This window comes from Arvicola amphibius, chromosome 4, assembly GCF_903992535.2.
Source record: "Arvicola amphibius chromosome 4, mArvAmp1.2, whole genome shotgun sequence".
Lineage (NCBI taxonomy): Eukaryota > Metazoa > Chordata > Mammalia > Rodentia > Cricetidae > Arvicola > Arvicola amphibius.
In genome coordinates this window covers 43,449,813-43,590,972 of record NC_052050.1, presented here as the reverse complement: position 1 = coordinate 43,590,972, position 141,160 = coordinate 43,449,813, and the positions used below count along the sequence as shown (strand labels likewise).

The 141,160-nt window shown below is 51.1% G+C and overlaps 2 protein-coding genes across 22 annotated transcripts in view; one reads left to right on the top strand and one right to left on the bottom strand.

Annotated features, from left to right (window-relative positions):
* The first annotated feature begins 21,521 nt into the window (after positions 1–21,521).
* On the top strand, positions 21,522–121,021 carry Myo18a (myosin XVIIIA). 21 transcript variants are annotated; one of them, XM_038325152.2, is made up of 47 exons: positions 21,522–21,643; positions 22,866–22,963; positions 33,346–34,426; positions 65,903–65,962; positions 70,568–70,645; positions 71,808–71,843; positions 73,620–73,707; positions 73,900–74,006; positions 74,104–74,280; positions 74,573–74,786; positions 75,006–75,148; positions 75,942–76,042; positions 76,737–76,800; positions 76,977–77,121; positions 77,443–77,463; positions 78,593–78,604; positions 79,183–79,359; positions 79,567–79,657; positions 79,872–80,064; positions 81,117–81,203; positions 83,669–83,810; positions 83,911–84,070; positions 85,054–85,240; positions 85,501–85,744; positions 88,224–88,333; positions 91,550–91,615; positions 96,024–96,152; positions 96,746–96,889; positions 97,205–97,294; positions 97,421–97,540; positions 97,721–97,832; positions 98,347–98,474; positions 98,728–98,882; positions 100,483–100,606; positions 100,692–100,892; positions 101,427–101,537; positions 101,976–102,080; positions 102,384–102,530; positions 102,973–103,086; positions 104,356–104,472; positions 104,757–104,840; positions 105,290–105,427; positions 107,979–108,164; positions 108,504–108,643; positions 109,383–109,427; positions 112,891–113,013; positions 119,754–121,021. In XM_038325152.2, the coding sequence occupies exons 3-47, from the start codon at positions 33,428–33,430 to the stop codon at positions 119,896–119,898; spliced, it is 6,360 nt and encodes a 2,119-aa protein (XP_038181080.1). In that variant the 5' UTR covers positions 21,522–21,643; positions 22,866–22,963; positions 33,346–33,427; the 3' UTR covers positions 119,899–121,021. The 21 variants fall into 21 exon arrangements, with proteins under 21 accessions (XP_038181080.1, XP_038181078.1, XP_038181081.1 ...); XM_038325150.2 differs by having other exon boundaries at positions 22,866–22,968; positions 33,348–34,426; XM_038325153.1 differs by having other exon boundaries at positions 22,866–23,071; positions 33,348–34,426.
* A 13,958-nt stretch (positions 121,022–134,979) lies between these two features.
* Positions 134,980–141,160, bottom strand: part of Pipox (pipecolic acid and sarcosine oxidase) — a 12,558-nt gene continuing 6,377 nt past the window's right edge. Inside the window, exons 3-8 of the mRNA XM_038326008.2 lie at positions 138,055–138,268; positions 137,473–137,655; positions 136,837–136,983; positions 136,349–136,507; positions 135,738–135,813; positions 134,980–135,471 (exon numbers count right to left, since the gene is read on the bottom strand). Coding sequence (XP_038181936.1) covers positions 135,341–135,471; positions 135,738–135,813; positions 136,349–136,507; positions 136,837–136,983; positions 137,473–137,655; positions 138,055–138,268 — 910 coding nt within the window. The 3' untranslated portion in view covers positions 134,980–135,340. The remainder of the gene's footprint in view (positions 135,472–135,737; positions 135,814–136,348; positions 136,508–136,836; positions 136,984–137,472; positions 137,656–138,054; positions 138,269–141,160) is intronic.

The window sequence follows — 141,160 nt, the reverse complement described above, 5'->3', positions numbered from 1 at the left end:
ACATCAAAGAATATAGCTCTACACAAACTAATAGTACTATTAATACCATAGGAAAGAGGGCCTGGAGAAATGGCTCAGAGGTGAAGAATACTGGCTATTAAGAGCACTGGCTCTTGCAGAAGATCTGGGTTCAATTCCTAGCACCAGCATGGTGGCTCACAACCATCTGTAACTCCAGTTCCAAAGGATCTGAGCCCTGTCTGACTCTTAAGTACCAGGCATGCATGTGGTATACAGACACACATGCAGACAAATCATTCATACACATAAAATAAGATTTAAAAATTATATAGAGGCTGTGGTAGTTTGAATGTAATTGGCCCTCATAATCTCATAGGAAGTGGCACTATTAGGTGTGACTTTGTTGGAGTAGGTATGGCCTCCTTAGAGGAAATGGTGTCACTGTGGGGGCAAGCTTTGAAGTTTTCTATGCTCAGGATACTGCCCAGTGTCTTAGTCAACTTCCTATTGTCTGCAAGATGTAGGATTATCAGCTACTTCCCCAGCACCATGTCTCCCTGCACGCTGCCATGCTCCCCACCAAGATGATAATGAACTATGCTGTCTGGTTGTGTGTGTCAACTTAATGCAAGCTAGAGTCAACAGAGCAAGGCGCCTCCATTGAAGCAAGGCCTCAATGAGATACAGCTGTCAGGCATTTTCTCATTTAGTGATCAGTGGGAGAAGGCTCAGCCCATGGTGGTGGTGCCGTCCCTGGGCTGCTGGTCCTGGGTTCTATAAGAAGGTGGGCTGAGCAAGTCACGTGAAGCAAACTAGTAAGCAGCTCCCTTCCATGGCCTCTGTGTTAGCTCCTGCCTCCAGGATCCTGTCCTGTCTGAGTTCCTGTCCTGACTTCTTTCAGTGATGAACAGCAATGCTGAGGTGTAAGCCACATAAACCCTCTCCTCCCCAACTTGCTTTTTAGTCATGAGGTTTTGTCCCAGCAACAGAAACCCTAAGACATGGCCTGAACCTCTAAAACTCCAAGCTAGTTCCAAATAAATGTTTTTATTTATAACGGTTGCTGTGGCCATGGTGTGTCTTCACAGCAATAAAAACTAAGATGGGGCTATTTCCTGGGTACCCAGGAATGGACCTGACCAGAGTCCATCATCCTGGCCAGTACTTATTAAAGCTTTCTTCAAAAAAAAAATCTTATTGGAAAGAAAAACTACTAAGGCATGAAAGATGCATGTTCATAAAATTCTAGCATTTGGGAGGCTAGGGCAGGAAGATTGAGAATACGAGACAAGTTTGAGCTACCTTGTCTTAGAAAAGCAGGCAGCCTATTAGAATAAAACGGAAATGCATATTATGTAATCTTGAGGCAAGAGTCATTTTGATATAATATTAGAAACAGAAACCATAAAAGAAAGAAGGCTTTAACTACCTAAACATATAAAACCTCAGAGTACATGAAAAACAATTCCTTACATCCTGTTTTACTACGGTCACTCTTGGGGCCATCCGATAAAGACACACTGTTGTGGAATATTATTTTAACTGGGCAAAGATGTGTTAATTCGCTTATGTTGCAGAATATTACTTTAACGGTGTAAAGGTGTGTTATTTTTGTTTATGCTGTGTCAGGGACCAGCCCGGACATAAAACACTTCTCATACTAGAGTGGAGGTGTGGGAATAGATGAGGCACAATTTACACAACCGTATTGGGAGGTGCCTCTGCCTCCTGAGTGCTGGGATTAAAGGAGTGAGCCCCACCACCTGGCTTAAGCCAAATTTGTTAACAGATGCCAACCAATAAAGTAACCCCCCAATACAGAACAAGACAGTAACACTGCCACTCAGCTGCTGCTCCTCTAGTCATGCCTTCCCCCGTGCCCCCAGTTTTATCAGGCCAAGTATCTCCAGAGAAGACCACGCTGTATCTAACCATTGGAGGTATGAGCATATTTAATTAAATCTCCACGGATTTTTAATTTTAAATGAACATACAATAAAGCTGACTTTTTTCACTGTATGGTGATGGGATCTCCTTGAGAATTATTCATTTGCAGATGACCACGCTGTATCTAACCATTGGAGGTATGAGCATATTTAATTAAATCACGGTTTTTTAATTTTAAATGAACATACAATAAAGCTGACTTTTTTCACTGTATGGTGATGGGATCTCCTTGAGAATTATTCATTTGCGGATTAAACCGATTCAAACTGGCTCAGACTGTTTCAAACCGGATCAAACTGGTTCGGACCGGCTCAAACCGGATTAAACCGGTTTAGACCGGCTCAAACCGGATCAAAACGGCTCAGACTGGTTCAAACCGGTTCAAACCCGCTCAGACCGGTACAAACCGGTTCAAAACCGGATCAAACTGGCCTGGACCGGTTCAAACCGGATTAAACCGGTTCAGACCGGATTAAACCGGATCAAACTGGCTAAGACCGGTTTAAACCGGTTCAAACCGGCTCAGACCGGTTTAAACCGGTTCAGACCAGTTCAAACCGGATCAAGCCGGTCCAGACCAGCTCAAACCAGATTAAACCGGTTCAGACCGGTTTAAACCGGTTCAGACCGGCTTAAACCGGATCAATCCGGTTCAAACTGGCTCAGACCGGTTTAAACCGGTTCAGACCAGTTCAAACCGGTTCAGACCGGCTCAAACCGGATCAGACCAGTCCAAACTGGATCAAACCGGTACAGACCGGCTCAAACCGGATTAAACCGGCTCAGACAGGTTCAAACCGGTTCAAACCGGTTCAAACTGGCTCAGACCGGTTTAAACCGGTTCAGACCAGTTCAAACTGGTTCAGACCGGCTCAAACTGGATCAAACCGGTACAGACCGGCTCAAACCGGATTAAACCGGTTCAGACCGGCTCAAACCGGTTCAGACCGGTTCAAACCGGCCCAGACCAGTTCAAACCGGATCAATCCGGCTCAAACTGGCTCAGACCGGTTTAAACCAGCTCAGACCAGTTCAAACCGGTTCAGACCGGCTCAAACCGGATTAAACCGGTTCAAACCGGCTCAGACCGGTTCAAACCGGATTAAACCGGTTCAAACCGGATCAAACTGGCTCAGACCGGTTTAAACCGGTTCAAACCGGCTCAGACCGGTTGAGACCGCCTCAGACCGGTTCAAACCGGCTCAAACCGGTTCAGACCGGCACAAACCGGTTCAAACCGGTACAAACTGTCCCGGACCGGTTCAAACCGGATTAAACCGGTTCAGACCGGTTTAAACCGGTTCAAACCGGCTCAGACCGGTTGAAACCGGTTCAAACCAGTTCAAACCGGATTAAACCGGTCCAGACCGGTTCAAACCGGATTAATCCAGTTCAGACCGGCTCAAACCGGATCAGACCAGTTCAAACCGGATCAAACCGGCCCGGACCGGTTCAAACCGGATTAAACCGGTTCAGACCGGTTCAAACCGGCTCAGACCGGTTCAAACCGGATCAATCCGGTTCAAACTGGCTCAGACCGGTTTAAACCGGTTCAGACCAGTTCAAACCGGTTCAGACCGGCTCAAACCAGATCAGACCGGTTCAAACTGGATCAAACCGGTACAGACCGGCTCAAACCGGATTAAACCGGTTCAGACCGGCTCAAACCGGCTCAGACCGGTTCAAACCGGATTAAACCGGTTCAAACCGGTTCAAACTGGCTCAGACCGGTTTAGACCAGTTCAAACCGGTTCAGACCGGCTCAGACTGGTTTAAACCGGTTCAGACCAGTTCAGACCGGTTCAAACCGGATTAATCCAGTTCAGACCGGCTCGAACCGGATCAGACCAGTTCAAACCGGTTCAAACCGGCTCAGACCGGTTTAAACCGGCTCAGACCGGCTCAGACTGGTTCAAACCAGATCAATCCGGTTCAAACTGGTTCAGACCGGTTTAAACCGGTTCAGACCAGTTCAAACCGGTTTAAACCGGTTCAGACCGGCTCAAACCGGATCAGACCGGTTCAAACTGGATCAAACCGGTACAGACCGGCTCAAACCGGATTAAACCGGTTCAAACCGGCTCAGACCGGTTCAAACCGGATTAAACCGGTTCAAACCGGATCGAACTGGCTCAGACCGGTTTAAACCGGTTCAAACCGGCCCAGACCGGTTAGAACCGGATTAAACCGGTTCAGGCCGGCTCAAACCGGATTAAACCGTCTCAAACCGGATTGAACCGGTTCAGACTGGCTCAGACCGGTTTAAACCGGTTCAGACCAGTTCAAACCGTCTCAGACCGATTCAGACCGGCCCAAACCGGATTAAACCGGCTTAAACTGGCTCAGACCGGCTCAAACCGGATTAATCCGGTTCAAACCGGCTCTGACCGGTTCAAACCGGATTAAACCGGTTCAAACCGGATTTGAGCCGGTTCAGACTGGTTCAAACCGGATTGAACCAGTTCAAACCGGCTCAGACCGGATTAAACCAGTTCGAACCGGATTAAACCGGTTCAGACTGGTTCAAACCGGATTAAACTGGTTCAGATGGATCAGACCGGTTTATACCGGTTCAAACCAGTTCAGACCGGATTAAACCGGTTCAAGCCGGCCCAGACCGGTTCAAACCGGATTAAACCGGTTCAGACTGGCTCAGACCGGTTTAAACCAGTTCAGACCAGTTCAAACCGGTTCAAACCGGCCCAGACCGCTTCAGACCGGCCCAAACCGGATTAAACCGGTTCAAACTGGCTCAGACCAGTTTAAACCGGTTCAAACCGGCTCAGACTGGATTGAACCGATTCAAACTGGCTCAGACCGGTTCAAGCCGGATTAATTCGGTTCAAACTTGCTCAGATCGTTTTAATCCGGTTCAGACCAGTTCAAACCGGATTAAACCGGTTCAAACTGGCTCAGACCGGTTTAAGCCGGTCCAGACCGGTTCAAACCTTGTTGGACCGGTTCAAACTGGCTCAGACCGGTTCAGACCGGATTAAACCGGTTCAGACCGGTTCAAACCGGATTAAACCAGTTCAGAGAGCCTGAGGACACAGCAAGGGAATGGCTGCAGCATGAGGCTGGGAAGGTAGAAACTTGGCTTCAAATCCAAATCCTAGGACTTCCTGCCTGTAGTGGTGGGAGCATGGAAGGCCACCAGGCTAATCATTGAAGCTCCCCCCTCCCCTTCTGCAAGACAGGGCTTCCCTGCATAGCCTTGGCTGTCCTGGAACTCCCTCTCTAGAGCAGGTTGGCCTTAAATTCACAGAGAGCTGCCTGCCTCTGCCTCTGCCTCTGCCTCCTAAGTGCTAGGATTTAAGACATGTGCCACTATGCCTGGCACCATGCCTCTAAATGGATGAATGGTAGGTGGCCTGGAGAGACCAACCAGGAACAGGGTGCATAGCAGCTGAATGGTCACACCTGCTTAAGGACATTTGGACAAAATGCTGATGTGACTGGAAGAAGAACTGAATGCTGCCTGGGTACACGAAAGTGGCCATCTGTTCGCTGTGGCCTGAAATTAAAGACAGTCATTCCTGTCCACTTAGGTCAAGTACTGTGTGATTGAAGCTAGAGCCTGGGTTTCAGTCTCCAGGCCTTGCTTTGAATTTCAGCTATGGGGCCCAAACTAGCTCCTTTTTTTTAAATTAAAATTTATTTTATTTTATGTGTATTAGTGTTTCACTGGCATGTTTATCTGTGTACCCCATGTATGCCTGGTGCCTAAGGAGACCAGAAGGAGGCGTCAGACTCTCTGGAACTGCAGGCTGTGAGCCACCACGTGGATGCTCTGTAAATACTCTATGACAATGACTCACATCTCCAGTCCCCAACGGAGACTCTATTTTCAGTGTGATGAGGCCGGGATGTTAAGCGTTCATGTGTTTAGCCCTGGGAAGCCATCAGGTGTAGTTGGTTTATTATATAGATGAGGACCAGAGAGAAAGATTGTTGTGCTGATCAAAGCCACCCAGGAAGTGATGGAGAGCAGGATCCCTGTGTAAAGAATAGGGAGCCAGAGAAGCAGGTAAGATGTCCAAGTTGGAGCTCCGGGGGATCTGACCCCCTCTCTGCACTACTCAGGTACCTGCACTCATATGTGCACATACACACAGACACCCATATGCATATAATTAAAACATAAAATAAATATTCTTTTGTGCTGTATTAAGGCAGCTCAGATCTGAAATAACCACACAGAAACTGTATTAATTAAATCACTGCTTGGCCCATTAGCTCTAACTTCTTATTGGCTAACTCTTGCATTTAAATTTAACCCATTTCTATTAATCTGTGTATTGCCACGTGACTGTGGCTTACCGGCTGAAGTTCTGGTGGCTGTCTCTGGCAGGACTACATGGCTTCTCTCTAACTCCTCCTTTCTCCCAACATTCTGTTTAGATCCTCCCCCCCCCACCTACCTCTATTCCGTATGCAGGCCCAAGACAGTTTCTTTATTAACCAATGGTATTCACAGCATACAGAGGGGAACCCACATAAGTTTTGAGGCCAGAGTCTCACTGTGTCATTCTGAATAGCCTGGGACTCACTGTGTAGTCCAGCCTGGTCTTGAACTCAAAGAGTTCTGCCAGCTTCTGCCTCCTGAGTGCTGGGATCAAAGGAGTGTGCCACTGTGCCCTGCAAAATAAATCTAAAAAATAAAAATAAATAAGGCTAGGGATGCAACTTAGTGGGGTTCTTTTTTTTTTAAATATTTATTTATTCTGTCTCGAAAAACCAAAAAAAAAATATTTATTTATTATGTATACAATATTCTGTCAGTGTGTATGCCTGCTGGCCAGAAGAGGGCACCAGACCTGATTACAGATGGTTGTGAGCCACCATGTGGTTGCTGGGAATTGAACTCAGGACCTTTGGAAGAGCAGGCAATGCTCTTAACCTCTGAGCCATCTCTCCAGCCCCAAACTTAGTGGGGTTCTTGAATAGCATGTGAGAGGCCTTGGGTTCTATCACCAGTGTTACCAAAGAAAATAAAAGGATGTAGCTCTCCTGCCTCCATTCAGGAAACACGCCTGATCTGGATCAGTGATTCTCGGATTGTCGGGGGGGGGGGGAGGGTTGCCTTCCAGGGAACATGTGGCAATAGATGACTTTGATTGCCCTGACTGAGGATGGGGGTGTTGCCGACACATAGGGTGTCATAGCTCTCACAGTGACCTCAAGACCCCAAACTGTGTCCCAGTGCCACTGTGCTGAAGTTGCAGCTGAAGTTGAGAAACTGGCTGCAGAGCTGGAGCTCTGTCCCATTTCAAGGTCCTCCTGGGAGTCTGTGTTCTTCCTTCGCCTTGGAGCCCTGGGCTGCAGAGCCATCTACCGTGTTCACGTCTAGGGCTATTCTTGTGGCCTTCTCTTACCACTCGCCCAAACACAGACAAATTTCTTCTTCCCATCCTTTCCTTGGGTAACCTGGCACTTTCCTTCCCAATCCCTGGATCTTACTGGTTTATTTCTCTACCATCACTTTTAGATGTGTATGTCTGTGCACCACTTGAGTGCCTAATACCCTCGGAGTCCAGAAGAAGGCATTGGATCCCCTGGAACTGGAGTTACAAACAGTTGTAAGCTGCCATGTGCGTGCTGGGAATTGAGTCCCAGGTCCTTTTGAAGAACATCCAGTTTTCTTAACTGTTGAGCCATTTCTCCACCCCTATATTATTTTTGTTTGTGTGTGTTTCTGTGTGACTTATGCACACGTGAGTGCAATGTCCTCAGAGGCCAGAAGAGGGCACCAGATCGTCTGGATGTAGAATTGCAGGAGTGTGAGCCACACATGGGTGCTGGAAAGCAAGCTCCTGTCCTTTACAAACGCAGTAGGAACTCTTTTTTTTTTTTTTTTTTTTTTTTTTGGTTTTTCGAGACAGGGTTTCCCTGTAGTTTCTAGAGCCTGTCCTGGAACTAGCTCTTGTAGACCAGGCTGGCCTCGAACTCAGAGATCTGCCTGCCTCTGCCTCTCGAGTGCTGGGATTAAAGGCGTGCGCCACCACCGCCTGGTTGCAGTAGGAACTCTTAATGACTGAGCCATCTCTCCAGCCCCTAACTTTTGTCTTTTATAGGGGCTCACAGTTCAGAATTTGTCCAAGAGCTGGCAAGGGCCAAGCTGTTTAAGGCACTTTCTGCCAAGCCTGACAATTTAGGACCCACATGGTGGAAGCAGAGAAGCAACTCTCTGAGTGGTTCTATGACCTCCACATACATATAGTGTGTGCCTTAAATACATTTTTCAAAAGTGTTAGTCTCAGAAGAGCCTCTGTACTTACTTATACTTTTGCTTTTGTTTTTTTCAGTTTTGAGAGAGAGTCTCACTGCATAGACCTACTTGTCCTGAAACTCACTAAGTAGACCAGGCTGGCCTTGTACTCACAGAGATGTGCCTGCCTCTGCCTCCTGAGTGCTGGGATTAAAGGTGTGCGCTGCTTCTGCACTTATAAGGTTGAATAGTGTTAAACTTACTAAAACTGTTAAAGATTTGTTTATTTTTATTTTATTTTATGTGTCTGTTTTGCTTGCATGTATGTATGTTGGCAGTGCGCATGCCTGATGCCAATGGAAGTCAGAAGAAGCCATCAGATCTCCTGGAACTGAAGTTACCGAGAGTTGTGAGCCCCCATGTAGGCGATGGGAACTGAACGTGGGTAGCCCATCCCATCTAATCATCGTTGGACCAGGCTCCTGGGCTGAATAAAAGAGTGGTGGCGCACACAGAGGCAGGGGGATCTCTGTGAGTTCGAGGTCTGCCTGGTCTACAGAGTGAGTTTGAGAACAGCCAGGATTACATAGAGAGGCCTGTCTCAAAAGGAGCCTCAGCGCTGGCCTCTACTTTCTGCTTCCTGACCGCAGTGAGATGTGACCAGCTGCCTCCGCGCCTTCCCGAGTCAGCCCTTCCTGCCTGATGTTGTTTTCTGGTCTTCTGCCATAGCAGAGCAAAGGAGCTACTACAGCTGTCTCGGGCAAGTTGCTTTACCTTCCTGCGCCTGTGCTCCTTCATCAGTGTACTGGCAAGCGCGGTGGCTTTGGTCTCATCAAGCTGTGTTGCTCTCTTGAATGAACCCATAGAAAGCACAGAGAAAAGAGCTGGGCACACACGGAGCAACATGCTTCATTAATAACAGATGCTTCTGTCACTCCTCTGAACGTATCTCTCTTCATGTGTTGGTGAATGGCATGGCACCATTGTCTAAACCTAAATCCCACCCTTAATTATTGTCTTTTGCTTCTTCTCCATATCTAATCATTCCCCCACGTTACTGTTTTAACATAGCACCTAGCTCATAGTAGACTGGCTGCCTCTCTTCCCCAGGAGAAAGTGACCCGGGACATCTGAGTTCATTAGAGATGCTTGCGGAATCCTAACAGATTGCTTTCACTGGGACCAGGAGAGGCTGAGACATCTTAGTGGATGTTTTCAGCAGGAAGGGAGCGGCATTTCGGTCACAATGGAGCAGCCATTTCCTGAAAGCTAAGGAAGAGGCCCACATGCAGTTTCTGAGGCCGGCAGGGGTGGCAGTCAGTGAAGGCTTGCTTGCTGCAGATGCACCCTTGCTCTGTTTGTCTGGGAGGCTGAAGGAGGGTGTTCACTCTGATCGTCTGGTCTCACTGTCCTCCCTGAACAACCACTGGCTAAATTTTCCAGACTCCTCAGGGTCAGAGCTACAGAGATGTAAAGAAACATCAACCTTGTTGGGACAGGGACACAATTCCCTACTGTCACCCTTGGTAACCTGAGGAATTCCCCTAATCTTTTAGGGACCTTGATACAGGCCAAGTCAGGGTTCATGGCTTGAATTCTGAAAAGAATCTCAAGAATAGATGGTGTGGTGAAGAAGGGTAGGGATTTTATTAAACATGCTAAGACAGGAGGCAGATGGGTAGAGGTGCTCAGCGGCAAACCCAGTGACCTGAGTTCAATGTCCGGGAGCCACACAGTAGGGGAGAGGACTGATCCCCACAGGCTGCCCTGTGCTCCCTGTGTGTTGTGGCATGAGGGCCTTCACTAACGCTTACTCGCCAGGCCAGTTCGCCGGCCAGTGTTTGCTCCTCTGAAAAGTGAGGTAAATGTGGTGGCTCCAGAGAGCCCTTGCTTGGAATTGTAATCTGATAAGATAAAACCAGAAACCACTAGGGTTACATAAGAAGGCTAGTCCAGGTCTTTTCCTTGTAAGTGGGATTTCTGGTGAGATTCTTAGAAAATTGCAGGTTCGCAGCTGGGGAAGGGAGGGAGGCCTTAAGAGGTTGACTACACTGGCCTTTCTGCTGCCTGCTGGCCAGGAGTTACAGCTGGATCCCTGGGTGTGGGGATCTTCTCTCTCCCCTCTCTTGTCCCCCAAAGTCTCCATCTCTTCTTCATCCCAGCAACACGAGTCTTCCACCAGCACTGGGAGGAGACATAGTGTCATCTATCCCTCGTGGTCCAGACATAGGTAAAGCTATTTCAGGCCCACAGTGAGAGCTCCAGACGTTGTTTCTGATGACCAGGCATACCGCTAGCTTGGACAAGGACAGGAGGAACAAACTAGAGGACAAAAGGACACGGTTGCAGAAAGGACAGAACAGCCACTCTCAGATGCAGCTCCAGCCTAACCCAAAATGACTTCACTGGACTGCAAGCCGAGGGCCCAGCAGTCTCCTGGAGAAATGTCTCCAGTGCAGTAGGGCCTTCAGGGCTTCCAGAGAACCCAGACATTTTCTTTTTCATCCCTGTCTCTCCTGAGCACCATCCTTTCAGTCTCGCCCCCCCCCCCGCTCCTCCTCTTCGTCCTCTTCCACCCCTCCCCTACCTAAAATTAAGATATCTGGCTAATTGATTTAATTAATTTTGAGACAGGGTTTTGCTCTGTAGCTCATATTTGGCTTGGAACTCTGGATCCTCCTGTCTCAGCCTTCCAAGTGATATGATTACAGGCATTTTCACTCTGTCTGGCTCCTCCTCTTCTCTTTAGTTAATTTGGAGACAGGTTTCTGATGTGGGAGAGTCTTCTGTTTCTGTTGATTTCATTCATTAATAAAGAAACTGCCTTGGCCCATTTAATAGGCCTGCCCTTAGGTGGGTGGAGTAGACAGAACAGGAAGAAGGAAGTGAGGTAGATGGCTCAGTCAAATTGTCCCACCTCTCCTCTCTGGGACAGTCTCCATGAAGCCAGCCACCAGGACAGACGTGCTGAATCTTTCCTGGTAAGACACCACTCATGGTGTTACACAGATTATTAGATATGGGTTAGTCAAGATGTGAGTAAGAGGCTGAAACTAAATGGGCCAGGCAGTGTTTAAATGAATACAGTTTGTGTATTGTTATTTCGGGTGTAAAGCTAGCTATGTGGGAGCCAGGAGGCCGGGAGCCGGGTGGCGGGATGCAGCCCACCGCTCCACACTACAGGTTTCCTTATGCCTCCCAGGACAGTGTTAAGCTCTCCATGTATCCAAGACTGTCCAAGAACTGACCGTCTTCCTGGCTTGGCCTCCTAAGTGCTGAGATGACCTTTGTGAACTACTACCCCTAGCCTTTCACCTTCTCTCAGGCTTGTGATCTCTGTGTCCACAGATGGTAACTGGTCCTTCCTGTGCTCAGCTCCTGACCAAAGTGCTCAGATACTCTACAGTGACTGTCAGTATAACTCAGTGTCTCACTGGTCACTCCAGCAGGAGAAGCTGTGAAGACAAGCCATGCAAGTTTCCAGGTCACATGTTGCAGTCAGGGCCACACCAAACCACTGCCTCTGCTCCCTGCTCGCTCCTGTGTCTACTTGCCGGGTTTCTAGAAACCACTGCAGGCCATCCCCTCCAGCTTCTATGTTCTGTACCAGTTTGTGGGAGATGTAAGGTTAGATGGGCATGAAGAGGAGGGGCCTTACAGAAGCTGCCAATCTGAGACTCGGGGTCTTGGTCCTTCCCAGAGGAACACAGCAAAAGAGGAAGTTCCCCTTGCATTCTTGGGTCTGCAGCCTAGTAGCCTGTCCTTAGTCACACAGGGTTTCGCAGTGCCCATCTCCCCATGGTGCTGCGGAACACTATGGAGCTGGACTTGCTGGGGCAGTGTTCTCTGGGTGTGGTGTTCTGGGCTTATTTCACTGTTAACCTTCCGCTGTCTCAGAAATGTCAATCACATTCTGTCCAGTGCCTCCTGCCGTCCATGTGTGGTAGGTGGCAGGTTGCTCCCTTCCATACCTGGGGGGCTTGTGATGTCAACTGGACTGCATCTGGAATTAACTAAAACCCAAGGGACTGGGTACACTTGTAAGGGACTTTTTTTCTTAATTAAATCATTTGAAGTGGGACAACCCACTTTTAATCCATATCTTTTGAGGTGGGGAAGATCCATCTTTCGTCTGGACTCACCTTCTTCTGACAGCCAAGGACATGGAAAGCCAGGTGGTGGTGGCCCATGCCTTTAATCCCAGCACTTGGGAGGCAGAGACAGGCAGATCTCTGTGAGTTTGAGGCCAGCCTGGTTTACACAGCTAGTTTCAGGGTAACTAGGGTGGTTACACAGAGAAACCCTGTCTTGTAAAACAAAACAAAAAATACATGGAAGAAGAAAGCTGGTTCTCTTTGTCTGCTTGCTGTCTCTGACAAGTCTGTTCCTTCACTGGCATTAAAGCCTACTTCTTTAGGATTCTGAAATATACTGAAGACCAGCTGAGAGATCCAGCCTCACGGGCTGAACAACTGCTGGATTTTTGGATCTTCCATTGGTAGACAGCCATTGTTGGGCTAGTAGGACCACAGTCTGTAAGCCAGTATTGTGTGTCTGTTTGTGTGTGGTGTGTGTGGTGTGTGTGTATGTGGTGTGTGTATGTTTGTATGTGTGTGGTGTGTATGTGTGTGTGTGTGGTGTGTGTGTATGTGTGGTGTGTGTGTATGTGTGTGTGTGGTGTGTATGTGTGTGTGTGGTGTTTGTGTATGTGTGGTGTGTGTGTATGTGTGTGTGGTGTGTATGTATGTGTGTGGTGTGTGTGTGGTGTGTGTGTGTGTGGTGTGTATATGTGTGTGTGGTGTGTGTGTGTGTGTGTGTGTGTACTCTTTCTACCATTCCTGTTCCTCTGGAGAGCCCTGACTAACACAGGGCTGCACTACCAGGCTAGTCTTTACATTCTCTGCTGCCTGTGCCAGCAGAGACCATGGCTGGGGCCTCTGTTTACCAGATGCTGCTCCACTCTGAGGAAGGACTGGGCTTCATTTGTTCCCGTTCTGGTCAGTGCCTGGGCAAGTCAAGCCCAAGGGTGTTGTTCCCCAGGCTCACAACACAGGGTAGCAGGAGGGACCCAACCTCTGACCAGGCATCACCGTCTCCGTCGTTTTAGAAAGGGTTCCTATTGCTGTGATGAGACATCGTGACTGAACATAAAGCTGGGGAGGAAAGGGTTTATTTGGCTTACACATCCGTATTGTAGACCATCGTTGAAAGAAGCCAGGACAGGAACTCAACCAGGGCAGGAACCTGGGCAGAGGCTGAGGCAGAGGCTATGGAGGGATGCTGTTTACTGGCTTACTCAACTCTGTCCTCCATCAATCGCTAATTAAGAAAATTCCCTACAGCCAGACCCTATGGAGGCAAATTCTCAATTGAGGTTCCCTCCTTTTAGGTAACTCTAGCTTGGGTCAAGCTGATATAAAACTATCCAGGACAGTCATTCAGGGAGAAATCCTGGCATCTTGTTTATCTTTGAAAGTGGGGACTGTGGAGTGTGTGCAGTAAATCCCCCTTCTTTGATGTGGGATTCCCCTCTGTATGCTGTGAATATGTTTTATTGTCATTGGTTAATAATAAAGTTGCTTTGGCCTATGGCAAGGCATAAAATTCAAGCACACACACACACACACACACACACACAGAGAGAGAGAGAGAGAGAGAGAGAGAGAGAGAGAGAGAGAGAGAGAGAGAGAGAGAAGGCTGAGCTGGGGAGACGCCAGCAAGCAGTCACGGAGGAGTAAGAAGCCAGAGCATACTGGTAAGCCACGGAGCATGTAGTAATACATAGATTAATAGAAATGGGTTAGTTTATATAGAGAGCTAGCCTGTAAGAAGCCTGAGCCATCGGCCAAACAGTTTGTAATTAATATTAAGCCTCAGAGTGGTTATTCGGGAATTGGAGGGCAGGAGAGAAACCTCCAGTAACAAACCTTCCTCCCAAGGGTGTGACCTCGACTGAGATAGTGATCTAAGAGGGCTGTGGTCCTGGGGCGATGGCCCAGTCAGTGAAGAGCTTGCTGCACAAACAGGAGGACTGGAGCCTAATTCCCAGCATCCAGGGAACACTGGGTACAGCAGCATGTGCTTTTAAGTCCAGTGTTAGAGAGGCAGACCCAGGAAGATCCCTGAAGCTTTGCGACCACAGCCAGCCTACCCCAGTCTTGTGTCTCCAGGTTCAATGAGGTCCTTATCTCAAAGAATAAAGTGGTTAGTGACTGAGAAAGATGCTTGACACCGACCTCTGCACAGTCTCCCAGCACTGACGGGCTGTGTCGCCTTGGGTAGGCGATCTGCTGCTGTGATGACGCTTTCCCCACATGTGAGAAGGAATCTCATAATGCTACTGATTGCAAAATTAAATTTAAAAATGCAAATGCCAGCTGTGCACACTCCTCAACAGGCAGAGAGGCTGGATCGAGCCCCATGGGAGTGCCTGATTAGCCCATGTGAGGTCCTTAGGTGCCCGATCACCTCTCTTTCTGGGAAGCTCCTGTCCTACCCATCTCCCGCCATTTTTTCCCTCTGAGGCCCCAAGCCCATTCCACTAAACAATTAGTCACACATTCCATTTTATAACTAGCACCATGACTTATTCCTGTTGTGGTCTTGAACATGTCAGTCTATCCTGCCGGGCAGGCCATCTCAGCCTCAAGGAGGGGCAGGGCCATGGGGTGTGATGGGGTGCGGTATGTGTGTGTGTCTTGCAGGGGATACATGGATTAGGGGCTCATGGATTATGCTAGCTTAGTTGAAACACCAGGGTAGCACACACCTGTAATCCTGATGTGGGAAGGTGGCCACTGGAGGCCTAGAAGGTCAAGGTCAGCCTCAACTACAGTGAATTTGAGATTGGCCTGAACTGTAAGTAATCCTGTCTCAAAAATAAATAAATGTACAGGGGCTGGGGAGATGGCTCAGTGTACTGCCAGAGTTAAGTTTAGCATCCATGTTGGGCAGCTTTCAACTGCCTGTAACACAAGCTCCAAAGGACCTGACACCCACACACATGTGGCACACACTCGCACAGATACACACACATACAAATAAATAAAATAAATCTTAAACAACAAAAAACCACCTGACTGACTCTAAATAAACAAGCAAACTTTCCTTTTTTAAAAAAAGGAAATAAAAAAAGTTTTATTTATTTATTATATATAAATGTTTTGTCTGCAGGAGGGCATCAGATTTCACTACAGATGGTTGTGAACCACCATGTGGTTGCTGGGAATTAAATTCAGGAACTCCGGAAGTCTCTCCAGCCCCACAAACTTTTCTTTAAAAAAAAAAAAAAGAATAAAAATAAAAAAGGCCAGGTGGTGGTGCTCACGCCTCTAATCCCAGCACTCAGGAGGCAGAGGCAGTTGAATTTCTGTGAGTTCGAGGCCAGCCTGGTCTACAGAACTAGTTCTGGGACAACCAGGGCTGTTACACATAGAAACCCTGTCTCGAAAAACCAAACGGAAAAAAAGAAGAAGCACAAAAGCTGCACATCCTCCCCAAAGGCTACACACAGAAGAAGCAGGTAGTGGTGACAGTGGGAAAGCCCTGTGAGAAAGACCCGCAACCTGAGTTTGATCCCCAGAAAGCACACACACACACACACACACACACACACACACACACTGTAAGAAAAAGATAGGAAGTGTTGGAGTCCAGGAGAGAGAATCAGCTCTTCCTAATGGAATTGTGAGTATCTCCCAGGGAAGCCAACATCTGGAAGGGACCTTAAAGAGTCAGGGAAGACTCCTTACTGAGGGGAATGGGCAGAAGGACATTAAATGAAGGACAGCGTCTTCTCAGGCCTGGTGACCCTTTAGGGAACCATGAAGCTTCACCGTTGCTGCTGTGTAAGTAAGGGCCTTTCATCATGCTAGGGAGTCCAATTCCACGTCTTAGCCCAGGAGTCAGTAAACTGTAGCTCTGAGACCAAATCTGCCACACACCTGCTTTTGTAAATAAAGTTTTATTGGAACAGAGCCATGCCTATTCGTTCATGTATTCTATTCTCTTTGCCTGCTTTGGAGTTAGTTTTGAAAAGCTGGGACAGAGACCATCTGTTTAGCAAAGCTGAAACTATTTACTCTCTGGCTATTTGTGGAGAATTTTGCTGATCCATGTACCAGGCCATGAACCTTTCATGGGAGTCAAGAAACTGAGACCAAGAAGCAATTGGACTATATGACTGACAGTCACTGAGAGGGAGGATGCAGAGGAGGCAGGCAACTGTGGCTGTTGCGGTTGTCTGGACACGCAATATAAAGTATGAAAGATGACATGGCAGGTGAGCAGAGGATAAAGAGAAGCATGGAGGAGCATCATTAAGACATCTGGGTGGGTGGGGACTGAAGGAAGGGGCGCAGGAGTGCAGACCTGTGAATAACTGAGAGTTAAGGTCCGTCTTAGAGGCAGAAGTTGATAAGGGCTCAGGTCTAGAATCCCAGCTACTTAGGAGGCTGAGGCAGGAAAATCTAAAGTTCAAGACCAGCTTAGGCAATTTGTCAACACCTTGTCTAAAAAACAAATTAAAAAAATTTTTTTGAAGTAGTCTCTCCATGTAGCCTTGTAACTCTTCGGGCTGTCCTGGAACTCTCTGTGTAGACCAGGCTGGTCTTGAATTCATAGACTTCCACCTGCCTCTGCCGCTCAAGTGCTGAGAATAAAGGTGTACAAATTATGCCTAGGTGAAAAGATTTTATTTTAATGATAGGGATGAAGCTCAGTGGTAGAGCATTTACCCAACATGCACCAGACCCTCCCTCCAGTTCAGCAACACAGAAAATGAAACGAAGTGAGGTTGATGGAGAAGTTAGTACATTTGGTTTAGAACAAAAGTATTTTAGGGTATTTGCCACCAATTTCGACAACCTGAGTTTAAGTTTTGGGACCCACACAGTAGAAGGATGATCCACCTCCTGAAAGTTGTTCTTTGACCCCCGCATGTGTGCTGGGACATGCATGCCCCCTCTCTACACAAAATAAAAATTATAAATGTAATAAAACAAACAATAGCAGCAACACAAAAGGGACTGGGGAGATGCCAAAGCGGTAAAGAGCGTCTCTTGCAGAGGGCCTGTGTTCCATTCCCAGCATCCACATGGTGGAGCACAACCATCCGTAACTCCAGTTCCAGGGGATCCAAAGCTCTCGTCTGATTGCCACAGGCACAGGACATGCACAGACACAGACAAACATGGGAACAAAACATTTATAGACATAAGAGAAATTTATGAAAAAGAAAAATTATAATAAAATGATAATAAATAAATAATAATTTATAATAAATAATAACAATAATAAATCTTGGGTCTGGAGAGATGGCTCAGTGGTTGAGAACACTGGCTGCTCTTCCAGAGCTTCTGAGTTCAATTCCCAGCACCCACATGGTGACTCACAGCCATCTGTAATGAGATCTGGTGCCCTCTTCTGGCCTATAGGTGTACAAGCACGTAGAATAGTGCATACATAATAAATAAATAAACATGGGGCTGGAGAGATGGCTCAGTGGTTAAGAGCACTGACTGGGTTCAAGTCCTAGCACACATATGGCAGCTCACAGTTGTCTGTAACTCCAAGATCTGCCATTCTCACAAGGACATACATGTAGCAAAATACCAATGCAAATAAAATAAAAATAAATTATAAAAAACAAATAAATAAATAAATCATAAAAATCAAATCTCTTGATTTGCAAGGGTTTGTTGTTGGTGTTTGTTTTAAGTCCATTATCATTGCTTGCCTAGGCTGTTCTCATTCAGCACCCCCTCCCCCAGTACCCAGGGCTACTGGCCCCTGCCTAGTTCTTACTGGAGGATGGTAGCATGGTAGCTAGTCATTTTGTGAGTTTTACACCTGCTGTCTCCTAAGCCTCACACTAACTCTATGACATACATTTTATTAGCCTCCCATTTTACAGATGAGGAAATAGAGGTCCAGAGAGATTAATAATAGCTAACATTAGCTAACCACGCGCCACATTTCAAGTCCTGGGCTAATTGCTGTAGGTGAATTTATTCATTTAATCTTCTCCCAGCCTTCAGAGCTGAGCTAAGCACTATTATTATCCCCATTTTATAGATGAGGAAATTGAGGTTTAGAGAGGGCAAGGACCTTGCTGGCAGCTGGTGGAGTCCAGGATCCTCTCCATGTGGCTCCAAAGCCCAGCTGCTAGTCACTGAAAACTCCCAGGATGCAGTTTATCTAAGCAGTTCTGAGCAAGTGCTCAGATCTGCTACTTGTTAGAGCCATGGCCTTGTGTGTGTGTGTGTGTGTGTGTGTGTGTGTGTGTGTGTGTCAGGCGGGGGAGTGGCTTGGCTTTCTAAAGCCTGGTTTCTAATCCGTAAGATAGAAATAATAATAACTTGCTAACAGGGTAATGGTGGAGATTAAATGAGAGAGTTCTATCGAGGAGTCAGCGTGGTCTGACCCATATTGAGGAATCAACTGATGGAAGGGGTTTCTAATAACCTTTCTTGTTTCTCACTTGGCCTACCAAAGTCAGATTATCTTAGGAGTGTAGAAAAAGTCTCTAAAAAACAAGATGGGGGGACTGAAGAGATGGTTCAGAGGTTATTTAAGAGCATTGTCTACTCTTCCAGAGATCCTGAGTTCAATTCCCAGTAACCATATGGTGGCTCCCAACCATCTATAGTGAGATCTGGCGCCCTTTCTGGCTTGCAGGCATTCACGCAGTCAGAACACTATATACATAATAAATAAATAAATAAATAAATAAATAAATAAATTTTTTTGTTTTGTTTTTTGAGACAGGGTTCTCTGTGTAGTCCTGGTTGTCCTGGAACTCACTCTGTAGACCAGGTTGGCTTCAAACCCACAGAGATACTCCTGCCTCTGAAGTGCTGGGATTAAAGGTGTGCACCACCACTGCCCAGCAATAAATAAATCTTAGAGAAACAAAACAAAACAAGATGGGTACGGGCTACATCTGTAATCTCAGTACTTTAGAGGCTTAGGGAGGAGTCTGGGCTACATAGTGAGCTGCAGATCAGTCAGAGTTATAGAACAGGACCCTGTCACAAAAACAAACAAAAGAACAAGGTTGGAGTATAGCCCAGTTCTTAGCATTCACAAAATCCTGGGTGTGATCCCATCCTAGTCTCCCATAAAATGACATGGTGATCCATTGAGCAATCCAGCCTTTGGAAGTTCAAGGCCAGCCCGAGTTAAACAAATCAGTGTGTCAAGAACAATTATTAAAGAACTGGCCCTGCATTATTTTATGGGGCCATGCCTCTGATATTTTTTTTCTGTGGTGGGGGGAGAAGTTTTACCTTTACTTCTGTTTATAGCAAAGACAAAGTGGTGGTACACACCTCTAACCCAGAACTCAGGAGGCAGAGACAGCAGGTCTCTGTGAGTTCGATGCCAGGCTGGTCTACATAGAGAGTTCCAGGTCAGCCATAACTGCATACTGAGACCCTGTCTCAAACCAAAACCAAAAATTCAATCAAACACAAATCCAAACAAACAACATTCAGTTTGACATTTATTGTAAAATCGAGTGGAAAGTACAGAGAGGTTTTATGTTGTTGTTTATGTTTTTTCCAAGACACAGTTTCTCTGTGTGGCCCTGGCTGTCATGGAATTCGTTCTGTAGACCAGGCTGGCCTCAAGCTTAGAGGTCCACCTGCCTCTGCCTCCCAAGTGCTGGGATTAAAGGTGTGCGCCACCACTGCCCGGATTCCGAGATATCTTAGGATTTCTACTGCTGTGCTGAAACACCATAACCACAAGCAAATTGGGGAGGAAAGGGTTATTTCTGCTCTCCCACAGCACTGTTCATCACCCAAAGAAGTCAGGACAGGAACTCAAGCAGGAGGCAGGAGCTGGTGCAGAGGCCACAGAGGGGAGCTGCCCATGGCTTGCTCAGCCAGCTTTCTTACGGCATCCAGAACCACCAGCCCAGGAATGGCCCCATCCACAATGGTCTGGGCCCTCCCCATCAACCACTAATGAAGAAAGTGCCCTACTGGCTTGCCTGTGGCGGATCTTATGGAGACATTGTCTCAATGGAGGCTCCCTCCTCTCAGGTGCCTTTAGCCTTTGCCAAGTTGACATAAAACTACCCCGCACACCAGCTGAGGTTCATCAGAGGTGACATACAATCTATGGGTATCCAAAAATGTATCGTGACATGTGTTCACCAATGTAATATCGTACAGAATAGTATTACCACCCTTTAAAAATCCCGGGGCTCTGCCTTTCTGTTCATCTCTCCACCCTAGCTCCTGATACCGCCAACCTTCCACCACCTCTAGAGGAACTTCACTAGTTCTGCCTTTTCCAGGACAACATAGGACTGGGATCACAGAGTATGGAGCCTTCTCCAGTTGGCTTCTTTCACCTAGTAATGTGCAATAAGGGCTCCTCTGCATCTTTCCGTGGCTTGGTTGCTCATTTCTGTTTGACTCTGAGTTTCATTGTCTAGATGTTTTATACCCTTTGAGGGCTTAGTCACCAGCTAAAGAGATATTGCTCACTTCTGTGTTTTGGTGATTATGAAGGACGCTGTTAGAAAGTCATGCAGGTTTTTGTGTGTACATAATTTCAATTAATTTGGGTAAATATCAAGAAGAGGTTAAATTTTGTGAGAAACTGTCTTTGAGAGACGGGTGTAGTGGCTCTCACCTTTCATCCCAGCCTTCTGGAGGCAGAGGCAGGTGGATCTCCGAATTCAAGGCCAGCCTGGTCTACAGAAAGAGTTCCAGGAGAGCCAGGGCTACACAAAGAAACCTGTATCAAAAAAATAAAATGAATAAGTTAGTTAAACTAAATAAATCGTCTTTCACAGTAGTTGCGTCCCCGCCACCATTTGGTGTTTGAGCTTTTCGTCCGCCTCCATGCTGGCTCTGGATTTGGGGCCTTGCAGGTGTTAGACAGACCTCTTAGAGCTTCAAGCGCGTTCTTACACTAAGCCATTGAGAGCCTGTTCCCACCTTGGGGTGGAGCTTTGGAAGTGCCCATTGGATTTAGCCAGTTGGCACCATCCAGCAGGGACTTTGGTGTACCTCTGCGAACCACTCTGGGAAGCGGCAGCCACCAAGACTCAATTATAACCTTTGAACAGTTCTATCCTGACCAAGTCCATGAATGTCCAGTGCCTGCCTTGGGTAGAACTTCAAAACATTTAGCACGTCCCTCTGGTGTCTTCCCTGGACAGTGTAGCTCAGCACCTTCAGATATGCCCGCAGTCTCCAGCAGTTAAAGCAGACAAATCTCTAGGCAAGACCTCTCAGGCACAGCCTCTAGGGTTTTGGAGTCCAGCGTGGGCACCTCTGGGCAGCGCCGGGCGCCCCCTTGGCTCAAGTCTGGCGGCTCGCCCCGGCATTAGGCCGGCGGGTGTCTATCCGATCAGCCTCCAGCAGGGGGCGCCGTTCGGTCCGCTCGACTCGCGCGGGCGCGGGGGGCGGCGCTGCGCTGCGCCGTGCTGCGCTCCAGCCGGGACGCGGCCGGGGCCGCTGGATGCCGCGTCTCCGCTCCTGCTGCCTGCCGGGCGGGCTCCGGCAGCCGGTGAGTACTGGGCAGTCCCGCGGGGGTGAGCCGGGCCCGGGAGGGTAGCGCGGTGGGCTCGGGCCGGCCGGCGGGGCCCGCAGGCTCCTGCTCCTCCCCTGTCCATTGGAAGCGGCGGCCCGGACTCTAGGCTCTGTCCCTGGCGGCGTCGCGGGGCCGGACTGCCTGGGTGGGGGCCGATCGAGAGCGGCGGGCAGGGAAAGCGTGGGGCCCGGGCTGGCAGGCTGGGCGCCGGAGGCAGGATAGGGTGGCCTTTGGCTGGGGAGGGACTGAAGGTTTAGAGGACCCAGGTGGCCCTAAGCTGTGGGATGGGGGTTGCAGCCTCGGAACTGGGTCGGGGGGCATCTCTTGGCTAGGCCCGAGACCCCCAAATGAAGCGAGCGGGTGAGGCACTGAGGAAGACAGCGAGGAAGGCGAGCACCTCCGCCGAGTCCTTTATCCCTGCCAGCGGCCTTCACCCTTTCACTGCCAGGCCGACAGCGGGCTCCTCTCAAAAGAGCAGCTGCTAGACAGCTGGCAAAACAATGGAGACCCCGCTTCCCGGGCCCCCTCCTCTTGGGACAGATGATGGGGGCGGGTGGGCGAATGTCAGACTAGGGGGATCAGCAGTGTAGGCCTGTCCCGCTTAACTGGTTGCCCACTTCACCTTTCCCTGCAAGGGGTGGGGTGTGTGTGGGAAGGTAGGGCAGCTTGCCCCAGGCCTCTGGGAGAGAGCACCGATGCCCCGCCCTGCGAACCTGCCATGCCAGTTGTTTCGCCAATGGAAGGGGAGGTGGCAGGGTCAGGTGCCCCCGCCCTTCCCTGTGCTAGAGGCACACGGGTTGGTACCCAGCATGACCCAAGAAGTGGGGGTCACACTCCTGGAAGAGATAAGGCCTGCCGGCACACACCACAGGTTGGAGCATTGTTGTGGGGGTGTCGCCCTGGGGCAAGGCACATGTGTCTGACTGATTAGTTGGAAAGACTGCCGCCAGAAGGAGCTCGGGTGGCTGGAGGTGGGAAGGGGAGGACAGCCAACTTATTTCTGTACTCATTTTGCCTGGTCTTTTATCCAACAAGAAGTGTGTTTGTCAGCCTCCTGGTGTGTGGTGGAGAGGCCAAGGAAGCATTTCCTGGAGGGGGCTGCCCTGTGGGGCCTTCCTGCCCTCAGGTAGACCTCCAGTTAATAGAATTAGGATCCCTCTCCCTTCAACTCACTAATGCGCTGCGCTTGTTTGCATAGGTCGACTGTGCCTCTCTGTGTCCCTGACTTATCTGTGGCTGAGGCGCCCCTGAAAACGCCCCACGGTAGTTGAGCGAATGCACTGGATCATATTGGAAAGAAGGTGAAGTTCACTGCAGGGCTAAGCGCGGGCCTCTCTAGCAGGATGATGAATTCTGGCTGCCTTGGCTTATGCTCACCAAATCTGGAGCTTTTTTCTTGAGCAGGTTGGTGTCCTGTTGCCATGGCAATAGGCTTGGCTAAACTGTGCACCCACCCTTTCTGGTTCTGGGGCTACTTTCTATTTGGGAATATTGAAAGTTGCCCTCCTGATGTCTCTGGCTTCCTGACAGGCCTTGTTGAGTCTTTGCCAAAGACCTGTAACCTCCTCAGCTTCCCCTCTGTCCTTTTGTAAGGAGGTTTTCCAGGAAGCATCTTCCTGGTCCTGGACGAGACTTGGCTGGTTATATATAGCCTTGGGTGGAGGTGTGCTTTGCTATTGGGGATTAAGGATACTGGGAGTGGAGCCTCAATTCCAGGAAAACAATGGGGTGAGCTGTTGTGTTGCAGGCTGAGGGGACTGAGGAAGGGTTGTAGCCAGGGGAGGAGGGAGTGAGTAGGAAGGTCACAGGCTATGGACACTTCCTTTGAGAGCTTGGACTTTGGATAGTTGACTACCGGATACTTGGTATCTGAGTATCTTGTTTGTTTGCTCTCTCCTGGTCTGGCTCAGGTCCCAGGTTGTGTGTCTGAAGGCTTCTTCCTCAGAAACCTTCATCACAGGGATGGTGCCCTTCCTAACTCCAGTGCTGTCTGGGCTTATTGCCCAGATAGATCCCTTTTCAATGGCTTTGTTGGAGGCTGCTCCCTGAAGGGGGCACGTGTCTTCAAAAATGGGACCTGAAAAGTCTAAGACTCTCCTGAAGCAGGTATCTGTAGGTGCACTGGGTGGAGCAGAACTGGGCTTTCCGTGAAAAGGGAATCCACCCTGCTGGGGTGGAGCAGGGAGTTGGGACTCTGGAAGTCTTCATCCAGTCTAAGTGTGTCAAAGGATTTCGGGGCAGCAGGGCCGTTCTTGCTGGGTCAAACCACAGATCTGCCCCTAGCCTCCGGAGTGGGCACCGAAGACTGGAAGCAGAGCTTTTACGTGAGTCCTGGTCTGGAGGGTAAAACTGAAGGGCTGGGGAGCCACTGTGCGTCCTCCCAACACTCAGGAATGAAGTTTTAAAGTTGTGCTTTGGTTGGATCCTGGCTGCTTTAAGATCTTTACGCCTCATCCTACCCCAGTCATCCTTTTCTTTCCCCACCCCAGCTCTACTGAGGTCTATTTTTTTTTAAACTATTTTCTGGGGTAGCCAGAATTAGAGGCTGCAGAGCAGCTCTACTGAGTTAGGAGCTAGAGTGGCAGGAGTAGGTGGTGACTCTCTAGTTCCCCCCTCACACACTTGCTTCATCTTCCTCCCATCTTCTACCTTTTTATGAGGTAGGAATTGTGTGACTTGTAAATGATCCGCGTTCCCTTGACATTTCTGTGTAGACAAACGGGGGTTTTATGTTGTAGATGAGGCTTTTACAGGACTCATCGATGGGTTTCTCTTTTTGCCAGGTACTTCATCGTCTTTGGCTATATATATTACATATATACACATATACATATATATATATATATACATATATAGTCAAATTTATATATTTATAAATTCTGTGTTCAGAGAGATAGTGTTGGGTTCAAGGTCACACGGCAAGTCTGAGACAGAGAGGGATTCGAACCTGTATCTTGTAGTAAAGCAGAATTTCCTTTAAGCAGAGGTTTGGGGCAAGTCTGTGCATTCAGACCCATAAAGATTTTACTGTTGGAAGACCCGAGGCTGGAGAGGAGATGCCACTTGCTCAAGGTCACGTAGAAGGGGTGGATGACCTGCGGAGGGATGGCAGGATTGGGCTGCGGACAGGAGGCACTGGATGCTGAGGTGACACTTGGAGAGAGGGCTGGGCCTCAGGCATTCTCCCGCCCTGGTCCTCCCTGGCCTCTGCTGCTTGCTGCTTGTTGTGGGAGAGGGCTCCGCAGCAGCAGGCGGTGCCGGACTGCAGATGCTGCCGTTTGCTCTGCGGGCTGGCTGGCGAGGAAACGCCGAGGGCCACGGGGCTACTGGGCTGCTCTGGGCGGGCCGGCTGATGTCATGTGAGAAGCGTGCACACCTGGAGCCAGATAAGCTCCGTGTGACCTGGCAGTGAGTCACGCGGCACTGCGGAGCTCAGCAGAAGCGGCGGGCGCGGGCCAGGTCAGCCTGCGCGACCCTGCGTGGCGCTGCACTGTCGCAGGGCAGGCCGGCCTGGGGAGAGGGACCTCGGCTGGAGGGAACCACGGCTCCCGAGGTCAGAGGCCAAGGGAGAGAGGCCGGCCCCCTCGGGAAAGGCATTTCCTTTGTATTTATTTATGAGGGTGGGGTGGGGTGGGGGCGGGAGACTGATCTAAGGATCCATCCACAGCAGCCTAGTTAGGGCCTCCGTTTGGGGACACTAATGCTATAGGAGTTTCCATTTCCTGGGGTTTCTGCTTTGCCCGCGGCAGGATGGTCCATTTAATTCTGTACTAAAGCCACAGAACACCACTTGAAAGTTTTGAAGACAAGAAGGCAAGCCTTATACTGACCATGGCAAATGCTGTTTACAGCTTTGATGCCAGGGGATTGCTCACTCACTAGATTGCAAGAATCCCTTTTTCATTTTATGAAATGGTCACCCTCCCCATCTCCGACTCTAGAGTCAGACCTTTTGTTTTGTTTTTTGTGCAGGCCTGTCACAGGTGTCAGTCAAACCCTTTACCGCTGAGCTATATTTGGCCAGCTCTGCAGAACTTTTAAAGGCTTGTTACATGGATGTGTAGAGAGAAAGTTAAATGTTACATCAAAATATAAGTTAACATACGTATTTTTATGTTTTCTGTAGAAAATAAAGCATGCAGAAACGTTGCTCAAAATCCCATTCCACTCAGTTCCCTTGCCCACACTCGGACACATATATACCTACCAGCTGAATATTCACATTGTAAAAAGTTATAACACGGGCCAGAAAAATGACTCAGCTGGTAAAGGTACTTGCTGCCAAGCCCGACGATCCGAGTTCAATTCCTGGGGATTTCATGGTAGATAGAAGGAGAGAACTTTCACAAGTTGACCTTTTATGTCTGCAGTGGTGCTGTGGTACATAAGCGCATATACACAGATAAATAAATAAAATGTAATAAAAATTAAAAGCATGCACACATGCACGCACACATATACCACAAATCTGTTTTTTTAGCTGTTCTAAAATCTGTATCTCTTCAAAGCATACATTTCCCATCTTGAACATGCAAATAAAATATGTACTATACACATGTACATTCACATACACATACATACATACATTAAAAAAATTTAGCGGCTGAGTGGTTGTGGCGCACACCTTTAATCCCAGAACTCTGGAGGCAGAGGCAGGTGGATCTCTGTGAGTTCAAGGCCAACCTGGTCTACAGAGTGAGTTCCAGGACAGTCAGGGCTGTTAGACAGAGGAACCCTGTCTCCAAAAATAAAACAAGGAAAAAATTTAGCAGCATGGGCCTGGGGAGACACCTTAGCTCTTCCAGAGCACTCACATGGTGGCTCATGCCTTCTGTAATCAGTTCTAAGGTAGCCAGTGCCCTCTTGCAGCTTCCGGAAGCACCAGACTTGCAAGTGGTCCCTATACAGAACACTTGTACACATTAAAAAAGAAATCAGTATATACTGTCCAATAACTAGCTCTTCATATTTAACACTATGGAATATGGAATTTTTCCAGTCAGTATACACAAATGTACCCCCTCCTTTTTTTTTTTCAGTCTGGGGAATTGAACCTCTAGCCTTGTACATGCTAGACAAACTCCCTAACGCTGAATCATACCCACAGCCTCTACCTCATTCTTTTAATAACTTCCTGGTTATTTTATACTTTAGCTGTTCCTCTAGTGATGCACATTCATGTTTATAGATTTGCCATTATAAATAAAGCCACAAAAGATTAGTTATGTTTATTCTATGGACCATCTATAGATGACCCACAAGTAGAATTGATCAGGCAGGGGCTGGAGAGATGCACTGTGGTTAAGAGCACTTGCTCCACCTCCAGAGGACCCAAATTCAGTTCTGTACAGCTCATAACAACTTTGTTGTTGTTTTCTTTTTTCTTTTTTGGTTTTTCGAGACAGGGTTTCTCTGTGTAGCCTTGACACTCCTGGAACTTGCTAGTAGACCATACTGACCTTGAACTCACAGAGATCCACCTTCAAAGACATTTGCTACCAGGGCCTGGATTTACAACCACTTGTAACAACAACTCCAAGGGACTGGACACCCTTTTCTGGCTTTTTCATGTACCTGCACACACATGGTGTTTCTCAAGTATATACTCACATATACACATAAAATTTTAAGATATTTGAACTGGTCTAAAGGAATGTATATAGGTGATTTCATAAGAACCACCTGCTTGCTCTACTAGAAAATTATGCCAGGGTTCACTCCCACAGTGTGTACACTAAAATTGAATAATCCAGGGATTAGCATGGTGCCTGGCAAGGATCACATACAAGTTCGTGAAGCAGTTCCTGTTCCCCCATCCCCCCATCCCCAGAGAGGATTTCTCTTTGTCTCCCTGGTTGTCCTGGAACTCACTCTATAGACCAAACTGTCCTCAAACTCAGAACTCTGCCTGCCCCTGCCTCCAAGTGCTGGGATTACAGGCTTTCGTCACCACTGCTAGGCTAGCATAGCAGTTCCTATTTTTATAATAAAAGTGACCAGGCCTTTTTGATACTCAAAAGAAAGAACTTATGGGGCGGGTGAGGTGACTCAGCAGGTAAAGGCATTGCCACCGAGACTGTTGACCTGAGTTCTGAGTTTGATCCCCTGAGCCTGGAAAGAGAGAAGTGACTTCTACAAGTTGTCCTTTGACCTTCACCTGTGCATATCTGCCCCCACCCCTAGAATAAATCAATCCAATTAACAGTTTTTTTAAAAGAAATCACATCAGTGTGTACTTTGATCAGCATATATGAGAGTCTGTTTCCCATGCCCTAGGTGATATTGCTCTTGAAGTTTTTTATTAAACTATTAAGTGAAAAATACTATGTGTTCGTATCCTGTGTCTGTGTCTGTTACGGAAGCTGCCTTTTGTGTGTCTGCATCCATGAATTTCCTGTCTGTATTCTTAGCAGTAGTTATGGGGGCTGTGGACTCCAGCAGCTTCATCTGGCCATGTGCTCCCTGGCCCACCTTCACACCTTTGGGCTTTACCGTCTTTATACAAAGATCTAAAGCCAGGCTTTGGTAGTTTACACCTGTAATCCCAGCACTCGGGAGGCAGAGGCAGGCAGATTTCTGAGTTCAAGGCCAGTTTGGTCTATAGTGCGAGTTCCAGGACAGCCAGGGCTGTTACTCAGAGAAACCCCATCAAAACAAAACCCAAACAGAATCGTATTAACGTGTATGCTTTTGTCAATAGTTCCTTTCGTTCTTGTTTCTATGGTTCAGATTCATTCTTGTTGCATGAGTAACGTGTATTTTGTGGACATGTAAATTATTTATTCTTGTTCTTTGGGCTGATGGGGGCACCTTTGAGTTGGGTGGTCCTTGCCTTCAAGAGGCTCACTGTCCTAAGCTGGGCCGGTGATAAGGCATGCCTTTAATCTCCGCAATCGGGGGAGGCAGAGGCAGGTGGATCTCTGGGAGTACAAGGCCAGGTAGGGATAGAGAAAACCTGTGTGTGGGGAGGGGGGGAGTACGGGGGGGGGGGGGGCCCAGAAACAAACAAAGCAAAAAAGAGGCTCACTGTCCTAAAATGATAAAGCAGCTGAGACGACAAATTATTCTTCAAGACAGGAGGGTCAAGATAACTTAGGGACATACTTACCTTTCCTCCAGTCAAAATTAGGGAAAGCTTCCTGGTCAGGGGAGTTAGAGACAGAAGTCAGGATGATTACAAGGCTAAAGTCACCGAAGGAAGGGAGAGGGCAAGAGAGGAAGGGGCGGGGCAGGAGACCGCCAGAATGAGGATCTGGGTGGTGGTGGTTTCAGAGCTGCTGGAGGTTTTCCTCTGAGGACAGGGGCGGCTGGCAAGTCCACGGACTCTTGAGAACAGAGCAAGGCTGAGGCATACAGCGGCCGCTGCAACTGCATTGCAGATTTGGTTCTGGAGAGAGGCTCTGTGGAGGCAGGCAGGTAGTGGTAGACACATGGCTCAGGGGAGACTTGACCCACAGCCAAGCCCAACCACATGGGGCACCTTGTGAGCTGTGCAGATAGTAGTGGCAGGACAGGAGCCGTAAGTGACTCACGGTGCAGCCTCCTAGGCCCTGGGCTTGTAATGAGAGGAGTGACTTTGGCTGAAAGTTAATAGCTAACTTGTGTCCACAAGACACTTACACTGTTGGAATTTTAAAGCTGGGAGAGGGATAGATCATTTAATTCAACCTTGAGCGAAGTGACAGGCTCAAGGTCCCCTAGAGATCTGTGGCAAATCCAGGCCTAGATACAAGATCCATAGCCGTTTTAGTCAGAGCTGTCCCTGTGGTCCTGCCTGTTGCAGTGACAGTGAGGGACAAGCTAGCCGCGAGAGAGGGGTTTTCGTGAGATTACTTCGAAGGGACTTTTCTAGCTCAAAGATTCTAGAATCTTGGGACTGTTTTCCGTTGATGGTACTCAGCTATCTAACCTCCAGCAAAGCCAGGATTGGGTAAGGACAGCGTGGTTGACAGTTTGTTTTCTGTGGGTTGGGCAGTGGCCAAGGACCCCCTTCTTTGCCCCCTCTTAAGTCTCCAAGAGTTTTCCATTCGTTGTCATTTTTTTCTCCAGGTATCCTGGAGCCATCCTTAGTCCTTTAGGGCAGTGAGGGTGGTGACCAGCCAGAGACCCCATAGCTGGGCACAGGATGGATCTGTGCCTTGTTCCATCAGCACTGGGAGGAGATATTTCCCCAGACAGGGCCAGCTGTCCTTCACTCCCACTGCCCTGAGTCCAGAGCCAGCTTACCACAACTGTTCCTGATTGGACTTTTAGGGGTTTGTTTCCTGTCTTCCAGCTTCCAGGTACTGTTCACTGGAACATTTAGGAGCAAAAATTTCAGTTTACCAAGGAGAAACTGAGGCCAGAGGAGCTGGAGCAATAGCTTAGTGGGTAAAGGGCTTGCCTTGTGCGCACAAAGACCTGAATTCCTTCTCCAAGACTCAGGCTAAAAAAAAAAAAAAGCCGGGCAGTGGTGGCGCCCGCCTTTAATCCCAGCCCTCAGGAGGCAGAGGCAGGTGGATCTCTGGTGAGTTCAGGCCAGCCTGGTCTACCAGAGCTAGTTCCAGGACAGCTAGGACTGTTACACAGGGAAACCCTGTCTCAAAAAACCAAAACCAACCAAACAAAAACAAAACAAACAAAAAGCAAGAGAGTGGGGCATTAATGTGGTACAGGCTGTAACCCAGTGCTGGGGAGCAGAGACAGGTGGGTCCCTGGGATTCAGTAGCCTGCTAGCATAGCCTACTCTGAGCTCCAGGCTAGTGAAAGACCCTGCCTGAGTTTGTTGACCTCTGGCTTCCGTATGCACATGTATAGCCACACGTATGTGCACCAGTGCACACACACAGAAACTGCAGTCACAGAGGGAAATAGGTTCTTTGCTATAATAGCTGTAAGGAGTTAGTGACCAGGCCAGATTTCTTACCCTGTGAATACATTATGTCCTATTTTTCCTGCTTTTGACACGATAAACACCATGACCGGAAGCAGTTTGAGGAGGAAAGGGTTTTCATAGTTCATACTGAAGGGAAGTCAGGGCAGGAACTCAAGGCAGAGGCCATGGAGTGGTGCTGCTTACTGGCTTTTTCCTCATAGTTTGCTAAGCCTGCTTATACTTTATAGCCAGGATACATTCTATCGCTAGAGTTCTCTAGAGTTGTACTGGCCCCTCCAGCAGCCCTGGACTCAATATCTGAAGTGTTTTCTGTCTGAATTGAATTATGCTCTAAATGTAAATCCCATACAGGAATTTATCTATTTATTTATATATTTATTTTTGTTTTTTTTTGAGACAGGGTTTCTCTGTGTTGCCTTGGCTGGCCTGGAACTAGCTCTGTAGACCAGGCTGGCCTCTAACTCACGGAGATCCACCTGCCTCTGCCTTCTGAGTGCTGGGATTAAAGGCGTGCACCACCACTGCCTGGCTTACGTACTTAAGAACAGAACTAAGTATGAGAAATTGAATATTAAATATCTCAATGTTTTATGAAGATTACATGTTGAGATAACAATAATTTGAATATGTTATATCAAGTAAAATATATTATTAAACTTAAGTTTATTTAGTTTGTTTTTGAAACAAGGTTTCTATTTCCTGTCCAAATTTGCCTCAAATTTGAAATTCCATGTAGTTACAACTATAGGTGTGTGTCACCCTGCCTAAATTCACCTATTTCTTTCTTGTTGTTATTTATGTTATGTGTGTGGGTGCTTTGTTTGCATGTATGTGTGTGTACCACATATGTGCCTGGTGCCAGTGGAGGCCAGAAATGGCCATTGGGTCTCGTGGAACTGGAGTTAGAGATGGTTGTGGGCTGCCATGTGTGTACTGGGATCAAACCCAGGTCCTCCTGAAAAGCAGCCAGTGCTCTTAACTGCTGAGTCATTTCTCCATCCTCTTCACTTGTTTCTTTTTAAACATTGAAAAGCATGTATGTACACACATATGTATTAATTTGTGTTTTATTTCTTATAGATAGTACTGCTTTAGAAGGAAGACCTGCCAGGAACCACATGGATCAGGGTGATTTGCAGAGGGGAAGCAATTAGGCAGTGCACAGGGCCCTTGGGAGTTCCTGGTTTGATGCCTTCCTGGGCATTGAACCTTAGTTGGTGGGAGTTGGTCCCTTCTCAATGGAATGGGGCTGCTGCAGGTCTTTGCCTGGCTGTGGGGGTGGGGCAGAGAGAGGAAATGCCTGTTCAGGAGCTGGCAATAGGCCATGCATGACTGGAGGGGTAAGTTCATAGATCCTCTGTCTGGAATTCAGAGGGGAGGCTTGCATGGAGAGAGAAAAATTACAGTTAATTTCTAATTAGATGGTATGGCCTACTTCTATTTTGTGTTCCCTGCTGGTTAGAACAAGAACCACTCTCCGAGCTCCACCCCCACGAGGTTTTTCTTAGTTCTGCCCCCAATTGGGTATGCATGAGTGTGGGGGTAGGTTGGGACCATAGGTGCTCACATCTTGGAGCTCGGCCTTTCTCTGGGGCCACCACAACTTTCTTCCCTAGGCTATATTTAGGTGTTGGTGGGGGAGGCGGGGGAAGGATGTGAGTTTTTCAGGATCCTGTTTATCTAGCTGACCCCACTCCACCCCCACCACACAACTGTCTGTCCTGTGTATAGTCTGGGATTTCCCCTTCCTTCCCTCCTTGCTTTACTTTGGGCATCCAGGGCCTTAGAAGAGACACTTATTTCATGGGTAGAACCTTAACTTCCTAAGTGCATTTTTCTCATTTGTGAAGCAGACATGAAGATGTTTGCAGAAATGCTGTTGGGGTTGAATAGGAAGGAGGGTGTGTGCGTGTGTGTGCGTGTGCGTGTGCGTGTGCGTGTGTGTGTGCGTGTGTGTGTAGTTCCCAATAAGAGACATCAAATAATATCTGGTCCCAGGTGCTGGAAAGATGGCTCAGTGGTTAAAAGCACTTGTTTTTGCAGAGGGCCTGGATTCAATTCCCAGCATCCACATGGCCTGTTCACTGTAACTCTAGAGCCAGGGATTCAACACCCTTCTAGTCTTCTATGGCACATGTGGTACAGGCAGGCAGGCAGGCAGGCAGGCAGAACACTCATACAAATGAATATTGTTTTATTTTTTTTCTTTTTTCTTTTTTTTTTTTAATATTTATTATGGCTAAAGTGTTCTGTCTGCATATATACCTGCAGGCCAGAAGAGGGCACCTGATCTCATTACAGATGTCTGTGAACCACCATGTGGGTGCTGGGAATTGATCTCAGGACCTCTGGAAGAGCAGCCAGTGCTCTTAACCACTGAGCCATCTCTCCAGCCCCCATGAATATTGTTTTAAAAAGTTGGACCCTTCAAGGCCTTTGAGGCAGGGGCTAAGGCTGCTGCTCTGGGGATACCAGGCATGGGAAGGAGCCTAATTACACAGGGGTGTCCATTGCTTCAGTCCATTGCTCCCCTGCTTGTGGGGAGGGGATGCTGCAGAGTTCTTCCTGCTTCCTTTTCTATTCCGTTCTTCATTTGGGTTCCAGGTTGCCATCGAGCTTTCCGTAGTTCAAGTCTCTCCAGGTACACCTCACTTTGGTCTAAATAGTGAAGTTAGATCAAATTATCTAAAACAGAGTGCCTGGTACGTCGTTAGCACTCTCTGAGGGGTGACTGGTTTATCAGTATCAGCTGCTTCTGTCTGAGCTGGAAAAGACTGAACAGTTTTTCTCTATTTTTACTTGCAGCTGCCAGGTGGGGTCCAAAGACGCTGCGTTAACCATCTGTAATCCGCTGGGGGTACACCCCCTAAAACAGCACACCCACCATGTTTAATCTCATGAAGAAAGATAAGGACAAAGATGGCGGGCGGAAAGAGAAGAAGGAGAAAAAGGAGAAGAAAGAGCGGATGTCAGCCGCAGAACTGCGGAGCCTCGAAGAGATGAGCATGCGCCGTGGCTTCTTCAACCTGAACCGGTCCTCCAAGCGTGAATCCAAGACGCGCCTGGAAATCTCCAACCCCATCCCTATCAAGGTGGCCAGTGGCTCTGACCTGCACCTGACTGACATTGACTCTGACAGCAATCGGGGCAGCATCATCCTGGACTCAGGCCACCTAAGTACAGCCAGCTCCAGTGATGACCTCAAGGGTGAGGAAGGCAGCTTCCGGGGCTCTGTGCTGCAGCGGGCAGCCAAGTTCGGCTCACTGGCCAAGCAGAACTCTCAGATGATTGTCAAACGTTTTTCTTTCTCCCAACGGAGCCGGGATGAGAGCGCTTCAGAGACATCCACCCCCTCAGAGCACTCTGCAGCCCCATCACCTCAGGTAGAGGTGAGGACGCTTGAGGGACAGCTAATGCAACATCCTGGGCTAGGCGTCCCTCGACCAGGGCCACGGTCTCGAGTCCCTGAGCTGGTGACTAAAAGATTCCCAGCTGACCTACGTCTCCCTGCTGTGGTGCCCCCGCCACCTCCGGCTCTCCGGGAGCTGGAGTTGCAACGAAGACCCACGGGAGACTTTGGCTTCTCACTTCGGCGCACAACCATGCTGGACCGGGCCCCTGAGGGTCAGGCCTATCGACGGGTGGTTCACTTTGCTGAGCCAGGAGCAGGCACCAAGGACCTGGCCTTGGGGCTAGTGCCAGGAGATCGACTGGTGGAGATTAACGGACAGAATGTGGAGAATAAGTCCAGGGATGAAATTGTGGAGATGATCCGGCAGTCTGGGGACAGTGTACGGCTCAAGGTACAGCCCATCCCAGAGCTTAGTGAGCTGAGCAGGAGCTGGCTGCGGACTGGTGAAGGACACCGCAGGGAGCCGGCTGATGTGAGTGCTTCCCTGGGTATCAGGGGTGAGCAGGGAGTGGGCACGTGAGCATCTCCCATTGGTGTTCTTAAGGGGGTGATTGAGGGTACCCAGGAACTGTGAGCAGAGCTGGACCAGTAGGGAGGTGCCACCCCAGGAAAGGGTGCCCATACTAGATACTCTAATATTAAAGTCACAGCTTTGCTTCCCTGTGCCTTGTCAAGACACTGAAGGCAGTCTCCCAAAAGTTCACTGGGACAAAGCCCTCAGCAATTCAGCCGGGCCTCCTGGTCTGCTGTTTCCCTCCGATACCCTTTTGGAGTGACATGATTGAATCAAGCCTGTGACTTTTCAAGGTCATTGCGTAAAGGTCAGCTTTTGCCTGAACTTGTCCTGCTTCCCTGGCACAACCAGGAGGAGGGAGATGCCGTGGGTAGTTGGTGAGGAAGTGTTCAGCTTCATCATATAGAGATAGCATAGGGGCCTGGGTACCATATTTCCTGAGCCCTAAATTGGAGGCTAACAGGTGCCACTTCCAGATCTGAGAGTGTGTGAGCATCGAAGTATAGGAAGTCAGCAAGGCAATGGGTGGCACACACCTTTAATCCCAGCACTCAGGAGGCAGAGGCAGGCAAAGCTGTGAGTTCAAGGCCAGCCTGGTCTACAGAGCAAGTTCCAGGACAGCCAAGGCTACACAGAGAAACCTGCCTCAGAAAAAAGAAAGAAGAAAGAAAGAAAGAAATAAAAGAAAGAGTATAGGAAGTCCATGTTATTTAGATCTCAGGTGAAAACAATATGATAAGTGACTTAAAATCATGGTTGTCTAGGGTGTTGTCATGGTTACAGTTCTGGAGTTGATGACTTCTGTCTGCTAGGGCTTTCCTTTTACCCCAAGTGAGGGAGGCATGGAACAGCAGAAGAGCTAGCAGGAGCTGGGTCGGAAAGAACCTGTAAACTAAGATTGTAGTTTAGAGTTACCTACACTGCAGAGACAGTTTGCATCCTGACTGTTCCCGAGACAAAACCCAGTGGAGGGCGTGAGATTCGTAGCAAACATGAGCAGCTCTCTCCATGGAGCCTCAAGACTTCTGTCCTCGGGGGTCTTTTGGTGCAGGAAGAGTGAAAGAACTTTGAACGTCCTGTGTGGACATGGAATATGAAGGACAAGATGACCTTTAGTCATTGTTTCCCGTCCAGCTGTGTGTTTTAGGACTGTCCAGATCTATGCCCTGCAGCCTGAGCGATGCATGACCTACCTGGGACCTTCCAGCACTGAGTGACTAGCCAGATGTGCCAAAGTCAGAAGGGGAGGAAGCAGAGAGGAAGCAGCAGAGCCTGGCTCCCAGGGAGGGGGAGTAGGATGCTGAGCATGTTGGCTTAGGCTTGCAGTATGCTAGGCCCAGAGGAGGCCGACAGTAGCAGGTCAGACTCAGGCAGATACATTGGACTTGGGTTCCAGGCCTTCCTTTATACTGGAATTGGTTGGGTTTAATCAGCTTTGTAGAAGGGAGGTTAGTGGATAGGAAGATGCTTATATGGAATCCAGAGAGGAACCTGGATTTATTCATTCTAGAGATACACATTGAGGGTTGGGTGGCTCAGTAGGTAGATGCACTTACCATGCAAACTTAACAGTCTTGAGTTTGGTTCTTAGATCCCAGAGCAGGAGAGAACCAACTTCTTAAATGTGTCCTCTGACCTCCACATGCATACCTGACTCATACACACACACACATACTAGAAATAATAAATAAGAAAAAGAAGAGGCTAGAGAGATGACTGGCCAGTTAAAAGCATGTGTTGCTCATGCAGAAGACACAGGTCTGGTTCCCAGCATCCATACGGTATCTTACAATCAAACATAACTCCCATTCCAGGGGATCTGAAGCCCTCTTCTAGTTTCCTGGGACTCCAGGCATGCTGAGGTGCATATATATATACATGCAGACAAAATGCTTGTACACCATTGTAAAGCAGACAAAACACAGAAAGAGAGAGTGCAGCCCACACTGGGCATCTTCTCCGTGTGGCTGCCTAGCTACACTGAGCTCAAGGCATGCTGCTCTAAAGAGGGCAGTGAGAAGGAAGCACGTTATTGCAGAGCCAGGGTCATAATAATACACTGCCATGCTCGGCTAGCTTCTCCTCTGCCGGTACTGCTTTTAACAGACGGAATTTTCTTCTTCAGGCATGAATCCCCCAGAGTACTGTTGCTAGCTCCCTGTTGAACCACCGCCATGCCTCTGGGACCTTGAGCCTGGCATCCCAGATGCCACTAGTTTACTCATCGTAGCTCAGGCACCATGCTGGTATCTCAGGTTTCTCAGTCACTTTCCCTTCCCAGCTAGCTGCTGCTACCTCCTCCCCAGGGAAGAGGATGCTTTAGCGTAGAAGGTGCTGGTAGCATCCACCTTACAGCTGGTATCCCTGAAGTCTGGCTTGCTCTGGCCCCCATGGGACAAGCCCAGCTGGTGCCCGTCTTTACCAGCCGTTAGCTTAACAGATCTGTCAGAGGACACCATAGAGAACCCCATGCCTATGCGACTTCTGAAGCAATGTAACAGCACAGTAAGACACATAAGGCTGGAATGACCTCTGTACCGTTGGCCAGTTGGGTTGTGGTGAGGACTCAATGCACGAGCAGAGGAGCAGGGCGAGCCCAGCATTCCCAGCTTCTGGAGACAGACCCCGGGAGCTGAGTGCGCAGGCTCGCCAACTCTCTTGGGGCCCTCAGCTTATCTTCTCTTCTTCCCGCTCCAACTTCTGCTCATTGTCTTGGCATTAGTTCCAACCTCACTTCCATGCCAAGAGTCTTCCCGCATCCTCAAGCCTCTGGGTGGGGTACCCTGATGACAGTAGCTCCACAGGGACAGCTACTGGCAGCCACCCTGCCCATCAGGTCACCCATCAACTGTGTCCACACGCTGCCTGTCTCCAGGGGCCTCTGGGGGAGTTGACCAGCCATCTGTTCTCTCCCCCACACAGATGGAGGCCAAGGCCTGTATTCTTTGTGGTCTGTTTTGAAGGCTGCGAGGGTGAGGCAACCTTTGGGATTCCCTTGCACAAGGTTTAGGCAGAATTTGTGACTCCTTTTCATCTGTCTTATAGCTACTACATAAGTGTCATAAAAAGGGGGTGAGGACTGAACCAGGGTGGTGGAGGAACATGGGTCTGAGTGACAGAAATCATTCAGTAGGCCTGCAAGAAGCACCTGGTTCCCATGCCACCGCCACCTGCCCTGTAGAACTATCCATTAAGTGCACATCTGTTTGAAGAGCCAGGCTTGGGCTCTGTGAATTTCCAAACTTTCCTGAGCCATTTACTCATTCCCCAATAAACAGAGAAGTCTGACTAAGGGCCAGACCCAGTGCTGGGCGTGAGGGGATTAACTAAGTAAACTATGACCTTGAGGAAGCACAGCCCTGGATGCAGACCTGCAGCTGAACATCATGGCCCCTTTTGCATAAGGCTGAGAATGCAGGGAAGGTGGGAAGGAGGAAGTGGCCAAGTCTGACCCCAGGAAAGGTGGCAGTCAGCAGAGGCCACCTTAGTGAAGTGACCCTTGATTCCATAAAAGTATATGTTCTCTCCTCCCAGAGGAGGGCGTTAGACTGGATGAGCAGCAACACCCAGCACCTTTCTTCTGGGATCTCTGGGAAGGCAGAGCTGGAGACAGCAACTTAGCCCGGGGCACTGCCCTCTGTGGGTCTTTATAGAAGATGAAGGTGTTTATGTAGAAGCCAAGCTGGCTCCTGTGAGACTTTGGGAAGTTAGCATCACCACTACCTCCCCCACCTCACCCCCACCCTGCTCCTACCACCATCACCACCCTCACCACCCCCACCACCCTTCTCCCATTACCATATCACTACCATCACCCCCACCACCTCACCCCCACTTCTACCCCCCACTACCACCACCGTGTCCCCATCACCATCCCTACCACCACCAACCACCCCTAAAACCCTACCACCTCACCCGCACCCCTACCCCCACCTCCCTACCCACACCACCAACAACCCCCTCCCACCACCTTACCTCCCCCCTCACCCCCACTACCTCACCCACCCCCACCACCTCACCCCTACCCCTACCCCTATCCCACTATCTCCCTGCCACTAATACCTCCACCACCTCCTCCACCACCACCTCCTCCTCCACCACCACCTTGCCCAGTCTGTTAAGCCATCCAAGGATGCAGCTTCCTCTTTCAGTCTCCAGAGCTTCCTCCTGGTACAGTTTTCTATTTAAGAAGATTCCCAGGCTTTTACCTAAACTTTCTCTAAGATGGCCAGCAGCGGCTGGGCTACTGTAGAGCATAGCTTAGCATGTGGGAAGTCCTGGGTGTTATCCCAGCACTGAAATAAATAAATGAAAAACCAAATAAACAAGTCAGCTGATGGAAGAAAAGGCATCCTGGGTGTTCCGAATCCTTATCCAGGATTCTGTAGGGGAGGCCAGTGGGAGATTGGCTGGTCCGGGTTGCCTGTGTCTGGCAGAGGGCACCAGAGTCCCTTTGACTGCTGTGGAATTTCAAGACTCCTAGGTGGAAATGGAATGAACCACATTGACCTTGTCAGCGAGGTTCCAGGTGCCATCAGGAATGGGACCTGTAGGGTTCCACGGACAGCTTGGAAACTGTACAGCTTCCAGGGTCTTCAGGCCAGCTGCTGAGCGCTGGTCTTGCTGGGGGGTGGGAGTGCAGTGGGGTGGAGCTGCAGGTGCTGTTGGGGTTTGGGGTCTGATAGCGCTTCTGTTCTTAATTTTTTTCCCAAATGATCTTTAGAGGAGTTTGGAGATTTTTTTGTTTGTTTTAAACAGGAAATTTTTATTTCATTTTATGCCAAAGCTTCAGGCACCTCTGACATCAGAATCTTAGTACATGAGTGCTGCACAAACTAAATTCTTTTGGTAATGAAGGGCCAGTGGGCAGGTGTCAGAAGTGCAAGAAGTGGTGAGTGGGAGGTCGTGGGGGTGCTGGGCCTTCACTGTCCTGGGGGTGCTGGGGCTTCACTGTCCTGGGAGTCCTCAGGGCTTCACTGTCCTGGATTGCCAGGCTGCAGAGCCCAGCAGTGAGGCTAATTCTCCCCTGCCAGGTCTCCTATCTCTGTCCTTAGAGGCTCCATTCTCCCACTTCCTTGTAATGAAGGGCAGTCCCAGAGTGCTTTGGCCACCCAGCCCGTGGGTGGTGGGCACAGTGCCTAGGCCACATTGAACGGGGTGTGGGTACATGTCCTGGTCAATGGTTGTTTTTGTAGGCACAGCTTGGCATGGGGGCAGGGTCTTAAAAGCAGCTTGCCCTGAGCCACCCAGGACACTGCCCTCTGCCCTCTGCTTCCTTCTAATCTCATATTTACATTGAAATGGTTCTGGAAAATACCAGATAGGCAAGCACCCTGACTGGGGGTGGCTGGGGAGAGGGGTGAAGGGGGGTGTGTGGCGGGTGGGAACACAAGTATTTTAAAAATGCTGCAGATCTCTACAGTGTTTCCCAGAAACCACAAGCACGTACTCCGCCTGCCAGCAGGGTTCCCGCCACCCCACTGCACCAAGCAGCTAGATTCTCCTCATGAAGCCTGGAGTGGAAGTCAGCATGGTGGGGGGAGTGATGGAGATCCAGGGCCCAGTTGAGGCAGGGGCTCCCCTGCTGCCAGGACAGGATGGCTGGCGCCTCCACTGTCAGTCCTCGGTAGGAAGCGCCCCAGGCCTCAGGCAAGTCTGTGGGCACCTACTGTGTCAGACAGGCTCTGTGAAGGAGAGGCATTTTCATGGTTTTCCTGTCCCCTGTTGGGCAGTTTCAGGGGGATGGCCAATTCCAGCTCCCGGCAGGGCGGGGTGGGGCGGGACGGGGCGGGGCGGCTGGTGGTTGGCAACAGCCTGATCTGTTAAATGGAGGGCAGCGCCAGCACAGCTTGTTTTTCAGTTGGCTGCAGTTTGGTTGGGAGACTCTTTCCTTAGACCTGGTCACCACTCTGAGTTCCTTAATCTCCTGCCATATGCCCCTCGGCATCAGGGCCCGGCCTTCTGCTCTGGCTGGCTCAGCCTCCACTTGGCATGGACTCTGGCCACAGAGTATGGGCTTCTGTGGTGCCCCGGCCAGTGTGGATGTGGGAGCAGATGTGCACCCTCGTGGTGATGACTGGAACAGAAAAGCCTTGAGGAACAGGAACCTTGAGGAAGGAAGAGGAAGCTAGAGGTGCCCGTCTTGTCCCAAAGAAGGGTGTGTCCTGAAAGTCAGCTGGGGGAGTAACAGCAGATGGCACCAGGTGGTATCCAGTGTGACTGAAGCCTGAAGGATGGTAGCTGAGGAAGCCTCCCTCAGGGCCAGGACAGCTCCTTTGGCAGGTTAGGATGTGGTCCTCAGGCCGGAGGAGGAACACACTGTGTTGCGCCTTACATAGCTTCCCTTGCAGACCCTAGATCTCGGAGGCATGGGCAGTGTCTTTCTCAACTTTTTGGCCCATTCTCTCATATTCATATTCTCTCATATTCAGAACTGAGGATGGCAGGGTCACTGGAGTGTCACCTCTGGCAATGGCAGGCTCCCCTGCATTGCACAGGGCTGGGCACTGTCATTGGTCAGTGTGTTTTGTGGGCATTGAAGTAGTAAGGCCAGTGGAGGGCCCCTCAGGTGGGCGTCCACCCCTGAGGCTCTCATTGGTTCCTAGTCTGGAATTCTGAGGCAGTCCTCTTGTCCACGGTACTTTCCCGCGTGCCGCATGCACACGTGTGCATTTCCCAAAGTTTGGATGTCACTTCCTCAGGGAAGTCTTCCCTGGTCCCCTCAGACCATGTCTGGGTCCACCTTAGCAGCACCCAGCCTTCTCCTTCATGGCACCCATCGCGACTTATCTGCGTGTTTCTTCATGCAGCAGGCAGAGGTCAGCATTGAGGGTGTGGCGGGGCCTGTGCGGGCATTCGTGGATGAGAAGATGGTTCTTTAGCCAGAAACTGGTTTCCCATTCTCTTGCTTGGTATTCTTGCTGTAGCTAAAGTTTGGTTTCTAGAACTCTTCTCTTTGCTAGGCCCTGGTGACCTGTCTGCAGTATGTTGCCTTCCCTTGCCTTGACTCACTATGTCTTGTGTGTTTAGGACTTGGCATCTCTCACAGGAGTGGAGGGAGAATGAGGTTCTACAGGTGATCGGTGAGCAGGATCCTGGGTAGCTAGAGAAACCCAGGTGCAGCCTGTTCCTGTGCCTGCAGGGAAATCCACATGAGCCACTGGAGATTCAGGGTCCCAAGGGAGCCTCCAATGTCCGGTCCAGGAGACCCTAGTGGAATGTGCCTATCTGTGGGTCTCCGAGGGGTTGGAATGTAGCTTGGGTTCCCAGTTTCCTCTTCCCCTGCTGTTTTTCCCTAGGCTGCCTCCCTCCGTGCTGGAATGTCGGCAGGCTGGGAAGGTTCATGGTAAGGATCTCTTCCAGTCTCAGCAACAAATTCCAGCTGGAGCCTGAGGACAGCTCCCACGTGGGTATAGAGGCCACCAGAGATGGCTGCAGGAGGGCTAGGCAAGTGGGAACTGCTGTATTCCTGGATCTCAGAGTGGTGGGCTTTCAGTCCCCCCACCAGCAGATGTAAACATCTCGCTCGCTCTCTAAGGTTGCAGGAGCGGCAGGGCTCAGTAGTGAGTGGAAAGGGAAGGCCTGGGAGGCCTGTGGGTAGAGGAGACCAGTCCTTTCCCACAAGGCCTTGCCTTGTCCAGCCCTGACATGAAACAGGAAGGGGAGCAGCCTGAGATTCCATCCTCAGGTGGGGCCTGCCTACCAGCACCAGGTTCTCTGGCCAGGGGGACCATCCAGTCTCCCCTGAGTTTGTCAGCCTTATCTGTCTTCTCCACCTTTGTAGGACCTGCTTCCTTTCTTGATGACCTTTGCAGCCCCTGTGCCCTTTGTCCCCTGATCTCATTTCTTTTCCCTCCCATTCCCATTTCTGTAAGGAGCTGACTCACTTCCTCCCTCCTCCCTAACTTCTCACTGCCAGGCCCTGTGGCAAAGAGGGTGTACCCAGGGAGAGAGCTCTCCGCCAGGGAACTTCACTGGGACTTGGAGGCCATCCTTGGCTCTGGAGCAGGAAAGCGCTGAATGTGAGGTCACGCAGAGCGATGGGCAGAGCGATGGTTCCAGGCCATCCCCCGGCAGCCATGGTGTAGTCTGGGTAGAACGTCAGGGAACACCTGCTCCTTCACACTGTGGGCTTGTCTGGGAGGAGGCTGACAGTCCCAGCCCTGCGATGAAGGAGCCCATGCTCTCACAAGAACTATAGGCTCCTGTAGAAAGCTAGACCTCAGCCCCGGGTGGCATGGGCCAGGGGCCAAGTGGTGACAGCACTGTCAGGCAGCCTGAGAACGTCATGGCCCTCTGTGACACCCAGTTTCATGCCCAGACCCATCGCACTGAAGGGGCGATATTTGGAGCTTTCAATAGAACCTTTCAGATGCATGGCAAGGGGCAGAGATTTGGTGCTGTCTCCTGTGAGTTCTGGCTGATGGGTTCTGCCTCCTGCCTCCCTCCTTGATCAACTGATTTGATTGGGGAACTGACTACAGAAGCCCTGGCTGGGCTGGCGTCTTCCACCGCACTGACCGCTCCAGGCACTTGGGGGACCAGGCTTGTGCTGAGCCTGACATAGCTTTGTATCCCTTGTATCCTTCTGAGTAGATGCCCGGGTTACCTGAAGGATCGGGCAGAGGGTGGGATCAAGTCTCCTCCCATCTGGGCACACATCAAGATTAAAAGGAAAAGTGGCAGCTGAAAAGACGGCTCAGTGGGTAGAGCAGAGCAAGGGCTTGAGTTTGCACCGCAGTGCTCATATAAATGTATGGAAAGGACTGTGACTCTCGCTCTGGGAGGCATGGACAGGAGATCTCGGAGGCTTACCTCTGGCCGGCCAGACTGTCACTGGGCACCAGGTTCAGTGAGAAACCCTGTCTTTGTAAAAACAAGCGTTGGAACAGGAGAGATGCCTCAACAGTTAAGAGGTTATTGCTCTTGCAGAGGACCTGGGCTTGGCGGCTAGCCTCTCATGCAGGCTCACAACCATCTGGAACCCCAGTTCCAGGACATCCAATACCTTCTTCTGGCCTCTGTGGGCACCGGGCATGCATATGGTGTACAGACATATATGCAGGCAAAACACTAATACACATAAAATTAAAACAAAATAAATCTTAAAAAAAAAAGAAGAAGAAGAAGAAGAAGAGGGGGCTGGAGAGATGGCTCAGTGGTTAAGAGCACTGACTGCTCTTCCAGAGGTCCTGAATTCAATTCCCAGCAACCACATGGTGGCTCACAGCCATCTATAATGAGACCTGGCACCTCCTTTTGGCATGCGGGCACACATGGAAGGAATGATGTACACATAATAAATAAATAAATCTTTAAAAAATAAAAAAAGAAGAAAGAAAAGGTAGAAAGATAGAGAAAGATGCCTGACATCAGCTTCTTGCCTACACACACACACACAGAAAGAGAGAGAGAGAGACAGAGACAGAGAGACAGAGACAGAGACAGAGAGAATACCAATAGGGACAAGAGAGAAACTGTACCCATGGCCTTTGAGGCAGGGTGTGTGTGTGTGTGTGTGTGTGTGTTGGGGGAGCTCACTGTGGTTTGCCTTCCTGGAATCCAGTGATAGCAAACAGCCCTGATCCCCACAGCACTGAGCTATGCCTGACAGTGCCTCCACTGGACCATAGCCTCAGAGTCTGACCTCGGGACTTCTGATGACAGGAGTTTCTCGTGTAGGTTGTAGGGACTGGGGAGAGTGAGGGGTGCCAGCCTGACCACCTGAGATGCCCTTTCTCTCGCTGATGGGAGCAGATCACACTGCACAGGCAACCCAAGGCCCCTGTGTTCACTTAGGCACTGTGTCTGGTTCTGGCTCCACTGGACTCGGTGTGTGAGAATGGCCTAGGTGCTGCCCCTTGCAGAGCCTGGACTGGGCTGTTCTTTTTCCCAGACGCCTCCAAAACATTTTTTGCTTTTAACCTCTGGTCCTTTCTGTCTTACCTTCTCTGTCCACATGAAACCCCAGAGCCGAGGAGCGGGTCTCTGGGAAGCCAAGGCTGAGTGTTTCTACTTTACCTAGCCCTTTCGTCTTCTCTTCAACCATTGATGCTCAGGTGTCTCTTCTTTGCCATTGGAAGAGGGACCTTTTTGGGTGTGGTGGACATCTGTAATCTGTCGTATCACTTGGGAGTTGGAGGCAAAAAGGTCAAGAGTTCAAATTTAGCAACAGCTACATCGCCAGTTTGAGGCCAGCCTGTGCTACATAAGACCCTGCCTCAACAAACAAATGACCAAAAGAGGGCCTGGAGAGGAGAGAAGACTCAGCGTTAAGAATTCTCGTTCTTTCAGAGGACCAGGTTCCAGTTACCAGTACCCAGATGCATCACGACACCCATAACTCCAGTCCCAGGGACCTAACACCCTCTTCTGGCCTCTGTGGGCACCAGGCATCCACATCCATGCATGCAGACAAAATACTCTTATACATAAAATTAAGTCTAAAAATGCTTGACTTATTAAAAAATAATAAAGAATAGAGGTGGGGTAACATAATCTGTAAGAGGTGCCCTTTTGGCAATCCCACCAATTCTCAAAGTCCTTTGTGTGCGGCTCATCCTGTCGCTGTAGAGCCTTGTGTGACACATAGGACAACCTTGGCTGGAGGGCTGGCTTTGTCTGTCGGGGCTGCTCCGGCTCTTCTGGGACAAGAAGGCTAAGGACAGCGGCACAGAGAGAAGGGCCCAGGAATCAGGACTGTCACGTGGTTGTGTGTCCATTTCAACATGTTGTAACATTTTGGGCGATATATGGGCTCCAACTGGATTGTCCAGTCCAAATCTGGCCTGTGGCTGAATGACCTTGGACAAATTCCTTCATTTCTTTGGGCCTTCTTTTCCTATAAAATAAGAGTGATCATGGTACTTTCTTCTAGGTGTTCTGAGGACTGATGGATATCGGGAGTTTGTAATCAGTTTAAACAGTGCCTCCTCAAAGCTGTTAAGGTAGTTTCCCTCACCCTCAGAAGGTGCAAAACCCTCAGTGGACGCCCAAAACCCCGCACATACTATTTCTTCTGCATGCATATTTATAGTAAAGTTTAATTTCTAAAATAGGCACAGTAAGAGATTAACAGTAACAGGAAGACAAAACAATCCTGCAGCAGGATTTGAAATAACCACACAGAAACTGTATTAATTAGATCCCTGCTTGACCTATTAGCTCTAGCTTCTTATGGGCTAGCTCTTACGTCTTAATTTAACCCATTTCCATTAATCTGTGTATTGCCATGTGGCTGTGGTTAACTGGCAAGGTTCAGGCTTGTCTGTTCCCAGTGGCTACTTGGCATTTCACTGACTCTGCCTTCTTTCTCCCAGCATTCAGTTTAGTTCTCCCCCACCCCCAATCTCCATTCTGTCCTGCGCAGGCCCAAGACAGTCCTTTATTAACCAATGGTATTCACAGCATGCAGAGGGGAATCCCACATCACAATCCTAACAAAACATTGTAATAAAACTTATAAATTACCATGTGTAGTGATTGACACCTGCAGTCCCAGCATTTAGGAACTGGAGGCAGGAGGATCAGGAATTCAGGACCACTCTGGACTACATAGTGAGTTTAATGCCAGCGTGGGCTACATGAGATCCTGTCAAAAACAAAAAAATAAGCAAACAAAAAGCAAAAGCAACAAGCCAATAGAATACCTGATGAATTATTTGTTGCTAGAGTTTGCTCTTAAGATGTTTTGGGCTGCAGTTGACTGTGGCTAACTGAAACTGTAGGACCCATGCATGACTCAGGGGCTCCTGTGCGGCTCAGCGATGAGCGCCACTGTTATTAGCCCCTCTGAACCTCAGGGAGTGTTGGTGTCCAGCATGGAGACCATCTGCCCGTGGAGTGCTGCAGGCTCCGTTCCTCTAATGACTCAGCTGTACATCTTTACACATGCTCTCAGGCTAGCGCCTCTGCCCACAGTGTCTTTCCAGTGGAGTTAGGGCAGCAGCCCCAGCTTCCTCAGGGCCACTCTGGAACCTCAGCCTGGATGGCCTGCCCTGAGTTCTAACCGTCTCCTTATAGTTACACGCCAGTTTTTCAAATTGTGCTGGGTTTCTCCTGCCTTCCCAGTCAGATTCCATCTGGTGCCGATCCCCTTAGAGTATCAGGCTTCTTCCTATTTGTTTTCTGGTTGGCAAACCTACCCTGCTTTTTGTTGTTGTCTGTCTTCTTGTCTGTCTCGCTCCTAGCAGCCCATCTCCAGTAGGGCTTAGCAAGCATAGGCACAGATCTAGAGGCAACCCTACCTATTCTTTCCTGGCTTCATCCTCATCACACACTGCCCAGACTCTCTTGCGTGGATTTTCTAACAATGTAGCAAGCCCCTCAGACTCAGGCCTGTGGTGGGGTGTGCAGGCCGTCAGATTTGCTCTGTTGCCTTGTTCTCCCATACACCCAGGCCTTGTCTGAGCCACGCTAGCAGGTGCCCAGAGGTCACTCTCCTCTTTCTCATTTGCTTCATTTGGCTGGCTAGAAGGAGAGGTCAATTATGGCCTTCACTGCCCTATGACAGAAGTCCTGACCTGGGACAAGGTGACTCATTGACTTTATTTGCACTTAAACATTGAAGGTTTCATTCGGGACTCTTCTGGGGCACTACCAACCATCCTGAGTCCTGCAGCCTGCACTGTGGTGGGGAAACCCTCAGGCCACTACATTCCAGACGCCTTACCCCTGCCTGGCCCAGAGACTTGAAACAAGGGCGGATTGTGCTGGACTGAGGGGCTTTCTCCGAGCCAGGACGCCTTGGGGTGGAGGCCGGCTTCCATTCAGTCTGTCCTTTCAGCCCTGTGGCATCTGGCCTCTGCTCATTGACTGGATGCTAATTGTGACTGCTCCCTCTTCTTCCCCATTTCTTTGAGGCCCAGGGAACAAGTGTGACACAGGCATGGGACCAGGGTGTAAGCAGACTGTGGGCAGGGGTGGGAGAGAACAGCAGCAGGTCGGGACACCATCTGAAAGAGGCTTGGACAAGACCGACCTTAAGCACTGTGGAGGGGGATCTCCTGGACCAGACTGGTCTGACAGAAACACAATGAAAACAGAAGCATTCTGGAATGTGGCTAGTGCAACAGAGAAATGGAACTTTATATTTTGATTTTAATTTAATGAGAAATAGTCCCGATGTTTTTTATCTAACTTAAATTTAAATGGTGGCCACTGTATTGAACAGTGCAGCTCCACAGGGCTCCCAGAAGTGCGGGGTGGGGGCAGGAAGGCAGGTTTTGAAGTCTTATCTCCTTCTGCAGAGTGCCCCCCCCCCTTCCCTGGCTGGGCCTGGTGGCATGTCCCCTGCCCTTCCGGAAGGAAGGAAGGTTTATTCTCTCTGGCAATTTCTCCACTTCACCATCTCTGGAATCCCAATGCCCTAGGGACAACAGGTCCCTGGCGATGTGCCACCACAACTGGGGCAGTGCTTCCTTGCCAAGCATGACTTCTGCCCAGCTTGGTAACAGCACAGGTGCTCACACGCCCGGTGGGTCTGGCTGGCTGTGCACGAGGGGGCGGAGGGGTGGAGACCAGGTAGGCAAAGCAGAAGCCTTCTTCTCTTCCTTGTTACTTCAAAGGGTTTTAGAAACAGGCCCAGAAGTGAACACAGAGATCTTCAAGCTCTGGCTTTGTTCACACCCCCACCCCAACTGGGGGAACCTGAGGGTGTCTGGAGGGGCCTCCTGAACTTTGAAAACTGTGAGTCCGGCTCTCACACCCTGGAAGGCCTCCCTCAGGCTTTATTCATCACTGTGGCTGACCCTTACGCTGGTTTTCCCTGATTCTTCTGTGAGAATAGAGAAAAGTAGTCATTTATAGGAAAAGAGCACAATACTTCATTATGCTTGTTCTCCAATGTTGGCCAGACCGGCTGGGATGTGAATTAGTGAATGTGTTGTTTAGTAGCCCCAAGTCTCCCCAAGATTGAGGCAGAGCATGGAAGGCTTGGGAAGACTGTCAGCAAGACTGGCCTTGGGCTTTGGGCCTTGTGGAACATTGGGAAAGCAGAGGCAATTTGGAAATCCCCAGGAACTGAGGAAATCCCCAGCAGCCTAGCGTCCCCTGGAGCCACTAATCAGGTGGACTCTCTCCTGGATCTGACTGCTTAGTTTTGGGGCAGAGTTCTTGGCAGAGCAGGCAAAATGGTGTGTATAGGGCTCTGGGCAGACCTTCGGATGTGTTAGGATGGAGTCTGGAGGGATGCAGGGTCTGGGGAATGACTGATCCCTGACTCCGGCTGGGTCAGTGATCTGTGGCTGCCCTCTTTGCCCACTGACTCTACTGACTGCTTGTCTCAGCCCTCTCTCCACTATAAAACCCAAGGCGTCCCTTGAACCTTCCAACTGTAAACGCGGGTATTCATTCATTCAGTGTATTCCATCAGTAGGCACTTAATAAATGTCTTCTACGTGTTGGGAACTATTTCGGATACCGAGGATAAGTCAGTAGTGAAAGAAATAAACGTAGGCGCCAGCTCATTTTTGCACCTTCTTTGCCGTCTCTCTCATGGGTAAAGCGAGAGGCCATCTTGCAGGCTGCAGCCCCCCTTGAAGCCTCTGCTCCCCGGGACGCTTGTTGGAGGCGGGGCTCAGCAGAGGCGAAGTTCTGTAGGCTCTTCGGTGCCTGCAGAGCCATAAGAAGGGGAAGGCTGCCCTCTGCCGGACTGCGGTGGAGCTGCAGGGCTGAGCGTCTGTGGCTCTCCAAGCGCATGTGCTAAGCTTGGCTCCACCCTTGCGCTGTCGGCTGGGCGGAACAGGAAGTGCGGAGGTATTTCAGGGCTGAGTTGACCGCCTCTGAGAGCTTCTAGTGTCTGGACTTTGAGCCAATCAGTTTCCTTTTACCTGCCCCTACCCTCTTTGAGGTCATCTTTAGCCTTCTTAAAGGAGTTTGGCCTCTTTCCTTTCAGGATTCCCTGATCTCTTTAGTGCGTTAAGTACAGAGGCACCCCTGCTTTGGTGTTTTCTGGAAATACCGTCTTTAAGGCTGGTGTCGAGGAACCTCGGTAGTCCTCTGATAGGGTGCACCTGTCACCATTGGTAGCTGGTACCCTCCTACCCAGGAAGCACAAGTTCTGCGGTCTCTTCCTAGTCCTAGGGCTGAGTGCTTGAAACAGGGCTCCCCACAACTTCCCTAAACGCATTCCGTTTGCTTTATGTTACTGCATACTGCAAATTAGTAATACAAGCATTATGTAATTGGTGCTCATTTATGGAAACAGTGTTTATAGATTCTTTTTGCTTTGTTTGTTTGTTTTTCGAGACAGGGTTTCTTTGTGTACTCCTGGCTGTCCTGGAACGCGCTTTATAGATGAGGCTGGCCTCAAACTCAGAGATCCACCTGCCTGCCTCTGCCTCCCGAGTGCTGGGATTAAAAGCCTGCGTCATCACTGCCCTGATATATTCTTTTATTTTTAATGATTTATTTTTATTTTGTGTTCATTGGTGTCTTGCCTGCATGTGTGTCTGTGTGAGGGTGTTGGATCCTCTGGAACTGGAGTCACAGGCAGTAGTGAGTTGCCATGTGGTTGCTGGAAATTGGACCCATGTCCTCTGGAAGATCAGTCAGTGCTCTTAACTGCTGAGCCATCTCTCCAGCTGTATAGATTCTTTCATATCTATCTATCTATCTATCTATCTATCTATCTATCTATCTATCTATCTATCTATCCATCATCCGTCTGTCCGTCTATCTATCTATCATCTATCTATCTATCTATCTATCTATCTATCTATCTATCTGTGTGTGAAAGCATGAGCACGCTACAGCACACATGGATGGAAGCTAAGAACTTGTAGACTCACTTCTTTCCATCATGTGGATTCCTCGATCAAACTCAAGTTGTTCAACTTGCTGGCAAGTGCCTTTACCCTCTGAGCCATCTCAGTCTGATGTATATATTTAGAGACAGGATCTCACTGGTATCTCTGCCTGGCCAGGAACTCACAGAGATCTACCTGCCTCTGTTTCCCTAATGCTGAGATTAAAGTTGTGGGCCATCATGCCCAACTTGACATATATATTTATATATGAGCATACACACACACACACACACACACACACATGTTTTACGGAGTTTTGGTTTATAGGAGGAAATAGAGACAAGTGAGGTTGGGAAACATGCTTTCTTTATGGTTTTAAAGAGATCATTAGGGGGCTGGAGAGATGACTCAGAGGTTAAGGGCACTGACTGCCCTTCCAGAGGACCCGGGTTCAATTCCCAGCACCCACATGACAGCTCACAGCTGTCTATAACTCCCATTCCAGGAGATCTGGCATCTTCACACAGATATACATGCACATAAAGTAAAAATAAATAAATCTTTAAAGAGAACCGTGGTTTTCGTGTTTTGCACACTGCATCTTTTCTGATAAACCAGTCATATGTGATACCAGCACTTGTGTAGCTAAGTGAGGTCTCCGTGAGCTGTAAGCCAGCTTGGAGTACTCATCCTAGTGAAATCCTGTTTTTAAAAACAAACAAGTAAATAACAAAACCCCCGGGCCAGAAAGTAATGGCGTACGCCTTTAATTCCAACACTTGGGAGGCAGAGGCAGGTAGATCTCTGAATTTGAGGCCAGCTTGGTCTACAGAGTGGTTCCAGGACAGCCAGAGCTATACAGCCCTATCTCAAAAAACCGAAAGAAAATGTTAAAAGAATAAATAAAAAACAAAAAACTCCCTTTCATGACCTTGCTCCAAGCTGTCTGTAACATGTGTCTAACTCCCCCTCTCCTCACCTAGAGACATTCTCAGCCCTTGAGTCTCCCCAGAATTTGGTTGGTGCCCCTTGCTGGAGGCGCACGTTCTTAATTCAGCTGTGATAACTATTGGGGTGCGTTTCTTTCTTCCTCTGCTGGTCGTTTGTTGTGGGGAGAGACTTAGAAGCTAAGTCACTGTTCTGTGCCACTTGCCCATCCTTGCGTCAGTCCGAGTGGATGGATGATGGGTTACAACAGCAAGCGTCCCACCTCTGCCTGCTCCAAGGGCAGTCAATGCTCCGGAGCTGGAAAGACCCAGACCTGTGGTTCCCCGTAGTGTTCTTTACGAGGCTAGCTGGTTGGATTCACTGCATGGCTAGCTGGATGGCCAGCTTCCTCGGCCTCTCACAGCTTCCCACCAGGCTTCCCACGGCTCTGCTTAGCCACCAAGGGGGCCAAGGACCACTCCCCTCGTCGTTCTACCAGCATGGCAGAGCAGAGTACTAAAGCTTTGGCTCGATGTGGATATCCTCTTTACTCACCCCCATCTATTCAGCTTATTATTATTATTATTATTATTATTATTATTATTATTGATGAGATGGGTAAATCCAGTGTTGAATATCTACTGTGTGCTTAGTGCTGGAGTGTAGGGTGATGTTGAGCAAGACTTCCAGGAAAATATAAAATTATGCCCCCAGCACCAACAGCCAGAAGAGTGACTCATTCAACTTTGTCCCATGGGTGGGTGGGGGACTATGCGGGTTCTCGAACACGGGGCTTCAGGCACACTAGGCAAGCACTCTACCTCTGAATAACAGCCCTTCAAAAAATTCATTTTACTGAGTATAAACAAATTTATTAGGGGTTACTTACAGAGTGATGGACACTGGACAGTTGAGTCTTCCTGAAGTCACCAATCTGTCCCGACACCAAGGTTCACTTTTATCTAGCTCTAGCCTGCAACAGAATTGTTATAAAACCGGGCTGTGTGTGCCACCCACTGTTTAATTCCAGGGCCGGACGACAAAAAGGCATAGACCAGAGCAGAGTCTGGGGTAGGTGTAACAGGTCTCTCCTTGGACCACCAGCTCCCAGATGACGACATGAGACTTATTACTAATTATGAAAACTTGGCCTAGTTTAGGCTTGTTCCCAACTAGCTCTCTTAGCTTAAACTAACCCCTTTATATAATCTATGTTCTGCCACATGGCTCACTTCTTCTCCTCAGTATTATACATCCAATTTTCTCCCTGACTGGCTGGCAAATTGCCACCTCAGTTTCTTCCCAGAGTTCTTATCTCTGCTCAGAAGTCCTGCCTAGCTATTGGCTGTTTAGCTCTTTATTAAACCAATCAGAAGGTGCCTTAGGCAGGTGAGGAAGGACAGAGACACATCTTCACACAGTGTAATCAAATATCCCACAGCACATGTGTGTGCCCCGTGCTTGCTCTTAGCAGGGCTTCAGGTGATCTCGGCCAGCACCATCCAGCTGTGGGAAAGATGGCTGGTTTGTGTTGTATGGTGTGTAGGCTTGCTGCAAGGTGGAGTCAACTCTGGCTAGGATGTGGAGAATCAGTCTCTACAGACGGCATATAGAGGAGGCAGAAAGTGGTCCTCATGGGAGAGAAGGCTTAAACACAGTGGTTATCAATTGATAACCGTTCAGAACATTAATTTAGGCCCCAAAGTCATCGCATGCACACAATAAGCTTCAATGAGTTCAACTATATGTTTGTGCAAGAAATTATATTGGCCTAAAATTATTAAAGTAGTACTTTGTGTATTTTTATTATGTGTTATACATACTGTACATTGTACTTCCATGGCAATATATTGTATAGAATGGTACAGTGGCTCCCCATCATCCACAGATTTGTTCTAAGACCCATAGTAAATGCCCAAAAGCTTGGCTAATACCAAATCCTAGAGCTAACTTTTTTCCTGTATGCATACCTATGGTAAAGTTTAATTTATAAATTAAGCACAGTAAGAGATTAACAGTAATAAAATAGCAGCAATAATAACAATACGCTGTAATTAAAGGTTACATAAATGTCAACTCTCTCAGAAACCTTACCATGTTATCACCTATAGGAAGCAGTTTGCAGCTTCTCTTTGGCACATCTGGGTTGCTTGCTCTACTGCTCCCCACTTTAGGGGCAGTATTTTTTTTTCTTTTTTGAGATAACGTTTCTCTGTAGTTTTGGAGCCTATCCTAGAACTAGCTCTTGTAGACCAGGCTGGTCTCGGACTCACAGAGATCCGCCTGCCTCTGCCTCCCAAGTGCTGGGATTAAAGGCGTGTGCCACCATGGCCCAGCTAGGACAGTATTTTTTTTATTTAACAGTTCTGGTGATTGAACCCAGGGCTTTGAGCATGGCAAGCAAGTACTCTGCCACTGAACTGCCTTCCCATCTCCGGGATCATTATTAAGTAGAATTATTGTTATTGATATTATTAGACTTATCGAACACAGCCCCGGGATCCTGTGACCGCCAGCCTCACAGCCAGGATGGCTACTCAGTGACTCTTGGACAGATGGCATTTGTGTAATGGACTCATGTCTTGGTTAGAACCGAATAGGATGATGGGAAATTTCATTGTATTCTTCAGAACAATATGCAATAAAATGTATAAAAACTTTTTTTCTGGCATCATCTAGTATTTTCAAACCATGGTTAATCTCAAACACCTTGAAGTCTGGACCAGGAAGCTGCATAGAGAGGGGTTGTATACACAAAATCACAAGCGCTCTATTTGCTGAGCCATTTTAGGGATTTTAGGAGATTTATTTATTCGTGGGGGGGATGTTTTGCCTACATGTATGTCTTTGCACCATGTTTGTGCCTGGTGCCTGTGGAGGCCAGAAGAGGGCATAGGATCTGAGACTGGTGTTATAGGTGGTGTAAGCCCCCTCGTGGTGCTGAGACTTGAACCCAGGTTCTCTGCAAGAGCAGCAGCGAGTGGTCTTCACTAGTGAGCCGTCTCCCGGGGAGTTTTGACTGGATCCTACTTTTGTATTACATGATGACTGTAGAATCAGAATCCTACATAATATGTGACTCTCCGTATGCAGTAGGGTACGAACCCAAGTGTAACCAGGAGCCCCTGTGCACTGTGTAGATACAGACACGGTGAGGGCTGTGGTTTCAAATGATAATTTTGTGATGTTAATTATGGAGTTACTACCTACAATTTAATTTGTCAAGCATAGGCTAAAATATGTGCTGTCTTCTATCCTCACAACAACCACACACAGCAGGAACTATATTATACTACTGTAAGGAGTGGGATAATTCTGTCTTAGATCAGATGGCAAGAAAGAGGCTGAGCCTGGTGGGACTCAGCTCCAGGGGTGCTGTTGCATCATCTCTTTTTGCACCACACTTCGGGGTGGGCCGTTTGTTTGTTTGTTTGTTTGTTTGTTTGTTTGTTTTTGAGACAGGGTTTCTCTGTGTAGCCCTGGCTGTCCTGGAACTCACTCTGTAGACCAGGCTGGCCTCGAACTCACAGAGATCCACCTGCCTCTGCTTCCCGAGTGCTGGGATTAAAGGCCTATGCTGCCACTACCTAGCCAGCCTTTTATTTCTTGCTTTTCCTTACACGCAAGAAATGTCTCCTAAAGAAGGCAGAGCTATGGGTGGGTCTCTAGGAACGGGGAGAGCTGGACAAGACGGGGTAAAGGCCGAGGGCAAGTGGAATGGGCAGGTTCTACATGAAGACCATGCTTGGAGGCAGGGGGAGCTGCCCAGGCCTGGTCTGACTGGCTGTGGAATGATGTGTGGCTGCAGTGATGTTCTTGGTCTCACTAAGATGGGGAAACGTGTGGGCAGCATCTGCACAGCAGGCCTGACTGTGGTAACCGGTGAAACCCAGTGGGCTCCGGGGTCTCTGGCCGCTCTCTCTTGCCTAAGAATCTGCCTTTTTCTTAGGGGAAGTGAGACTGCTTTGGGATGATTTCCCTGTGTAAGCAAATGGCTCAGAGAGCTGCCGGAGTCAGTCATTCCCACAGGGAAGAGGTACAGGTGGGAGCACAGCTGCTGGTAACTCAGAGCAAAACTGCATCCCAGTCACCCAGATGTCATCTGGGGCACTGCTGAAGCAGGCAAGCAGCCACAATCAAAGATGCTAAGACCTCTGTCTGAAAGCCCTTGAAAAAGAGTTTGCACTTAGCAGAGGACCTCCTCTTGTTCTACCCTGGCTGGCTGTGCTTCTCAGGCCTTTGCAGAAGTCTTTATTGGAAGGAAGTGAGGCTACTGGATGCAGGCGTGCTGTCAAGTGAGGGACAGCCTGACATAGTTCCAAACAGAAGATCCAAAAAGCGAACACAGCTGCGAAGGGTGGCCTGGCCTTCCTCGTGCATGTATCCCAGCACTCAGGAGGCAGAGGCAGGCGGATTTCTGTGAGTTCAAGGCCAGCCTAGTCTACAGAGTGAGTTCTAGGACAAGCACCAAAGCTACAGAGAAACCCTGTCTCAAAAAACCAAAATAATAATAATAAAAGTTTGTTTTAGATTTATTTATTATGTACCTACTTTAGACAGGGCTTCATTGTGTAGCTCCTGGAACCCACTATGTAGACTACTGGGCTTCCCTTGAATTCACAGAGCTCCATCTTCCCCTGCCTCTGCCTCTAGAGTGCTGTGATCAAAGGCATGTACCCTGACACCTAGATTATTGATTTTTTCTTTTATGTGTATGAATGTTTTGTGTACATGTATGTATGTGCATCATACACCTATGTATGATGCTCTTGTAGGTTGGAGCAGAGTATTGGATCCTCTGCAGCTGGAATTACAGATGTTTATGAGCCATCATGTGGGAATCAAACCTGAGGTTCCTTGCAAGAATGAGTGCAACTCTCCAGCTCTCCCCACCCCTTTTAACATAACAGCATTTACTTTTTTTTAACCTTTAACTTTTTTTGGGTGGGGGGAGTAAGATGTTGGATCCCCTGGAGCTGAAGTTACAGGCAGCCTGAGTGCTGGGACCAACTCTGGTCTGGGCCTCGGGAAGAGCAGGACATGATCTTTACTTGAGAGCCATTTCTCCAGCTTCTGTCACTGGGCTTTAGTGTGGGTTCTAGGAGTTTGCACTCATGTCCCTTTGCTTACACAAGTATTTTTGCTCACCGAGACATCCCAGCTGTTATTTACACTTTGTTTACAGGTGCCCTCCTCCAGGTGCTGGGGACGGAGCCCAGGAACTCAAGCATGGTAAATAAATATTCTATCACTGAGCCCCAGCCCCAGAAGTGGGTGGTGTTTTCAGAACTTCATATGCACTGGATCTTTTACCCTATGCTAACTCTGTGCTGTAGGTACTATTATCCCCCCTTCTCAGGTGAAGGAAACTGAGCTATAGAGTACACACTACGTGTGAGCTATAGAGTGCACACTACGTGTGAGCTATAGAGTGCACACTACGTGTGAGCTATAGAGTGCACACTATGTGTGAGCTATAGAGTGCACACTACGTGTAGTTACTGTGTGAAAAAACCACAACTGAACTAGGAAGTCTGACTCTGAAGGATTTCTCTTTAACCATGGAATACTGTGAGTGATTCCTTCCAAGTGGTAGTTCTCAGACTTCAGTGCACATCAGAATCACCAGAGTCTCAGACTTCAGTACCATTAGAATTACCAGGGTCTCAGACTTCAGTGCCATCAGAATCACCAGGGTCTCGGACTTTAGTAGGCATCAGAATTACCAGGATCTCAGACTTCAGCATGTATCAGAATCACTAGGGTCTTGGCTGAAGTCACAAGTGCTGGGCCCCTTGTAGTGCTCTGGATTCAGGAGGCTGGGATGAGGTGTTAGCATCTCTAACCAGTTTCCAGTTGATGTGGATGCTGCTGGTCTAGGGGCCACACTTTGAGAACTAACTCTTTTCTATCAATCTATACTTGCTTCTTATTGACTGGGAAATAGTACGAGCATAATTTTCATTGTAGAGTTGAGGGGAATTAAAGTCACCTGCCCATGGCTACATAACCCACCCACCACTCACCAAACCATCTGTAACTCCAGTTCTGGGAGATCTCATGTCCTCTCCTCACCTCCTTGGGCACCAGGCATTTGTGAGGTGCACAGACACCCATACACGTTAAAAACCAAACCAAAGAACAGAACATTCAAAGAATCACCCCAAATCCCAGTGCCCAGGGCTCCTTCCCAGACCAGTTAGATCAGAAACTGAGAGGGAAACGGGGAGATCTAGGTATCGTATCCAAAAGTCTTTCAGGGGCTGCAGTGAGTACCACTGTGGGGGTGCAGGACCTTTGACACTGCAGGAGGACCTCAGTGACATCAGGAGGACCAGGGGACCTCCCTGGAAAGCAGAGGCACAAGCTTGTTCCTGATAGCCTTGTGCATCTATGTGCACATGTGTGTGGCATGGTAAGACTAGGTGACTTGCACAGTCATGTTGAAAGGAAAACCGGGTTTGGTCCTTTTGGGCAGTGTTTACCAGTCCATTCCTGGAGAATGTCATTGATGCAGGACCCCTGGGGCTTAGAACTGGCTGGGGGTGACAAGCCTGGGTTTTTCCAGTCTGTCCCTGGAGAGGAAGAGGGAAGCAATGACTATTTCTATTTATTTATTTTTCTATAGACACTTGGCAGGTCCTGTCTTTTTGTGTATTGCCATCTTTCTCCTAGCCCCATCTCAGCCTCCAGGGTATCTATAGTTCTGACGGGTATTTGGTAGTGTTACCTAGAGCCAGGCCAGGATTTCTCACAAGGGACACAGCTCCTCACTGACAGCCTCTGTTCATTGGCCAGATACCCCCAGCTTCCTTGTTTGCAGGGCTAAGACCCACCCCTCCTTCCCCACCCACCCCACTTTCCCCTGCCTATGCAGCAACTGGTTGGTGTGTGGGAGAGGGAAATGGGGAGGGAGGGAGGGAGGGACGGAGGGAGAGAGAGCGAGAGAGAGAGCAATTGATTCCCTGCTCGTCTCTCATCATGAGGCAGTAGCAGGAGGCCTTACAGAGCTGCTGCATGACCGCTGCCTGGACCTACTGTCCATCAGCCTTATGTCACGTTGGATGTAGGGTCAGTGTCTCCATACACTAATTAGATGGCATAGTCAGGCGTATGACTGAAGTGTTCTCAAGTATACTGCGCTGTGATTGCCTTCGTGCCTGCTAGTATGTGTGTGTTTGAGAGAGCCTGCGCGTGCTAGTCTCAGTCTTGGCCTGTGGGGCCGGGGGCTGCAGGTCTCAAATTCCTCTGCTATTTTTAGGGGCCGTATCAGCCCAGCTGTCCAGGAGCCTGAGTGTGTGTCAGAAGGAAAGTGCCACCCTTTCTGTCTTCGGTCCCTAACCCCAGGACACTGACTGTGTCATCTCATACCCTTATTTGAATAGCCCCCTTTCCCCTCCACCTAGACCCCACTGCTCTCTGGCTATGGGCATACCTGGTACCTGCAGTGCTCCAGCCTCTGCTGTCTCCCACAGCCCTGGCAGGGTTGGGCAGCTGCAGCGGGAGGGGCCTGGGAGAGGGAGGGGACCAGGGGCGGGGCTGCAGGCTGTGCTATTTTGAGCAGCTAACGGGAGCAGCAGAGAGAGACTCCTTGCTCTGGGCTGCTCCAGGCCAGGCCATGCGGGTGAGTGTCCTTCTGACCCCCAACCCCGGAAATGTCCTGGGATCCCCATAATGTTTCCTCATTTAGAAAAGGAAGATGTCTTGTTATTTCCCCAGATGTGGCAGTAGATGGCGAGGAAGGGGTGGTGCCGCCTTGGGGCCCCTCTCTCAGTTACTTGGTTGAAAGGGTAGTACACAGCTCCAGCTGCCTCAAAACCTCTAAGAGGCAAGCCACATATTTTGCCTGACTCACGATTTGGGGAGTGTTGATGGGGAATCGTCTTCTAAACCTCAGTTTCCTGGGGCTGCCTCCGCCACCCCACAGACTGAGGCACGCCTTTCCCACAGTAATGATTGCTATGGAGGCTTTTATTCTTCTAAAGCCCGGAGCCCAGGCATCTCTTTGGAGATTTTGGTCCTGCTTTGGGCTGGTATTGTGACCCCTTCTCCCCTCTTACTCTAGACTAGACAGAAAAAGGGGCTTGACAGGGGATGGTCCTTGAAATTGGCTGGAGTCGTCTTACTATCTTCAGGAAGAACCCAGCATGGCCTCCTCTATTCCCGTACCCAGGATACTTAGAAGGGACACATGTGGCATCTCAGGGATGGCTTGTCTGTGAGCCTCTTTTTATTTTCATTTAAAGAAAACTTTTTATTTTCAGTTGTGTGTGTGTGTGTGTGTGTGTGTGTGTGTGTGTGCGCGTGTGTGCGTACGCACCCGGCGTGTGTGCAGAGGTCAGAGGACAACTTGTGCATGTTAGTTCTTTGCCTCCACCATATGAATTCTGCGGACCAAACTCAGGTCCTCAGGCTTGGCATCAAGCGTCTCTACCTACTGAGCCACCCTCCCCGCACATGGCTCTCTTTGAGCAGAGATTATTCCAGAGAAGTAAGTTCCTTAAAAAAGCTAGTGAGGAGAGACATAGCTGCCTCCCAGGCCACCCTGCCCTCCCTCTACTCCCCCAGCCACTAAGGGTAAGGTTTTCAGTTGAGTCAGCAGCTGGCAGAGTGTGGGCTGGCCTAGTGCGGAGGTGTAGCAGGAGCCTGAGATGTGCCCATAGCGTTTGTATCTCTCCATGCCCAAGGAATTGCCCTGTCCCGGCTCCCAAACTGGCACCGTTGTGGAGGTGTGTGTGGGCAGAGCAGAGTGGTGCCGGAGGAGAGAGCTCTTCACTCTGTGAGCGGGCTGCTTCCTGCTCTGGCCTACTCCCCACCCCCTCCTGCATACCCAGGCCACCAGTACCTTGACTGTCACAGATTCGGGGCCATGGGAAATGATGCAGAGTGCCCTGCAGAGAAGCCTTGAGTGTCCTCAGGGAGGGGAGGCCTCCAGCAGGCCTGTCTGTCTGTCAGAGGAAGCCCTGGCCCTTCTGCAACTGCAGGAAGCCATCCCAGCGCACCTGCTTCCTCCCGGCTGGTGGGCAGCAGCCCAGGGTTCTCTGCTGCTTTCTGTTCCGCCCTGCAGTGGGGGAGGGCTCTGGCTAGGGGCTGACCCTGAGGGCTAGCTCCTCTTCCTTTCTTCCTCTGGCTGGCTGGCAGTGTGGCCTTCAGGCCCTTCTCTGTAGAGTTCCCCTCCACTAAAGAAGCTCTTTGAAGAGAGTGCTCAGGTCATGAGTGGAGAGCCAGGTCTTCGATGGAAACCACTGCTTCCTACCCAAGCTGTTGCTGCTGATGTTGATGGCCTGTGTATGGGGAGGTATGGGGGAGGGCTGGCCACTTTCCCTAAAGGCTTGGCAAAGGACAGATCTGAGTGTGAGTCCTAGATCTGCCACTTGCTGTCATGAGGCTGTGAGAAAGTCACATGATCCTCTGGGGCTCCTTTTGCTTATTTGTAAAACGAAACTCATGTCTGCTTCAAAGGGATGTTGTGAGCATCAAATGGGACGATGCTTGTTGGGGCTGAGCACAGTGCCTAGCGCCAAGAAGATGCTCAATAAAGATGCGCTGTCAGGGCTGGGTGTGTTGCTCAGTGGCTGACTGGTTGTCCAGCATGTGTGAGGCCTGGGGCGATTCCCCAGCACCGCAAACAGGAAGTTCCGGCAGCTGTTACTATTTCTTCCCTTCTCCTTCATTCCTTTCTCCACCCCTATTGCTTAGTTAGGTGGGTGCTAACTTGAGATTGTCCAGGAGAGTCTCCTGAGAGCTGCCTTTTGTGCCTCAGAAAGGGATGAGGAGAGAGGAGATGGTTCTGGCTTCCTTGAGAAGGAAGAGCATCGCCAGTGTTGGCACAGGGGGACAGGCTGGGAACTTAACTTAGCTACTGATGTTTTGGTTCCTTCTAGACACAGTCTCTCTCTGGGAGTTACTTGCTGCTCTTGGGGCTTGCATGTTTGGCTTAGACACATAGGCCTTAACATATCCGCCCGGGCTGGGCATTCCTGGCCTGAGGGGTTACCCAGTGGATAGGATTATTCTTAGGGTCTTTGAACTCCCCTTTTCTTTCCTTCTTAATTTCTTTCTTTTTAAAGATTTATTTATTTTTATGTGTGTGTTTTGCCCACATGTATGTCTGTGTGAGGGTGTCAGATCCCCTGGAACTGGAGTCATAGACAGTTGTGAGCTGCCATGTGGGTGCTGGGAATTATGGTACTATGGGAGAGTGGTAGGTCCTGGCATTGGGGAGAGTAAAACCCAGCCTCGACTCCCTGAGTGACCGGCGCCTTTGGGGCTGAGGGTAGACAGACTCTCAGCAGATTTCTCCCCTTTGAAAACAAATGCTTCTAGCTTTTATCTCTTTTTCTTTCTTTTTTTTTTTTATATAGACTATTTAGCCATCCTTACAATAAAAACAAGCAGTAAGTAACAAATGCACAGCAAAATAAATAGCAAGTGCGTCTATTGTGTCTAATTCACACCATTTACAAAATTATTATGGTCACCATTTGCATGCTGTTTATGTTCTAGTTCTTTTTGATTGATGTCGTTCTGTGTGGAATTTTCCGTATGGTTTCATTGTCCACACCTTTGTCAGCTTAAATGGCAGCACAGCCATGTGTTGGGCTGAAGCCATCGTTTTCCTAACCATCTCTGATTCTAGTCCCGTGGGTTGTTTGCAGTCTGAAGTTGTTTTGTGGAGCGCATCTATGAAAAAATGCTTGCATGAGCTTGTGGGGTTTCTTTGTTTCTTGAAGTCAGCTCGTTGGACATACATTCCTGCAGATGGGCTGGCTAGACCAGAAGATGATGCATTTTCAGCCAGGCCCTGCCTTTCTCAGCTGGGTCCCACGGCTTAAGGAGTCTGCTCTCTATTCATGGTTGCTAAGTTGGGAATACACCTCTCCTGTTTGTGGCACACCTCTGAGAATCAGCATGGACAAGCCTTATTCTCTGTAGTCTGTATGCGGGAAAGAGCTTTGGGCCAAAACCCTGCCCCCACCCGTTTCCAGTATTGTCATGTGACAAACACTTGTGTCTAATGGTGTGAAGGGTAAGAGAGAGTCCTGCCTAGGAGGGAATCCCAGTCAGAGAATCACATAGTTACCAAGACCCCTCCTGGCTGGGGACCTCTCGGCAACTCTGCCCCTTCGCTCCCCTGTGAAGTGGGCTGCTGCCAGGAGAGGGAGGGATGAAGTGCCTATCCTGGGCCTGGCTCAGAAGAACACTCATGAGTGGTGGTTTCCTTTCCTTTCTTTCAAGGGAAGAGGTCAGAAATGACACAGAGAGAGAGGTGGCCAGGGCCTCAGAAGGCAATGGGGACATATTGGAGTCTCCCTTGTACAAGTTTAGAAACTCGGTTTGCAGGGCCCACGTGGTTGAAGGAGGCGGAAACTCTGCCAGCCGTCCTCTGATCACACGGGCACCATAGTGCCGTGCGTGTGCACACACTCTCACATACACACACACATAAAGGTCATAAAGTTAAGAGAAACAAGGTGGAGACGTGATTGAGAAAGACATTCTGATCTTAACCCCTGGCCTCCGTTCTTTTCTGTGTGGGTGAGTGCACACACGTGAACAGATGGATGGATGAAGGAAATGATGAGGGAGCTGATGGTAAATACCTCGTATAGGGTCCATCTTGGTGTGGGCATTCCACATTCAGTAATCGGTGTTAGAAATGGCTGAAATTCCTGGAGCAGAAACGTGTCTGAGCAGGAGTCCTTCACTCTAGGAACCCTTTCTCCACAACAAGTTCCTAGCTCTAGGAGAAATACGTTTTTGTATCTGGGGTGACTGTTACAGAGGCAATGCTCTGTTCTCTGTTGGGTGAAGATAGGATGCTCCTGGGCCCAGGCCGTGGTAAGGAAGAGAGGAGAGATTTGGATCGTTCTTTCCCAAGGCTGTCAGCATGAGGCTCCCTGGAGCAGCTGGAGCAGAGGGAGGAGCCAGATGTCCTGGGTCAGATGGGACCTCCCTAAACAATAGGAAAACTTTGGACGTGCGTTCAAAGAGCAAATGAGTTAATTAAATAAATTTAAAGCTGGCAGCATATTAACTGGACAGTAAGACAGAAGTCACCAGAACTGGTGGAGAGGGCTGGGCGGTGGTGGTGCACACCTTTAGTCCTAGCACTCGGGGAGAAGAGGCAGGCGGATCTGTGAGTTCCAGGCTAGCCTGATCTATATAGTGAGTTTCAGGACAGCCCTGGCTACACAGAGAAACCCTCTCTTAAAAAACAAAACAAAACAAAAAAATTTAAGGACGAGGGCACAGCTCCTAGGTGGAACCCTTGCTTAGTACGTGTGAGGCCCTAGCTTTCATCCTTAGCATTTCCAAACAAAACCAATTTCTAACTATTTATTCATCACAGTCAGTTATAGGAACAAGCAAGATCTCCAGTTCCATTGACTCGAAGAGATTCTTTGGTGACACATCTCCTGGGCAAGGGTACACTCTGGCGTCGAGGGTCAGGAGGACCAGCAAATGGGAGAGCTTTGCCACTCTATACACCTCTCGTTCCTGGAAGGTTTCTGCCTCCTGGAGAATCAAGGGCTTGGGCAGCTCTCCACCCGCCAGCCCCTACAGTGCTGGATCTGGAAATGACTTTATCCGTTGTCTACACCAGTCTGGCCCCTGCTTCTCCAGCAGGCCCAGCGAGGTGAAGTAGCTTTATCTGAGGACGCATAGCTTCCCAGTCTAGACGTTCTCTGCCCTGTACCCACCTTGCTTTTCTTTTCTTCTAGCAGTTCATTCCTCACGCTGCAGAGTGTGACCTGGCTTTGTGATCTTCCTTCCTCCCATCTTCCTTTCCTCTTGTCACCTACAGCATTTGTCCCAGCGGGTCCTGACCCTTAGGAAGACTCGGAATCCCTGAGAGACCCTGCCCCTATTTCTTCTCTGACTCAGGGTGCAGGCTGCCTTCAGCACTATGGCCTTTTCATCGCGATTTGCCTTTTGGGAGCAAAAGGGAAGTTGAGTTTCAAAATCTTGGTTCTCTAATGTGCTTGGCATGGTGAAGCTAGCAATGGATTGGAGCATGTGTGTGCATTTGGGGGCACAGCGGCTTTTGGGAGCCCTTTTCTGTCTCGATGAGCCCCTGTGCTGAGTCACTTTCCTTCCTGAGCTCCACCTCTGTAAGCTGAGCTGCCTTTTGTGCCACCGCTCCTCACCCTTCTACAGCCTGTGGCTCAGATTCAGCCCTGGGACTGTGGGGTTCTGGGAAAGGCTCGGCCTTGATGCCTTGGGAACTCAGATTCCCTGAGTCTGGGGGCTAAGGTGGGCAGAAGAAGAAAGGATCTGAGAGTGGGGGCACCAGGCCAATTGGCATCTGGGTCCAGAGAATAATTCAAGCTGTGGCAGCCTTAGGCATGCCTTTGTGCATATGCACAGTCTCTGGCTGGACTATGACCTACAGCAGCCAGAACCTTGGGGGAGGGGGGGAAGGGGGCGTGAGTCAGCCTGAGGCTAAATCCAGCGCTGAGCTCAGACCTGAGCCCAGTGTCCCAGACACTTTGGGGGGCAACCAGTGTTCCCAATGCCTCCCCTTGGACAACCGTTTGGGACCCCAAACACAAGCTACTGGAGAAAGGACAGATTTGGAGCTGGTGAGGGTTTCAGAGTGAACTTAGAATCTGGGTCATATCTGAAACCAAGCTAACAGCACTGTACGCACTAATGAAAGTGTCTGTGTGGTTTGGGAATACTTGCTATCCTCTAACCTGTGTGCCTGGGGTCTAATGCATGGTGTGATTTCTGTGGGGAGGGGTGAGGAGGGCAGCAGGTACAGACCTAGCCACCCTGCATATATCCTCTTTACCCAGCCCTTCCCTTCCCCTTCTCTGCACAGACCCCAGTTTCTGAAGTAGAAAGGTTTTTTCTGTGAGTTTTTGCCAGCCTCCCTCTGTCCATGTCAGGGAGAGCTAACTGAACTCTGGACCCATTGAATATGTTCATGGACAAGATGCAGCTTCAGTACCGCAGTGACCATCGTGCTGGACAGTGTCCAGGCACTGCTATTTGGAGCTCAAAACTGACCACGGACCCTGGTTGAAAATGGACAGTCCCACTTTGCTATTGGATAATTGATTCTGGATGTTGCTAAGGTCGCCTGTCTCCCCTACTGTGCAGGGAAAGCAAGGCAGGCTGGGGATGTTGCAGACAGAGCTGCCTGGGGAAAGAAGGACCACTAAATTTCCTGGGCCTGCCTGGGCTTTAGGAGGGAAAGATGCTGAGAGGAGCTAAAAGATCAGGCTCTTCTGACACTGGGGCCCGCACCTTGGAGTCCATTCTCAGCCAGTCTCTGAACAGGAGGAACCTTCAAAGCATCTACAAAGCGACATCATCGGTCTTTCCCCAGACAACTATGGCATCTGCTGTTTCCCCTGACTCTGCACCTCTGTCTGGCTCAGGCTACCTGCTCCTGCTGTAGCATAAACCCTGACCCTAGTCAGGCATGTCTCTCTCCTGCATACCTCACCTGATCTTGGGGTTCCTTCCCCCATCTGCATGGCTGGCAATTTTGTGACCCCTGAAACCATGATATGGACTTCTGACAACCCCAGTGGCCTGGCCACTGAGGCCCCCAGCATCCTTAGTTTTACTTCCATGAAGACTCTTAGTTCTTAAAACACTGTCTCTGGGCGGTTTCAGTCACAAGTAAAGCTATGCCTTCCTCAGACCCCCCAGCCCCGGCACTGCTCGGCTTCTCAGGGAGAGAAAAACCTCTCAATCTTTTCATCCAACTTGGACCTGCCAGTGACTTCTCTGTCTGCTCCCTCAGGTTAAGGATGAAGACAAATCTCTGGCAAAACCTGGCCCTCCTGGCAAAGAGGAAGGGGCCGTAAGTGCTTCCCTGAGATGTGTGTGTGTGTGTGTGTGTGTGTGCATGTGTGTGCACATGTACATGAGTATGGGTGTATGTACATGTCTCTGGTGGGTTGGCCTCATCCTTTCCAGTGTTGCTGGTGTGGGTTAGAGGGAATTATCAGTAATGGAGTGCAAAGTGCAATGTGTGTGTGTGAGAGAGAGAGACTCTACTCCGGGTGTATGGAGTGGGGGGTAAGCCACGGTGCTTTGGGGCCCACCCCTCTGTCTTCCTTCCGGCTCCCTTTAGTTGTCTTCCTTCAGCTTTGGTTTCTTGGACCCTCTGGGCAGGTGGGGTTAGGTGGGTAAACTCTCAGGTCAGCGAGCACTGACAAAATGAGAGCTCAGCTTTTGGGACTCTCCGCCTGCACAGGGTGGCCCGAGACAAGGGCACCGAGGGATTCCCTGCAGCTGCCGCTGCTGCTTCCACTCCACCCCACCCCTCAGCTCTCTCGTGCACATCCCGGAGGCTGCCCACAGCTGCCCAATGTCCCCAGCCCCCTACCACATTGGTGATGGGAACACATCTTCTGAGCAGTGGTCCAGATGTGTGTCCAAGAGAGGACGCAGTCATTGCCAGGGTGGGCATACTGGAGCACGAATGCTTCCTCACCCCAAATGATAGCTGTCCTGGCTGCCCCTACTTCCTGGAATGATTTGATTAGCCAGGCATGTGGCTTCCTTTGGCCCTGTAAACTGTCCTGGAAGGCCAAGGCTAACCTGTGGTTTGAGATATGTGAGGAAGGTTCTTTTTTTCTTTTTCAAAAATAGCACGTAAAGTACTTAGGAGAGCGTCTAGCAGGCAAAATACTATGTATGTGTTAGCAATTACTGTCATGACGTCATCTTCACTGAGGGGAGAGGAGGGAAGCCAGGAGTTGGAAGGGAGAAAGACCCAGCAGTTGGTGCCATGGCCAGCTCCACAGTACCCTTACGTGCCCCTGAATACTCTTGGCCTACAAAGCTTTAGAAGAGCCGCAGTCCAGCCTCCCTCCTTCACTGTTGCAGCAGAACCTCCCTAGAGCAGAGGCCTGGGCTAAGGCCTCTGACTCAGCTGTGCTCAGGCAGTGAGGTGCCCTCAGCATGTGGTCAGTCTGTCGTCTTTGAGCCTGTAGCCAGGCATGGCAGCTATATCATCACAGCCACAGCGGTGTGATCTAAAATCATAGCCGCTCAGGGGATCGAGACCTGAGCTACGGCTCGGTGAATAGCACGTCACTGGTCGGCCCTGAATCCTCCCCAGGCAGTGTGGCTAGCTTTGCAGGAAACTCTGCCCTGCCATTAACCATCATGGCCTTCCTAGTGGCCACCTCAGCCAGTTCCTGGCAGAGTGTCAGGGAGGGGGTGGGAACCCCAGATGGAGAGTGCCAATGTATACCAGGCAACTCCTGGGTGCCCAGAGTCTGGGTATCAGTCCAGCTACTCAGCTACCCAGCTGAGCCAGGACCCTGCTCTCCAGGGAGTACAGCTGTGGCTACTGGGGTACTTAACACTTTGTAGGCCCAAGTTGCCTCCCCTTCCTCCTATCATTTCCACATATGCCCTCTGGGAAGAGGGACTAAACCCATGGGAAGTTTGCAGGAGGGAACAACACCAGCCCTGGGGTCTCTGCAGCAGGGTAAAGGTGACTATGACAGTGGCCACGGAGCAGAGGACCTGGGTTGAGGGAGAGGCTTGGCTCAAGAGGAGTATCTTGTCAGTTTCTTTCTTCAGGCTGGTCAGGCTGTGTTCTGACTGTCTAGAGAACTGAGTGATGAAGGAATAGGGATTCCACCGGCAGGAAACTGGTGGAGACAGGCCTAAGACTTTGACCTCCTCACCTTCCAGCCCTCTGAGTGTCAGCTGTGACCCTGACATAAAGACTTGATTCTAGGGTGCTGCTGGGCTCTGGGGCCCTTTGTGCTGGTGTCTCCAGTTTCCTCTACACCTTCTGGGGGTGGGCAGTGGGATGATTTTCAATGTACTCGTTCTGTCTGCATGTCTAGACTCTAGAAGGTGGAGAGATGGGGGAGGGGAGCTTTTGGATCTGTGTGTTGTTCCGTGCGTGAATGGAAGCTCTGTCTTGGGGCCTGAGGCTGCACCCCTTGTGTCCTGTGTGCATGAGCTGGGTAGGGATGTAGGTTGCTATTCATGTCTACTTGTGTTTGTGTGACTATAGTTAGAGGGCGGCACTAAGGACAGCAGTGGTCCACCTAGAAGTCCTCAGCCTGCCACCAGCCCATCACCCTCAGAGACTTCCCAGAGAGCAAAGAGCCCGGAAGCCACACTCACTATGAATGGTCTGGGGGCCGCCTCAGCCAAAGGCCCAAATGAAGAGGCCCAAGGTCTGTCCCGGAACCCAGTGGCCAATGCGGTGAGGAAAGTGGTGGGCAAGGTGCTGCCTGGCGAGGAGCCTGGCAATGCCAAGGAGCCTCCAGGCCGAGGAGCCAAGTCCCCTGAGCACCCACCGCGAGGCAAGAAAGGAGAAAAGGCAGCCTCTAGCCCCAAGCCCCCGCCACCACCGCCTCCTCCTCCTGCTCCACCAAAGCTTGAAACAAAGAAGGAGGCTGTCAAGGATGAGCTGTCCATGGGCCTGCGCAGTCTGATGTCTCGGGGCCGAGGCAAGGACCACAAGTCCCGCAGCAAGCAGCCTCTTGGGAGAGGAGAGAAGGCCCCCAGCCAGGAGCCAGGCTCCTCTGGAAAGCCAGCCTCCCCAAATGTGGTGGATGCTCCAAAGAAATCAGGATCCCCAGCCAAGCCTGAAACCCCAAATAAGCAGTCCTCTCCAGCCCCAACACAAGGGCTGTCTGACCCCAATTCTGCTGACCTGAAGTTGAACCACTCTGGAGAGCAGCAGGCCAACTTACCAGACTCCGGTGTGCAGCAGGAGGTACCCAAGTGTGCCACTAACCTCCCGTGTCCCTCACCACCCTTGCTTGAGGGCTAAGCACCCTAATGGTGGCTTCCTCCAGCCTGAAGGAACCTCGCGTGATCCAGGCTGGCCCAGTGTGATGTGCTGACCCATGGCAGGGGTTGCATGATTTTCATTAACCCTGTGCTAGAATGAGCGATGGCCTGGGCTCTGGCCTGGTGCTGACGAGAACCGCTAACCAGCATGCTGCAGGCCTTCCCGTGAGACTGGAGACCTGGTCTCTAACTATACAAGGCCAGCTTGAGGCGCCACATCTAAAGCTAAAGATCAGAACTTGGGCAGATGAGTGCGGGGTGAAAGCAGTGTTCTTAGGTCAGGTGGCTCAGGCTTATACCTGCAGCCACACTCCTGGGAGACTTCAGCCAGGTCCACCGCTAGGAGCCTCTCTGTCAAGTGGGGAGTTATAATGTGGGCCCTTAGTCCTTCTGTGAAGCCTTAAGTACTGGGAATTTGTCACTTTTATATTTTGGAATGTCTTATGGTATACATATTTTCCAAAGCAAACCCATGAGTATTCTTGCGGTAGGAGGATAAAAGATCAACAGGTTTTGCCACCAAAAGAATTAAGAGAAAAACATTTTGTTTGGGGGCCTCTTTGGATTTTTGAATTACAAACAAGTATGATACTTGCTTTGGAGGGTGGCTGTCTGATTAAATATGTCATAGGTTATATGCCAGGCCTGCTCTCTGGCACCAGGTACTCACAAATGTTAGGGCCGACAGTGATACTGATGATGCTTCTTAATGCCATCACTGCCTTCTTCAGATCTGGCCACGGGACTCTTGGGAAGCCCCGTGCCTGGGTAGCAGGTAGGCAGAGTAAACCCCTTTGTGTCTGCACTACCCCATCGTCACCAGCCTTAGCTGGTCTTGCACTAGAAACCGTTCTTTTCAAGCTCCTTGGTCTTGTAGGTCCTGCTGAGGTCTCACAGGACATGTTGGGAGACAGACATGAGCTTTCTCAGGTTTCTAGTAGCTCAAAGGAGAGGGATGAAGTTGATGCCAGGGCACAGCCTCGGGGACCTTGAGGCACTTACTGGCTGTTTCCCCTGGGAGCCATCTTTCCTGGAAGTGGCCTTGCCCCCTTTCCTTCTGGGTATTGCCAAATGTAGAGGAAAGCCAGCTGTCACACTTACCCATCCTCCTGGCCTGCTCTGTCGGGGAAGAGTGTTCCTGGCCCCTAGGAAACAGTTGGCAGGGACTTTCTTGTCTGATGGTTGGGGTAGGAGCTGAACTCCAGTCTCTCAGGGAACCTCTAAGTAGCCAAGGACTGTCATGTGCCTGTCTGGGGCTGTTGCCTGCTCCCTCTGGCTCTCTGCACCTTCTGTATGCACGAGGGTGGAGTTGGAAGCTGAGACATATCCTGGCCTGCAGTTCATCTCTTGCACATCCTGGTATAGGAGTAAATGGGAGGGGGGAGGGAGTAACAGGGTCATTTAGAGCTCACAGTGGTTAGGGAAGTAGGAAGAAGTAACCCCAGCCCTCACAAGCATCTGGCTCTTCCTTTCTGTTTCATAGAGTTTTAAAACACAAGTTAGCATTTATTTGGCTTGTCTCCCGGATGCTACTTCACTTCTGCATTGGGTCTCAGTGGCTCCGCGGGCTGAGAGCTTGGTATGTGGTGCCTCCTGCTGTCCCTTGGGCTAGAACTAATAGTGGCTTAACCTTTAGACAGGAGCTGACCCTGAGGTCCGGCTGAGTCCCGCAGAGGAAGCACACCAGCGACTTGAGAGGATCTTCACAGCTTCTGTAATGCCACCTCTCTTGTGTGTGGGTTCCCAGTCCCTGGCTGTCTCTCTCTCTCTCTCTCTCTCTCTCTCTCTCTCTCTCTCTCTCTCTCTCTCTCTCTCTGTGTGTGTGTGTGTGTGTGTGTGTGTAAGGGAGAGAGAGAGAGCGAGAGAGAGAGCGAGGGGGGGAAGGACAGAAGGGAACGCTATGGCTGTCCATGCGCCCTCACAATGGCTCTAGAAAGCTGAACTCTATGGAGTATTAGTACTCCAGACAGCCCAGGGCCATGACCATGGAGGGGCCCTTCATAGCTTGGGATCTAGTCCTCTTCTCTAGCCCTGCTCTCCTGCCTTGAGGATGCTCATCGGTGTTAGGGCCTGGTGTGTGGCAAGGCAGGAGTCGATATTTCCCATTTTGGTGTCCAGTGTCTAGACCCATGTGGAGATATTAACCCTTCTCATTTCTAACTGGCAACATTCAAAGCTCACCTGGCTCCCATTTCTTCCAGAAAGGCTGTTGAGGTTTTTTAAGTAATCAGGCTGTAATGTAGAGGTGAAGGCTGGCTCAGGGACTGGGCAGTTGACAGGCAGCCCTATGGTTGGAGCTGGGTGGAATGATGCCTCTGTTTGCCATGGGGCATGAGGAAGGCATCTTAGATTTAGGCTGTAGGTGCCCTTGTGCTAGCCCTTAGCATGGGGAGTGGTACTCCCTAGGCATGTGTTTAGAGAGGAGGAACCGCATTCTCTTGGTGTTTGATAGCCGCAGGGAGGCCGATGTCCTGGGATAAAAGCAGGAGGATCCAGGGGGCCCAGGCTTTGGGTGTTGTGAGGTAGCCTGGTCTGCCAGGGGCATGGAGGAGGGGGATTAACTCCGGGTGGACTGCACAGTCAGTCCAGGAGAGACTAGCTAGAGGCAGAGTGACAGATACCACAAGGAGTGACCCCCTAAGAGCCTTGTCTCTGAAAGGTCTGACGATAACAAAAACCCCCAGCCACCGCCTCTAGTCTGGCTTCTCTTGCCTGGCCAGCACCCTAATCCCAGGCAAGAACTCTTGACCTCCATGCTGTATCTTGAACAGGGTGCTGGCTCACTGGTCCAGGGGTGTCTCTCGGATGGGGCCCTGCAGTGGTCTCTACCTGTCTTCACCTGTCTCTCTCTTTCTCTCTTTGCTTGCTGCTGGTAGCTGGACCCTGAGGCCGCCTCTCCTGCCCACAGCCAGGTAGGGTGCTCCTGCCCCACTCAGGAGCCCTCTGCTTTCTCCGGTGACAACCCACCACCCCCACCTTACACCTGGGCTGGCGTCTGTGCTCGGGCCTCCTGCTGGAGTGTAAGGCCTCTTTCCCTCCAGGTTCCCACTCTGTAGTAGGGGACCCAGGGGAGCTGAGACGGTGCAGCTGTGGCTCTCGGGGAGCATCATGGCCCCAGCTTTGCCACATGTGATTCTCAGCCACTGAAGCCCAGATCGCTCTGGGTAGGAAAAAATCCAAAAGACCCTTTTTCCTTCCCTTAGCCCCAGCCTGAAGATGAGATACTGGTCTCTGTCTCCACCTCATGGTCATTGTGAGAAACTTGTTCTCAGATGATCCCTAAAGAAGCTAGTGACAGGCCATGACCCTTTGATGTCACTCTGACACTTAGCCATGCTTGCCCTAGAGCTTGTCACTCGAGACAAAAGTTTCAGCTGGTTCATGTGATCTGTAAAAAGCAAGACCCTGGCGATTTTTCTTTTTTGAGACAGAGAGTCTCTCTATGTAGTCCTGGCTCTTCTAGAGCTACCTATGTAGACCAGGCTGGCCTTGAACTCAAAGATCTGCCTCTGCCTCCTGAGTGCTGGGATCAAAGGCATGTGCCAACACTACCAAATCAGTCCTTCAAATATTAAAAGATAAAAACCAAGTATTTTAATTTTTTTCACTTTGGCAGATGAGAACATTGACTGCTTTGTTATGATTAGCCTATTGATCTCCCTCCCTTTCAAATCTAAAAATGAGCCGAATACTCTGTTTATATGTTCTTGCCATTTTCTGATCCCTCACGCAGGGTTCAGCATCACAGAGCGGTGTCTCTGCCCCAGTTTTGGGTCTCATGAGAAAGGGACACACCTAGGGTAAGAATCTGGAGCGGGGGTTGCCATCTGGGGAGAGTGTTGCAGCCAGTGCAAGCCTGAGAGCTGGTCTTCTGGGGGTGGCCAGCCTCCCTCAAGATGTCATCACATTGCTGGCATTTTCCCACATGCTGCCATGGGGCATAATAACCATGGTAGTTAGGTCTCTTGTTGTCCCAGTTCCTCTGGTGCCACAGCTTCCTAGCTCGAGTGTTCTTATTTGAGGGCATCAGATCTGCTAGCCCCGCTCTGACAATGCTTAGAAATGCTTATTTTGATTGGTCATCTCTGGGGACCTCGGGGGTGTCCCAGCCCTTTCACACCTTTCCTATGCTCCCTGTGTTTGACAAGTCAGCGCTGTCCAAGTAGAGGAGAAGGGCAATGTCGGCTTGCCCACATAAAGCATCTTCAGGCTAGAGCCCAGGGCTTCTTGTCATTCCACAAGACAGAATCCTAGGATGCAGAAAACGGCTCTTCCCAGTCTAGGGGAAGAGGCTTTTCTTTTGGTACAAAAGAACTCATGACTGTGGCCCAGAGTTCAGGGCTGGAGTCAGGGTGCAGATCTCACGGTCTCCCGGGGAAGAGCTAGAGCAGCTGGAGGTGGAGCCTGGTGACTTGCTTTCCTGGGACCAGTTCTCTTGGCCACAGTGCTCCTGTGTCCCTGGGCCTTCAAAGTTGGTATAAATCCCAATCTCACTGTTTTTGTCCTCCACGCTCCTGGCTTTCTCCCTTCCCTCCTTTCCTGATCTCTCTCCCCTCTCCCCTGTGTCCTGTGGCTCCCACCAACTTTCCCACTTGCCCATAGCTCCTCCCTTATCTCTTCATTCCCACTGCCCTTGTCTCTCTACATCTCAATACAGTGTCTGTGTATTCCTCCCTTCCCTCTGACAGGCCAAGACGGAAGAGCAGATTGCAGCCGAAGAGGCCTGGTATGAGACGGAGAAGGTGTGGCTGGTCCATAGGGATGGCTTCTCCTTGGGTGAGTCTCTGCCAGTTGGGATGGATGCAGGGCTTGGGTTAGGGCTGGCATGGAAAATGCCTCTACTTCTGGTAAGGGCTGGAGTGAGCAAGGAGGGTCTGGTGAGCCAGTGGGGAAGAAGACAGGACCAAGAAGGCCTAAGGAGAATAGTCGAATTTCCCAGACCCAAGTCCAACTATCCCTGCTCTGCAGCCAGCCAGCTCAAGTCGGAGGAGCTCAGCCTACCTGAGGGGAAGGTGCGCGTGAAGCTGGACCACGATGGAGCCATCCTGGATGTGGATGAAGACGACATAGAGAAGGTTGGAAGGAGGCTGCTGGCAAGGGAGGACACAGACAGGGCAAGCCTGGCCCCTGTGATGGAGATGGGATCTGCATCTTCCTTGTCTTTCTTCCCAGGCTAATGCTCCCTCATGTGACCGCCTAGAAGATCTAGCCTCACTGGTGTATCTCAACGAGTCTAGCGTCCTGCACACACTACGCCAGCGCTATGGGGCTAGCCTGCTACACACCTATGCTGGCCCTAGCTTGCTTGTCCTCAGTCCCCGAGGTGCCCCTGCTGTGTATTCAGAGAAGGTGTGCCTTCCTAGGGACCCACCCACCTGCACCCTACTTTTTCTGGTTTTCTACTCTTCCAGTGTCCACTGGGTTCCCGCCCACTCTCATAGTTGACCTTGGGAAGAGGGTGGGGACAGAAGGCTATCCTGCCATCTTTAGTAGAGTTGGTGGGTATCTGCATTTCCATGCGTGACCTTGCCTTTAAAATACCCGGATGGAGTGGTAGCACAGAAATGTATAAGTACTAGAGGTGAGATGAGGTGGGCCCAGCTCCAAAAGCCTCCCTCACTCTGTGCCTGTCCTGCTCAAGGTGATGCACATGTTCAAGGGGTGTCGGCGGGAGGACATGGCACCCCATATCTATGCCGTGGCCCAAACTGCATATCGGGCAATGCTGATGAGCCGCCAGGACCAGTCCATTGTCCTTCTGGGTAGTAGTGGCAGTGGCAAGACTACCAGCTTTCAGCATCTGGTGCAGTATCTGGCCACCATTGCTGGCACCAGCGGGAGCAAGGTGTTTTCTGGTAAGGCAGGGCAACAGGGAAACCAGATGGGTGGGGCAGGGGCGTGGGGAAAGAAGAATGACTCTCCTGGATGCTGGCTCTTTTAGCCTTGGCTCCTAACCCCCTGAACTCACATATCCCAATCCCTGGGCAGTTGTTGTCTGGGGCATCCGGGAGCCCATGGCTGGCGGGTAAGCTGTCCCTGGTTTTTCTGATGTCCCCTGGGCCTGTGTTCTGCAGTGGAGAAGTGGCAGGCCCTGTACACCATCCTGGAAGCCTTTGGGAACAGCCCTACCATCATGAATGGCAGTGCCACCCGCTTCTCCCAGATTCTCTCTCTGGACTTTGACCAAGCTGGCCAGGTGGCCTCAGCATCCATTCAGGTAAGGGACATTGCCCAGGCCTAGGGAGCAAAGATGGACCCCTGGTTTCATGCCCTAGGAGTCAGGCTCCCCAGTGCCTCATTAACCTGTCCACTCTGGTGAAACGGAGGCCTGTGCCGGCATAGGCAGGGCTGGTCCACGCTGCCCTCATTCTGACCTCCAGACTTCTTGCCCTTCTTCTCCACCCACACCCTACTGCTGGAATCCCCATCCCTCTCTGCTGACTTTCCAAGACCCAGGGACTTAGGACTTCTCTCAGGCTAGTGTTACACACTTGGCAATAAAGAAAGGCCCAAGGGCACCAGTCTTTTGCCTTGCTGAATGAAATTTCTTTTAAAAAATTATTCACTTATTTGTGTGTGTGTGTGTGTGTGTGTGTACGCACATACATCCACATGCAATGGCACAGATGAGGTCAGAGGACAACTTGCTGGAGTCGGTTGTTTCTTTCCGCCGTGTGGGTCCTAGGGATCGAATCCAGGTTGTTAGACTTGGTGGCAAACAGTTTTGTCTGCTAAGCCATCTTGCTTTCCCCTAAATGAAATTTTCTGCCTTAAGCATCTGTCACCCAAGGAAGGCTGGTTCCTGGGTGCTGGCCATGGTAGTGCCTACCCTACACCATTCCGGGAGTTGGGGACCTTCTTCTTTTGCCGGGCTCTGGTTTCTACCTTTTCTGATCTTGGAGTGAAGTGGTAGGTGGTTGAGCACCTGGGAAGAGGATGCCAGGGCCTGGCTCCTCCTGCTGAGGTGTAAGAGGAGTGTGACCTTTTTCCTAATCTACACTGTGCCACAGACAATGCTCCTGGAGAAGCTGCGTGTGGCCCGACGCCCAGCCAGCGAGGCCACTTTCAACGTCTTCTACTACTTGCTGGCCTGTGGTGATAGCACGCTCAGGTGAGGTGGGATGGATGGTGTGCTCCAATGGGACTCTGGACTCCAGCCCACTGACGAGGATTTTGGGCCTTTTGGCCCACCCGCCCTGTGTCCATTGCCAGCTGTGTGCTGGCTCCGAGCTGGGCCTTCGGGATGGTGAGACGATAGAGACTCAGGCCTTGCCATTTAAGACTTACTTGGCTCTAAATCTTGGGGTCATGCTGGATCCTCAGTGTTCAGTGATCTCTGGTCTGGGGAAGAAGTTCACCTGGACGTAGGTGGCATGGCTCCCTGCAATTTCACAACTGCTGTAATCTGAACTGGTCTGGATGCCAAGCCTCCTCCCGGACCCTCCAGCTGGCCCTCAGCTCCCTGTCGGATTCCCTACCATGTTTTTCCCTATATATCTTCTGACTGGCTCCATGCTCAAGGCCGAGCAGGTGGCTCCAGGCACCCTCTTTCACAGCAGAGGCACGGGCCAGCCTGGCTAGATATGCCCTTCAGGCAGACTCCCTGCTTCTTCCCAGGGTTCTGACTGCACCCTTTCTCCTAGGGAGGCTGGTGTCTGCTGAGGTATCCAGTCCAGTTAGGAAAGGCGGCAGATCTGGCTGGGTGTCTGGGGTGATGGAGGCTGTGGTTAGTTGTTGCCCCTGAGAGGGACAAGGCGTTGGCCTGGAGACCAAGTCTCGTGCTGACGCCTCATTTGTACCCCTAGGACAGAGCTTCATTTGAACCACTTGGCTGAGAACAATGTGTTTGGAATTGTGCCACTGGCCAAGGTGAGAACTGGGCTGTGGGGACCGAGTCGGTGGCTCTGGGACTAGAAGCTTCCATTGGCAGGTGGTTCCCATGGTGGTTCCAGCATGGCCCTGCATTCCCAGAGGGTCCAGCGGTATGGGGGATGCTGGAAGGGAAGCATCAGAGGTTCAGAAGCAGCATCTCTGTCTACCCTCAGCCCGAGGAGACGCAGAAAGCTGCTCAGCAGTTCAGTAAGCTACAGGCGGCCATGAAGGTGCTGGCCATCTCCCCTGAGGAACAGAAGGCCTGTTGGCTCATCCTGGCTTCCATCTACCACCTGGGGGCTGCTGGAGCTACCAAAGGTAACGGACAGCCTGTCCTGTTATCCAGAATGCCTCTGAGGTCCCTGCCCATGTGTGTGGTTCGTTTTTTGTCCCACGCACTTAGCTGTTACCAGACAACCTTCTGCCCCGTGCACACTTGGGCTTGTACCCTGTCTCAGTTCTCCACATCGGAGCTGAAGGCTAGAGAAACATCTCTGCCCATGATTGCCTGAGCTTGGCCTTCATGACAGACCACAGTGAGCAGCAGGGTGGGCGGCTAGGGTGTGGGGTTGAGGGATGGAAGGTCCTGCCTCGGAGCAGTGCCTGGAGTGACTGTCCTTCTCATTCCCTCCCTGATAGAGCCCCTTGAGGAGCAAGCCGGTAACTGACTTTGGTGTACCTCGGGGTGTAGGGACCTGCTTGACCGTCTTGGTGCTTCCCCGGGCTTCTGGGCACTGGGCTCATTCTCATGGGGGGACTGGTCTAAAGAGAAGCCCTGTGTTGAGGGTAGAAGAAGAGCTTGCTAGCTATGGAACTGAGCCCCAGAATATCAGTTTTTCCTTCCCATTTTACATCTGGAACCTGGGGCTTCCTGAGACCAGTTTCCCCATCTTCACTGGTTTGGTAGTTGCTGCTCTTTCTCCTGCATGTCATGGTGGAGGTCACTAGGGGGCAGCAGGCACTCGGTGATGGATGGACTTTAGCTTTTGCACTCGGGATCCATGCTTGTGGATGGTTGGGTACAATCTGACTTGGAAGAACCGTTCTCTTCCTTGGACATTGTGCTGAAGGGCCACGATGGTAGCGGCTCTTCACCCCCTTTTCCTCCAGCCGTGGGAAAGGGGATGCTGGCTCTGGATGACACTTCTGGCTTTTGCTGTCTTCTTGGAGATGTGAGAAAGAGAGGGCTGCTTAGCAGGCGTTGGGATGCATTGGTGGCTGTGGGCGCATGCAGGAACAAGTGTCAGGGTGTCTGGTTTATGATACCTGTAGATGACACCTCATCGAGAAGCACCAACTTCAGGTTAAGTCTCCAGGGCAAGAGAGAGCAAAGGCATGTGATTGTGTCTTGAGAGAGGTTCTCGTGTTCTTAGGAATCAGACCCGGGTTTCCCCTGACGCTTCTCAGTTGACTGCAGGTGGAATATGTTGAGTGTTGACTAGCGTCATTCTTGCCTAAGTTTCCAGTATTTCCCGGTGTGTGTGTGTGCGCGCGCAGTGTGTGTGCACAAGTGTGCGTGCATGTGGTGTGTGTGTGTCCACATATACTGTCAGACATCTTCTGTATGTCTCTTTCTCTGTCAGTATGATGACATCCACAAACACATTCCTCTGAGACTATGTACTTTTGTATCTCAGGGCCAAATGTGATCGTGTTTTCTTGCCTGCTCATCTTCATAAACCCCTACCTCCCACAGTCCCTTCCCGATGGCCTGGCAGGCTCAGTTGATGACTGTTTGCTAACACACTGTTTTTCTTTGCATGCTGCATGCTGGTCCTTTGCCTTACAGAAGCTGCTGAAGGTAAAAACCTTGTTTCTTGTTAGCTTTCCCTAATTGCTGTGATTAGGCACATGTTGGCTCAGGCGCATATGTCTGTGTGGGCTGTTCCCTTTTCCCTGTGGTTCAGTTGCCTCCCCTCTGTTGAGCCATTAAGGTGTCTATGGTCTCCCTTAGGGCAAGGGGGGCGTGTCTTAATGTATCTGGGGAAGGGACAGGTGCTGTTGCTCTTTCTTGCTAAACCCCTACAGGCACACAAGGCTCTAGTGCTCCTGCTGAGTGGGCCTCCTCTTCCTCTAACCCTGTCCTCACCCAACTCAAGCTATACACCCCTGAATTAAATTGCAACTGATTGTGCGCCCTCTAGTGGCAGCCTGTGGAGTCAGTGCCTCTTTTAGGACCTCTCTTCTTTCCTCCCCTAAGGGACTCTGAAAGAACTGGCAGCTGCTGGCTGTTCTGTTCTCATGTCGAGCTCAAGTAGTGTTATCAGGACTATGCCAGCTCCCCCATCCTATGGGGTGAGGCTGCCAGAAGTCACAGTGGTTTTGGTTGTCCTAAGGTGTACCTAAGATGCTAGCTCTCTTCTCCCCATTGCCCCACAGCTGGACGCAAGCAGTTTGCCCGCCATGAGTGGGCCCAGAAAGCTGCATACCTGCTGGGCTGCAGCCTGGAAGAGCTGTCCTCGGCTATTTTTAAGCACCAACTTAAAGGTGGTACCCTGCAACGTTCCACCTCCTTCCGCCAGGGCCCCGAGGAGAGCGGCCTGGGAGAGGGCCCAGGTACCTGGGGCCCCTTGACTAATGAGTAGGACTGAAATGCCTTGTCTGGGACTTGTTGCCCTCCCGGAGGTGGGAGGCACAACGGGGAGTGAATAGATGCTTCCAGTGGGAGAGCCCCAGGGCAGCTACCTCTGTGGGTAGAGAGCATCCCTGGGCAGGTGGGTGGACCCAAGGCCTGAAGCTATGGCTGCTCCTCTTGCCCCACAGGCCCCAAACTGAGTGCCATGGAGTGCTTAGAGGGCATGGCATCTGGCCTCTACAGTGAGCTCTTTACACTCCTCATCTCCCTGGTAAACAGGTAAGTTGAACAGAACCCAGAGGCACCCCACTTTCTGCTTTAATAAAAAGTAGGGATGATGCTTGTGTGGTGGCTTAGGCATGGCTGCCTTCCACCACAGAGGTGAGGGAACCCTGGGTAGGGAAAGGGGTTGGCCACATGGCAGGGGCAGGGAATTGGGGCCCACCGTGTGGGAATGCCCTGTCCAGCTCTAACTGAGGCTCTTCCTGTTAAGGGCTCTCAAGTCCAGCCAGCACTCGCTGTGTTCCATGATGATTGTGGATACGCCAGGCTTCCAGAACCCTGAGAGGGGCGGATCAGCCCGTGGAGCCTCCTTCGAGGAGCTGTGCCACAACTATGCCCAGGACAGGCTGCAGAGGCTATTCCATGAGCGCACCTTCCTTCAGGAGTTGGAAAGATACAAGGAGGTAGGTGGCTGCCATCAGGGCCCTGCCCAAACCCTCTGCTGGCTCACCTTCTGGCCAAGGCATCCTGGGCTGGGCATCTGGCCATGTACAACACTAATTCCCAGCTCTCTAGCCTCCCTTATTTTGTGGATGTATGTATGTATGTATGTACAACTTTATGCTCGAGGAGAGCATCAGATCCCACTATAGATGGTTGTGAGCCACCATGTGGATGCTGGGAATTGAACGCAGGACCTCTGGAAGAACAGACAGTGCGCTTAGCCTCTGAGCCATCTCGCCAGCCCCCTAGAGTAAGAATTTTGGCCGGGTGGTGGTGGTGCACGCCTTTAATCCTAGCACTCAGGAGGCAGAGGCAGGCGGATCTCTGTGAGTTCGAGACCAGCCTGGTCTACAAGAGCTAGTTCCAGGACAGGCTCCAAAACCACAGAGAAACCCTGTCTCGAAAAATTAAAAAAAAAAAAATTTGTGGACAGTCTGTGCTCCAGGAAGCTGAAGGCACATTCAAAGTCTCTTGGAGGTCTCATTTTCCTCTTTATAACTCCCCTTTCAGTCTGTGAATTGCCACAGTGCAGTTTCTGCCTCAAGGTGTCCCTGAGTACTTCTTCTCCCAGATCCCTGTGCTGCTCTCTTAGAATCTAAGGCTTAGATGGTGGCTAGCTGTTGAGCCCCTCCCGAAGAGGTCTCTGGGATTTCTTCCTCCTGTGGAGGAGGGTATTTGTCTTGAATAAAAGAAGCCCCCAGAGGAAGGATGTGACTGTCTTCATGAGTTCTAAGGATGATTGTGTGAAATGGAGAGAAGGCTTATTCTGCATTGCCAAATCAACTGCTGCAAATAGCATCAGTGTGTGACTGCGGTTTAGCATAAGAGGAGACTATGAGAATTTTAGCTGTCAAAAAATACTGAGCACTACCTTGGGAGGCAGTGAGTAATTTGTCCTTTGGGATAGTTTAGGGGGCTCCTGCATGGAGATGAGGCATTGGATTTGCCCCAGAGGCCCTGCCCAGCCTGCTCTGTATCCCCTTGAGTATTATTATTGCATCTTCCTTCCTAGGAGAACATCGAACTGGCGTTTGATGACTTGGAGCCAGCCGCAGATGACTCGGTGGCTGCTGTGGACCAAACTTCCCACCAGGGCCTGGTAGGAATGCCAGGAAAGCCTGGGCTAGCCTCAACTCTTTCCTACTCATCTGGCAACTGAGCTGCTTGCTGGAGTTGCCACTGTGGGCTGAGGAAGGGTCACACCCACATATCATGCACTGCACAACTACAGGGCTCTACCCGTGGGCACTCAGTCTGTCTGGGAAGTGGCACACTCTCCTGCCTAGTGAGTGGGGAACCATAATCCAGAGTCCCAGCCAAACAAGAAAATGTTCTTCCTCTCTTGCGACCTGAGGCTCAGACCCTGTCCTGAGCCTGACTGAGCCATGTATCTGCCCAAGCCCTTATGTCTGCTGCTGTGGAGTGGATGTGGGGTGAGAATCCAAATCCAGAGGATATAATCATTGCCTCCCATAGTCCACCAGGGCCCGGGAGAGGAGGCAGCAGCACCCTCAAACAGGGAAACATTGTCAAATTTAAAATGACAAGGATGTCGGCCCTCATCCCTCACCTCTGGGAACATGCTGTCACTTTTTATACTGGTATCTTGGACATCTTTTGCCTGAGACACTGCCTGGCCCAATGAGCACTTGGCATTTGGTGATTGTCTTCAGTTTGGGGATTTGCAGCCTGTGCTTTTTGGGAAGCAGCAGAGCTTGGGTTTGGCTGAGGATCCCTCTAGGTGGTCCTTGTTGCCTGCTGGACTAGCACAAGATGGGCACAAATGCTTAAAGCGCCAAGAGGCTCTCCGGGGAAGATGCATTTCCTGTCCCCATCACCAGGCTCCTGGGGTGGTCTCCCTGCAGAGCCTTTGCCATCTTCAGATGGAAGGAAGTTGTCCTTGTGTCTCATGAGCACTAGGGGGCAGACATGTGTTAGGCTGTGAATCAGTCATCCTGCTTGCTCTTAGGTATTTGATGGTTCTGGGGAGGAGGAGGTCTCCAGTGCCACATACCATGTCACTCCTTCCAGCCACTCATCTCTAGATATTAGAGTACTGTCCCCACCCACTGGCCTTCTGGGAGTCACTCCTGTGGGGAGAAGATATAGGCAGTAGATCAAAGAGAGGGAAAAATAGCACTTCTCTTATTTTTCTTGTCTGCCAGGCCATAAAAGCCAAGTAAGCATGGGGTGTGGGCAATTCTTCTTGTCTAAAGAAGATAAGGGAGGCCGGGCGGTGGTGGCGCACGCCTTTAATCCCAGCACTCGGGAAGCAGAGGCAGGCGGATCTCTGTGAGTTAGAGGCCAGCCTGGTCTACAAGAGCTAGGTCCAGGACAGGCTCTAAAAAAGCTGCAGAGAAACCCTGTCTTGGAAAAAAAAAAAAAAAAGAAGAAGATAAGGGAGATACACACACACATATACACACACACAGAGACACACAGAGAGAGAGAGAGAGAGAGAGACACACACACACACACACACACAGAGGCACCTTCAGGCCAGATGTGGCCACAGGGCTAGTTTACTAGGTCTTTATGGGGTATTAGGATGCAGAATTCCACCTTCTATTGAAAAACCAAAGACTCAGAGGCGTGGAGGTAGCTCACTGGGTAAAGTTCTTTGATGTGTAAGCATGAGAATTGGAATTCACGCAGGAGGCAAAGACAGCCAAACTAGCCAAATTATTGGTAAGTTCAAGCAAGAGACCTGTCTCGATATGTGAGGTAGAGACAAGTTGAGGAAGACATCATCCTTAACCTCTGGACTCCACATGCATGTGCACACGTGCTCACACACGAGTGAGAGACGCACACAGCAGAGAGAATATTTACTAACACTCACTAGTTGTGTTTTTCCGGGACGGTAGTCTGCTTGAGTGGCAGTTAGTCATTCCCTTCAGATGGGGACACACCTTGCTTCCCCCCATTCTGCTTCTGTTGTCCACAATCTCCATGAAGAGTCACCTGCCTTGGGGCTTTGGTCCTTGAGTTTATAGCCAGCAGCAATCTGGGCACTCTGAGTTCTCCCGATGGGGACCAGTGCTAGTCCCACAGCCATTGTTTATTAAGCCTTCTTTGAGCTAGGTGATCGTGGTGCACGCCTTTAATCCCAGCACTCTGGCGGATCTCTGTGAGTTCAAGGCCAGTCTGCTCCACTAGTCAGACCCTATTTCAAACCAAACAGAGAAAGCCTCCTTTGAGATTTTGCTGTACGTAGACTTTGTACAGCAGCTAAAGCTACTGGGAAGTGAGGCATGGGGCTGGCCTCGCTCCTGTGACCTCTGAGGGGGTAACAATTGAGGGGAAGCTCTAAATATGAGTATAAATCAGAAGGAACTTTAGTTCTGGGTACCTTTGGACCCCAAGTCCCAGCAATCTTCTTTTGTAGTGAGTTCTTAGAGTTCTTTCTCAGCTGGTTTCTATGACCATCTATTCCACAAGGTGTCAGTAGTGAGCAGCCAGCGCCACACTTCAAATTCAAGCAAGTGTGACTATAGCTATCCATGTTGTTTTGTTGGGAGGGAGCGTTTCCTTTGCACAACCCCACATGGACTCCTGTCCTAGGTCCGCTCACTGGCCCATGCTGATGAGGCAAGGGGACTACTATGGCTGCTGGAAGAGGAGGCGCTGGTGCCGGGTGCCACCGAGGATGCTCTCCTCGACCGTCTTTTCTCCTATTATGGCCCCCAGGAAGGTGACAAAAAAGGTAGGTGATGCCTAGAGTGACAGCCTTCCTGCTTTGAAAGAGCCAGGTGGCACGGCACTCTGTGCCCTGGTGACCTGAACTTGGCTTCATGCACCCTCAGGCCAGAGTTCTCTACTGCGCAGCAGCAAACCACGGCACTTTCTCCTGGGTCACAGCCATGGTACCAACTGGGTGGAGTACAATGCGACTGGCTGGCTGAACTATACCAAACAGAACCCAGCTACCCAGAATGCATCCCGGCTCCTGCAGGATTCCCAGAAGTAAGACCATCTCATATCTTGTCCCCACAACTGTTGTCTGGCTCCCTTCCTCTGGCGATGTGTCAGAGACAACAGTCAGGGCCACGTGGCCTTGAAGACACAGGAATCACCTGCAGAGATAGGGATGGGAGACACACCCTTAGAGGGGCCTGTAGTCTTCAGTGTGAACAGCTCCCTCCTTGCTCTCTTCAGAGAAAGCCGAAACACCACAGTTGGCAAATTTGGTGGCACACACCTATAACCGCGGCACTCAGAAACTAGAAGCAGGGGAGTCAGAAGTTCAAGTCGTCCTTGGCTACATTTTTAAAAGATTTTGTTTTTCAGTTTTATATATATGAGGGGGAGGAGGATGGCAGGTGCTTGTGGAGGCCAGAAAAGGGCACCAGATTCCCCAGAGCTGGAGTTGCAGACGGTTCTGAGCCTTCTAACATGGGTGCTGGGAACTGAACTTGGATCCTCTGCAAGAGCGGTCAGCACTCTGAACTACCGAGCTCTCTCTTCAGACCCCTCAACAAAATTTAAAAAGCCAAGAATAACTTTAAACCCCATAAATCACATAAGCCCTGGCACCTATTCATTTATGTCAGATTAGGAGCTACGCCCTCTGTAGGTGCTAGGCCGTTAGCTGTGAAGAGATCAGACACCCCTGCCCTGTGGGGTTTACATTCTAGTGGGAGAGGTAATGAACAAGAGATGAAACACATAGTCTAATTATGTAGTACACTGAAATGAATATTAGACTCCCTCTCTGCCCTCGCTGGTGAGGAAGAGGAGTGGATTGCTGCCACTGCCCAATCCTTGCCTGCATGGCCTCTGTCTATCTTGGGTTTTCTCTTCTAGTTTTGTTGTAGGTTTAGGACATACCGCCCCAGCAAAGATGGCCCAGACACCTGGCCTCGGCCATATTGTGGGTGGGGGTTGGGTGGGTGCAGTTTCTATTGCCCAGTGTTCTAACTCCTTTTCTGGTCTTCCTCCCCCTGCAGAAAGATGATCAGCAACTTGTTTCTAGGCCGGGCAGGCAGTGCCACGGTGCTCTCAGGCTCCATCGCGGGCCTGGAGGGTGGCTCCCAGCTGGCCTTGCGCCGGGCGACTAGCATGAGGAAAACCTTTACCACTGGCATGGCCGCTGTCAAGAAGAAGTCACTGTGCATACAGATTAAGCTGCAAGTGGTGAGCGTCCAACGAGGTCCCAGGTCTCCTTCTGCTGGCAGGTCGGCACGGCACACTCATGGCGTCCCTGCCCACCCAGATCCATCTGCTTTGATCCCTGCTGGTGGGATTGCCTTTTTAGTGCAGCTACTAAGACTGGCCAGCCATGCCTGAGGAGGGCAGAGCTGTCCAGGCTTAGCAATGTCCTAGCAGGGGTAGAGATGCCAGCTTTCTGGGACACAGACATGGGGGCACTGAGGGTGGTCCTTTCCCTTTGGCAGGATGCCCTCATTGACACCATCAAGAGGTCCAAGATGCACTTCATACACTGCTTCCTGCCTGTGGCTGAGGGCTTGCCCGGGGAACCCCGAGCTGCCTCTTCCCGCCGAGTTAGCAGCAGCAGTGAGCTGGACCTTCCCCCAGGAGACCCCTGTGAGGCTGGGCTGCTGCAACTGGATGTGTCCCTGCTTCGTGCCCAGCTTCGGGGATCCCGCCTGCTTGACGCAATACGCATGTACCGCCAAGGTGAGGCACCTTCCCCCTCCACCAGGCTCTGGTGCCCTTTCTTGAGCTGGCAGGTGCCACCCTGCTGCCATCCTCTCTAGGGACTAGCTGGAGATCTTTCTTCTCCCTAGTCCCAGCCCAACCTGTTGCTTTTAGTCCAGTCTACTTTGGGACTCCTCTTCTTTTCCCTTTCTCATTCAAGTCCTACTCCTGCGTGTTTGTGTGTGTGTGTGTGTGTGTGTGTGTGTGCGTGTGCGTAGACACACAGACGGACACACACACTCCGTCTCAAACGCCCTATCATTTGTTCCCATAGCTCTTCTTGCCCATCATCCCTAGTGTGGGCGGGTCAGCTCTGCCAGTAGCCGCAGACAGAAGGACTCAGTGCTCTTTCAGTGCCATCTACCCAAGGGGAAAACAGGTGCTAAATCTCTTAGAAGTACTTAAAATTCCCAAGAAAGGTCAGCTGGGTCCTTTAATCCTCCTGGAGGGGACAAGGATGACAGTAGCAGTTGTCATCCATTCAGTCTTTACGGCTCGCCAGGTGCTGTTCCCAGCTTTTTACTCATTAATTCACAGCCACCTCACGAGGTGGTGACTATTATCAACCCTGAATAAGGAAGCGAGGTTCGTAGAAGTGAAGGAGCATGCCCAGGGTCACCCAGCAGCAGAGCTAGATGCCAGCCAGGCAGGCTGGCTCATCAAGCCTCTGGAGCTGAAGTAAGGAAGTACCAGGTTTCTGTTCTCTTTTTCCCTCCCTCTCAGCGAGAAGTGCAGGCCGGGTCCTACCTACCTGCAGCCGGGTTCCCTTAAGGTATCCCCATGGATACCCTCACTTTTCCTCAGCAGCGAAAGCCAGGAAGCAGGCTCCCTACACAGTCCTAAATAAATCATCGATCTGTCCCCACGTCTTGATATGGAGTTGGTGTTTATTATTTCAAAACCAGATTGTTACCGCTCTGAACCAAAATCAATGTGCTTTACTCAAACAAGCAGATCGATGAGGGCAACGGCAGCAGCTTCCCCCTCCCCCGGCCCCCAGCCGCCATCGATAGCGCTGATGATTAATTAAGATGCCAGGCGTCCAGACTGCTATCCTGGCCCATCAATTTAATTGCAATTCAGATACAATCAATAGCTCACTTTGTCTTGGCCCCTCAGCAGCCCCCGCCTCCTCTTGCAATTATCAGGCACATACATCAGCCTCATCTCCCAGCTGGAGAGTTTCCCAGAGCTGGCTGGCCAGAGCAAGCCCTCAGCTGGCTGTCAGTGGCCTAGGTGTGAACTCCACTTCTGCCTCTGACCGCAACCGAATGGCTCCAATCTCAGGCCTCAGTTTCCTTGGCTGGAAGCTGAAGCGGTTGTATTTAAGAGCCCTGTCTATCTGGAAGTGCTGTAATCTGGAGGAGTGGCCCTTTTGGCCCTCCACTGTGGACCCTGGTGAGATCAGTACCATTGGGGTCACTTCCTGCTGTCCACTATTCTGACCGTGTTCCAAGCCAGAAGCCATCTCGCCCTACCCTTGACATCAAGTCCAGACACACTTTAGGAAAGGAGAATTTCAGGGTTCTTGGTCATTTAGCCTTCAGGTTAAGGTCAAGGTAGGGCAAGGAGGGAGTCCTTTCTGTGACCCTGCTCTGACAGGAGACAGGGAAATCCCATTCCTCTGAGCATTTGCCAAGTGAGCCAAGCTCTACTTAGTATATATTTCCTGACTTGGTCTCCAGGAGTGCCATGTGGAATAAGGTCCAGGGTCCCTGTTTAAAGGGGAAGTGGGCCTGGGGTGTGTTTTAGCTCATGATAGAGAAGGGAACCCCCACTCAGTAAGATCTCCAAATGAAGACCAGGGAGGACAGCTGATATGGGGACAGCTGGGAAGTCTGGGTGACTTCTGTTTCTGCTTTCTATCCTCCCACGCCATGACTGTGTGACAGTGCAGAGACTGAAACCTTGGAGACTCAATAAGGAAAAGCAATAGGATGTCAGGGGGTAGTTAAAGGAAAATGTGGGGGCTGGCCTGGAATCCAGACCCAGCTCTTTACAGCTATGTGGCCACTTCTTTTTTTCTTTTTTTTTTTTTTTTTTTTTTGGTTTTTCGAGACAGGGTTTCCCTGTAGTTTCTAGAGCCTGTCCTGGAACTAGGTCTTGTAGACCAGGCTGGTCTCGAACTCACAGAGATCCGCCTGCCTCTGCCTCCAGAGTGCTGGGATTAAAGGCGTGCGCCACCACCGCCCTGCTTATGTGGCCACTTCTAAGCCATATTATTTCTATCTGTCTCTATCCATCTATCATCTATCTATCTATATTTGTATGCATTTTGTGTGTGATGTGGAGAATGGAACCTGAGGCCACACCCATGCTCTATCCTGAGCTAAAGCCTTCATAGCCTATTGTAGAACAGCTCTGATGGCCTGTCCTTTCTGGGCCTCCCTGTCCCACCCCTCCACCCCCACCCGGTCAAGCAAGGTGTTGATGGATCTGCCTCTGGTTCTCTCTCCAGGTTACCCAGACCACATGGTGTTCTCTGAGTTCCGCCGTCGCTTTGATGTCCTTGCTCCACACCTGACCAAGAAGCATGGGCGCAACTACATAGTGGTGGATGAGAAGCGGGTAGGTTCGGGGCTCCAGGATCTCTGCAGACCCCTCACTCACTCAGAGCCCTCTGCCTCTCTTTCCTAGACTTCGCAGGCCGGCTCTTGCTCAAGGTCACAGGGTTCCAGCCAACCAGGGCTAGGGCAGAGACACAACACTGTGGCAGTGTGACAATGGCTGCCACATGAGATCATGAGCTGCAAGGACTGGGGAGGAGCCACTCTTATTGGAGGTCAAAGATTTGGGTGTCTGTGCTTTTAGGAAGCCAGACAGTCACACTGAGTTAACATGGCAGAGCCTTCCAAGTAGATGACTAGGATTTATGTTTGGGGTATCCCGCTGATGGCATCTGGGTCCTTCAGCCTCAGCTTCCACGGTGTTATCTGGTTCCTGAGCAGGAAGCTCTCTAGGGCTGGGCAAGCTTCCTTCCTGGGAGAAGGCTGAGATGGCAAGACTACTTTGGTGCCGGAGCATACATCTGTGGGCCTCTTACAGTCAAGAATGACGAAGCCATGACTGTAGAAGGTGTCTCTATCACTTTACACTGCCACCTCAACCCCCAGGCAGCCAAAGGCTCCTTGAATAGAGGAGACCTCCTCTGCTGCGCACTGTCTCCGGCTTTCAGCTTGACTCTGAGAGCACCTCAGTCCTTAGGAGGCTTCCCTGAAGGGAGGGCACTGTGTAGCCTGGGGAAGGAAAGCCCACAACATTGCCTAGTCTGCCCCTGCTTCTTCTACCCCTTGCCTCTGACTCACAGACAAGCATTCATGGAAGCCATAAAGATTTCTGTGGTCTCAAGCCTGTTAGCAACCCACCTTCTTGCTCCTCCTTGGCCTGACTTCCATCCCAGCTTCCCTCTCACGGCAACAGGCTGTGCTTGTCTCCCTGGAAATGCTGTCCTTCCCAAACTGTCATTTCTGCGTGAATCTCTCTGATCACAACATGCTACCTGTAGTGTCCCCTGCTCAGGTAGTTTGCTGTTGGACTCAGGGAGACCTTGTAAGTCAAGACCCAATCTGTTCTCTGTTCCATGATTTACTCTATAGCCTTGACGCCATGGCCCAACCTACTTAGCACTTAGCCTTCATCCCTCCGTTCTCCTGAACCTCCACATCTGTCTTACCCCTACCCTGAAGGGCCAGCCCTTGGGTGGCTGCGCTGTTCATATTAGACTCCCAAGGGTTATGGAAAGAAGCTATACAACTCTAGACTTGAATTCCTACAGGCTTGTGGTCTTCAACCTTAGGTGGGCCCTTAGCATGGCCTAAGTCTTCTGTGTGTCCTTCCTTGTATGGCCACATCACCAAGCTCCTGGCCTGCTATCCAATCACCACCTTTCTCCTCCAGTCTCCTACCCTTCCCTACCCTACCCTACCCTTCCTTACCCTCCCCTTCCCTCCCCTGCCTTCCCAGGTTATCCTCCCAGCAGCTGACCTTGACTCTGAACTACTGAAACCAAGGGTCTAGCTTCTTCTACCATCTTCATCTTCCTCCTTCTTCCCATTCCCCCATCCTGCCTTGGTGGGAACAGGGTGGAAGTGAGCCATTTTGGGGCAGTTCCTTCCTTCATGGCTTAGAATCCATTCCCTCCTGCCTCTTTTCTCTGTTAGAACGGTTCCATAGAGAGTAGCTTCCGCCCGAAAGAGGCTCTTTGTCCAGTCCATGCTCTCTAGCCTGAGACCACCCATATCTGCCTGCCCCCAGCTCCTGCTCTGTTGCCTTTTGTTCTTCCACCTCAGCATCCTGTTCTCCACCCTGGTACCCTGGGGCTGGTCTCCCTGTTACCTCTGTGTTGTCAGAGCCACTGGGTATTTTTCGATCCTCTGTTCCTTGAAAATTTTTTTAAGTTTATTTATTATGTATAGTGTTCTGTCTGCACGTATGCCTGCAGGCCAGAAGAGGGCGCCAGATCTCATTACCAATGATTGTGAGCCACCATGTGGTTGCTGGGAATTGAACTCATGACCTCTGGAACTGCAGCCAGTGCCCTTAACCTCTGAGCCATCTCTCCAGCTCTGTTCCTTGAATTTTTTTAAAAAAAAATGATTTATTGATTTTTATGTGTTTGTTTTGCCTGTATGTATGCATGTGCACGATTTGCATGCCAGACGTCCATGGAGGACAGAAGAAGGCGTAAGATCCCCTGGAACTAGAGTTACAGACAGTTTTGAGCTGCCATGTAGGTGGGAATGGAACCCAGGTGCTCTGGAAGGGCAGCCAGTGCTCTTACCCACTGAGCCGTCTCTCCAGTCGCATTGTTTTTTAAAGTCAGGGTCTCACTATATAGTTCTGAGTCTCCTGGAACTCACTCTGTAGACCAGGCTGGCCTAGAACTCACAGAGATCCATCTGCCTCTACCTCCCAAGTGCTGGGAGTAAATGTATGTGCCACCTGCCTGGCTGTTCCTTGAGTTCTTGACATACGACTTTACTGGTATTTTGAAGTGTCTCCTGCTTGCCTCATCTGCCACCGTGCTGTTCCTCTCCTCTCCCTGCTTCAGTAAAGATCTCATTCCTCAGTACTCTGTCTGTGACTCTGTTTTTTTCTTCTCTCTCTTCCTGGACAACCTCATTGACACCCATCACTTCAGTTACCACACAGACACTGATTGACCCAGATCAGCGCCTCAGCCAGACCCTCCTTCTCCTGCACTCCGAGTGCAGCTTCTCTCACTGCCTTCTGGATTTTCCTGTGTCCTCTTACCCCAGACTGAGCTCATGCAGACCATTCATTCTCTTGCCCTCAAGCCTGTTCTTCTCATGTATTCCCTGCTCTTGTGACTGACCTTTTCAGATGTATCTCTGCCCCTTCCTGAGAGGACTGTGCCGAGTTCCCAGCACACCAGGCTCCCACTCCTTGGTTGTACTCTAATCCCCACCCCTCCCTCTTGCATCATGTACTCTCCTCTCGTGACCCCAGGCCTTTGCTCTAGTTGGAGGCGTAACTGGTAGTTACATTCTCGGGTAAGGCAGTCCTCCTCTGGGTCCCCACCCCCGACTGACTTCCATGCCTTTTTTATGTGCTACACCTACCTGTCATACTCTCCAACAACACCATCTGTTCCTCTTCTGGTTACCTCTGGCCCCCAGAGTGGACACAGTGGCTGGCATCATGGAAACCTACCTGAGGGGCTCATGGAAGAAGTGATGGGGTTTCTAGGAGGAGCCAGGGAGGGCCCAGGAAGTGGAGATGGGGAGAGCCTATCGGACCTGATGGCGGTCTTTCTCTCCTCAGGCTGTGGAGGAGCTGCTCGAGTCCCTGGACCTGGAGAAGAGCAGCTGCTGCATGGGCCTGAGTCGGGTAAGTTGTGCACAGGGGGGCAGCCAGGTGTTCGCTTCCTGGTGGCCCTAGTCAGATGGCTCCCCATTCTCAGACAGAAACTAGGGTGTAGATATTCTAGTTTTAGCAAACTTTACTTTCTTGCCAGGATAGCTGACTGGTTCAGGACTCTGAAACTTCGGTGGTGTCAGAACGGAGTGGGCTGGGCTTGGAGGGAGGGGGCTGGGCTTGGAGGAAGAGAGCTGGGCTTGGAGGGAGGGGGCTGGGCTTGGAAGGAGAGGGCTGGGCTTGGAAGGAGAGGGCTGGGCTTGGAAGGAGGGGGCTGGGCTTGGAGGGAGGGGCTGAGGAAAGCCAGGGGTAGTAGGAAGAGTACTCCAGAGTGCTACCAGGGTGCACAAGAGCAAGTAAGGACTAGTGAGCTGAGCCACCACAACCTGCCCACAGGTCAAATTCCTCATCTAAATGGAATGTGTAGCATAAAAGGCAGGCATACCTGGCCCTGGGTCCATACCAAAGGGTCCAGGAACAGTCTTCCCATAGGCAGGGAGCCTTGCCCACCTCTCCCCTAGCTAAAAAGATTGGATAGGCTGTGTTCAAAAGTGCGCAGGAAATTGTCATGGAGGAAGGGCAGCGGCGGCCAGAGAAAGAGTCACAGATGTGTTCCTCTGTCAGCAGAGAAGACAGGCACCCCGGTCACAAAGCCTCTTGCACAGTGTGAGGTGGAGGGAGAAACATACATTTTCCTTGTCTGCAGGTTGAGTAAGGTCCTGATTTTTCCTGACCCTCGCTCCCTGTGTCTCATCTTAGTCTCTAATGTCCTTGGCTTTCTCTTTTTCCCTTGGGTCCTCAAAGTCCCTTCTGCCCTTTTTTGGTTTCTGGTCCTGTTTTTCCTTTCTCTCTGTATTCTGTGTTTGTTCCCACCGTTTGGTGTCATTTTTCTGCTCTGGTCTTTGTCTATGACATCTGGCTCCCCTCCTTTCTCTCTGGTCACCCTCCAGCACACGCACACCCACACCCACACACACACACACACACACACACACACACGCATACATGCGCACGCCCCTTTTCTGAGATTCAGAGGCAGCCTGCTGGACTGCCTGCAGCCAAAACCATTCCTTTAGCTGCTCAGTGGCTAGTTCACACCCAGGCCTTTCTGTGAGCTCCTACCTACCCCTCTAGCAGGCTGGACCGCTGCTGGCTGGTACTGGGAGTGGCGCTCTAAGCCAGTTCCCAGGTTCCCAGACACATCTGAGGCAGGAACAGGCCTGTACAGGTTGGCCTTCTTCTGGCCACATCTTAGACCCTCAGCTGTCCTGATTCCTCCCTGGTGCCAAGCTGAGGCAGGTGATCCACGGGGCCTCCTGGTACTCGGGGAAAGGGGGCAAAGTTGGATGCTTGCTTTCACTTTGCAGGCTGCACTTAGCACTGGCTGGTGGGCAAGGACTGGGTGTTAATACTGCTTCCGTGGAGGGGCCTCATTGGAGGCCACTGAGCCCTGGGGTCTGAGAGCCTCCTGACGCTGTCAAGTTTCATTAATGGGAACTTGAGAAGGAGATGACCATAGTCTTTCAGCTCTACTCAAAAGGATCCTAAATTTTTTTTCTGTATGTGTGTAAATGTGTGTTCACACATATGTACTTGTAGTGAACTCTGTCAAATAGAGGCCAGGGATTGAATCTAGTGTCTTCCTGCACTGTTCTCTGCCTTATTTATTATTATTGTTTTTGTTACATTTATTTACTTAGAGGGGGAGTGGGGGTGGGGTATTATGAGCACCCTGTGTCAGAGGACAACCTGCAGAAGTTTGTTACTCCCTTCTACCATGTGGGTGTTGTGGATCAAACTCGGGCCCTCAGGTTTAGTGGCAAGTGGTCCAACTCACTGAGCCACCTCATCAGACCCCTCCACCTTATTTTTGAGACAGGGTCTCTTTTTTTTTATTTTTAAATTAATTTTATTTATTTTAATTAATTTTATTTATTATTTTTTAATTTTATTTATTTATTATGTATACAACAATCTGCCTCCATGTATGCCTGCAGGCCAGACGAAGGTGCCAGATCTCATTACAGATGGTTGTAAGCCACCATGTGGTTGCTGGGAATTGAACTCAGGACCTCTGGAAGAACAGTCAGTGCTCTTAACCTCTGAGCCATCTCTCCAGCCCCCGAGACAGGGTCTCTTACTGGGTTGGGAACTTACTGACTAACTAGTCAAGCTACAAGACCTCCTCTCTCTGCCCCCTACCAGTCCCCAGTACTAGGATTATAGACAACTGTGGCCACACCTGGCTTTTATGTGGTTGCTGGGAATCTGAACTCAAGTCCTTTTGCCTGTATAAAAATCATTTAGCAGGGTGAGCCATCTCGTAAGCTCCCCTCACAAATACTCAATTCTATATATGTTCAAGAGGTTTGAGGCTTATATCTATAGCCTTTAGACCATCCGTGTGTGTGTGCGTGTGCGTGCGTGCGTGCGTGCGTGCGTGTGTGTGTGTGTGTGTGTGTGTGTGTGTGTGGTTTTTTGAGACAGGGTCTTGTTATGTAGCTCTGGCTGTCTTGGACCTCACTGTGTAGACCAGGCTGGCCTTGAACTCAGAGATCCTCTTGCCTTTGCCTCCTGAGTGCTGGATTAAAGGTTTGCACCACCACCTCCTGGCCTAGATCATTCTCTCTCATTGTGCTTCCAAGCCATTCTGTCTCTCTGTGCCAGTGTTCCCCTGCTTCCCTGTTTGCTAACCAAGCATATTTGCTGACCTAGGAACAAACTGGTTGTCCCTTAGGGCCTCACATGTATATTTTACTGGAAACTGAGGCATGAGTCAGACTTCAGATACATGGGAACCCTCACTTTGCCAGTTTGTAGGATTTGGGGCAACATCACAAGAACTGAGCTGGATTTTTTTTTTTCTTCCAAAACTAGTCTCAAAGGATGAGGCTTCTGTGATGTGACCAGATGCAGCGTTCTCATGGGGTTTGGGCTCTCTCCCTACTTCTTCCTTGAAGGGGACTCTGGGATCCTTCCCCTGTCAGGACTATATATATATATATATATATATATATATTACCTGTGTTCTTCTTGATTTCCCATCTCTGTCCCACAAAAGGGAATTTTGTTTTCTTTCTTTCTTAAGATGTATTGCTTACGTGTGGCTATGTCTGTGTGTGTCTGCCATGTGTATAAAGGTGCTCTCAGAGGCCAGAAGAGGGCGCCAGATCCCCTGGCACTGGAGTTACAGCAGTGTGCTGATGATGTAGACACTCTGAACCAAGCTCAGGCCTTCCTGAGGAGTGGTAGTGCTCTTAACTGCAGAGCCATCTCTCCAAACTGTCTTTCTTTTCAAGGATAAATCACATTTATTTATTTACCTGTTTGTTTCTTAATTTATGGATGTGTGCATGCCACGTGTGGTGACCAGGATAACTTGAGGCAGTGAGTTCTCTCCTTCTACCATGTGCATCTTGGGGATCAAACTCAGGGTGGCAGGCTTGGTGGCTTAGCCATCTCACTGGCCCTAAGAAGGAGGTGTGTGTGTGTGTGTGTGTGTGTGTGTGTATGTGTGTGTATATGTGTGTGTGTATGTGTGTGTGTATGTGTGTGCTCTGTATCAGGTGAGGGTGGTTATAAACCTTGTGCCCCTTTGCTTCTCAAGGACAGCAGAGTCATCATCACCCTGCTCCATGTCTCTTACAAGGCCAACACAGGGCAGCAAAGAATGAGAGGAACAGCTGGGTGTAGGGTGCCCAGCAGGTTTCCCACACATCTGTCTTCCAGCCCCAAAACCTGTATGACAGGTCTCTTGCTGGGGCTGATTCACGCCCACCTCACCAGCTTCTTCATGAGAGTGTGAAACGTGGGGGTAGGGGTGGGGCCCTGGCATGAAAGAGGAGGTAGCTGGAATGAAGCTAAGCAGGCGGGCAGAGGGCAGAAGCCTCGCCCCCCACTCTAGTCTTCCCCTACAGACAGCTTCTTAGGTTCCCTCCCATCCAGACGCTCCATCTCACTCTCCCCCTGAGCCCAGACGGCTGGAGCTGTGCTCGGGCCCTGCAGTGGGCCATGCACTGGGCACGGTGACAGTAGCACAGCTTTAGCTGAAGGACCTCCCCTCCTTGTTTAGCCAGTGAGTGCTTCCCTTTCCTCTTGGCCCCAGGTATCTCCTCTTCCCCTGTGCTGCTGTCATTCTCCTTTGAAGTTAGACTTCCCACCTCACTCCTCCAGACCCTAAGCCTTCCACCTGGGCGTGGCCCATCCCCAGGGGCCACGCTAGGGCTCCTCCCCTCCACCCTTGGGCAAGTGGATTTTCAGGCTCTTCCTGAACCAGGGTCCATATTTCTTTGCCTGCTGGCTCCCTGTGCCAGCTGCCTGTTCCTCTCTCTTTGCCGCCCCAGTTCAATCTCCGACTTTTACCAGGCTGCTTCTCCGACAGGTGTTCTTCCGGGCAGGCACGTTGGCACGGCTGGAAGAGCAACGAGATGAGCAAACCAGCAGGCACCTGACCCTGTTCCAAGCGGCATGCAGAGGCTATCTCGCCCGCCAGCATTTCAAGAAGAGAAAGGTGCTGCTCTGGGGACACCCCAGCCTAGATGGCACACAGAGTGCCAGTGGGGGGGCATGCAGGATTCATGCTGGGGAGGCCAAGCAGTTATCATCGTCTGGGAAGGAGGTGGGAACCTCCCAAGAGCACCATGCCTGGGCCAGAGTGGGGAGCATGCTTGAGTGCCCAGCAGCGTGGGCATGTGCCCTGGCCAGGGGGCTGTGTTGTGGGAGTGGGGGCGGGAAGCAGGGCCCAGGCAAAGGTGGGCTCTGGTTCATGGGCTGCTCTATGAAGATTAAGGAGCTGTGTCAGCGACTCCTTTTCTTATTAGCAAGTCCATAAAACAGCCAGCACTGCCGCCTCTTGTGTTTCAGCAAGATTAGGTTTTATAGCACAGCTAGGCCAGGGTGCTGGAAATAATCAGGCAGCAAATAAAGCAGATGAAATTATTCCTAATGACAGTGGGACACGAGTCCCTCCCGGGATTGCCCACTCTCCGAGGGTGGGGCAGTGGGCATGAGCAGGGTCTGGGGAGCTGGTGCGGTTGTGCTGCTGGTGGGTAGTGACTTGGCCAGGGGAGCGGGAGGTCCATTATGTGACAACCCCAACTGCAGATCCAGGACCTGGCCATCCGCTGTGTGCAGAAGAACATCAAGAAGAACAAAGGGGTGAAGGACTGGCCCTGGTGGAAGCTCTTCACCACTGTGCGGCCCCTCATCCAAGTCCAGCTGTCAGAAGAACAGATTCGCAACAAAGACGTGCGTGACTTCCCAGCAGGGTCCTGGGAAGGGCTCCATGTACACAAGGGTCTTGCTGGCTTGTCTTGGATTAAGGTGCTTTTAGGATTAGTTGGAAGGACTGGCGTCTTTAAACTATGCCCATCAAGCACATATCTATCCCTGGGATACAGGATGGGCCCTCAGAAGCTTCTTAGGATAAAATCGTAGGCATCTGCTGTTTATGGAGGGGAGTCTGGGGGTTAGGAGTCCTGATGGGGAGTCCTCAGGGGACAGACCTGGGGTCCTCACCCCTCCTAGTGCCTCAGCCTCACTTTGTCTCCTTGCGTCCCGCAGGAGGAGATCCAGCAGCTGCGCAGCAAGCTTGAGAAGGTGGAGAAAGAACGGAATGAGCTTCGGCTCAACAGTGATCGGCTGGAGTCCCGGGTGGGTGACTTCAGTCACCAGACAGACTGGCCCACTGTCCCAAAGTGCCCTGACCCATGATCCCTGGTGTTCTGGCTGAGTGAGGCAGTCACTTCAACTGGTGACTCCCCCACCCCCCAACCCCAGATCTCAGAGCTGACATCGGAGCTGACTGACGAGCGGAACACAGGAGAGTCCGCCTCCCAGCTGCTGGATGCAGAGACCGCCGAGAGGCTCCGAGCTGAGAAGGAAATGAAAGAGCTACAGGTGAGAGCAGGGCCAGGGTGAAGACAGCAGGCTAGTGACCTCCACACTTGGCTTCCCCAAAGCCTCCACTAGCTCGACATCTCTGTCTGCCTGGGGTAAGCGTGTGGCCTGTGTGGTTCAGAACATTGAGTAGAACAGGCAAGGGGAAGGCCTGCGAGGCTAAGAAGCCGTCTCCTTCAGACCCAGTATGATGCACTTAAGAAGCGGATGGAAGTCATGGAGATGGAGGTGATGGAGGCCAGGCTCCTTCGGGCAGCAGAGATCAACGGGGAAGTGGATGACGACGATGCAGGTGGGCCCCAAGTACAGGAGGCAGGCGGGCCTGAATGCCCTTCCCTGGGTAGTCACACACCCTGTTCGGGCTTGTCTCCCTTCTGTGAGCCGTTTTCATACTAAAATACAGTAAATGGATGAGGAAGTAGAGTTGCTAAAACCAGGCATGGTGATTCATGCTTGTAATCCCGGGTGACCGGAGTCCAAGGTCACCGACTACATAATAAACTCAAGGACAGCCTGAGATCTTGTCTCAAAAAACAAACAAACAAAAACCTCAAAAACCACAATGTCAAGGTGCTGAAAATAACCAGGTTGAACCGCTATGGTAATGACAAGGGCCATGGATCTGGCGGCCTCTAGGGAGTAGTTAGCCCAGGTTCCCCTTGTCACCCTCTCCAGACTCTCCCCTGGTAGTGGACTCCACCCGATCCTCCTTCCTACCCCTCTCCTTCTGTCCCCTGCCCCTTTCCCTTCCCCTTCCTGGGGACCCTCAGAAGCTCTGAATGGAGCGGTCTCCCCCTACCCTGCAGGGGGAGAGTGGCGGCTGAAGTATGAGCGCGCTGTTCGGGAGGTGGACTTCACCAAGAAGCGGCTCCAGCAGGAGTTGGAAGACAAGATGGAGGTGGAGCAGCAAAGCAGGAGGCAGCTAGAGAGACGGGTGAGGTTGGCCAGGGAACTGAGGCCTGTCATGGGAGGGCTGGGGCTTGGCACTATGTCTACTGGCAAAGCAGCCAGAGGCAGGCAGAGCCATAGAGGGACAGGAGAAATGGTGTGTCAGCCAGTCCTGAAGGGACAGCTAGGACCTCCCCTCAGGGCATCACCCCTTAGGTTCTGAAGATGTTACTGATCCTGTCCTCCACTTCTGAACCCTGGTGGCTGCTGACCGTGCACCCGTCTCTCTCCACCTCTAGCTTGGGGACCTGCAAGCAGACAGTGATGAGAGCCAGCGGGCCCTGCAGCAGCTCAAGAAAAAGTGCCAGCGACTCACAGCTGAGCTGCAGGACACCAAGCTGCACCTGGAGGGCCAGCAGGTCCGAAACCATGAGCTGGAGAAGAAGCAGAAGAGGTGGGTGGCCCTGCCTTGTGCCCTCAGAACCTCTGAGCCACAGGACCAGCCATGTGTGCTGACATGTGACACAGGCTCACTTCTGGTCTCCCAGGAGGACTCGGGCCACAGCTCCCGGGAGGTCCATTCCAGCCTCTGTTCACACGTGTTCCTCTCTAAGGGTACCTGTCATCTGTCCCAAACCAGAAAGGACAGGCTTCAGCCAAGTCCAGAACCACCAGGTCCCTGCCCTGCCCCTGTGCCCCTCACCTCCCCCCCACCCCGCTTTGCCTGAGTAGCTTTCACTTGCCTTCACCCCACAAACACACTCTCCTGACTAATGTCGTTAAACTACCGTGCCACTTCCATCTCATTATGGTAATGACGCAAAGGAGGGGGCAGCCCTCACGGAGAAAATCCAATCTAAATTAATTTCCCTGGCTGGGAATGGGAATGGGACGCCTTCATTAACAGCGTGAGGAGCCCACACGCCCTGGGAACAGTGGGGTGCCCCAGGGAGCAGGAACAATGCCTGGTTCCCCTCTGCCAGCATCCAGTACAGGTACCAATTACCTTTGTGAAGGGTAACCTCACCCCTAGACCCTGGGAGGGAGATGGGCAGAACAGAGCTCCCGCTCCTCCCATTATGCATTACCTTATGTGTCCCCAGCTTCCCCATCACCTTGTCACCCTCCTTGCTAACTGCTTCCTGTTACTCTGAGGAGAACAAGGTGGTTCAGATTTTTTTTTTTTTTTTTTTTTTGCCTTTCCGGGAAGAACCAGGCAGTCTGCTTTTCCCACCCTTTAACCCCGCTCTGTCTAAACCTAAAGATGGCACTGTTAACAGGAACCCTTCCTTCATGAGTACCCCATAATCATGCCAGCTTGGCCTAGTTACCATGTCTCTGTGCTCCCTGCTGGGCGACTTATTAGGTTTCGGCTACCCGGGGTTTTCCTCCTCTTTTTCTGCTGTGGGCTAGGGAGGGGTGCTATGGAGTTTCCACAGGAACCTGATTACCTTTGCAGGGAAGGGCTAAGAGGGATTTCAGCAATTTGCTCCCCGATTTAGAGTCACTGGGCGGGAAACGGAAGGCTGGGAAGTAGAGGAGTAAAGGAGGTGGCTCCCGCGAGTGCCTCCTGGAGCACATTGCCGGCTGGGGTGCCCTGCTGGTGACTCTGGGATGGGTGGTACTGACACCGGAGGCAGATGCCAGAGGCCGTTAGAAGCCAGCAGCTGTGCCTGTAGTTGCTGAGTTGAGCATAGGGTGAACTGTCCAAAGAGAACATCATCTCTACTCACTTTGATGCCACTCTGTTGTCACCCCAACACCCTCTTCTCTCATCCTTTGGAAAATGGAGAGACTTGCCTGCCCCTTTCCCAGAAGCAGTGTGTGGGGACCTTCTTAGGCCCACTTGACGAAGCACTGTTCCTCAGGTGCCTCAGTAGTCTGACCTCTATTTCCTGAATTCCAGCGTCACCAGGGTCCCAAGTCATGACTTATGAGTCCCTCCCACCCCCACCCCAGCCCTGCTGGTGTCTTGCTCTGGCTGTGGCACCGCTTGCTGGGTGCTGCAGAGCTAGACTTGTCCTTCCCTGATGAGGCCGTCGTGCTCCCCGCAGGTTTGACAGTGAGCTTTCCCAGGCACGGGAGGAGGCCCAGCGGGAGAAGGTGCAGAGGGAGAAGCTCCAGCGGGAGAAGGACATGCTCCTGGCTGAGGCTTTCAGCCTGAAGCAGCAGCTGGAGGTACCGGGGCTGACCCTCTTCCAGCTCCAGCTCCCCCACCGCTCGGGGAAGCCCTGTGCCAACCTCACCTTCCTTTGCCCTCTAGGAAAAAGACATGGACATCGCCGGGTTTACCCAGAAGGTCGTCTCCTTGGAGGCTGAGCTGCAGGACATTTCTTCTCAAGAGTCCAAGGATGAGGCTTCTCTAGCCAAGGTCAAGAAGCAGCTCCGGGACTTGGAGGCCAAGGTCAAGGATCAGGAAGAGGAGCTGGATGAACAGGCGGGAAGCATACAGATGCTGGAGCAGGTACCACAGAGTTGGCCAAGGGAGGGCCAAGGTGCAGCAGGAAATATTGCCACCTTCATCATTAACACAGGGCACCGGGGAGGAAAGGTCAAAGTCCACATCCATCCATCCATTCATTCATTCTCTCAATCACTCATTCACCTACTCATAAAATGTCGTGTGAGTACTTGCTCTGTGCCAGCCACAATGTACATACAGATAGTTAAGTTGTGATATAGCCTTTCCCGAAGGCAGATCTGGGTTGGATCTAGTGAGGAAAGAATGGGAAGATAATGCAACCAGAGGGCCAGGAGCCAACCAAGCATGCCACTAAACAGCCAAGTCAGTTCAGGGGATCCTACCCAGGGACAGAAAGCTTCAAGACCAGCTCCAGCAGCCAGCCTCTTCCTGAGCCTTGGCCAGGTGTTTAGTAAGGAGGCACACTACAGCTTCCCTGCAGAAGCTGGCTGCCAGGGCAAAGAGTGAGCAGGTGAAGAGAACCAAGAGCCTGCGCTCCTGAACATGGGAGAACCAGTCCTGACTTCCAACCCACAGGCCAAGCTGCGTCTGGAGATGGAGATGGAGAGGATGCGACAGACCCATTCCAAGGAGATGGAGAGTCGGGATGAGGAGGTAGAGGAGGCCCGGCAGTCATGTCAGAAGAAGGTATGGCATCTGGGCCGTCTGGGCTCTTCTAGGCTGGTGTAAGGACCTGTTTTGTTTTTTTTAATCACTGCTTTAAAGTGGGGGCTTTTGTTTTTCCACATTATCCCCCTGTGTTCTACTGCTATTCTGGACCACCATTTCCCCTCTTTTAGGACTCAGGCCTGGCCTGGGATGAGCCTTTCAGTCTTGGGAAAGCTTGGTCCTGTGCTCCCCTGGGGCCGCCTGTCGTCAGCCAGCCTAGCTGGACGATCCCCACCCTCCTCACTGTGCGAAGTCTACTGTGGCTGTAGTAGCTGCCTGTGACCTGCACTTGTACCTCCTTGGGTCACACTCAAGCCCTGCTCCATTGTTCTGGGAGGGGACACTCCACATGGGAAGGGACTGTTGTCCCTACCCACGACGGACAAAAGGACAACAGCCTCTGTCCCCACCCCACAGCTAAAGCAGATGGAAGTGCAGCTTGAGGAGGAGTATGAAGACAAGCAGAAGGCACTGAGGGAGAAGCGGGAGCTGGAGGGCAAGCTGTCCACCCTCAGTGACCAGGTGCGTGGGGACCCCCACAGCTACCTGCTCCACCGGCCTAAGACTAGGGATTTCGAGGACAGAAAACCAGGCATGCCGTGGTACTCTGCAGCAGGTACCATATCACAGGGGTTGATGAGGGTATCATCCATCACCCAGGCCTTTCCCACTAGCCATCATGATCCTGGCATGCCCAGGAAAGCATCCTTGATCATTCTGGAGAATGTGAAGATAGGCAAGACTAGCAGTCAGCTTGGGGGCGAGATTAGACTCAAGGAAGTCTCATGGTGGAGCTCAGTGCCTTCCCGGATGGTGTCCTCCCAGGTGAACCAGCGGGACTTTGAGTCAGAGAAGCGGTTGCGGAAGGACCTGAAGCGTACCAAGGCGCTGCTGGCAGATGCCCAGATCATGCTGGACCATTTAAAGAACAACGCCCCCAGCAAGAGGGAGATTGCCCAGCTAAAGAACCAGGTACCCGTGCTCAGAGGAATCCACTGGTTCCAGGGGCAGCCAAGAAGCTCATTTGTTACGCTATCTTCTCCGCGGCTTGTTCGTCTTGCTGGCTCTTAAGTCCTTGAGAAGGAAGATGGCTGGAATGTGGGAAGGAAGCTGCCCCTAGCAGTCAGATTCCCCAGGGTCTGTGTCTGCCCTACAGCGTGACTGCCAGGCCCGAGGGTGATGTGGATGGGCTGTGCATCCTGGAGGAGAGAACAATGTGTGCACCGCAGCACAGCTATGGCTCTAAGAATGCCATTCATGAAGAAAGAGGAGGAGCAAGAAGGGGGAGGAGGTGGCAGAGGACAGGGAGAGTGTCTGGACCCCTTCTCCCCTGTGAGCCAGTGCCCTGCACAGTCCTTGTGCCCCGGAGCGTGGCTGATGTTTATCTCCTGGCTGGGGGTGTCTCTGTGTCCAGCTGGAAGAGTCGGAGTTCACCTGTGCAGCAGCTGTAAAAGCACGGAAGGCGATAGAGGTGGAGATGGAGGATCTGCACCTGCAGATCGATGACATCGCCAAAGCCAAGACAGCGGTGAGGGGCAGGGCGCACAGGGCAGGGCTGGGGACGGAGGGAGAGCTGAACCGTGACTCACACAGGTCCTCTCACGCCTGCAGGACACAGTACCCCCCCACGTCCTCTGCTCCCCCCACCACACACACACTCAGAGCAGTCTTGAGAGGAGGGAGGGCTGGTAGCTTGGGTGCACATCTCCCTGTTTAACCACCTGCCTCTGGGAGCTTGGCCGCAGGCCCTGGAACCATAAATAAAGGCAGCTAATGTGGCTGAGGGACGTAAACAGGTGCCTCGAGATTAGCAGAAGCACCGATAAGAGGATAGCATGGCCGGGCTTCCTTTCCCTCTCCTACCCAGCCCACTGACGAGCCCAAGCGGCAGCTAATTAGAGCTTTTATTTAATGCCTCCCTTTTAATTCCCCACCTCTCCCACGGCCCAGCCACTGGCTCAGTATTCACTCCCGGGATGTGGCCAGCACCTATACCTCCTCAAGCCAGGAGTGGGGCAGGGGGAGGAGGCTGAGTTTGGCTGTTGGCTTCATGGCCCCTAGTTGGTTACCCTGATGCTGAGAGATGCCAGTCTCACAGGCTTGATTTATCTTGTGACATTTGTGCTCTTCAGCAGGTTCCAGGTGAGTAATTCCAATTCCTTAATTGTGTTAAAAAAGGCTGTTATAAAATTACCGTTTTATTTAAATCTGAGTTAATAAATTTCTTGGCGGAGGCTTCCCCCAGCTCCCCACAGCCCAGTAACAAGATGGATGGGACAGAGAAGGCACCAACGCAGTCATTTTGGTTCAGAATTATAGGCTAATAGATTCATTCATTTCCTGAAGCTGCCGGTACCTGTCTCTTCCCCTCCCCCAAGGCTGGGAGAGCTGGGTGACCCAAGAGTGGGCCATCCCCAGGGCAAACAAAATCCAAGCCAGGGGATGTCACCAGCCTGAAAGGTTCTTCCCTGAGGCCTGCTGTGGGCAGAGTGCATGCCAGTCAGACTGATGTACCAGGACGATGGGTCATTTGTTAAGGACAGAATTTCTACTTTCTTATTAGCCTTGAGAGCTGCCAGAAAGCAGCTGCCATTTAGAATCTAAAGCCCAGGGTCTGCCTGTCCCCCATCTCCCTGCCCAGAAGCTATCAGATCCCTCCAACATTTCATCATGTCCCTACCCTATTATCACCCCCACCTAGGAGAGGTGGCATGGGGTGGGCCAGGTTTGGACTTGCCACCCCATGGCCTGAAGACACAGGCCTGATCCCCTCACATCTGCCCCTGCCTTTGTCCAGTTGGAGGAGCAACTGAGTCGCCTTCAGCGTGAGAAAAATGAGATCCAGAACCGGCTGGAAGAGGATCAGGAGGACATGAATGAGCTGATGAAGAAGCACAAGGCAGCTGTGGCCCAGGTACCCCGCCAGGAATGACGTCATAGTTACCATCCTCTGGGCCCCCTCGTAGATTTCCAGCTAGACGCTCCCCCCCCCTCCCCCGAGATATGTAGCCCTGGCTTTCCTGGAACTCACTCTGTAGATCAGGCTGCCTTTGAACTCTCAGAAATCCGCCTGCCTCTGCCTCCCGAGTTCTGGGTTAAAGGTGTGCGCCACCACACCTGGCTCCCCTGGCCTTCAGTGGATAGGGGCTGAATTTCTGTTTGGGGGACCCTTTCCCCATCGTTCTCCTCCCTTCCCAGTCCTCTCGGGACATGGCACAGATGAATGATCTCCAAGCTCAGCTAGAAGAATCCAACAAGGAGAAGCAAGAGCTACAAGAGAAGGTGGGTACCATGGGCTCCCTTGGGAGTGAGCGTTCAGGATCCTTGGGGATGAAGCCTTGATCTAGTACAGAGGGTGTTTCTCTCAACCATCCGTAAGCCACAGGGCATGTGAACTGGGAGCAGTGTGAACAAGCAGGAAGAGCTAGGCTTGGTGCCACATCACCATGGTAGATGTTTTGGCTCCAGCTGCCTCACCTCACATTTCTCTTCCCTCTCTGGTCCTTAACACGCTCCTGCCTCTCAGCAGAGCAATATCAGTGCCAAGTGCAGGGGCAAGTGGGGGAGACCTTGGCTGGGGGTGGGTGGATGGGCAACTCCTCGTACCCTCCTCTGTGCCTTGCTCCCTCCCTTGGCCTACTAGTCACCATGGTGATGTTAGCTATCCCAGACTTGCCTCTGCCCTCCCCATTCTGGGTTCAATTCATTCTTCCCTTGCTCCCTCCCCCTAGCTACAAGCCCTGCAGAGCCAGGTGGAGTTCCTAGAGCAGTCCATGGTGGACAAGTCTCTCGTCAGCAGGCAGGAAGCGAAGATCAGGGAGCTGGAAACACGCCTGGAGTTCGAAAAGACCCAAGCGAAGCGTCTGGAGGTGGGTTCAGCTACGTGTGCATCACTGCAAGCCAAGCAAAGCTGCCCTGGTGGCTGGAGCCACGCATGCTCTGAAGGGCTGTGCAAGCCAGGGACACTCCTCAGAGTCTTCTGCCAAGCTGCCAGGCCAGCTGACAGGGCGGGAGCTCCCCTCCCGCCTGCCTGGCCTGCTCTCTGGGCCCCGCAGAGCCTGCCTATTTTACATTCTGTATCCGTGCTTGCTTTCTGCCAAGGGACCAGAGCAGCTTAGCTTTTCGTCTTCATATTTTCCTCTGCCACGAGCTCCCCCTCCTGTCCCCCTCACTCACTCTCTGGTAGGGTCATAAATATGCAGCGGATGGCACCACTGCTCTAAGGCTGAAGTCTGTTCTCATCTCGTGGCTCTTTCTTCTTCTCCCTTGCTCTTTACACCCCTCCCCCCACGGCTTGCCACCCTTTTCAGCTCTGCCCTCCCTCCTTCCCCACCCCAACACCGTCCTGCCCCTTTCTTACTCTCTTCCCATGTCTTCATTTCTTTCTTTCATCATCCCCTTTCTCCTTTTTTTCCCCCTTCCCCCATTCGGTTAGTCTCTTCTCTTCTTGCTTTGTTTGCCCCTTTCCCACAATGGCTTCTCCATACTCCACCTCTGGTCTCCTGTAGCCAGTGGGCTTCAACCTCCCTGTGTGAGAGGTGTCAGAACCTGGTCGGAGTGTTCCCTTGTAGCCTTGTCTTGACTCTTGTTCTCTTGAGCATATGGACATCTGTCCAAACATCCTCAGGCCTGCCTGGGAACATGCTTATTGTTGCGAATGGGGAACTTCTCTGTTGCCCCTTCCCCATCAGTCCCTCTGTCAGCAGAGCAGGCTGTAGGAGAGAGGTAGAAGCGGGTGAGCAGCCAAGGGCATTACCAGCCTGGACACAGGAAAGGTGTATGGACAAAACTCCCAGCATGGACAGCCAAACAGAGCTTAATAGCTTATGTTCTGCCCCCAGGACGCCAGGGCAGTGGGTCACATTTCAGCTCCGCTATCACACACGGGAAAGGGTTCATGCGGCTGCTGGGGCCGATGAAGTCTCTGCCTCCTGTGCTTGTCACCTCACTCTTGTCTCAGATTCCCTTAGACTCAGAAGGGCAGTGTTGTGGTTTAGACTCACCCTGAGTGACCCTGTAGCCTGGGCCTGTCACTTTGCACACCAGGCTGGGGTAGTCAATGGGAGAACAACACTGGACCCTGGCTCAGTCCTCCCTCATCCTGGACCCTGGCTCAGTCCTCCCTCATCCTGGACCCTGGCTCAGTCCTCCCTCATCCTGGACCCTGGCTCAGTCCTCCCTCACCCTGGACACTGGCTCAGTCCTCCCTCATCCTGGACCCTGGCTCAGTCCTCCCTCATCCTGGACCCTGGCTCAGTCCTCCCTTACCCTGGACCCTGGCTCAGTCCTCCCTCACCATGGACACTGGCTCAGTCCTCCCTCACCCTGGACACTGGCTCAGTCCTCCCTCACCCTGGACACTGGCTCAGTCCTCCCTCACCCTGGACCCTGGCTCAGTCCTCCCTCATCCTGGACCCTGGCTCAGTCCTCCCTCATCCTGAACCCTGGCTCAGTCCTCCCTCATCCCTGGCCTCCACTCCAATCATTTCCTGGTAGGACCCTCCTGCCTGGCAGGGGAAACATGTCCATGTTTCTGGAGGAAACGGATTCACGACCGAAAGAGATCACTCTGCCTACGTCTCCTATTCAGGCACGTCACCTCTGAACACTGGCTGTCGCCCCCCAGCTCAGCATCTTCGAAAAATCCCTGATGCCCATGGAGACACTTGTATGACAGACCAGCCTCTGCCCAGGGCCTGCCTGATCTCTGCAGTAATAAGGAGAACCACAACCCTTCTCTCAGATGGCTTTCTCATTACTTAGTCCTCCCAAGACCCCTGGACACAGGCATCATCTTTCCCTTTGACAGGCAGTGAAGCTCAGGGGTAGAGTGCTTACCCTGCACACATGAGGACCCGAGTTCACTCAGCACCTACATAAAAGCCAGGTATAGGGGGCTGGAGAGATGGCTCAGTGGATCTGGGTTCAATTCCCAGCACCCACATGGCAGCTCACAACTATCTGTAATTCCAGTTCCAAGGGCTACAATACCTTCACACATTCATACATGCAGGCAAAACCCAAATGCACATAAAATAAAAATAAATTAAAAAAAAACTTAGGTGCAGTGCCCTTGCTTGTAATCCTCACAATGGGGAGCAAAGACAGGAGGTTCACCGGGGTTTGCTAGCCAGGCAGCCTAATTGGTGAGCTCTAGGTAACAGTAAGGGACCACGTCTCAAAGGACAAGCTGGATTACCTAAGGAATAGTCCAGGTTGACTTCTGGCCTACACACGTGTGCTCCCACACACAGGAAGACAAAAAAGGATGGGGTAAGGGAGGGAAGAAGTTAAAAGTAAACTCACGTGCGCATCTCTTAGCCATGGCTGAGTAGTGGGACAAGAGCTGGCCAGGCGTCCTGCCAATACTCTGCCTGGCTGACGGCATACCTGCTATTTCTTCTCAACCTGCTCACCCAGGGCCTGGCCAATCGGCTCAAGGAGAACATGGAGAAGCTGACCGAGGAACGGGACCAGCGTGCTGCAGCTGAGAACCGCGAGAAGGAGCAGAACAAGAGGCTCCAGCGGCAGCTCCGGGACACCAAGGAGGAGATGGGTGAACTTGCCAGGAAGGAAGCTGAGGCCAGCCGCAGGAAGCATGAGCTGGTAATGTCCTGCTCCTCGTGGGTCCCAAGCTGGAGACCCCCTTCCCCAGGCATTTCAGTTCCCAAGTCCTCTTAGGTATCCTCTCACCTCACCCTGGGTTTTGGTGAGGGAGAGTGCAGTCCTGAGGGTAGGCAAGAGAGTCAAGGGTGGCCTCAGAAGTCTCCACCAGGTGAAGCCCACCACCCAGCCAGCCTAGTAGCTCTTGAATAGAGAAGCCTTTGGAGACCTCGAGTAGCAGCCAGGGTAGCTCCTGCCTGGCAACGAGTAACTTGCTGCAGGCTCCTGCAGAGATGCTAGGGGACAGTGTGGCCCTCCTGTACACTAGACCCCCCCTCCTAGGAGATGGACCTGGAGAGTCTGGAAGCCGCTAACCAAAGCCTGCAGGCTGACCTCAAGCTGGCATTCAAGCGCATTGGGGACTTGCAAGCCGCCATTGAGGATGAGATGGAGAGCGATGAGAATGAGGACCTTATCAACAGGTAAGAGATGGAGTCTACGGCGTTTCCGGTGGGGCAGAGGCCGCTTGAACAGTGGAATAGGCCCCAGGTGACAGCTGCAACCATGGGCATCCATAGCTAAGCTACCAGTCATCACCCTCCCAGTACTGGACCCAGATGGAAGCAGCTGAGGGTGCTGGGGGTTAGGTGCTCTCCTCTCCTCCCATGCTCTCCTTCCCAGGCCTTCCAGAATCCGGGCTCTGGTGCTGCCTGCTCCCCATGAGTTATCCCCCCCCGTTTAGCTGCATTTCCGATGGCGCCTGCTCCACTCTAGGGAGAGCAGAGATTTAAGGGCTGTGGCGTCTTGTTACTGTGCTAGAGATTTTCTCGCATAAAACCCACCCAGGGAATGGTTTTGGAGAACGAGAGAGATTTGTAGTCCTAGGCTGAGGAGAAAGTCAGATCCAGAGGATCAGCAGTGTGGGGGTGGGGCTGGGACCTGGGTAGATCCCAGAGCTCCCCACTTCTTGCCTCAGGGTCAGGTCCCACCACCTGGGCAGGGCAGGGTGGCCCAGGAAGCTTGCTCCCTTGGGGTGAGCACTGGCAGTGGATCAAGCCTAGTTCTGAGGATACTATTACTCACTTCTGCCTGATCGCAACCAGCCAGAGCTGTCATTTAGTGAAGAAGGAAGTGTGGATGAGGGTCCTGTTTGTCCATCAAGTCCCCCGCCCCCATCTGCTTCTCTGGTCCCTTTGCCCACCATTTTCTTTCTGTTTCCAGTTTGCAGGACATGGTGACAAAATATCAGAAAAGAAAGAATAAACTGTGAGGACCAGAGCCATGTGCTCTTTGCCTCTTCCCTTGGGTGTCTAACCCCCCCTAACACAGGGCTTCCTGCCAGGGGCCCCTGCTGCATGCTGCACGCAGACACAGCCTCACACTCTCTCTGGCTGGTCTCTAATGCTAACACCACTGACTGTCCTTAGGCTGGAATGGAAGAATTGTCTGGCTGTGAAGGGTCTTTTTAAAAGGCCAGACTGACCCTCCTAGGCCAGGAGTCTTCATCTCTCTAGCTAAAAGTCCCAGCCTCCCCTCTCTAGTAACCAAGTGTGGCCACCACCCTGGCACTGTCTGGAGGTCTAGTGTTCCAGGGTAAATCTCTCTACATTCTTGGGCTCTTGGAACCCAGGCTGCCCGCAAGGAAAGGGTCTGTTTTGTGATTAAGGTCTGCCACCTTCCTTAGGCAGATGAGGGCTGAGGGTGAGGGGCCTCTCACAGCGGCCGGTTTGGAGAAAGCATCCAGGCAGCTGACCTTGGGCCGCTCTGCTGTGGCAGGGAAAGGAAACAGCGGGTTGTGTTTGCTTTGCTCCCAGAGGGGCATCTCAGGCAGTGGTGGTGGTCTTGGTGGTGGTAGGAGGAATATATCTGTGGTGGTATGTCTGTCAGGAGGCAGGAGGCCTAGGACATCTGCCCTTCTCTGTTCCCTCTTTCTGGCGGGGTGGGGGTGGGGGAGCTGGAAAGTGGTGCGGAGTGCAAGGCCTCCAGGCAAATTTGCTGATCCTCTGTCAAGTTCGACAGGCTTGCTTTGGAGGTTGTTTTCTCAGCATAGGACTGCATCCCTGCCTGGCAGACCTCCTCCCCTGGCCAGGATGGGCTGGTGGCCGTGCACAGGAGTCTGGGAGAGCTAATGATAAATGTAATAGTGTGTAACAGTGATAGAGGGCCGCTGGAGCCCGGTTGTCACACACAATTAATATCCCCTGCCGTTCTGTCTCCGTTTGTTTGTTCCCCCGTGATTCAGCTCCCAGTTAACTAATAGCACATGAGCCTGGACATAAATTGTATTTGACGTGAGGTTTAATTCCGACCATTTAAAATTTCAACTGCCCCCTGAGCCTGCCTGCCCCTGGAGTTTGTTTACGGGCCTGATTATTTAAGGAAGAGAACCCAAACATGGTCTGGATTCTTGCAACTAAAAAGCAGGTGAGGGTAGGCAAGCCAGCTTCTCAGCCCACTGACTGCTCTGAATGTGGGGAAGGAAATTCATATTCTAGGCCTCAGTCTATCCCCAGTGTGTTCCATCTTACCATCCTTGGGCAGAAGGAGCTCTGAGGGCTGATAAAATGTGCATTGAAGATTATATTCTAAACCACAGTTGGGCACACAGAGACTCAGCACACACATACACCAGCATGCACTTGAAGCAGGTGCAGGAAAACGTGCAATTCTAAGCAGACTCCACTGATGGCAGAGGGGCTCCTTCCTCAGCAGCTCCACGTTATCGAACGAACATGCTAAGGCGGGCAGAAAAATAATGTTTCGATTTACTTAGAGATACAGTTGTTATTGCCATAACCTTAATGAAAGCAGTAAACAGTGCAGTATTAAGGGAGATTTATACAGAAACACTTTTAACATGTAGACATAGATTTTGCGATGCATACAGCACCTCCTTTCTAAAGGCAATCAATATGGTTATGAACGGCGGTGATAAATTACAGGCTCTGAAGCTATAGAGGGAGGTTTTTTGCACGGGTGTATAAATCAGGTGATATTGGCGTTCCATGGGACCTGTGCACCACAGTAAATCTGCCAGGCTCGGACGGGCACAGAGCTTGCATTAGTGGTTTGGGGGCTGCCTGCTAAACTCCTGTTTACCCGGGGCATTGGCAGGCCTTGTCTCTGTTATAATTCTGTATTTGATGGAAGCCCATAAAATATGCCTCTTTGTTCCCCTTCCCCATGTACAGGGCTCTCTCATGGTCCCTAGAACTACTGTGGTTTTCTCATATATGTGTGTATATATTTGTGTGTGTGTGTGTGTGTGTGTGTGTGTGTGTGTGTGTGTCTGCATGCACATGCCTGGGTATATATGTATGTGCCTGTGTGGCTATTTATTCAAGAACATAATTCAGGACCATGCTACTCCTGTTGACACAGATGAAAGGGAATTTATATCAAGGAGAAATCTCAGCCTATCAATAACGGGAACTTAGGGAGCAGACATCTTGCAGAATTTGCAAAGCATTTGCACTCAGAAACCATTTCTATGCCCCCACTGCTTCATGAGGGGGTCACCATGACTCCAGCCTCAGAATTAGACTCTTTGAGGCTTGCTTGCAGGTTCTGGGGTCGGCCTGTCCAGCAGTAGCAGTGGAGAGCAGGGGCTGGAGGCTGCCTGGTGTGTGTGTGTTGGGGGGGGGGGGGAACTACAGAATTAGAACCCTGCTTTCTGAGTCCACTGGACTTCCTGGAGCTACCTGGATCCTGAAGGCACTGCCAGGCCCTCAGGAAAAGCAGCTGCTACTCCCCTCATCTTTTGTTTTCTGTCTCTAAACGTCAGGCACACCACAAGGTGGGGTGGGTCTAGGATTTGGCTGGTGTTTCATTAGCTTAGGTGTGTGTTGCTAGCAGCTGAAGAGAGTTCAAGTTAACCTGAAGTCATGTGAAGGTCCGGTCTTCTGCCCCATATGTAGCATCCCTGCTTTTATAATGAAAACATTATATGTGGTATAGCCACAGCCTGAGGCATGTCAGCATCAACATAGACCTCAAGGGGGAGCTGATGGGCCCATGAACACACACACACACACACACACACACACACACACACGCACGCACATCTATTTGTTTATTTTATTTGGTTTTTCCAGACAGGGTTTCTCCATGTAGCTCTGGCTGTTCTGGAACTCACTCTGTAGACCACGTTAGTCTTGAACTCACAGAGGTCCCCCTGCCTCTGCCTCCTAAGTGCTGGGATTAAAGGCGTACACCACCACTGCCCAGCAATACACATGTATGTGTGTGATATATGTACAAGGATATGGGTGTGCTACAGCATACATGTGGAAGTTAGAGAACCCCAGGGATTGAACTCAGGCTTGGTGGCAAGTGCTATTACTCACTGAATCATCTTCTCAGCCCAAAGACTTTTCTTTAACCAAGAGCCATTAGGCTAGAATTGCTAAGTGGGTGGCCCGTTCTCATCTGGTCGGCCAGCTGAATAGCCTGTCACTCATGCCTGGAGGAACGGGTGGTACCTCCATGCTTCCCAGGATCCTGTTAGTGGCTGTCACACAGTGTGGTCTGCTGAGGGAAGGGGTGGGCACCTCGTGGGGTGCTGTGCTCTCTCTAACCTTTCTGTTCTCCCTGACTCTCTGATTCGCATGCCACCTGCATTCCAACCCCACCCAAGGTGCACCCTCTTCCCTTCTTGCTTTCCGTCCTGGCCAGCAAGCGACCCTCAGCTGCCTGGCCTTGCCTACCTTTTTGCTCCTCACCCCCACAGTGAGGGAGACTCCGATGTGGACTCAGAGCTGGAGGACCGGGTCGACGGGGTCAAATCTTGGTTGTCAAAGAACAAGGGACCTTCGAAGGCAGCTTCTGACGATGGCAGCTTGAAGAGTTCCAGGTGAGCCTTGGCCCCAAGCAGGGAGGAAAAGCCATCTCAGCCACCAGGCATGGCACCAAAGGTGCCACCCTCAGGCTACCTGTACACTGTTCTGGTCTGTGGAAAGAACACAGAAGGCCAGCTGCTTAGCCAGGTAATGCTTCCCTGTTTGGGTGTGAGCTCTTGTATAGGTTTAGTTTCATTCCACCTGCCCGGGCAGCAAGCATCTAACTGTTGGTGCCTTTGAAATCAAGACTTGGGTGAGGCACTGGGGACTCTGGATCCTAGAGCCCTGCTCAGTGCAGCCCCAGTGGCTCTGGACTCTGTCCTTTGCAGAGCAGCAATGCAAAGGCAGCAGGTCCCAGAGCCGTGCTGCACTTCTGCCCTCTTCTCTCCGCTTCCTCTGGGCTTTTCTTTTCTTTTCTTTTTATTATTTATTATATGTACATTGGTGTGAGGAGTTACAGACACTGGTGAGCTGTCATGTGGGTGCTGGGAATTGAACCCAGGTCCTCTGGATAGAGTAGCCCATGCTGTGCTCTTACCCGTGGACCCATCTCTTTAGCCCCTCCCCTATGCTTTTCATTGCCCACCCCTCCAGGCTTGCCTGCCAGTCTTGGAGGGGGGCTTGCTCATCCTACTTCCTAGCCAATCATAATTTTGATCAGACAGACAACCACTTCTAGAGGCCAGAGCTCCCACCTCCCATCCATCCCTGGCCAGCTATGGCCTGCTCCCTGCACCCCTTCCCACACAGAGTTTCCTGCTCCCCACCTCTCTAGAGATAGTAGGCAGGCTGAATAGAAAAAGTAATCTCTCTCCTTCTTTTCCAACTCTCCCAAGCTCCTTCCCCAAGTCCAGCCCCTCACCAGTAGCACCCAGAGGCCCCCTGTAATTGGTTTAATTTATTCGGCCAAACAACATTTTGTTATTGCAGATAATGCCGCCTTCCCCGCCCCACTGCCGTTCACCACAGTGTGGCACGAGGCTCCAGGTAGTTGACAATGAAATAAATTGAACTAAACGTTTTAGAGGGGGAAAGTGATGAAATAGACAATAGTCTAATTTACACGACATTCTCCATGAAGCTATTTTCACTGACGCAAATTATTTTGCTTCATTTCCTCGGATGCTCTTGCCACCGCTTTGCCGGGGCTGTGCGGTTTTCTCCTCCTTCCTCCCTCCCTCTTTGTCCTTATTTTTGTTAATGCGCCTCTCTCTCTCTCTCTCTCTCTCTCTCTCTCTCTCTCTCTCTCTCTCTCCCTCTCTCTCTTTCTCATTCATCCACTCTGGGTCTCTCCTCTTGGGCCTTCCATCCCACTCAGAACGGCTCTCAACAGCCTCCCTAAGGAGGGCAAGGGGCCAGAGGAGAGACCCGCCTCTGCCCTCAGCTCCCTCAGCTACCGCAAGAGGCTCACCCTGAAGGATTCCATCGGGGGCACTGGGGACCAGGACTCACTCTTCACCACCCTGAGTGAGCGTGCCACCTCCCCTGAAAGGCCCCCCAGGAAGGCCCGTGTGAGTCCCAGGGAGGAACCCAACCAGGCCCAGGGCAAGAGGTGTGAGGAGCAGGATGACTGTAGCTCCATCTTCTCAGGGGCAACGAGCCGTACTGGCCGTGGTTTGGAGAAACGGTGGGGCTCAGACTTTGACCGAGCCTCAACCGTCTCGGCGCCAGTCAGCCGGGCCTCCTCAGCTACGCGTGGCTCTGGGGAGGACAGGGCTCGCTCCTCGCTGAGCTTCTCACTGTCAGGCTCACCCAGCTCCCGCCGCAGCACATCCAGGCTCGACAGCCTGTCAAGGACCCTAAGCCCTTCCTGGAACAGGGCCTCCTCGGGTATCGACCGGGAGAGCCCTGACTCCAGGCTGTCCCTTGGCCAGAGCTGCCTGGATGAGTGGGATGATGGAGCCAGCGTGGCCCTCAGTGAGGCGCACTCACAGTTCAGCCACCCGTCACTGGCCCGGAGTCTGTCTGTACCACCCCAGCCACGGGGCTCTGCACCCTCCTCAGCCTCTGTCACTGAGGGCTCCAGCATCCGACCAGTCAGCCGCCACTCCTACCTGGATCCAGACCTGGAGGCTGCCATTAACGAGGTCTTGAGCTACAAACCTGTGCCTTTCCACCGGAGCAGCCTGGAGCCCGACTCTGAGGAGGATGACCGGAAGAGCATCCAGAGTGCCCGGAGTGCACAGATGGATTGCCCAGAAAGGGGCACCAGCATCCGCCGCTCTGCCTCGGCCGTGGATGTCTCTGGGTCGCGCAGTGGCCGCAAAAGCAGGAGCAAGCGGAGGAGCAGAGGGAGCAGCCCCCGCTCCAGCTCCCGCTCCCGCTCCAGCTCCAGCTCCAGCTCCAGCTCGGAAGGCTCCTCGGGGCACAAGCGGCGGAGGAAAGGGCGCTCTCGGAAGAGCAAGAAGAAATCCAAATCAAGAAGAAAGAAGAGAGAGTCTGAATCTGAATCCTCCTCGTCCTCATCCAGTGGCTCCACGGTCTCTGGCCATAGCCGTTCCAGTGTGAAAAGGGGCCCGGCCGCAGATACTGAGGAAACAGGGCAAGCACCAAGAAGGTCAAAGAAGGAAGAGAAGCAGCGAAAGAAGGAGGTGGACAGTCTGATGATGCGGTACCTGTATCGGCCCGAGAGTGACTAGCGCAGTAGGTGACACCTCGCCTGGCGTGGAGTGCAGCATGGCGTGTCCCACCCTTAGTGGACTAACTCCTCCCTACCCCTCCACACACAACCTCGGGCTCCCCTCTTGGGCCTCAGAGAGCCTCTGGTGCTGTTTTGGAAACTAATCTGTACTGTGACTTCCTAACAAAGGTTTGATTAGTTCTGTTTCATAAAAACAGTAGGGCCCAGAGAGGTTAAGTTACCTGCCCAGGCTACACAACCGGGAAATGAGGTTACCAGGAGCTGATGGGGTCTTTTTAACACCTTTAACTGCTTCTCCATATGGCCACAGGCAGAGCATGTGGGTGACACGGAGGTGTCATCAGCACCCATTTCAGAGCCCTCCTCCAACAAGAGGGACCTAGGAAATGGTCCTAGCTGACATGACACTCTGGCTGTGAGCTCTGAGAGTCACTTGGCTCTCTGCTCTGCTGCCTTCCTCCCTAGCACGGATCTCCTGCGGCAGCCTACACTGCACCACACCCTCCAGTAGACCCGGGACATGCCTGCCGCCTCCCTAGCCCTCCCACCCACACTCAGCCCACACATGGGCGTCACCTCAGCTCTGCTCTTCAAGGAAAGTTCTAATGAATAGAAATTAGCAGCTGCTGAGTGACAACCCCTTCCCTGCTCTCCTGCCTCCCCCAGCTCTTCTCCCTGGTGCCCACACCTTGAGCCGAGAGAGGCAGAGCCTGAATCATTAGGATCCCATTGTTGCCAGTTTCCCTGGTGGGTGGTGACATTTTGAATCACCCCTGTTGCGAGAAGCATTTTCAGCCTGGCACCTTCACGGGGCATGCTTGCTGCTTCCCAGGAGACACCACCCTAGGCTGTAGCCCCCTGGGGTACGACAGTTGTTTCTCAGACGCATGAACTAACACACCTGTAGCATGCTTGTGCGAGGGGCTTCTGGGGAATTGGGCTGTACCGAAAGGGGTCCGTCTGTTTAAGGTCCCTTCGAGGAATAGAACAAGAGCAAGTTGCCTGTGGCCATTTGGAAATGGGGAGGGGAAAGGAGGCAGTGATTGGGAAGTGGGAGTAAGGCAATGGAGCTTGACTCCAGACCAGGCTTAGAGCAGCTCAGGCCTGAGCTATGAAAACATGCCTCGGTCTCAGCGCGGCTCTGTGGCTTCTGCCATGTCAGCCGGTTCCACAGTGCTCAAGGGAGAGCAGGGAGCATGAGTGGCCTTTGTTAGCTCCCTCGGGAGAAAAGACAGGAGTCAAAATATTTGGTCTACGATTTCCATCTCCTTTTAGCAGGCTTGCGAGGGACCATGCACCCCAGGGTGAGGAGTCAGTTGGAGGGTGGAAGGCGAGGTCTAGAAACAGAAAGGCCAGGCCTTTCTGTAGGCCTTCCCAGAAGGAAGCCAGTGTCTTTCTGGACCATGCCAGACTGACTGGTGACTAACAGATGTCATACCTGAATCCAGCTCCCAGTCACCATCTACAGTGAATAAGACAGAAAGCCTGTTTCCACAGCCTCCTCTCCCCCACAGTCTACAGGGGGCGTCACCTGGTCCTGAAAACCTACACTGGGCCACTATGAGAATTACAGTCAATGTTGATAGAGCTTCTGTGAAGGGAGGGGCAGGGGGCAGGGAGGGCTTTGCTGTTACCCGCTGCCTTTGAACTGGATATGCCCTGCAAAGGCAGAAGGTGGGGGACGGAGCCTCCCCTGGGGATAAGGACCAGTGAAGAATTCCAAAACATAGCACAGCATCACCCTGGGCTTTCCCAGCAGGAATTAGCTTGTGTCCCAAATTGTTTGTGACAGCACAGAGCAGGAGACACTGGCTTGTGGGGAGGAAAGCTTTTTAAACAATTTAGTTAAAACGTTCCAATTGCCAGCCCTGACTCTTGCTCTGGGGACAGGGAGCTGCCTGCCTTTGGCTTACTGATGGTAGTGGCAACAGATGCAGCTATGGAGGGAGACTGGCTAGAGGAGAGCTCAAGAAAGATGGCAAAGGATCTTGTGGCCCTGTCCTTGGCTGCCTCTGCCCCTTCGGTGTCTTTAGAGCGACTGCACGTACCTGGTGTCTGGGGTGTGGGAGTAGGGGCTGGAGACCCACCTGTGAAAAGAGATGACGGATGGAACGAACAGGCCACACAGGGCCATGCCTCATTTACATCTGGACCCCAGCCCTGGCATCTGCCTCATGCCCTCTGCTCACAGAATAACCCCACTGTCTTTCTTCACAGTCAGGCGTTCCTTAGCCGGAAAGCAAACCTTTAGCACAGGGTGTGTGGAAGTTCTGTGTTAAAGAAGACAATAACTGGCTCCCACTAATTCAGGATTCAAACAACCCCAGGGCTACACTGACCCCCATTTTTCCTGTGTTGCATAGTTATTGTTGAGCTTTATAGTTTTGTCCTGGAGATGCTGCAAGGCCCTAAGTGCTTCTGGCCCATCAGAACAAGACTCATTTATGTTCAGTCTAGTTTGTATTAAGTGTGTTTTGTGCTATTCTTATTCCTTTAAAAATGGTAATTCATTCATGAGAAATACGATAACTATTAACCAGACTGCCCTGTTGCTGAGCCATTTTGCATAATTGAACATATATTTTCCCAGGCTCTTCCTTTCCGCCAGGGACCCAGAGACCTGTCTTTACATACCCTCTTCCCTCCCCCATCCCCACCTCAGCAGGCAGGAGACTTCTGGTTTGGTCTTGTTTTCTTCTTGTCTACTCTAGCAGCAGAGTGCCCCAAGGCTGAGGTTCAGGTTCAGATCTTGGTTGTGACCTTGGCCCAGGTGCTTCTTCCCTTTGAACCAGCTGGTTTCTCCCTGCCCCCCCCCCACCCCCGCCTGGTAGGTTGCTGGAAGAACAAGACAAAATAGTAAGTCCCAATCAGCAGTTCTCGACCTTCCTAGCACCGTGAGCCTTAACACAGTTCCTCATGTTGTGGTGACCCCCCAGCCATAAAATTATTTCCGTTGCTACTTCATAACTGCAACTTTGCTGCTGCTGTGAACCACAATGTAAATATCTGATCTGCAGGAGATCTGATATGCAACCCCAAAGGGGTCGTGACCCGTAAGTTGAGAATCACTGGTCCAGGGAGCACTGCTTCCTATAAGAGGACTATGTTGTGGAACCTTTTCCTCCGCACCTGCTGCTACCTCCAGGGAAACCTAAAATGCTGTTTGTTTTAGAAAGAGCAGTAAATAAAGGGCCGTCCTTGGGCTCCTAGTTTAGAATATAGCAGGCCTAGCGACTGTAGAAACTGTAGAATGTTACAAGGGACTGGAGGCAGAGCCGCGTCCCTTCATGACTCAACTCAGGCCATGGCAGCAGCTCCAGGGACCCAGATGATGACAGAGCACCGGCAGAGGTGAAACTATATTGGACGGTACCTTCTCCAGGGGTGTCAGACTGTAGTGTATGTGATGGGGCAGTGGGGACAGGAGGGGGCTCTGAGGTGAGGTCTTGTTGGCTGTTAGATGTCACAATCCTCCTCCCTCCTTGAGATGATGCTTCTTCATATCGTTGTCCTCCAGAGCCGGGGGCCTGCTGAAGACTCCCAGGAGCTAAGGGCTTTTCCCATTGGTCCATCCTGACACAGGTCTTGCCAGCCTCTGAGTCTCCATCGCTTTTTCAGTAGAGGATGCCATGATCGAGGACAGAGTCTTCCAGGCCCAGGGGAACCCTGATTAATCCAGATCTGGGATCCTGTCAGGAGTAACAGTAACTTGTCTGAGCGTTTTCTCCTTGGACAAGTTGCAATCAATCTCGAGTCATCATATGTGTGGTCTGTGGTCTACCTGCATTGGAGGAAGGGAGCTGAAAACTCAGAATGCCTGAGTTCCTCCCCATGACTCAGTCCCAGCTTCTTAGGGGAAGGCGCAAGGAACATGCAGCTCTTTCTTAGGCTCACGGAACCCTGGTCCCTGCTGCCACCAGCCTCCTTGTCCTGATATTCTCCAAAGCTTTCTGAGTGCACGAACCACGTGCTCCTTTCTCTGCATTAAGCATCTCCTGGGTGAGCCCGGGGGCATTGACCCAGTGCCGTTTAGGTTTTGAAGTGCTCAGACAGAGCCTTGGTGCCCCAGAGTAGGAGTGTTATCTGGCCTTGACCTTGTTCCTCTCTCTGCAGCCCAACCAGCCACTGGAAGTCCCTTGCCCCTGACCCATCAGATGATGAGCACGATCCTGTGGACAGCACCTCCAGACCCCGATTCTCCCACAACGGTTTGAGTGACAGCGACACAGAGGCCAAGCCAACAGAGACCAGTGCATAGCCCGGGAGTGGCTCACGGCCCTCCCACCCCACAGCCTCTCCCAGGAAATGGAGGGGTACCTCTGCCCCCACTCGACTGCCGATCTGCATGGAAAACACCGCAGCACTCTGTAAGGGGGACTTTCCAGGCTGTGGGTGTCTGATAGCTCCACGTGGAAGAGGTGGGGGAAGAGGCGTCTCTGCAAGAACTTCCACTCCCGCCTCAGAAATGCCACGCTCTTGGCTCCTACCCTGGACCCTGTGGACCATGTCAGGTGGCCTGGCACTTCATGGAGCCAGCAGTGGACCTCCATCTCAGCTTCCTGCTCAGGGATGGTGGATAGGTTACCTGCTGGGCCACTCCAAGTTGCTAGGCCCACGGGAAAGAGTCTGGAGGGAGCAGCAATGCCTCCCCTCTGCTGGGGTGAGGGCTTTCTCTTCTCAGTGCCTGCTGTCTTTTTACTGTTTAATTTAAATTCCCAAACCTCCGTGCAGCTGCATCCCTGAGAGTGGGAGGGGCTGCTGTCGCAGCTGGGCCCTGTGGGATGTCTTGGGAATCTCCTCTCCATCTTCACTCCTCCAGAGGTCCTTTCTCATGCACCCTGCAGCCGGGCGCACTAGTGAGCAGAGCTCAGGCCCTGGCTCTTAAGAGGAAGTGTAGGGAGGCTTGGCAGCCTGGTGCTTCTGGCTTGGGCCTTGCAAGCCTTGTTGAGTATTAAGTGCAATGAGCAATTATTTAAGAGCTGATCTCTTCCACCTGCACCAGCCCATGGCTTCCAGCACTGCCTTCCTTCTGTCCACAGTGTAGCCAGCTCGTTTGGTGCTGAGGACTTGCGGTGGGCACAATGGGAGGTAGATGTTTGGTCTGTTTACCAGACCGGAGTCCTAACCCTTTGTCATCTTTCTTCTGCCCGTGTCCCTGTTCCCACACATACCCCAGACACAACAACAAGTGGTCTGGGCATCCCAGCTGCTTCCCATAAAAGTCATTGCACCCACTGTACCAGACTTAGGGGCCCAAGAGCAGCGCCTGGTGCTGGACCTGTCTGCCATCCCCCTTCCCTTCTGCAATTGGTTTGTACTTATCGGGCTGTGCTCGCCCTGTGGACCTGATTAAGGAAATAAAAGGCCCCTTCCCTCCTGGCCACACGTGTCCCTGCCTCTCCTTGCAGGCTCAGGAGAAATCCAGGGTGACCCCAGGGCAGGGGCAGAGGTGGGATTCTGGTGGGGACATGGAGCCACCTTGGTCTGTGGTGGCCTACTCCCAAGCCAGACCAGTGCCACTCATGGAGCCTTGGCAGCTGAGGCAGGTGAGGAGACAAGGAAGACAGAGCCCCCGCCCCCCTTTTATATTGAGGCTAGTGGGGTTTGCAGCCCACTATGCTCACCCTCTCTTCCACCCTCGCTCCCCCACTTCCTCCCTCCCCAACCCTTTCCAAACCTTTGATTTTAGTCTCTCCAAAGGTGACTTTTTGATCAAAATTTGGCAGCATTTTTCTGTCCCTCCACCCTTTCTGACCACAGGAAACTTGAATAAGCTGGGAGTACCACCTTAGATGCCTGCTTGGCCCCTGCCTACATGCCTGTGCTAAATCTTGGCTGTGCTTTGTGGCAGTTATAGGGCAGTCATGCAGATGAACAAGAAACCAAAGACCCCTCCCCCTCCTCCTCTTTTTCCTCCTCCTCTTCTTCCTCCTCCTCCTCTGAACATTTTTCATGACCAGATACATTTTCTGCAGGAGTTAAACGGTCTGGGGAGGTACGGGTGGCGGGGGAGGCTCTGCTGATGTCAGCCACCCAGGAAGTCAAGAGAGGGAACCAGACGGAAACATCACCAAAACGAGCTGGGGAGAACTATGAAATGGATCCTTCTAGGACAGATCGGCCTGCCCTTCAACAGAGGCAAGACAATGAAAGTGAAGTTATATTTGTTTGTTGAAACTGAGTCTCACTGCACAGCCCCAGCTGATCTCCTATTTCCACTTCTCCTGCCTCAGTCTCCCTATTGCCAGGATTCCAGGTGTGAGCTGACACACCCAATTTGGGGTGAGAGAAAATTTTTGGTACTCACGTAATCTGCTCAGCATTTGAGAAAGCTGTCTTTATTAGCTCCTGTGGCCTGGGCACGGTCCTTTCAGACCAGGGATATCCCAGTGAGGAATCTGACACTCAGAGCATACGCCTTCCCCTACTTCTGTGTGTCAGCTTCCGCCCTGAGAAGAGTAAATCACAGTGCCTGGCCTCGGGGAAGGTGAGCAGGAGCGAATGCAGAAGGGCAGAGGAGGTGCTTTGGAGCTCTGAGCCGAGAATGCCTTAGGAAGGGAGACTGAAGGACCCTCGAGACAGTATTTGGAGCTAGGGCATGGGCAGTTAGTGCGGGGACATGCACAGGAAAGGAAGCTTACACAAAGGTCCTGAGTCTGAGCGGGATACACAGTGCTCATACCACAGCTGCCTGGGAAACCAGAGGTCACAACACCCCACCACCACCGCTACTACCAGTACTTCTCGAAGCTTCCACATGACCCTCGGCTAGGGTTATAGACTCCAGGTTACGAAGGGGGTAATTCCCTTGGTTCCCACTCCCTGAGGCCCATAAGGCCACCAATTATGTCTTCATACCTGGAAAACTCCACAAGTTCCTGAATGCCCACAGTACCTTATTCCTAAGATGTGTGTGAGTCCACAAAACAAAACCATAGTCCATGAGCCTGTCTTGCAGCCACCCTGTGTCCCCTTTGAAAACCTCCCTTCTGATTTCCAGCCCTTAGGATTGCTCTGACTCCTGAATAAGAGGCAAGGGCAGGAACCAGAGCCTTTGGGGGACTCCCCATAGTGCCCAGACACCACAACAGCAGCCAGTGACCCCCAAACTGCTCCCTTTGTCCTCGAGTCCTCTTGGCAGGTTATCCCAGTTGTCCTTCCCCCATCCCCGGCCCCCCGTGCCTGGTGGCACAGACACTTAGCGATTTGCTCCTTAATTGTCCCCCAGCTAGGCTGCGCAGATGCCGCTCTTTAATCTCTCCTGATAAATGAATCGCGCCGCTCCTTTAATCATATGTTCATATCCAAGCCAATTTGAATCAATTTGGCAGGGAGCATGTTGCAAGAGATGCCATGACTGCTGTTCTCCCCCCAGGGCCTCAGAGCCTCAATGACTTGCACTCAGCAAGGAGCCCAGGAGGCCCATCTAGGAAGAGGAGCGCCTACCTAAAAGGTGGGGACTTTCTAAAGTCAGCCACCTCATTTGCTTCTTGAACTCCAAGCAGGCTGTGTGGGAATCGAAGATGAATTCCCAAAGGCCTCAGGAGTGGGAGGGATGGGATGAGCTCACAGCCTGCCTTGGTCACTGAATAAAGGGCCACATTATCATGCCTGGGAGAAAGTGCTGTCTTAAATCTAACCCTGATCCCTTCTGTTGCCCTTTCATTTCCTCGGAGCTGGCTCTCAGGAACTTGGAACACCTCATCGCCTCTTACACAGCAACACATGTCAGACCAGACTATGCTGGTTTGTCCCCGCCCGCTGCTGGCAGCTGCAGCTCTTCATCTTTCCCTAGGCTCTCATCTCCTTTAAACCCTCCAGCCCTGTACCACGTTCTGCCTTTGGGGTAGCTGCCTCCTCCCTGCCTCAGTTGGAGTTCAGATGCAATGGTAAAGACAAGCAGGCTACCTACACTGTAACCTTTGGAAAAAGGGGCCGACTCTTGTGGCCTCGGTTTCCCCGTTTGTAAAGTGAGGTGGTGTTGCTGGCAAGAACTTTTGGTTCCTAAGTTCAGAGCTCATTGCTGCAGCCACAGCACCCTGAGGTGGCACCCGTGGGGCTGGGAGGCCTGAGTGGTGGGAAAGTTCATGGTCTGGTGGGGCTTGGCTTTTATCCACGCCTTTTTCATTCCCTATCCTCTTCCCTTCCCCACTCTGCCAGTCCCAGCAGGGACTCTGTCTTTCCCTGGGGAACCAGGAGAGGGGTACCGTTTAGTCAGGTCTTAATTGCAAGTCCACAGCCCTGGCTGTAGAGCTCAGTAGACTGGCACCTGGAGATTCTTCCTGTATTGCTCCCAGAAGCCACCCCCTTTTTAAAGGGCAATGTTGCCTTTGTCTTGGGTCTCTCTACGTAGCTCTGGCTGGCCTTGAACTCACAGAGATCTGCCTGCCTCTGCCTCCCAAGTGCTTTGGATCTCTCTTTTCCCAGATCGAATCGTAAGAGTGGTCTAGATTGTTCTGTCTTACCATCGCGGTCAACATTGACCTTTTAATGATTTCAGCATCAGGAGGCTCAAGGAAGCAGTTTCCCTGACCTTTCTAAGGCCTCTGGGAAGTCTTAGGAGTGAGAGGAGCTGAGGCAAGGATGGGTGGGGCGGGTGAGCGGGAGGAGTGCTTCCCAGAGAATCACCTGTTTGGTGAGGAGATAACAATAGCTCCCATGCACTGAGTTTGCCAGGTCCCCAGCCCTTAAGCTTGGCTGACATAATCCCTCACAATTCTGTTGTCATTATCACCTCCCCGCCCCCACAGGTCCCTGAGGTTCAGAGAGGTGATGTCAGCGAAGTCTTCTGCTTGGCTCCAGCAGCTGGCCAGGCATCTGGAACCATTCCAGACTCGTCAGAAAAAGAATGAGGCAGGAAAGCGAAGAACCATTGTCATAGCCTTCTCAAGCCGCTGTGAGCTTGGTATTCACCAGGCGGGTCCTAAGGAAGAAAACACCTTTGGCGATTTAAGGATGAAATGCCTACCTCACATTCATGTTGCTCTTTATAATTTTTAGAGCACCCCCATACGTTATTACATTTGCACTGCACTCCCACTGCGCCAACAGTATGGGAAACGGTTCCACACGGCTCAGAATGCAAATTCTAAGTGATATTCCCTTCATCTAATTTCGTGACGGTAAGACAGAACAATCCAGACCATTCTTGAGATTTGATCTGGGAAGAGAGAGATCCAAAGCAATAGCCGTTTTGGAGCTAACAAGGATGCTAGATCTGTTTAGAAGGAATTTTACAGAGAAATTGAGTTTTCCGCAGTGTTTGCTCCTACAATGGGTCATATCCATAAGGAGATTCCAGAAAGGCTGTGTGCTTTGTGATTGAAGTTGGTGGCACAAATCTCCCAGTAGAATACTTATATGTGCAGATAGAATTTGCTTTTGATATCAAAAGTCAGCTATGACAGTTTTATCAAAATTTTTTTTAAAGGATATTAAGTTTTGACACCATTCAGGCAAATTATATTTAAGGTGACTTAAGAGTCAAAGAGTTTCCACATTTTAATAAATTTTTATATGTTTTGTGCCACATTTACAATCCAACTAGATTAGGGAAAGAAGCAAATGCATTTGGGGAAGAGGGCGCCGGGGGATTTCAAAGTGGGGAATAAAAGAAAAAAAGGGAGGTAAGGAAGAAAGGTTGGCGCCCACCGCGAGAGAGATGCAGCTGCAGCCTGACAAATAAAATCGTGTGTGATGAAATAGGTCCAATGTCTCATTTAACCCCTGGGACCTGACATCAGCTGCAGGTTGGCACCTTGCTGGAGGGCGGAGTCTGGCTCCTAAAGCAAGTCATAGAAACCCTGGTGGGTGGCACTCTCTGGAAAGTTTTGTGCCAAGGACGGGTCTTGTGATGTGCCTCTATGGACCGTGGCTCTTATAGGGGGCATCTCTTCCTAGTGGACACATACTTAGCCATTGAGCAGGCATGAGTGATGGGAAGGGAGCTTCTGTTCACAAGGACCTACTGAAATAAACCAAGGGCAGAGAAGCAGCTTGGGGCTGAAGATGTAGCTCCAGGTACAAAACTTGTTTAGCCTGTGCAATACCCTGGGTTCCATCCCCAGAATGGAGGAAGGAAAGGAAAGAGGGTTAGAGAGGGAGAGGAAGGGAGAGAGGAATGGTTTTATAGCTGTTAATGGGTCCTTGACTATTACAAGTACACACATGACAACTGGCCATGGTAGGGAATGTCTTTATTCCCAACACTCCGGGACACAGGAACAGATGGATCTTCCCGAGTTCCAGGCTAGCCTGGTCTGTATAACAAATTCCAGGCCAGAACATGAAAAGAAGAAAGTACATGAGAATGCAGGACAGTAAATAAACGGGGAGCAGGGACACAGCTCTGAGTGGTGAAGAACATGTGTAAGGCCTCGGGTTCTCCTCCCAAGAACACACGTGTGAGGGAGCTGGAAGGGGAGGTGTCTGTAATCCCAGGTACTAGGGCCAGTCTGCAGCACATCAAGCACACACACCCCTCCCCTGCCACTCCCCTCCCTGTGTGTGTGTTATGGTATCAGTGCTATTAACATGAAATGTGTATGTGATTTTTGAAAGGCAGTACAGGTGTGGGTGCCAGTGCCAAAGGAGGTCCCTCTACTGTCCTATGTGGCTGACTGGAAGATTCTTTCCTAGCCTCCTCTGTATAGATGTCAGACCTCATGGGGTGGGGGGAGCAAACCATGTGGCAAAGCTGCTTAGGCACCGCTTGGCTCCTTGCTCAGGGAATGCCGCCCTTAAAGCAGCAGGCATCTGCTGGCAGGCCTGAGAGCAGACACTGGAAAGAGACAGATTGGAGGGTGGAAGAGTGGGGAGAAGAGAATCCAAACCTCACTCTCCTCCCACCAGCCCGGAGCCCTGCAGGTGATGGGTCTGGGTAAGGACATTCCTATTGATAAAGGGGCTGGAGGTGAAGTGGAGGTCGCACGAAGATGTATAAACATAGCCCTGCTCTAAAGAGACATTTCTCACTGGCCCAACTTTGTCCTGGCTGATAGATTTGGGCATCTAATGTCTGTTTCCACCTGGGAAGGTTCATCCTCTTTAAGGAGAAGGAGAATGTCTTGTTATTAAATCAAGTGACCAGGGAGTTTCTCCAAGGAAGTGAGAAGGTTTGGGTGTAGAAGGGGCCACCTGGGGCTTCAGGCACACCAGAAGGTCTGGGAAGGACAGTGGGTCCCCCAGGGCCTGAATGCAATTTCCATGTCCCTCCCCACCCCCACCCAGGCTCCCCAGTAGAAATCAGCTACAAATCTCAGCTTGTTGGAAACAGATGGCCTTGGCTGACGAATAAGCCACCGCAGGCTGCTCCACCTGTTCTGGAGCTGGAATAATCAGCTCGAGACAAACACCGATGCTGAAATAACTCATGGCAGCGGGTAATGCGCCGGCACGGATTCCAACACTCCTCTTAAGCAGACCCCCTCCGCCTCGCCCCTCCCCAACCCTCCCCTTTCCCCAACCCTCCCCCCTCTCCAGGCCCCGGAGGCCATCAGAGAAAGTAATGGGGCAGAGATGATTGAGGCCCAAATGGAGCAAGCGAGGCTGGAGGAGCTAGCAGTGCCAGGCAGGGCCGGGTGGAGGGCAGGGCTGTGTCCTGTGACAGGGAGACTCACCCGAGCTGGTGAGAAATTGTCTCAGGGGGCCTTCGAGAAGGTGCGAATGACGGGGGCAAGAGGGGCCAAGCAAGGCTGAGGAGACTTCTTCCGGTCCCGGGTGGAAGAGCCTTAAGGACCTGAGATTTGCTTCATTAAAGGAGCGCTATGCAAATAGGAACTAGCTAGGAAGTGGCTCCCAGCACACAGCGACAGCACAGAGAGCTTCTTCCCCGCTGGCTACGGATGGGTGCCTGGCGCCCGCAGTCACTCGGCTTGCTTGCGGTCAGCTTCCCTTCACCTCCTTGATGAAGTCATCTGGGCTAGTGTGCCCAGCCTGGCCGAGGCAGCTGAGCTCAGGGAAGAGTGGTTGACAGTCAGTGGGGGTCAGGCCTCCTAGGGAGCCTGTGGAGAAAGAGCAGTCCTTCAGGCAGTGACTTTCTGGTTCACAGAACAGAGATAGGGGTCCAGGGCACCAATTCTCAACCTGTGGGTCGCGAGCAAAATTAGAGTTATGAAGTAGCAATGAAAACAATTTTATGGCTGGGGTCCACCACAGCTTGAGGAACTGTGTTAAAGGGTTGCAGCATTAGGAAGGTTGAGAACCACTGCTCTAGAGGCTGCTGGGCACAAGCAGAAGCCTGATGGGGACTCTGCAGTCTGGTTACAGCTCTAAATGCCAAGTTTTTGTGCCTATGTCGCCTGAGGCCTCGGACATTAGAGGACAGCGCCCTCCCCTGTTGTGTAGGATCATGCGAAACCCTTCTAGAAGCTGGTTCTGTTCTCAGAGGTGTTCTGGGTCCTGCTCTCCTAAATTCTGGTTCTACTAAGTGTCAAGAGCTGCAGTCATTCCTGCTGGTGGACAAAAATGTAAAAAGAGCGATAAAGTAGCCCCGTGTGACCCTTAGTCACACGGTGTAGTCAGGGAACTGCGCCCCAACCGTTCCCTGCCAGCTGAGGGCAGATCTGAAGATTCATCAGGAGACACTTTTGTATTGACCCTCCCTCTGAAGGAAAAGAAAATGGTTCTTACCTGGGTGGTGACAGTGCATGCCTTTAATCCCAGCACTTGGGAGGCAGAGGCAAACAGATTTCTGTGAGTTCAAGGTCAGCCTGATCTACAAAGAGAGTTCTAGGACAGCCAGAGCTGTTACACAGAGAAACCCTGTCTCGAAAAACCAAAAAAGAAAAGCAAAGTAAATGGCTCTTAAAAAACACGCAATCACAATACTCTCCTCATACCCAAAAACCAATTAATAGTTTTTTATTCTCAAAGATTCAGTCAGTATTTAAATTTTCCTGCTATTACATACTTTTTGTTTTACATATATTTATTTATGTGTTTTATATAAAACAGATGCATAAGCTTTTAATCCCAGGTACCCAGGAGACTGAGACAGGAAAATCACAAGTTCAAGGCTAGCCTAGGCAACCTAGTGAGTCTGTCTCAAAAATAAAAATAAAAAGGGGATAGGGGCCGAGGAGATGGCTCACTGGGTAAAACTCTTGCTTTGTTAGCCTGAGGACCTGGGTTCCAATTCTCCAGAGCCTGTGTAGAAGCTGGACTCGGTGGCACATCTGCAGTCTCACTATTGTGACAAGGTGGGAGAATCCAGGAGGCTCTCTGGCCAGCTGGACTTGGTGGCACATCTGCAGTCTCACTATTGTGACAAGGTGGGAGAATCCAGGAGGCTCTCTGGCCAGCTGGCCTGGAGTATTGCACAGCCATGGCAAGGTGGAAGGTAAAGACAGACACCCGAGGCCTTCTGGTCTCTACACATGGCAAGCTTGCACCCACATTCACCCACGTAATACACAAGCCCAAAATGATAAAACAGGAAGAGGTGGGGATAGAGCTCAATTGTGTATCATGTTTCATTTGACTGGCATGTGCAGGACCCTGAATTCAGTCCCCAGTGTTAATGGGGGGGGGGTGTTCAAAACAAGATCCAAATAAGATTAAAGGACTTTTTAAAAAAATGAAAAACTATGTTCACAGCCTTCTCTCTCAGGGATTATGGTTTAACTGGCCTTGGGTGTGGCTCCAGCACCATATTGGTTTTCATGTGCATCCAGGTTCGAGAAACACCCTGTCTTCCCAGCACTTGGAGGTCCCTGCAAGAGCCTCCCATCCAGGCTGTTAAATACATCTATCTCCCTGGCTTCAGCCGGCACACCAGGTGGCTCACACGGCTGCCGGCATGAACATGATAGCCAAGAGGAGCACATCTCCTCCAGGCGCCTCTTCTGAGGTGTGCTGGACGGGGTGTTCCTTTGCCTCCAAGTTCACACCATGCATACCTGCTCTCATCTCTTTCTCCCCTAATGTGCCCAGTGCTGGTTCTTGCCGTGCAAGGATAACATTTTTTTTTTACCCTTTTCTGTGCAAATAGCAAAATTCCTGCCTCAGGAAAAGTGAGAACTTCCCCAGGGGCTGTACTCATTTGCTGTTTAAGAGGTGCACGCGGAGCTGGAGCTGAGCGAGGGCCTCTGGAAGCTTGGTGGCAGACCTAAGAGAAGTGAGGGATTTGAGTAGAATTTGAACCCAGCACATTTCAGGACATCTAAGAAATGGCTCTGACTTAAGATGTTAGTCCCAGGATCAAGGTAAAGAAGCACATTGCTGTCTATAGCTGCCCAGTCTCTGCTTGGAGCTGGCCCCGAACTTGCCTTCTTGTGGTTGCTTCTGCACTCCCAATCGGACCCCTCCACTCTTCTCGCTGATTGGATCCCTTCTTCCCTCCTGTGTGCCCCACTCCATGCCTCACTGGATGTTGGTGAAACAAATCAAGTCTAAAATAATGAGCAATCAGCTACCCTGATGCTCGGGGCAGCCTGGGCAGGGCTGAGGGAAGGGGTAGAGAGCTGAATCATTTATAAAGCTTAATAAAGATGCAGATGAGCGGTGCTGAGGAGGAACCCCAGAGCTGGGTTTATTCATTATTCAAAGTTATGCAAATGCCACTGGGCATGCATGATAGAATCCTGCCCCTTGTCCCTCCCCCACCCCATCGGGCTGACAGACCCAACCCTGCCCCTTGTCCCTCCCCACAACCCCATTGGGCTGACAGCCACAACCCTCCTTGTGTATCCCCCTCCTACACTTAGCAACTCATTTCCAGTCATGCTGGGTAGTAGGGATGCTAGCCAGCAGTCTTCCAGAGGGATTACCTCAGGCCCTGGCCTTCAAGTGAGCCTCTCCAGGCCTGAGGCGCAGGGCTTCTCCATGCCTACCGATACCCACAGAAACATGTTCTAGCATTGCTCACGTCGACATCTTCAGAGCTCACATTTCTGCCTAAGGGGAAAGATTTCCCAAAGTCTAATCTAAATCCCTCTTGCTGCATAAAATGTCCAACGCAGAAACAACCAGATTCTCTTCAATCGCTCTCCCCGAGAAGTGAGATGCAGGCATGCCTAGAGTCATTTTCCAGCCTGTGTCTGCAGGCCAGTTCTTCTGTTTGCCTGGCTTTGGCCCCTTGCAGGTTGGATTGACATCCCTTAAGCTCCCAAGCCTGTTCAGGAATACCAAACTTTGTCGAGAGTTGAACCCGGCCTGACCTTCAGATCATTGAGCTCCTAAGGCCTGTCCTCCCTCTGCGCCAATCTTTCCCTCTTTCCAACCAAGACCTCATTTGTCAATTTAGTGAGGCTGAGGGATGAAGAATTGGGTCAGAGTGGGGAGCGGCATCGATTGCCTCGGCTCCCCTCCTTTTCTGGCCTGGCTCTCCTCCCTCTGCAGCCCATCTATTTTTAGCCTGCCTCTGTTTTCCGTAGTCTGGTTGGCAACCACTCTGGCCTCTTTCTCTTCATTGCCCTTATCTCTCCCTTGCAGCCTGTGTAGACCCCAGCTGCCCCTCCTGAGGACTCCTACTGCCTCCCAATTGCTTCTGATTTTCTTCCATCTTGAAGATATGTTGGGGCTGCCCAAGAGGGGATGCCTGGCCATGCTCTGGCAAAAGGGAGGCAACAGAGATGATGCTGTGTTGGGTAAATCCTTCACTATTGTCCTCTAACCCCTTCTGCAGTGACTTTTGCTTCACTGTGCTCCCAGACATCTCCCTATGCTACCTCTCCTTTGACCCCATCCAACCACAGCTAAGAAAAGCTCCCTTCTGCCCACCCGTGCAGGCTGGGCCTTGGCCTCCGGCTTTGTGTGTGCCATGTTCCTGCAGGCTCTGCTTTTGTCTGCAGCTTGCCAGTCTCTCCTTACCTGACCCTGTTTCACCCCATTCTTCGCTACCCTGTTCCCCTACACCCTTTGGCCCCAGGGCTACCGTTCTGCAGCTCTCCATTGTAGCTTGCACGGGGACTCTCTTGTTGAAGCCTAAGACTGCTCAGGCAGGGTTTGGTAGCCTCCCCCACTTGTCCTTTCTCAGGCTCTGCAAGACATTGGTCTCCCCTTTTGGCTGTCACTGAGAAGCTGAATAAGGCTGGATATTTTGGAAGGGGAACCGCAGCTGGCTGGGGGAGGAGGCCAGCACGTTGGAGAGACAGAGGAAACAGAAGGCAGGCGGTAGGCCACGGAGCAGGGGGATGTTCCTTAGCCGGCTCTTGCCAGCTTTGTCAGCATGAGAGTTGCTGAGCTCATAGGCAGGATGCTGGCCCTTCTCAGCATCTGGTCTCTCTGCCCCACCACCCCCTATGTTATACTACAATGCAGTCCCTTGCTTTGTGGCTCATTCCTTTTCAGACAGAACCACGCTGGCCTTGAGTTCATCCTTCTATAGCTGAGCATGACCTTGAACTTCTGGTCCTCCTGCCTCCAATGTCTAAGTGCTGAGATTATAGGTGAGCACCACGCCTGGTTTATGTGCTGCTGGGATCTGAACCTGGGTCTGCGTGCACACTAGGCATATACCCTACCAATGAGCCCCGTCCCCTCAGCCTTTTCTACCGTTCTCTAATAGCCATCCAGTGCATGGCTCACCCTTGCTGACCCACTCCTCAGTAAGACTGCTGGTGACCATGCATGGGATGGCTCAGCATCTCCCAGACTTTCTTGTCCTTCCTTAGTCCCCCAAAATTATGGTGGCATAATTTACATGTATACTCTGAGCTTGGGGGTCAAACTAGTCTACTAAGCAAGTTCCAGGAAAGCCAGGCCTCACAGAGAAACCTTGTCTCAAAAAAATTTTTTTCTTTTAAAATTTACATGCATACATAGCTTACATGTCTTCTCACTGCCACCATGAGCGCCATAAGAGTAAGAATTTTTAACCAGGTGGTGGTGGCACATGCCTTTAATCCCAGCACTTGGGAGGCAGAGACTGGACTGGCCTACAGAGCTAGTTCCAGGACAGGCTCCAAACGAAGCTACACAGAGAAGTCCTGTCTCAAAAAAAAAAAAAAAAAAAGAATATGAATTTTTAAAAATCACGATAGAACACATATAACATCATCTTAGCTATTTTAGGTGCATGGTTAGCTCAGTGACATTAAACACTTTGACGCTGCTGTGTGACCAACTTCCAGAACTCTTTTCGTCCTCCAAAACTAAGGCTCTGGATCCATAAAGGAAGCACAATTTCCTCTTTCTCCGCTCTCAGTCCCTGGCAAGACACATTCCCTCTGTCCCTCTGCGAATCTCGCCCACCGCTGGGCTTGCGCAGGCGGATCGGTGCTGCATTGGCTCTTCTGTCTCTTCTCTCATTTCACTTAGCATGTCCCCATTTCAGCCACCAAGCGGTACGTGTCAGGGTTCTCTTCCTTTGCAAGAGTCAGCACTGCCCCCTGACCTGCACAGACCACATTTTGTTTGTCCATTCATGTGTTAATGGACATCTGAGCTGTTTCTGCCTCTTGGCCACTGGGAACAAATGATGCTATAATCATGGGTGTATAAATATTCTTTTGAGACCCTGCTTTCAGATCTTTAGGTGATATCCCCAGAAGTGGAACTGCCAGATCATAGGCTACTTCTCTTTTGTGCTGGCTAGGTTTATGTCAACTTGACACAAGCTAGAGTCATTTGGGAAGAACTTTCAACTGAGAAAATGCCTCCACAAGATCAGACTGCAGGCAAGCCTGCAGGGTATTTTCTTAATTAGTAATTGATGTGGGAGGGCCCAACTGGTTGTGGGTGGTGCCACACCTGGACTGGTGGGCCTGGATGCTATAAGAAAGCAAATAAGCAAGCCAGGTAGAGCAAGTCAGTAAGGGGGACTCCTCCAGAGCCTCTGCATCAGCTCCGGACTCCAGGTTCCTGCTGTTTGAGTTCCTGCCCTCACACCCTTCAGCAATGGAGTGTGACCTGAGAGTTGTGAGCTGAAATACACCCTTCCCTCCCCGAGTTGTTTGTGTCATGGTGCTGACCACAGCAACAGAGACCCTAACTAACTAAGACAGGCCCGCTCTGTTGATTTATAATAGGACTTTCCATCTGTGTATTTACTGATTGTCTTGGTTGCTTTTTCTGTTTCTGTGACAAATATCCTGGAATAAAAGCAATTTAGGGAAGAAAGGGATTTATTTGGCTTTCACTTCCAGATTAGAACCCATTATCGAGGGAAGTCAAGGCAGAAACCTAAAAATATCACATCCATAGTCAAGAACAGAGAGAGGATAAACACGTGTATCCTTGCTCACCTGCCTGTACTCAGCTACCCTTCCCACCCTTACAGCGTGTGGAGGCCTCTGCCTAGGGAATGGTGGTGCCCACAGTGGGCTGGGGCTTCTCATGTCAGCAATCAAGACAATCCTTCACAGATGTGCCCACAGGTCAGTCTACGGAACTCCTCCTTAAGAGTCTTCTCCCACATGATTCTGGATTGTGTTGAGTAGACAGCCAAAACTAACCAGCACACTGAGGCGGCTGCAAAGTACCTGACACATACTAGACACATACTAAGTCAGTATTTATGTATCAAATGAGTAAGTGATAATAAAATTTGATCCTTACACACCTCTGTGTAGTTGCCATTATAGAGACTGAGTTCCTGAGAACCACCTGAAATGGCCCCAAAAGCAGACTTGGCACGGGGCTGACAGGATGAGCTGGCTTTGGAACTCACTGGAGAAATGAATTAGAGCTAACGCATATGTCTGGGCCTTTAAGGACTAGGGTAAGTAGAGTGGTTTTACTTGAGGTGGATTTCTTTGTGAATATTTCATTCCTATCATTCACTTTCCCTGTCATTCCCTCCTGTCATACCCGCCCCTCGTTTTCCCAGCTTCGCTCTCCCCAGAACATGTAAGAGCTTGTTCTCCAGGGTGGAACTGGCCCTCTCTGGAGGTCCCCCGCCCCCCTGGCTTTTGGGTACCGTCTAAGCACATCAACCTTGCATGCATCCCTGTTCACACCCCTCACCCTTCCACCCACCCAGGGGTAGTTACAAGCCCCATTCTCTTCCAAAGCAATTAGTGCAAGGAGGCCAGCCGCCTCGGTGCTAATGCTGTTCCATTAAGTGGGAGCAATCCTAATGATAATAAAATGGCACATTTAACATTCAAACATTGAACGGGGGTTTCTAAGCGAGTGTGTCTCTGGCTTTCTTTCCGGTATAACAGTTCCGTCTTCATAAGGACCTGACAATACACCTTAATGAGAGAGTGGGGAGCCGAGCATCTTTACAGATCCGGGGAGAAGATGAGAATGAGACAAAGCAGCAGACGAGGAGGACACAGTGCGTCGATGGATCAGAGACTCCGTGGATTCCTGCGGGTAACGGGCTCTGTGGCACTAATAGATCGTTAGAGCCGATAAGAAGCAGAGTTACATAGAAAATAAAGGCTTCCTCAGACATTGTGCAACGCAGTTTATTTTTTCAGCAACCACGTTTTCTTTCTGGCAAATATTCATTTATTAGAGCATGCTCAAGTTCATCCAACGTCCCAGCAAAGAGAAATTTAAGGAGCCCCTTAGCGTACTGAGCCCATCTCGGGCCCCTCCTAAGCTCCTTGCTGGTCTGTGATGGCGAATCTCTGGCTGATTTTCTGAGCATGGGAAAGGGTGACTGTGAAAAGAGGGTCAATCGTTTGCTATTTACAGGAGCGTCCTTGTCCTTAGAAGCAGAAGGAAGGGAAACATGGCAAGGCCACTTCCTTCTCCCAGAAGTCATCCCCATGAGGGCTGCCCCCCACCCCGGAGAGAGTCAGCTGGGGTCAAAGGTGAGCTTTGCTCAATGTAGAGAAGCGGCTTATCCGAAACGGTGTCAGGTCATAAGATGGCGGTAATTTCATGCTTAGCTCATAGAGGATCTTGCCCACAACGGGGGCCAACTTGAATCCGTGCCCTGAGAGAAGAATGTATTGCGTACCTTCAAGTACAGACTCTGTGCTCGAGAGAAGTTCCCCCCACACCCAGACAGCGCCACCTCTCCTCTTAGTCTCATCCCAAAGCTAGAAATTGTCTCCTGCCACAAGTACCCCGTTTTTGGACTGCCCACCCTCCCTATACACCCAGTGTCCAGACTTCAGTTAATGCATGCACAATCCCCTTTTTTCTGGTACTTCAGAAGGTCTGTTTGCAGGCTCCCCACCTCCCCATCCTCAAGCTCACCAGAGAATCCAGCACCGATGACAATGTTGTCATACTTCGGGTGACAATCAAGAATGAAGTGCTCATCGGGCGTGTTCTAGAAAGAAAGTCATAGCTGTGTCCTCTGAGGACAGGAGGGGTAGGAGCTACAGGCTCTGTCAGGAACTGGCCTGGGACTCTTTCAAGAGAGAACGAATGGGGCTGAGGTCTGCCCTGCTTGTCCCATCCCCCCAGACATGCTGGTTCTTTCTGAACAGCTGTCCCTCTCCTACTGTGCCATGGACACTGGAGGTAGTCATCTTCGTGAACTAACTTTAGCCAAGATGCCTCGGGCCCGATAGCATCTGTCTCTTCTCTTTGTCCCCAAGGCCTGCTCAACTGGGAACATCTTGCCAAGAACTGCTTTAAAGCTCTTCTGGGAAATATAGGGAGGGACTGCCAGGCGAAAGCCTCGCTGCCTAATAAAAAGGAATATGAATAATCTCTAACAGGTCCCTCGCTTATCGAGGCAAACCAATCCACAGGAATAGGCTGGCTAGTTTGAGGTCGCATACTGGGTCAGAGGTCAAATGGAGTAGGGTCTGTCTGTCCCCTCTCCTCCGCTGCTCTGCACCTTGGAACAGCCTGCTTACCGTGTACATACAGCGCTCCATGATGTCCGGCTTGGGCTGGAGGCCTGGCATGTGCTCTCTGACAAAGTGGCTTAGAATCTGAATGTCTTGGATGTCTGAGAAGGTTGTGGGGCAGTCCCGCTCCTCTGGGTCCACACTGTCACCATGGTGATAGCCGAGCTACAACCCCATTAGAATAGCATGGTCTGTAAAGCTGACCTTCTAAACGTCTTGGACGCAGGGTGACTCCACCCATCACCCCAGTCCCCAGACCTGGCAGGTGCTATGCGTTAGCATCCCCAGCCCCATCTTTTATTTATAAGGACAAGGCAGGCACCCTAGACCTCAGGGTAGGGATGGGAGGTATGATATTATGCTATAAATGGCCCATAGTGAAGCAGACACCAGGAGGGTCCTAAAGAGGTGTGTTAGAATATGAATTAAATATGAATGCCCAGAACCGCATGGGCACCCAGGAGCACAGTAGCCTTCTTAGCCTTTTTGCTTACCTTCATCAGCCCTGGGTACTCTGATGCTGGAAGCCCATAGATGTAGTGGGGAGCCTGGCCCAGACTCAGAATACACGGGAAAGCCTGTGATACACTGTAGCTCCCAGGGACCTTCTCTCGCCAGTAATACACATTGATCCTAAGGGTCTTGGTGTAGGAGATGAAGAGGGAAACCATGAAGCTCTACCAACGACAACAGCAGACTCTGGTAGGGTCCTGTGGCCCTTTCCCATCCAACCTGCTTGACCTAATTCTGGTGTCATGGACATGATCTATACACTGTGGTACAAAGGTCTCTAAATCCATCTTGTCCCTATTCTTACTTTTCTCCCACAGCAGCACCCCAGCCCCCCTTAACCATCTTCTCAGGAGCCGATGCACTTCCCACTTGTTCAGTGCTTACTCTAAGTCTGGCCTTCTCCTGGAGGCGCCAGACATGCCAGATAAATCAGTTGACCAATAACCTTTCGAGGTAGCTGTTATTTCCCATGCTGGTAAACCTGACGCTTAAAGAGCTGAGCAAACTTGCCTAATGATGACTGCTAGGAAGTAGAAGGTCCAAGGCTAAGTCAAGCCTGGCTGGCTCCAAGGTGTCTTTTCTTAGCTACTGACTCTCAGGCCTCCAGTTTTCCCTACCTGGAGAGGCAACTCAATTCCCAGGGGACGGAGAACCCGGTTGGTCCAGGGACCAGCAGTGATGACCAAGGTGTTGGCTTGATAGCTCCTCAAGGTGGTCTTCACTGTGACAGGTAGACCAGGTGTTATCTCTGCCACCTTCTCTCCATCACACACGGTGCCTCCGAGCTGGCGAATTACATGCTGAAAGGGCAGGCCCGTGAAATTAATTAGTTGTGTATGTGATTCACCCTGGGAGACCGAGAGTCCCCTACTTAGGGCATACAAGATTTCAGAATCTTAGGATGGGTGGTGGTGGTGCACATCTTTAATCCCAGTGCTAGGGAGGCAGAGACAGGCAGATCTCTGTGAGTTCGAGGTCAGCCTGGTCTACAGAGTGAGTTCCAGCAGCCAGGGTGGTTATACAGAAAAACCATGATGAGAGAGGGAGAGGGAGAGAGAGAGAGAGAAAGCCCTGCCTTAGGCCTTAGGACCAACGTGAACAAGGCAAAACCTTCATATTGACTTCAGCAGGGGCTGCCTGTGGGGGCCAGGATGCACAGAGAAGGGACCTGTATTGCCCCTGGGGCTGCACAGCCTTACCTGGAGGGCTCTGAGGGCCTTGTCTGCATAGAGGACACCTCCAGTTTTATCCAAGAGCCCCACTTCTCCCCCGGTGAACCGAATGTTTGGGAAACGTTGCTTTAAATCAGCTGATGAAAGACACTCATGCTCAATCCCCTGCCTAGACAGAGTGGCCTGGATTGTTTTCAATTCTGGATTCTCCTTCATTCCCAGCAACAAGAGGTCAGTCTGCCTGTTTTGAAAAGAAAAGGCCAGTTGGGTGAAGGGATTTGTCATGGCCCTGATCACCTATCCTCATTCCTCAGTAAGGTACCCATGTCTACATCATTACAGCTTGACCAGACATTCGGAGCACAGGAGAAGCCATCTAGACTCTGCAGCTGGTTTCCAGACTGTTCCAGGCAACTGCGAAACTCCCGACATGGTGCTGGGACAGAACTCGGGTCCTCTGGAACCCAACCATCTCTCTAACTCCCCCTCCCACCCCACCCTTACCCTGGTCTGTGTTCTTAGCATGTACTGCCTTGTCCTTCTGCATTTGTGGGCTTCATTGTTCCTTCTCTGTGTGTGGCTTAAGGAGGTCTGATTCTGCTTCTAATCCAGGTGTCACCTTGATATGACCTTGACCAGTGACTCACTACTCCAAGTCCCAAATTCTTCCTTTGAAACCCAGGACATTGGCCGGGCGGTGGTGGTGCACGCCTTTAATCCCAGCACTCGGGAGGCAGAGGCAGGCGGATCTCTGTGAGTTCGAGGCCAGCCTGATCTACAAGAGCTAGTTCCAGGACAGGCTCTAAAAAAGCTGCAGAGAAACCCTGTCTCGAAAAACCAAAAAAAAAAAAAAAAAAAAAAGAAACCCAGGACATTGAATGGAAGCGGTACTGGCTGTTTTGTGGCTGCGTGATGGCTGGGGTTGCCCTCAACATTCAAGGGTTGCCAAGCCTTCAGCGCCCCAGAAGATCACCCCAGACATGCGGCACTTTCGCCAACAGCAGACTCAGAGACTCTCTGGTTTTGAATCTCGACAGGCTTCTCCTGCCCTTCTCACTCTGTGAAGGAGACAGCCAGTTCCCTTTGATGCTTCCTGACTCTGCTAGAAGAAACCAGAAGTCCCTTCTGGGGGGAGCTATCTAAACAATGGAAAGGTGCCTCTGCCCCTCGGGACTGCTCCAACGTTCCCTCTCGGCTTCAGCAACCCCACAGCACAGCGGCAGCCAGCCACATCCCCCAGGTACTGCCTATAAAGCTCGTAATAGCCTATAATGGAGTCTCATGGATATTACATGCTTCCAAATCCCACATTATCTGGTTGTGGGGATTAAAGCGGAGACTGGGAGGGGGTAGGGATGCAGCGGGCCTGGGGGCCGGTGTCAGTACACAGAGCCGCGCAGCGTGCCCAATCCATTCGCCATGGCCCCCGCCTACCCAGCATTCGCGGTGAGATAGCGACGCCGACTCTGCTTCTTCAAAACTCAGCTTAGGCTGGATGAGACAGAATCCCCAGCCAGGAGCCAGTCTCTTTCCGTAGCCTCCCAAACGAACTTCAGATTAATTCTTAGGTCATGAAAATTTGCCTAGTCAACTTTTTGGTCAACAAGATAGTTAAGAAGCCACCCCAAAGGCTGGGAGTGAGGGTGGGGGTGTGGCTTAGTGGGGAGTATTTGCCTAGCATCCACAAGTCCCTGGGTCCCATCCCAGCATCTCCAAATATGAAAGTACCCAGGGTCTTGTAGTTAGGTAACGATGCTGGAGCTGAAACTCAGGGATTCCTGCACACCAGGGAAATACCTCACCAAGCCACACCCCCTGTCTCAGATGTGTGTTTTGGTTTGTTTGAGAAAGGGACTTACTGTGTATCCTAGTCTGGTCTCAGCCTTGAGGTCTTTCTGCCACGTCTCCCAAATGTTGAACTTCAAGCATGTAGCACTACACCTAGCCAGGTGTTCTCGAACCTTTTTACCTGACAGACTCCAGGCTGAGTAGACTTGTGGGAAAGATGCGGCTTACAGCTCACCTACACAGATATAATGTCTGCTCTCTGGTCCAGAAACCCCACAGAGTGACTCTTAAACCCTGACTGCAGTATGGCAGCCTTGGTCTCTCCTGTACTCTTCCCTTCTTCCATCTTGCCTTCTTTCCTACCTTCCTTCCTTGAACCAGAACTCCATTTACAGAGACATGTTGTATGGGGAAAACGAACTTGTGCCAAGACAACGGGCATATCTGTCGACTTATGAAATGCTGAGTGATGTTCTAATTCCCAAGTCGTCCTCTGGTGGATGAAGCCAGAGCTCCCCAACCCCGGGAGTAATCAGTGAGCTGATTCTGCGGTGGATGTAATTGTGCCGATTGTAATCATTTTGCTCCAGCTCTCTGCCCCTGTGGCATTTATTTCTTAGCCCAGATATTGATCTAACAGTGGGAAATTTTCCATCTGAATCTGTGATGCTAGACCCTCCCCAAGTCTGAAGATGTGTTTGGGAAATTCTCATTTTCCGTGGATCACAGCTGAGCTATTTGGCCTGAGGGAAACCGTGCACTGTTGGAGAAATGCCTTGGATTGGAGAGAGATTTTTGACCATTATGAGCAAATCAGAAATAAATGTAAAACACTGCCTGGAAATGCTAAGGCCTGTCATTATGGGAGACAGGTGAGAGGCTCCTATGGGAAATACGCAGCGCATTGGAAATCAGTCAATCAAAACCAGGATTGGAGACCGGGCCTTTCCCCAAGTATGAAGACAGATGACTTCCACAGGCAGATTGAAAATCATTTAAGTGCTTATTTTCTTAATGGCTTTTCCTAGATCCCAATAAATAGACTACTCATTCTGCATCAATTTCTTACACCTGTGCTTAGGGATCCCCCACCTCTTCCCCCCTCTCTTTCTCTCTCTCTTTTTCTCAGACACAAGCTACAAAGTTGGATAAGAAAAATGAAAGGGACAAAGGCCTTTACATAAACAGGGTTGGGACTAAGAAATGAATAGTTAAGGCTAGTCTAGAAAGAAGGGTCTAAAATCCTAGGGTTACCAGGGAACCCTAGCAAGTTTGCAGACCACCTCCCAGAATGCCCATCACCTGAATCTGGAGCTCTTGGTATGAACTATACCTCCCATGTCGC

Coding starts and splice junctions, on each gene's coding strand:
- Myo18a (XM_038325152.2), top strand. CDS start 33,428: ATGTTTAATCTCATGAAGAAAGATAAGGACAAAGATGGCGGGCGGAAA. Junction 79,658..79,871: donor CTCATCTCCCTGGTAAACAG/GTAAGTTGAACA, acceptor CTTCCTGTTAAG/GGCTCTCAAGTCCAGCCAGC. Junction 98,475..98,727: donor GGAGGCAGCTAGAGAGACGG/GTGAGGTTGGCC, acceptor CTCCACCTCTAG/CTTGGGGACCTGCAAGCAGA.